This window comes from Salminus brasiliensis, chromosome 7 (assembly GCF_030463535.1).
Source record: "Salminus brasiliensis chromosome 7, fSalBra1.hap2, whole genome shotgun sequence".
Lineage (NCBI taxonomy): Eukaryota > Metazoa > Chordata > Actinopteri > Characiformes > Bryconidae > Salminus > Salminus brasiliensis.
This window is the reverse complement of record NC_132884.1, coordinates 10,516,355-10,640,283: the sequence shown is the minus strand read 5'-3', so window position 1 is coordinate 10,640,283 and position 123,929 is coordinate 10,516,355. Positions and strand designations below refer to the sequence as shown.

At 39.1% G+C, this 123,929-nt stretch overlaps 3 protein-coding genes across 6 annotated transcripts; 2 read left to right on the top strand and 1 right to left on the bottom strand.

The window, feature by feature from the left end:
- The first annotated feature begins 47,916 nt into the window (after positions 1 to 47,916).
- On the top strand, positions 47,917 to 58,919 carry igfbp5a (insulin-like growth factor binding protein 5a). The gene is made up of 4 exons (XM_072683796.1): positions 47,917 to 48,586; positions 53,599 to 53,804; positions 54,062 to 54,181; positions 55,195 to 58,919. Exons 1-4 carry the CDS (start codon positions 48,238 to 48,240, stop codon positions 55,330 to 55,332), a joined length of 813 nt encoding a protein of 270 aa, XP_072539897.1. The 5' UTR covers positions 47,917 to 48,237; the 3' UTR covers positions 55,333 to 58,919.
- A 6,830-nt stretch (positions 58,920 to 65,749) lies between these two features.
- On the bottom strand, positions 65,750 to 85,179 carry igfbp2a (insulin-like growth factor binding protein 2a). Of its 2 annotated transcripts, none has more exons than XM_072683813.1 (4): positions 84,730 to 85,179; positions 73,766 to 73,944; positions 68,305 to 68,445; positions 65,750 to 67,969 (listed from the first exon to the last, which is right to left on the bottom strand). In XM_072683813.1, the coding sequence occupies exons 1-4, from the start codon at positions 85,094 to 85,096 to the stop codon at positions 67,811 to 67,813; spliced, it is 846 nt and encodes a 281-aa protein (XP_072539914.1). In that variant the 5' UTR covers positions 85,097 to 85,179; the 3' UTR covers positions 65,750 to 67,810. The 2 variants fall into 2 exon arrangements, with proteins under 2 accessions (XP_072539914.1, XP_072539915.1); XM_072683814.1 differs by having other exon boundaries at positions 73,766 to 73,941.
- Positions 85,008 to 123,634, top strand: stk11ip (serine/threonine kinase 11 interacting protein). Of its 3 annotated transcripts, none has more exons than XM_072683810.1 (26): positions 85,008 to 85,168; positions 94,501 to 94,568; positions 94,678 to 94,880; positions 95,050 to 95,124; positions 95,928 to 96,023; positions 97,027 to 97,134; positions 97,255 to 97,326; positions 97,424 to 97,553; positions 99,769 to 99,872; positions 100,908 to 100,997; positions 102,177 to 102,218; positions 103,026 to 103,193; positions 104,158 to 104,236; positions 104,334 to 104,771; positions 105,039 to 105,235; positions 105,403 to 105,513; positions 107,199 to 107,406; positions 108,359 to 108,522; positions 109,184 to 109,460; positions 110,154 to 110,263; positions 114,236 to 114,333; positions 115,457 to 115,635; positions 118,688 to 118,772; positions 119,206 to 119,291; positions 121,625 to 121,851; positions 121,943 to 123,634. In XM_072683810.1, exons 2-26 carry the CDS (start codon positions 94,502 to 94,504, stop codon positions 122,069 to 122,071), a joined length of 3,543 nt encoding a protein of 1,180 aa, XP_072539911.1. In that variant the 5' UTR covers positions 85,008 to 85,168; position 94,501; the 3' UTR covers positions 122,072 to 123,634. The 3 variants fall into 3 exon arrangements, with proteins under 3 accessions (XP_072539911.1, XP_072539910.1, XP_072539908.1); XM_072683809.1 differs by lacking the exon at positions 85,008 to 85,168 and adding an exon at positions 93,521 to 93,588; XM_072683807.1 differs by lacking the exon at positions 85,008 to 85,168 and adding an exon at positions 93,538 to 93,697.
- The last annotated feature ends 295 nt before the right edge of the window (positions 123,635 to 123,929 follow it).

Genomic DNA, 123,929 nt, shown 5'->3' with positions numbered 1-123,929 from the left:
GTAAGAAAGGGAAAGAAAGGCAAGTGTGGACAACACTGGGTCCAGCAGTCAGCTAATCATACAGCTGCCCTTGCTCATCTACATTTATCTACAGTCTCATGAAGCTGGCATATTTACTTTTGGGTGGCTTCTTACATTAAGCAGTAATATTCTTTTAATTTTGAAATTCCTATTAGTGAATGTATTTTTACAGCACGGCAAAGATGACAAACTAAAGTTTTCTACTGGGGGCACAATTACATTCAGCTAAGGAATTAAAAAAGCACAAAAAACATGTCCAACATGACCAACATGTCAAATCTGCAAATTCTATGCATTTTTGTGTTTTCTGTTGCTACATAATAGACAGAAGTTACTTAACCTCTTTTCATAGTATTAGCTTATAAGTGAGCAAAGTTAATAATTTATTTTCACTGCCCATTATTTGTGTGTGTGGATTAAAAAGTTATCTATTAGGTTCTCTGTGTGCGTTGGGTGTTTTTTTCACTTTGCAAATTAATTTACTGTAATATTACACATACAAACATACATCCCAAAACAAAGCGCAGATATATTGTCTCCAGTAAAATACATGGGGCATGAAGCAACAGGTCAGTCATGGTTCTGTATCATAAACCCATGGTAAAATCACAGTAATCATAGTTGGGGAACTGAATTTGTTTTGGTGCCAGTTCTGTGTACATTGTGTAGCCAACCCACACACTTCTGCACTTTACATACTACCCTAATGAATGCACTTCTAATTGTGGTGCACAACATTTACATATTATTAGGTGCTGTAGTATGTGGTATGGGTTGCAACCTTGGGGTTTAAGTCCCTTTTAGTGTCCTCCAGAAAAAACGCCTTTGTTGTGTTATGACTGGATTTGCAGTGTTTCTACATTGGGTGCATTAGTTTAGGTGCATGTGTGTTGACTTTCTCGGCCATCATAGTGATCATATTCAGAGCACTGTTTGGATTGGTAAGAGCTTCTTTTTGCTCTTTTGAATCAGAGTAAGGATAGAGACACACACACAAAAAAAAATTATTGTGATGTGCTGTGTTGCCAGACAAAAAAAGGGCTATAACAATACTGGTAGATGAGATAATACTTGTACACAAGTTGGCTATTTTGCCAAGTGCATTAGATTGCTTGACTAACAGACTTTAAATAACAAATTGAATTAATAAATTGAGCCAAAAGTCTTTTATAGGTTCATATTGGGCAACATCACAAATAAAGAATCTCTCTGAAAAGAGATCTTAGAGGCATCCTTGCGATCATGGGCATGAAGGCATATCTAAAGAGTACAAAAAGGTAGCTAAAACTGCTAGAATTATGACTTATATACTATGTGGATGGAAATCTATGTGGATGTAATTTAAGTAATTGTGTAAGCTTTGGGTTTTCTCAAAATATTAATGAGTGAGAGGTACATACAGGACAATGAAATAGTCCTGTAAACAGTGTCTGAAACAGTGTCTGTATGCTTCTCTTGATTAGCACGTTTTGCACCAAAACACTCGGAATGATTTTGTTGACGTCTCAAAGGCTGAATCATGAAGAAACCTAAAAAGATTTGTGAAATTTAAGTGATTAAACTACTTCAAACCAGCCTGTGTTAAAATCATGTTAAACAGAAAGCTGTGTGTCCTTATCATATGGAACAATCAGCCTATTGTTTTGTTTTGGTTCTGTTTATCCTGAATCTCTCATTTGTCATCATCTCTATACAGCAGCTGTGAGCAATATTTGCTTCTGTTCTGGAATTCACATGCCAAATATACAACCCCCACCCCACATACACACTGGCACAGACTTACACACAGTATTGCCTGTGTTTCATCCTTTTCCATAGCCATGTAAACACTAAACTGAAATCCTTTTGGTGCTGTTTACTGCAAAATCTTGGCATACAGGGCTGCACTTTTTTGAACGGTTCTTTAGTAAAGACAGTGGTTTTATATAGATGTGTAAATAATTCTTTGTCTGTTCTTCTGGAATATATGGTTCTTTAAGTAGCCCAAAATGTTCTTGTATTGCCAGGATTTGTATTCCAAGACTTTGTTAACCCTTTAAAGTTTAAAATCATTTAAAGTAAAAAAACAAACAAAAAAAAAACAAATTTGTCTTTTGTCTTTTAATATGCAGATTACTTGTAATGTTTGTAATGTCTGTTCTTTTGACCAAACAAGCATACTAATAAGAATACATCATACTTCAGTCACTTTAATTTAATGAATCATGCTTCATTAGCAATTTGAGTTCCAATCCCAAATGCAAGTCCCCACTTGCCCAGAAACTACCACAATGCATCCAACAATAAGGCAGTATTGTGTTAGTTTGGGTGAGCATATTTCACAGCTTTTCTGGTGGAATGTTTTAAAGAGGACAGTCTCTGATTCTCTTTCTAATAGTATGTTAGGTAAGATGGGGTTAAAGAGCTTTCAAGGAATTTCTTTAACTGTGTTGTACTGGAATCTCTCTGCTCTTGTGAGCAATTTTGACAGGCTCATGTTACCGTGAAAATGGAGATATTATGAACTGCCAACATCACTTTCATATGAACGCATTAATACATTCCAGCCTTTTACCCGGACCGGCTTTGAAAAGTGCCCATATTAGAACTTCTGCAATGCCCAACCCTTTCTAAAACCGTATCAGATACTTCCCTTATGCTTTTCTTCTTCTGTAAAAAGCCTCAACAATGCATCAACAATGTAATTAACATTCAATATTTAATATTCAATATTCTGCCTTTATTTTTATGCTCTAAGGATCTTTTTGGATGGCAGTGATTATTTGTGCTTACTATGACATTGTTCTCTATGTCTGTTTTTAAAAAGAAGTATTGATTAGGGCCCAGAAATAGGATTTCAAATCAGTTAGAAGTGAGCAGTAGTAGGTCTAATATAAAGAGTGTATGTTTTTGCATTAATTCTCTCTCCTTTAAAAACAACTGCAAGACAACAACATTTTATAAAAGTCCTTCTGTCTGTTTAAGACTACTTATATAAAAGGACCATAACATACACACAAGAAAACATCCTTTCAAAATACTTTGAACAAATTGCACTTTACTTTGTAGAATTAACACATACAGTTACATTTGTAGAATTAATAGAACTGTTCTGTGAACAGTTACTGACCTAAACAGTCTTACTTAAATGTCTCTGGAGAACATTGACTGAGATAATAATAAAAGTGAATGTTGCTAATGATGCAGGCAATGCAACTGGTATTCCTAGTTTCTTTTACCACTCAAAGGTAGTGTAACACATCTAGTTAACCTTAGGAAAGACTAAAGACTAATATTAGTGTTTATTAACTTCGCTTTGGAAGCAGGATTACCTAAATGTGTAAGACTAGGATTGAGAACCACTGCTTTAAACCACATAACACCTGCAAGACCTGCACATCTGTCATTTTTATCATTACATATACTTGATATTTTATGCATTTCATACATAAACATCCCCACACTTCATTTTTACTGGCTGAAATTGTACTACCTGTAGCATGAATCCTTTCAGATATTATCTTTAAGATTTGCAAATGTAAAACCACTTTATTTCAGAGTCTCACTGATGGCAATGATTAAATTGGTTCAGACAGGGGACACTGAAATATAAATAGTCCTGAAATGCTTAAACTGATTAAAATAGGCCCAGCATGGGTGAAAATATAACAGATTACAACCTGGTATAAACTGACCCCGCATTTATATATGAATAACTTTGATGTATGATTACTTTGACACAGCACTGAGTTTAGTTTAGCTTTCTCTTTTTTACTTTTAAATATAAGAGTTCCTCTTATTTTTCTTAATGAAATTTACTACTTACGTATTAGTCTAACAGGATGCCTCAGAAAAGCACTGCTCAATAAAATAAAGTATTGTAAAGTATCTGTAAAGAAATGATAAACACATCAAACACATACCAGTAATGCCCCAAATATTAAAAGAAGAGATAATACTGTATATTTTTTTTATTTCTGAGCTCGGTGAGCTAATTAATTAGTTTGGATAATGTTAACCAACAACAGAATTATACAGATAATGGTAATGTCTTCAGTTTTTGACAAATATCATAAAATAGGCTTAGGCTACCAGTGACCTGACAAGCCCTCGTTATTGCGCCCTCCCCTTGGGCGATACCGGGCCACTGCCCATAGGCCCATATAAGGACTTTCGCCTTTTTCCAGTTCATTTGTGTTTGATTTATGTTCATGTGCTGCACCTGGGACTGGGAGCATTTAAGGATTTTCCTGACTGCTACTCACTATCGTAAATTGATTTTTCACACGTTGGTGGTGTGTTCATGTTGGCGAGTCTTCTAATCTGGTTCTAGTTATCTCCTAGCCTGGTTCCAGAGGCAAGCATGTTACGACGCTTCCTGCTCATGCTCCTTGGCGGCTCCAGCTCACGAGGCAGTCACGGTGTACTCAGGTTGGGCTTGCCTTGTTATCTAGTTCCCCAGCTACCCATTTCATTTGCCTTGTTTTCTTTGCACCTTGTTTTGTACTCCCTTTGTGTTCAAATAAAACCATGCTTAGTTCCATCTCTGCGAGTGTTCATCCCGTCTTGTCTGTCCGCACACTCCATGACAGAATTCAAGGCCAAAACCCTCTGAACCCTCTGAATTTCTGCTTCGGTGCTCGTTATTCTTTAGCAATCAACTGGCCGGCACTGACCAGGCGAAGATCGCCTTTCTGGTATCCCGTCTAACGGGCTGAACTCTGGATTGGGCCACCACCACCAGGGAAGAACTTCATGAAAGGAAGTACTCTTCTCTGAGCACTGTTTGGACCTAGCCCCCCTCCGACTCATGTCCACCACTATAGAGAGCCCCAAACCCAAGGTTCAGGGCGTCCTGCCCCAAGAGTACATAGACATGCCGGATGTCTTTAGTAAGACCCAGACTACTAAGCTTCCACCCTATCACCCCTATGATTGCACTCCACATTGCCCAAGGCTCATTGGGCACATTGCCCAAGGCCCTTGCTTGCTAAAGGGGCTCCCTGGCGCATCATGTGGACTCTGCACGCAGAGGAGTCCTTCCAGGCACTGAAACGCGCATTCACGTCGGCCCTGTTGCTTCGCCACCCCGTCCCTCTAAAGGCGTTCAAGTCAAGTCAAGTCAAGTGGGTCATTTCAACTACAGAGTACACAGTGAAACGAAACAACGTTCCTCCAGGACCATGGTGCACATAGACACAGTGCATACAGAACACAAGTGCAACACAATACAAGTGCAGACAGACATCCACCTCGTGGTTGAGGTGGATGCCTCTAACACCGAGTTGGGGGCTGTTCTCTCCCAACAACACAGAGAGAGCAACAGGCTCTATCCCTTTTATTCTAAGAAGCTCACCTGGGCCAAGCGCAATTACAGGTTAGGGGATCGGGAGCTCCTCGCCGTTAAGATGCCGTTAGGAGAGTGGCACCATTGGTTAGAGGGTGCTGCCTACCTGTTCTTAGTGCTCACGGACCACATAAATCTAGAATACCTAAGCCAGGCGAAGTGTCTGAACCCCCGGCAAGCTTGGTTGTCCATATTCCTTGCCAAGTTCCGCTTCTCAATCACGTATTGGCCGGGCTCGTGTAACACCAAGGGGGGCGCACTCTCTCACATTCACCAGATGGGGGATGCACACCACCGTGCCCCCCTCTTGGGCCCACTCGTCCCTGGCTTCCAGTCAGGTGTGACCCGCACGTACCACCTGCTGGCCTCACCCTGTGTCAGTGTTACCTGGGGTATCAACCACCACTGGCCCCCTGGATGGCTGCGGAGACACAGGTGCCCGTGGTGGATTAATGGATGCGCCGTGGCGAAGAAGTCTGGAACACCCCACCAGCACATCCAGACATTCCTGCGGTGCTATAAAAATCAGGTGGACCGTGAGAAAGGGGAGACCCTGTCCTATGAGCCCTGAAAATGAATGAAAATTAATGATGTTTCTTATAAGTTACAGTTTCCACCCCACTCATGCATTCATCCTGTGTTTCACATATCCCAGCTCAAGCCTGTGGTGCCGGGCCCCCTGGACGAGGTGTCCCTGGCGGACAAGCCGCCAGAGCCTGTAGAAGTAGAGGGGACCCCCACTTACACGGTCAGGCAGGTGCTGGATTCCCGGATTCATGAATGCAGTACCTCTTGGACATGACCCTCCAATAAGACAATAGAAAACAACTGTTCTAGCTACTGTGACTTGCTAACAGAATGTTAAAATGGTTGTTTTTTATTAGTTAATCTTTTTAGGTTTATTAGGTTTGCGGACATGGTTCTGGGTTGTTAGTGTGACACAGTCAGCAATCCAGTATCTGAGCAACACAAAAACAGGGACAGTGAACATACTTAAGACTCAACCCATTATGGGAAGATATAACACCTCAGCAGTTTTTTTTTGAGTGTATAGAATGATTGACAGTGCTTGATTGAAACGAAGAGGAAAATAAATTGATGTGAGTAAGGTGCAGGAGATTCCGAGTTTTTGTTGAGTGTATTGAAAAAAACATCAGTAGTAGCTAGTGTTATGAAATCAAAAAGTATTAAATCAAAGGTTTTAATATACATACCTGACCACAGGTTCACACTGTACTGATGAAAACATTCAAACAGACAACTGTCCAAGCTCCGGAATAGGAATAATTCAAACTTTAAAAGTAATTTTGCTGCAGTACTCAAATATATAACCATATAATTATATGTTTCATTAGGGATGTCCTCATTTTCCAGGAACTGTCCTCTTTTTGGCACCTATAAAATGCAGAATTTAAAAAGTTGAAACTTCTAAAATGTCTAAAAGATCTGGAATATGACTTTTATTTCATTCTGACATTTGCTTAAGTTTGAAAAACAAAATATGGTCACCCATATTTCACGACATAGTTTTGCACTGTGATTAGACTGTCTATTTGTTTATGTTGACCAAAGTATCAGGATATCACATTAACTCAATGGTGATGGTGGTTTGGGCTTCTTTAGGTTCACTTCCTTTTTCATAATTCTGAAAATGTAAAGATGAAAATAAAAAAGTAATAGTGCTTAAAATATTTTTAAAGCTTCTCATCGTTATGTCATTGGAAATTGCAATTTAAGCCAAACATTTTACCAAACATTTGCATTCTACTTTATACAATAGTAAACTCATCCCTTAGCTAGGGTCACATACCCAAAGCTTTTAAAACAGCAATTATTAAACCTTTGACCAAGACACCAAATCTTAGTCCACCAGATCCTAGTGTACTGTCTAAGAACAGATTCTACTCTGCCAATGTTGTTCATACTTGCTGAAGAATCAGATATATAAACATTTCAATCTAGTTTTAGGCCTCATCATAGCACTGAGACAGCACTAGTTAAGATAAAAAAAAATTATCTTATTCTGCCCCTGATCAAGACTTTACATTCCTTTTGGTGGCTCTTGACCCAAGTGGATTTTTGCTACAAGAGACCACACTACTCTCCTAGAAAGATTAGAAAACATGGTTGGAATCACAGAAATAGTCCTATTGTGGTTCAAATCCTACCTATCTGAACAATCAGTTGGTTAAAGTAACTATATTATACATATAAAAAAATGATATTTATACAAAAGTGAAATATGGAGCATCACCTTTTGGTTTCAAAAGACACAAGAAATAAATTATTTGATTTAATGTTGAATTCCTAGAATTCAAAAGACTTCAGCAGGGGGAAGAGCCTTTTCTTATAACCCCTTTAACTCTGGAATAACCTTCCAGACAATGTTCCACAATCTGAATACATACTTTTTTATCCAGTCATTGTATCTCCAATTTGGGTGCATTTTTGTGTTGATTCTTCAGTGTATGTACTGGGTTACTGCACCATGTATTAATATCTGATTAGTCACTGCTTGGCTAATGCATGGAGCTCATCCAAAAGGACAGAACTACATTAAATTAAAACTAACAATGTTTTCTTACATTGTTTTTTCAATGACATTTTAGTTACAAAGTTACAAAAACATCCCCAAGAATTCTCTACCAATGGTTAAGGAAGAGGAAAGAGAACAAGTAAGGCTGCATGGTTTTGTCTTTTTTTTGTCACTACGCTGTTGTTTTACTTGGAAGGCCATGGAGGAAACTGGCATGCTGTGGAAGTCGACCAAAGCAGGCAGGTCCAACTCGTTTGAGGTGAAGTGGGTCAAATGGGAGGCAGCATGTGCAAAGTTCCCTTGTGAGAATACTTTCAGCCTATATTTCACTGGACTGAAACTTTACAGCAGTGACAAACTTGGATTGACCTGTAAACACCCAAGCAAGGATAGAAAGCTGAGGAAATCCTGGCACGTTCCGTCCCATGTGTATTGTATTATGTGATTGCGAAGTGCTTGCATCATAAAAGGGGATATGGGGTCTTCACATGGTAACACTTATAGGAGGAGGCCATACATGCATGTGTTTTGTATCGCAGATCAGAGGGGCCAGACAGCTTAGTAAATGGGGAAGCTTTCCCTCTCAGTGACCCTGTGCTGGTCCTCACACACCCATGCTGTCCGTCCAATGCCGCCAGAACTGACTTAGCTGCTCCGTTCAGCCTGGAACTGCCCACTGGGTCTGCACTCCAACAGCTGCCTGGATCTCCTTGGGTTGTCTGAGTCGTTGTTTGGGTTGGTTCCTCTGGAAGATTTTCTGTTGATTCTCTGAAGCCTTCTTCTTAAGCCTGCAGAGCTATTCCACAATCTTAGCAAAAAAGGTTCTTAATAGCAAGTTTTCATAGGTGTTATATAAAGTGGGAAATGATCTTTTGAGAAGTTCAATGTCACTACAACAAATGTGAACCCTTAAAATGTGTGTATTTCTGTATAAATATATAATTTTTTATCCACATTCACAAAATGATCCAGTATTAAATACATTATGTATGCATTAAAAAAATGTGGGTGTTTCAATAAAGGGACAATCAGCAATTTAGGTGTGAGTTTCGATGGCCCTCCCATAAGCTTATTATTACTATCAAAGTCTGATCTTCACTACACAGGATTATGGAAGAGTGTTCCTTGAACAGAAGAGATTCCCATGAAGTTATCAAAGCTCAACTAGTAAATTATTTCTAAAGAGCCTGACCTCACTTCACTATGAATTCACTGTGAGGCAGCTGATATTTAAATGGAGCACATTTAGCACCATTGGTACTCTTCAAAGAAATGGATGGCCAGAAAAAAATCCACACTCCAAGAGTGTTGTGAATAATATTATAGGAAGTCAAAAGAACTCCAGGGTAACATCTAAAGACCTTCAGGCCTCTCTACCACTAAGTAACGTCAATGTTCATTAGCCGAACAACAAGCAAACACTGAACAAGAACAGTGTGCCTGGCCGAATAGCAAGGAGGAAGCCACTACCAAAATAGGACTTTTTGGTTTAAATTAAATGTATTATGTTTGGCAAAAACCAAACACTGCATTCCAAGATAGAATCCTTGTACCTAATAAGCATGGAGGTGGCAGTGTCACTGATTGCTGCTACCTTGCTGCCCTGGGACTAGGGCGGCTTGCTCTTGTTAATGGAGATGTGTATTCTGGATGAGTCAGTAAACTGAACTGTAAGTTGGTCATGTAGCAAGACAACAACCCTAAACCAATGGAAATGTTGTGGAAGGACTTCATGAAAGCAGTTCATGCAAGGAAGCCCACCAACATGAACAACTGAACTGAAGAAGCAGTGGGCCAACATTCCTCCAAACCATTGTGCAGGGCTGATCACCTTACCGGAAATGTTTAGTTGAAATTATAGCTGCTCAACTGGGTCACACAAGTTACTGAAAACGAAGTTTCAAATGTTTTTTCAGACAAATTTATTGTATGTTGGATAATTTTGCATAAAAAAACTAAAATATAATAATATATTAACATTTTGGTGTCAGTTGTAGTTTATTGGAATGTGTGCTGATTTAACCATTTTCAAAGCGCTCCTCGATTAAGTTCAATATTTACAATCAGTTAGTTATCTCTAGTTATCTTATCCTATTGAAGTAATCCTTCATTAAAGGAAAGCAGGTGATCTGCTGGTGGAATTTAACAAATCCATACAGTGGCTGGAGTTCACAGACAGCTGTTCTTTTAACCAACCACCCATTATTGGAATCGAACAAAGAGTCATTTTTCATCTGCAAAGACCAATTCACACATTCAGGTGTTTTTGCTTGTTGTTTTTTTTTTTTTTTTTTGTCAAAATTCTGAATGCTTAAATATGATATTATTTTCTTCCATGGTGAGAAGTAGGAACCTAATTTTCCTTCACCTAACAACATATTTAATATACTAATCTTTCTACATGGCAAATTAAGTGCTTTTTTTTTTTTTTTTTGCAAAATGTTACATTAAGCAGACTACGTATGCTTTGGAATGAGCAGAAGTGTATTCTCTATAGAGAACGCAATCTTCTTTGCACTTGGAAAATCAGCAACACATACTTTGAATAAAAAGTTTAACTTGTTTAATGATTGACAGGTAGAGGCCTTGGAGCTTGCACTTCACAGGGGCAATTATCTTAACTGCATTTCTCCCACAAAATATATTTCCTTGCACAAAATCAGTATCACTTAAATGAAGTAATTCTCAGTGTCAATTTTTTTCAGCAAGCAATCAGAGTTAATGGTAAATCTTCCTACAATCCAAAACTCAAACCCACAAAGTAAAACGCTAGATGTATTTATAGCTGTTTAGAACTTCAGACCTAGAACTGTTCATTATGACTGTATTCTTTTTCAGTTACGTTCCCAAAACAATATATAAATATACATATATTAATAGATTATCGTAACATTGTGAATGCAACTGCATTATTGGATTGCATTATTTGGATTTCAAAAATATTCTTTAAGTTGTTTAAGCTATCATGACTTTCATAACTATGGCTGCTACTACAAAACTCTCTTCTCATATATGTATTGAATGATTTAAAATGATGCTTAAATATGAAATTTTCCTTCTATGGTGTGATGTAAGAACCTTCTTTTCCATTGCCTAAAACCCCATCGTTCAGTGTACTCAGGCCTAGAGGTTTGAAGAAGCCATTGTTGTGTTATAATGGATGAGTTTCCTACGTGATTCTTCCCATACAAGCCATCAACCTCACTGTGAACTTATTCCACCATTTAGTTTGCAATTTAAGCTGTCTTACACACACACACACACACACACACACACACATTCACTCGCGCACACACACACACCTCTGTGCTAGGGAGACAAAAATGATGGGAATAAAATCTGTGGCGTCCTGGTGTTTAAACACAGTTGACCCTTACTTAAACTGCTCTGCACACCTGCTAACTGCCCTGCAAATATGATTCATACTGGAGCTGGGAAGTTTCCTGTCCCCCTCTCTCCCTCTCTTTCTCTTTTTCTCTCTCTCTCCGAGTCACTCAGCTGTGCTCCAGAATAAATAGTCAAGATTCACGGCCCTGTTGTACTTTAGCAACTGGGAGCCAATGCCCGCCCCCCCATCCACACACACACTACACTTGTGACCGATCAAGGTGAAGTACCATCATCGTACATCACTGAGATGTATTAGGGCTGTTTCTACAGGAGAATCTGATTAATGACAGAAAATAACACCCAAAGGTTGCACACAGGCAGCTGGCTGACAATGCCAAAGAACCATGGCCTGCTTGGAAATCACAAGATGCAGCCGTAGAGACGGGAGCAGCTTGGAGGTTGCCTGTATCGTATAGTGCTTGAACTGTGACAGGAGCTTTGAATGTACAGGAGTCACACTGTGCTGTGCTGAGAGTGATACTGAAGAGCCAGTTGTTTCACACATCTCAGTGCTCCTAAGAACATGGGGGGCTGTGCATGCTGATGTATTCATATATTTAACTTGAATTAGGGATAGACATTTTAACCACTCTCCTCGTGACACAGTGAAATACACAAATGTTCAATTAACAATTGAATGTATTATAAAAAAAACACAATTAACAATAATCATAATAAACAATTCAAAACCCAATGAAACACACTTTGTTTACATTTGGCTTTGGAAAACTACTTAATGCAAGATTAACATGTTAATAATTGTTTCTTTGCTGGCAACTCCAGCTCAACTCTAAGGTCTAAGCAAAATCTTTAGTCTGTGATGTGCAACATTCTTGAGACTCAAATCTTAAGTCTTTGAAGTATCAGTCTGTGTCCAGTCTTGAGTCTCTGGAGGGTGTGTTTGAGTACAATCTTGACTCCATGACGTGCACGTCTAAGTACAATCTTTTAGGGTGTTCTGAGTCACTTCTTGCAAATCGAGGGCTCTGAGTCTCTGCTTGTGGGTCTGGGTGAACTGTGTGTCTGAGCCAAATCTTAGGTCTTTAAGGTATGAGTCAGAGTCCAGTCTCAAGTCTCCAGATGGCATGTCTAAGTTCAGAGTTTCTGCTTGCAGGTCAAAGTCCTGCAAGACTTTTCACGTTTTCACGAGTTGAGTCTCTGGAGTGAGTTCGACTGTTGTTATTAAACTATATTGCATTCTCAAACTCATTAATACAGAATTGATCTGAAGTTCATAATTTGTACACAGAGCATTTAAAAATATTTATAATATAATTTATTGTTGTATAGAAAAGCATTTGATGTCAAGCTTGTATCTGTTAAGCTGTTAAGACACACTGATGTAATGTAATTCCTATGTCCACCTATAAATGCAACATAAATCTATGCAACAGGCATGACCTTTTCAAAACTGACAATTTCATTTGAGTCATCTACCTTCTTGGCTGCTACATGTCTTTCTATTAATCAGTGAGCACCGTTGGCTTTGTCTTCTTAACAACCAGAGAACCATTAACTTCTGTTATGCAAGCATACTGTTAGACATGGACAAGGAGACACTGTTTTCCACAGGACATTGTTAGCGCTCCATAAGGATACACAAATATACAGTGCACGCAACTAAATATAACTTGGATTTAGTTGGGCATGGCGAATGGAAGGGCGCAACGGAGGCACGGTGTCAGCAATGAAAGGCAATTATTTTTCAGTCCCTTTCCTCCATGCATAAACACAGCTGTCCTTCGCTCTCCTGATACTTCAGCCATCTGTGGAGAATGACCCCTCACCTACTGTATGTGGGAAAAAGGAGCTCTGACGTGGAGGCAAGGCAAGTGTCTGGCTTAACATATATACCACAGATTAGCAAAGACTAGCCTCAGCTAAAGACTTGGCCAAACCCAGTTTCATGATTTGACATATGACATTATGCGCACTAAAAGAGCATCATCCTGGCCCTCCTGATCCTGAAGAAGCATGCACAAGTTCATTTTGCGTTTTATCGTTGCATTTGTCCTTAAGTGCTATTTCAGTGCTTTTATAGGCTGGTGGTTGGGGAGGGGATATCAGACTCTTCTAACAATTTCCCACACCCTGCCTGCCGGTCTCTCTCTCTTTTTATCTCTTAAACACACACACACACACACACACACACACACACACAAGCACTTGTATTACTACCCAAATGAGTATGGATTAATACTCACTGTATGTGTAATGAATATGCCCTGGCCTGAGTACCTTTACATGTACTGTACACAGTTGCAAACAGAGCAGGTCAACCCTTACAAATTACCTGGATTTCTGCATTAATTGCTAATAATATGTGGTCTGATTGTTATCTAAGACAACATTATAGCCAAACACAGTCTAACTAAATAAATAATACAAATTGTTGTACTGTTCACTTTTATTGATCACATTGTGTAAATATCCACAACAGAAAAAATAATACATTGAATGCAATTACCTGTACAGTTATAATGCATATAATACTTTATAATATATAATTTATAACATGTTTTAATGCAAACATTGATTTTGACAATATTGAGAAACAGGTGTAATATATATATATATATATATATATATATATATATATATACACAGCACTGTACACCTGAACCAACATCTTAACCTCAGAGCTCACAAAGAAAGGTTTTTCATTATTTGGGGGACATCTAATGGATAATAGGCCTTGCATTAGCCCCCATTATGTATGCTCAGATATCAAATTCTACTGTGTTTAGGCCTAATCCTAAACCAGAATACAAAATATATTAAGCACAAAAGACTTTTTTTGGGATGACAGCTTTTTTTTTAAGATAAGATAAGATAAGATAGTCCTTTATTAGTCCCGCAGTGGGGAAATTCCCAATATATTATATATAAAAATATATTTTTAAAATATATTTAAAATATATAAAATATATAAAATATATTTTTTTTCTCTCTCTCTCTCTGTGTAGGAAGATGGCTTTGCATCATCAGAATTCTCATTTTTAGCATTGTGGAGAATTTCTTGCCAAGAGAGTAAAACAGTATACACACACAAATACACACTAATACACAGAGAGTTTCACAGCCAGCAAGCAGTGAGGTGCCTGCTGAGATAAAAATGCCCCAGGCCTGCAGGACTAAACAAAAGCAGTGACCAGAAAGCCCCCAGACATATTGGCAGTGATAAGCTTTACAGCCTTTTCCTTGAATGAGAATGTGTGCTAGCGTACTGCAATGCCAAAATCTTGTAAAATGTTTTAAATGGGTCTGGTAACAATGCACAAGAGTGCTAACTAATAAGGAATAACAGTAACACAGGACTAGTCCAGTAATTTGAATCAATGGTGATTGATATGCAAGATTTACATTTTGAAAATGCTAAAAGCAGAGGTACCTGAGCGCTCAGGAAGAGATGTGAGGTTTGGACAGAGCTTTAGCTGTCAACAAAAATGTCTGCAAGACCCATTAGTTTCCATAACAAAATTAAAAACATCCACCACTTCTCCAAAAAAATCCATCCATTCTAGTGTAGGCTGCCAAGACCACATTTTGCATTTTGTCTTGAAATAGCAACATGCCTTCTCAGCAAATGCTACTGAATTTTTCCCAAACATGTTAAAAGTGTGTCTTTGCCTTACTGACAGCCTCTCGACATGGTGTTCCTCTGTCCGTCAAACATCAATGTTTGACAGGGCAGGCATGTATGGAATCTTTAGTGTGCATTATGAAGTGTGTGTTTGCTAGATTCTTCTTTCATGACCTGGCACAGTTACACCAGGATCAGGTTGCTTGGGGAATGGATGGGTTCTGCATCATTTTACAAATGTACTGTTTGTTCCACATTACCATGGAAATGATGTTTGTATGTCGGTCAAAGGTATTCTGGAAGAGTCCGTTTTTTACATCAACTTGCACAGAAAGTGCACAGGAAATCTGTTCTTTTGTTGAGTCTATATACATTTTGGTAGGACAAAATCTACTTCAAACTGAATGGTCATCAGTGTCATAGCTCTGCATTTAGTAACATGAATAACAAATTCTTAACTATTGGTCTGCATTAAGAGCAGGGCACAAACTACCGCAGCATAAAATGTGTAGTTCGATTTTTATGCAGTTAAACAGGTCCAAGTAGAAGATGCTTTTGGCCATCTTTGCATATTGTTACAGCAACATGAATTTTGATGTTAAATGATTGGGATAGTTAGAACTAAGCCTTCTACAGTGAATGATGGGAAAAGTTCATACTCATGTTACTTTTATATTATTTTAAGATCTGTAATTACTGAAGCGTTATTGAAAGGGAATACTAGTATTTTCATGTAAATTAACATTTTACCTTCAAAATATTCATTACAAATTGCTAAATTAAAAACGTTCTGTTCAAATCAACATAAGACACATGAGTGTTTAACATTCAAAACAATGATTTCTCAACAAAACAGTTTGCATGGTTGCAGTTTAATCTACTGTGTAAGGACTGCTGTACATACAAAGGTAAACAAAGGGTACATTCTATGTATGTACTAGAAATAACTTTTATTACATGTGTACTTATTAAATGAGAAGATGAGCTTATTAAACGTTTAAAAAGTCTGAGATCATCTTGCCTAAAGTGCTTTAAATGGAGATGACAGCTGCTGAGTGTCAACTTAAAATGAATTCCTCCATTCCTCCTTAGGTCCAGCGAAGACATTGATTTCAAAGATTTGGAGTGAAATCAATCAAGAAGCTTAGTGAGAGCATAAATACTTTAGGTGAGGAATAGGCACAAATAAATATTGAATAAAATGATCATGTTCTACCAGCCTATGTCTGAATTGTTATTCCATGTCTTATGACCACACTGATGGAGATGAACCAACCACCCATGTTATACTTTAACAGTCATGTGCTCTGCTCAGAGTAGATGTTGATGTTATGGTTGGTATCGAACATCTCCCTAATTAATAGCTCCATTTGTTTTCTCCATTCCCTTCCAAAAGTCTGAGTGCTGAAAGTCGACCCATTAGGTGTGCAACGGCCATTCTGGGCTTTAGATAGAAAGGAAATCTCAGCAGTGTCTTGTTTGTGTTGGAAACCGGAGGGAGGAGATATTATTACGTCCAGAGGATGTGCAAATGGTCTGGATAGATTTGATTTTTTTTTTTTAATTCTTTGAACAACTTGGCAACTTGTCTAAGCTGCCACAGTGAAGTGGACAAGCTCTCCAGAATTTCCGCTGCACCGTTTTTCATGTCAGCTTCTTTTTTAAAAAAGAAAGAAAGAAAGAAATACAGAATAAACCAGCCCACCCAGGTTTTGGTGGAAGCAGAATTACAAAGCCATAATTGGCCATTGATTTTTTTTAAGACTATTTCATTATTTTGTCCATCTATGAAAAGGTTTTCACAGGTTAGAAAGACAAACTTCAACATTAAAATATCCATAAATTCTTTTTATTAGAAAGTTTAAATAATTTGGTGCTAAATTCTGCGTCATTTTTGATTTCTTTTTTAACAACATTTGGCTTTCCAGACTATTGTGGACAAGTATGAGCAAGCTGGACTATCTTCTAAAGGGTCGGCCTGATGGTGGCCTGGCTCTCTTGCCCTTTTGATATGGACAAATGCAGTCTCAGTGTGATCTTGGCGGAGTCAGGTCATTTGGCTGTGCAAGCAAGAAGCCAGGTGCAGACCATTAGCCACCATCTGGACAGCATGAGCAATAACGTGTATCCAAGGGGAATGATCTAATTTTCTAATAAAGGCCATTAACTTTATGAGGTGACTTACCCCTCCCAGATACCAAGCCCCATCCCAAACTTAACACCCTTCAGATACCCCTACATTCTTCCTTTCCTTCCGTTGTTGTAACCAATATTACATTATGTATATAATTGCCCAGATTCAATTACACTTTATTAAAAACTTGCTTGGAAATATTGTTCTATGGATAAAAGTTCATTTCAGTCTTTATGTCATTTATGACACACTTAAGTTTAATTCCATGGTAACATTTAAAGTATGTATTTAAAGAAAACAAATATGTATCTTTTACATACTATTTATAATGCAATTGACAGCAAGGTTCAAGTAAAGTGTTGCCCCCAAAAAAGTCATAAATGGAAAGATTTGCAAGTTTTTCCTTAACTATAGGCCAGATATCCTCTAAAAGTCAAATCACTGTGCCCATAAAGGAGTTATATTAGATATATCAGAAGTTGAAAGTATACTTGCATCACATCTTGACTGCTTTATTTCAAATCCATTGTGGTGTACAGAGACAAAAGTACAATAAGATTTTTCACTGTCCAAATACAGTCCTCCAGACCTCAGACCTGACCTGTAAATGTTCCAGAAGATTTGTTATCTGTGACATTAAATATCATTATCAGTTAGGTGAAAAGTAAATTTGAGTATATCCTGTCATTAAAGCAAATACTGGTCACACCAAATATGACAAATATTCAAATTTAATGTAAACATGCCTCCATTTATATTATTTTTAATTTCATAGGAATATTGTTTTTTTCTTTAAAAAGATTTTCGTTATTGTTTATATTGTTTATTCAACACCTACAGTGTTCTTGTTTTAACACCGGCAACTGTGCTGTGTAGTGAACATTAAAATAATGCCATAAATATTATAACAAAGGCACTAAGATCCAATAACCCAGCAGTGAATAATTCGCTGTAGACTCCCTGTGTTTTCATGTTATTCTAGAACTTGCTGCATTTGTGGCAGAGGGGTGCATATAAATATTTGCACACCAAGCATCAAATGTCAAATCTTAACCATTAGAGCTCATAATTTGAGATAACTATTACCCTTTTTTCCCTTGGATCAGTCTAGAGTGTAGCTTAAAGCCTAACTCTGCTGGTTGTGGCTTACCATTGTACCCTGATTTATATGCTTGTTTTTTGAGTTTCATGTTTAATGGAACTTTTCCACATCCCTCAGTTTCATACCTTTTCAGCTGAGGCTGGCGTAAAGTTCCCCCCCAAAAGCTTGGAAAGGCCTGAGAAATAGAGGGCAATAATGTTTTCAATGGCAATTGACTCCAGAGTATAAATTGCTTTGACCCCTTATTAAAAATCAATATCAAATGTTGGCTCAAACCAATTATGGTTCATGTTTATTCGAAACTGAAAAGCAGAGTTCAGCTGCATGGCTTAGTTGCCAGGTTACCATAATTCTAACTGTCGTCTAGCCAAAGATCATATTATTTTTGTTAAAATGTCTCCAACCCAGCAAGCTCAGATATGCATTAATTTTATAGTACAGTGTTCATAGTATTGAATATGACATTGACAATATGTCAGAAAGGATTGAGACATTTGGATGTAATAAAGTTCATAAACGTTTAGGGGAATTCCAAGTCCTAACTAAAGTCCAAAAAGAGGATTTTGATGTGAAATGGTTCACTGTATAGAAGCTTACTGACTTGGGTTTTTTTACAGCGGCAGTTATAGAAACAAATGATCATGATGCACACAACACAAATGTAGCCATTTCATTTTTTATTTAAAAAAACACCTGTGCAGCTGTTTTTTATGTATAACATTGCTTATAGTAAAATCATTTTTGCTTTTTTTTCAAGTTTTCAAGCCTGTTCTGTTAAATAGGGATTATGAAAAAAGTAAACATATCCCAACAGAAACCATTTCTGTGGAAGAACAAAGATATCTGGTCAAAAACTTTTAAGTGACTTATAGAAATATAGCAAAACCCAGTACATCCAGCATCTGAAGTCTCTATTATCTTTATATGGACAAGGGAAAACAGTGGTCAATCACAATTCAGTTTATGTAGTCACCAATGCAACCTAATGCAATTATAAACAAATGTAGTGTAAACAACCTCTAAGGATAAGGAATGACTTATACTCAAGGTCAGGCAAGTGTAAACCATACAATCACAAGCATGCATTTTGCTCTTTTTGCACAGCATGCTGGGTACAGTTTTACAAAGTGCTTGTGTCTTTACCTTCAAATAAAGTGCTAACATACATCTCCTGTGAGTTTGTTTTGGCAAAGCCACTCATGTAGCAATCTTGTTCTCAACAGCTGTGTTTCTTCCTGAGGCTACAGAGACATTAATCTTTCGGGGTGATGTCAGAGAGAGCAGGACTCCCTATCTCACAGGACGTTGAGGAAAGAGAGGTGCACACATTAAGTTGTCAGTACAGTTTAAAGGAATGTTCTAGGCATTGTGAATTCTTGGAGCTTGTTGACCTGTCAACCTTGATCCAAACTCGCTAACAGATCACATTTTAACAAATACTGTTTTGATAGGGCATCATTGTCAAAAGGCTGATTATATTAGTGTAATGTTGAAGTTTGTTTCCAGCACATACTTGAAGGAAACTTTAGAAATGTCACTATATTTTCCGCTGAACTAATACAATCTGTTCACTATATACACTATATATTGTACACTATATCATATATATCTTATTTGGCATTTGAGTTAATTTTTGCATACAGTCATGAAGAATTGAAACTCCATGAACACCTTTTTTAACATAAACATAAGTTTGTCCTGCTTTTGTTGTAGTAACAATCTCTACTGTCCAGGGAAGGATTTTGGAGCATTGCTATGAGGATTTGATTGCATTTAGCGACAAGAGTGTTAGTGAGGTCAGGAGGTTGGATGACCACCACCCCACCTTATCCCCAACTCCCCAACTCATCTCAAACGTATTGGATTGAACACTTTCATTACAGAGAACACAGTTCCTCTGCTTAATGCTGGGGGAGCTTAAAACCCACCCATGGCCATGCCTAACATTAGGCATGGTGTCCATAGGTTAATGTTTGTCTATTCCAGAGAATCCTATTCTATTGGTAATACTTCCTTACAGGGATTGACAATCTGTGAGTAAGCATTTGAGTGAGCATTTGCACACCAGTTGCTGGGTCAGCATTTTAAAGTATATGAATGCATTCATTAGAGAGGGTGTCCACAAGCATTTGAATTAATAGTGTATAGAAACATATGGACATTTAATCTTTATTTGAACAAGATTGAGAGATATGAATAACTGAATACATTATTTTTAAATGGTATGTGGATAAGCCTGACCTATTTAAACCTTAGACATTTAGTTTGGTTTGCACTTCATTGTTGAAGTGAGTGGTATCACCAGGGCGATATCCAAAGAGTTCTCTGAGGCCTCCAGAAAGAAGGTTGCAGATGGATATGAGTCAGGGAACAGATTTAACACTGTCCACAATAATTTACAAGTGAAACAACTGGCCAGGCCATCAATGCAAGTTCAAGTGAAGAGCAGACTGCAGACCATACAAATATATATATAAATATAATTATAAAAAAAAATACAATAAAATTTTTTTTAAATAATATATATATATATAGTTTTCAGTGGGGTGTCCTAATTATTTTACACAACTGTAGTGTAAATGAAAAGCTTAACAGCATGCACATACATTCTGACTGAAAATATTATACTCAATAAATTAAAGTCATTCAAATAAAAAAATCTAATTAACACTGGAAATTGAACTTATGACCTCCTCACGCTAAATAATACGACAGTTAGACCAGTGTAAGTCAGTGTAAGAAGTGTAACTTCTGACAAAACTAAATGGAGTTAATATGTCATTTAAAATGGGCCTGCCGTTAAATGTACTAAATATCTCCACTTCGTAATATATCATACACAGTTTACAATTAGCAAGGCCTAAAGAAAATGTCTGCATTACATAGTTTTCATAGACCTAGGAAACACCCATTTATTTTTATTGACAAGATCACTGCACATCCATGTTTATGGACTGTAGAATTGTCTGCAAGTGGTCGGACGTTCCAAATCAATGATCTGAGAGATGCTTAGAAAAAGTTCTTAATGGACATATATGTTTCCAAAGATTATGTCATGATGCTTTTGATTTTGCAATCACTTCCTAAGAAACAGTCTATCGGAAAAAGATGATGTCCCCAGGCAACATAAATTCACGATGAATGGTTTTAGTAAATGACAGTTCACTAATGCCATAGGTGCTGTATTTGGAGAGAGCTTTGGGCCTTAATGCTTAATGTACCACAAAGTGCTTGTTTATCACAACTTGTCAAGTTGTGTCAAGACAGACTGCAGTTAAAAGGGCATCCTCATGCTGTCTTTTTTTAACCAATATATCAATTCACAATGAGACATTCTCTTGGACCAATCATTTACTTATAAAGTTCAAAATCTCTCAAAATCTTTATCGAATGCGAAATCCCATCACTATTGTGAAGACAAGTCCTATGATGTCATATAATGTCTGAAATGCTCGTAACGGCCTTTCCCCTCACATAAAATGGACATCATCACTCGTGCTGAGTGCACTGCCCTGTATGAAAGATACAGCTGTGAGAAATGGACAGGCGTGACTTTGCTGCGGAGACAGCCAGACGGAACGCTCTTTGTCGGGTCATCATGCAACTCATCTAGAGGGGCTGGAGGGATTGCCACAGGGGAACACAACAAGTGCACTTCCCATCTGCACATCTCACTGGCCTGTTTGCACACAGGAAGAGCAGAGAAGTGGAGAAAGGGGAGCAAGAGAGAGAGAGAGAGAGAGAGAGAGAGAGCGAGGGAGGAAGGAGGGAGGGAGTGCGCTGTCAGTGACTTGATAGATGAGGCCTTTTCGCTGAACAGGGCCGCAAAACACCGGAATCTGACCCAAGCTGCCTATCGGATGGCCAACTGGAATTACGCAAGACCACCGTACTGGCTCGAAATGCTGTCCAGAACAGATCTAGAGGCCAAGGTGCTGTGAGAAAAGGCAGAAGAGCAGGCCAAGCTGTATCACGCATGGTTATTGTAACGGGTCGAGGCCGCAACTTTTGTGGTTATGTTTGCCCTCTTTGCCCTTTATCAACTGCTTTCAAGCAGTGCCTCTGTCAATACGGAAGGATTAAATGCATATTGCATGAACATTTAATGCCTGCAAGACAGACTTATAATGTGGTTTGCTCTGGTTTATTTAAAAAGAATATCATCCAGTGACTTAGTGAAGCTGTGATTAGCAATTGTTCTAGCCTTTCTACCCAAAAAACTGCCCCCATACTTGCCAAGGCCAATTTAATTTCTAAATAAAATCTATGAATTGACAGTGTTGAAATTACTTTAGGCTTAAAGACCAAAGCTTATATGTTTCCAAAGATTATGTCATGATGCTTTTGATTTTGCAATCACTTCCTAAGAAACAGTCTATCGGAAAAAGATGATGTCCCCAGGCAACATAAATTCACGATGAATGGTTTTAGTAAATGACAGTTCACTAATGCCATAGGTGCTGTATTTGGAGAGAGCTTTGGGCCTTAATGCTTAATGTGCCACAAAGTGCTTGTTTATCACAACTTTGTGTCAAGACAGACTGCAGTTAAAAGGGCATCCACATGCTGTCTTTTTTTAATCAATATATCAATTCACAACGAGACGTTCTCTTGGACCAATCATTTACTTATAAAGTTCAAAATCTCTCTAAATCTGACATTTTAATGTTGTGCTGGAAATCACCAAGAGGGCCTGTTCGGAAATGGGGCCTCAGAGAACAGTGTGATACAGCGCATCAAAATCAATTGTTTGTCAGACTGGGAGCTGCCATGAATCTGTATTTCATCTGCTATAAGTACAACAGCTGTTGAAGTTACAGGAATCCACATTACCATGTCAAGCACATTAGTGTCTAAAACTCTTGAACATACTTGCAGGCCAGAAAAAGCCAGAATCATTTGCTTACTCGCAGTAATCTTCATTGCTAAAGAATGAAGCAAACAGCTCTTCCATGATCTCCTTTATCATACACACTTATGATATGACATCTACTTATCAACTGTTACTTTAAATGTTTGAAGTTATTTACAAACAGGATGTCTACCCTTTAGGATCTATACTCTGTTGTACTTCCACAACTGGAAGGTTAGCCAGTATTTGGCAGTAAGGGTGTAACTATATTTATTGAAACAACATAAATAATAAATAAAATATATAGGGGAATAACGTCTCACCGAATTGTCTTTTACACATCTTGTGGCAACCCGTCATTGAATAAATACATTTTAAATTCTAGTGGTTGTAATTTGTAAGAGGGTGGCATGTCACACACTAATGAATTTGAAGAAGTATATGAACTTCCTAAAATAATTTGAATATTCATATCATCTTTTTTGCTGTCAAATTTGTCAAAAACAGTCCTGTGTAGCACACAGTAAGAGTAGAATAAGAGATATAGAATAATGTAGAATAATGTTGAGTACAAGTGGTGGAGTCCTCTAAGTGTTAGACCTACCTGTGGGCAGGAGTCCCAAAAAGCATAACTGGGTGGGTAGGATGGCCTGCCCTCTACTCAGCGCCAGTGCAGGTGTCTGATAGCCAATGGTTAGTTGCCTCCTTCATGAATGTTCAGCTGTCGCAGCTGACTTAGAGAAGGCGTGAGCTAGCCTTTACTCTCACAGAACTGGTGTCATTGTGTGAGGGGGGAGTCCTTAATAGTGGATGGGAAGAATTACTAAATTGGGAAGAAAACAGGGAATGTCACCCCTAGAAAAGAAGAAGAATTTTAACATTTTTAACATATGAAATATTAATGGAACTCATCATCTTAATCCTGCTTTTGGGCACCCACTGTTCTAAAGAGTTTCATCCCCTGCCTTATCAGACCAGATTATCAACCCCTACATGAGCTGGAGTAAGTGTGTTAAGGCAGGGAATAGTGCAGGAATGTGCAGGAAATAGTGCAGGGAAGTGGGGACTAGAAGAAGTAAGGTCCAGAAACACTGCCCTACACTGCCTGGGACCTGAAAGTATAATGCCTTTGATTAGCACTGTATAACAATTCATAGTCAACAGACAGTTGCTCAGTAATATGATCTCATTTTCCACTGTTCAATAGTTTTGCCCAGTTTCCATCTGTAAGGTTGCCACACATTGGACGCGCCACGTCAGGTCACACAGGCTCCTAAAATCAGTTTCTTAGCTTACCTGTGCTTTGTACTGCCTGTATAAAATGTTGTGTGGTGTGTTTTTGCCAAACCTAGTGAACTTACAGAAAGCAGTTATGGGACTTTATCAGATCAAATTCAATAATCAAAAAAGCACTGCACAATATTTAGCAGCAGTTAGCAGCAGTTCTGCAGCACATACAAATACCAAATCAAATATATCCAAAATGTAATTTCTCTTAAAATTAGTAGTTATTAACAAAATGTAAAATAACCATTTGCAGACTAAAATAAGGACTAATCCAAAAAAATTTTTTTTTAAATCTTTAAGAAACAAAGGAATATGTGATATTCCCCCCCAAAAAAAATTAAACAGAAAATGTGGTGAAACAAAGGAGGCGATTGATTAGCACTTTTTCCTGCTCTCTCTTTAAGCAAAGATCATTAAATAATGTAATGGCTTTCACATTCAGTCCATTGCTTCATTTCTTCTCTTCACATTCACTTTTCAATCACTGGCAGTATCACTGGAAGATCATGGCCTGTTCATCTCTGATGTCTGCAGTTCTCAGACGTGCCGTTCAGTCTGTTTACACGCTTTGGATGAAAGAGGGGATTCTCTTTGTAATGACGTGTCCCTTACAGGACCTGAAAGGGCTGTAAAAGCCAGTGTTGTTTGAGGAGTGGTTGATCTGTCTGGGCTGAGAACCTCATTTGATTTACTGTCAGCCAGGAGGTCCAAGAAAACAACTAAACCCAACCCAAAACACATGTACAAGATGAGAGGTTAGAGAGAGTGGAAGGATGTGTTTTAATGAAGATTAATGCCACAATATGAAAAACAGAGCAGGTGAATTACAGTCAGGATGGCAACTGTAAAGTTTTGATATGATGCTTTTTTCCATTGGAACAGAAATATACACATTTTGAAATTTGAACAAGAGAGTTCAGAGCTTATCCATTCAGAATGTAACTATTAATCTAAATGCAATAAGCACAGTATGCAAAACCTGGGAAATTACACTACATACAGTTCTATGATGTTTACTAGGACTAATCATAAGGCTCCACATTTATTAACATGATTTTAGCAGGATGACAAGAAGTTGGTGACAGAATATATATATATATATATATATATATATATATATATATAGAGAGAGAGAGAGAGAGAGAGAGAGAGAGAGAGAGAAAGAGAGAGAGATATTATATTTGAATGTAAGTTAGTTGACTCCAGTGTTGTAAGGTAGTTGACTCCAGTGTATTAAACAATGTTACATCTATGTATATTCAAACAAAATATCTATTACATTCAGACAGCCTTCAACTTCAACCCAACACCTAGATCTAACTCTAACCCTAATCCTAACCTGAATATCTTCAGTTTTAGATACTCTTTAGGTATACTTTCCATGTTAAGAGATCGGAAACTTCTTCTACAACTCTCTACCACTCAAACATTCAAAATGGAAATCCAATTGGCATTGCCACACACAATTGCGGTACACACAGTGGTGGGTCTTCACTGTAAACACCTCATTTGTCATCCCACACAGCATCATAGAAGTGACACTAGTTAAATGGTTTTGAATGCCTCCCAGTTTAGACTGGACAATGCCAGTGAAAGCTTTGTTGCTAGCATTTGTGGTAATTGCATCACACAGGGCCTGCCTTTGGAGTTTTAGCGCTGGTTTATCATTTAGCAAAACCTGGAACTGCAGTCTAAATAGTAGTTAGGCTATCACAGGGCTTTTCAACTGCAAAATCACAACCTGTTGTTAAAAAAGCACAGCTGGGAATATGTGTGCTGAAAGTGTGAATAATGGAACAGGCCAGCATTATGAATGACACAGATGCAGCAATTACGTAAAAAAACAACCTCTTAGCAACCTCATTTCCCATAAGTTTGCATCTAGGGTGTTTCTCATTTTCTCAAATGCAACATCTGCCTCATTCTGTCATTTATCGCAATTTACTTTCCCCTCCAAACACAATGCTTTTGTTTCCTTTAATGAAATTTGTCAAATGAATGGATGTGATCAGTTATGTTTTGCAGTTTCAGAACACATTACGCAGTCCCTTCCAGCGGTCCATCATAGATGACCTTATGGGGAGTACTCAGACAGACATAATTTAGATTTATGCCTCTACATGCTATAGTATAATTTGTTTGACTGCAAAAATGATGTAGGAACTTCCAACAAAAAGAGATCAACCACAGGTACTGAAGCCAAACTGCTCCTCAATCTCTCAGGAGCAGTCTTATCCACAGACAGGCTGCAGGTCCCACAAACTATAGACTGGAAACTAATGAGAAAAGCCCCCTTGGCTTCTTTCTCATCCTCTCCGTGGCTGAATTTAGCAACTTATTGTTTATTTTGTGTTGTCCATTATTTTTTTTATTATTAAACAACAATCAATAATTACTACTGTCACTTGTAATCTACATTGTATTGTACTTGCCTGGCCTCAGTGTTGGAAGTCATAAGTGTTAACTTAAGAGTACATTCTCTGCTGCTTAGTGTCTTTAAGTTGGCTAAATGCTACAGGGACTGCTAATGCATTCATGCAGAATTATATCAGCATTAATGAAGATGGTAGTTGATGATAATTTAATAAATAAGTGAAATGAAAAAAAATGGAAACAGGATTTACTGTTCTAATGATCATTAGAAGTCTAAAAATAGTTGTTCCATTTAGTGGATTGATTTTTCGTGGGTCCAGCATACTTGAGTATACTTTTTTGTAGCTAGAGGGGATGATAAGCTCTTTATTTTATATATAAGCTTTTATTAGCTGGTTGATGGACCACAGCAGCCACGGAACACAGCATAGTCTAGCCTAGCAAAGCTTTTCAATTATTTTTTTGTAAATATTCCTTAGAAATTGTAAATAGTCTTGCCAGATAGTGCTGCTGTCCTTTTGGTGTGATGTGCAGTTAATTAGCTAAAGAGATTATAGCTGGTCAAATGGTTAGCTTTTAGTCTAGCACCCACCTAGCACTTACTCACTTTACTGGCTTCCTGGCATGCACTTGCTTCACTGGCTTCCCCTGCTCCCTCTGGTTGGCCATTCTCTCTTCTTAATATTTTTGACAGCTAGTACAATATCAAAGGCTTATTTTGTGCACTGGGGACATTACATGTATTGTATTACTTGCATATTTTTCCCCAAAGAACTACATTGATGTTATGTTTATGAAAGATTAATAACTTTATTCATTGTGAGGGGTACAGTGAGATCAGATATTAAAGCAGTTCATAGGTTCAGCCATTTTTAATCACTTTCCGAGCATTTTAGAAAGCTTTTATAGTGAGTATTTAGGATCCTCTTCTTGCCACTGAATGCACAATGCAAAAAACACCCTCATGCAAACAACTTCCACATATGACGGAAGAGAATACAACAATATTAAAAAAATCTCTTTGTAATTTACGACTGCTATTTTCAGAATTTTCAATGTGAAGATTCAAAACCAACAAAAATGTCTGTTGACCATCAGCATGGATAGAGCTATGGCCTTTTCCTGGAAAGGGCCATTTAAAATTGTTTACGGAGTTCCCCTCATAATTAGAGGCAGTCATTCCAGTAACTGAAAATGTATGCAAAACAATTTGAGGCTTCTGTTGCACCAGCTCAATGTGATACTCAACAAAACACTTCGGTTCTTAAATGGAACTTGTAAAACCATAACTGACTAACACACACTAAGACCTGTATGTTTGTATGTGTGTCTTCAGCTAGACTAAAAAAGACTAAAAACAGTTTTGAATAGGATTATACACAATACTAGACATAGTAAAACTTGGCTGGGAGCCTATCTTATCTAAACCGCATCCACAATCCCTACCACTACATCCCCTCATTTGCTGTTAATCATGTTTACTCAGTAGGTGTTTGATTATATTTGCTTACTTAATAATTTACTGATATTCAACATCAATCTCATGTATGTTGTTTTATGGTGACTATTTAACAGTAGTCTCTTAGCTAGTAAATTATGCGTATTATGCTATATACAGCGCACTACTTATCAGTCACAACAGCCAATATCATTTATCAATGGCGTCATTCATACATAAGGTTTCCTAGATAAATTACAAAAATCTACATGTACAAGTGCTTATTCCAACATGTATGCATTGTCACAAAGACAGTTTGTTATTTAATTTCCCCTCGGAAACTGTGAATAAGGTATTTTTAATGATTATACTGTACATGTTTACTATATATACAGTGCCCTCCAGAACGACACATGTTCCCTATATATGCCTCTCTGCATCACAGTTTACAATTTTAAATCAAACTATTCAGATGTGATTAAAATACATATTGTACAGACTTTACTTTAAGGATATTTGCATACATTTTGGTTTTACCATGTTGTAATTACAACACTTTTCTACACAGTCCCCCTCATTTCAGGGCATTGTAATGTTTGAGGCATAGACTGCTTGAAGTCTGCAATTCATATACATCAGTATATTCTCTGGTGATGCTTTGCCAAGCCTCTAATGCAGCTATATTCAGCTTTTGCTTGTTTCAAGGACCTTTCAACTGTATGTTTGGGATCCTTATCTTGCTGTAGGATGACGCACCACCCAATGAGTTTGAAGGCATTTAATGTAACATGTTCCCATACACCCCAGAATTCAGTAGTTAGATCATTTAAGAAAACTGCACCAGTACCTGTGTCAACCATACATGCCCAAGCCATGACACCCCACCACAATGTTTAACAGATGAGATGGAATGGGCAGTCCACACCTTGCTCTTGCCATCACTCTGATGAAGGTTAATTTTGGTCTTATCTGACCTTTGTTCCAGAATTTTAAGTACTTTATTGCAAACTGGCCATTCTGTTTGGTGTTTTGCTTAACTTCACCTTCCAGTCCCGTTGCGAATAATGGGCACACCAGTGTGTTCTTTCTTAATGATAATTCACACAGTTGATTTTGGTAATCTTAAGGTTTGGCCGATGTCTCGAATGGTTTTATTATTGTGTTTAGAAAATAATAGCTTATTTTGCTTTTATCGGCACAGCTCTTGACCTTAGCTGAACAATGGAAATTACAGACTTCAAAGGTGTTTAAAGGTTTAGAATCAGACTTAATAAATAAACATAACATAAATAGAATAATTCCCGCTTTGGAGAGCTGCCTTTGTAGATGAAGAGACAACCATTATACACTGCATATAAGAAACTACCATTGTACAACTAAAGCTTAGGACACATGGCCTTTTCCAAGCTGGACTCCTTATTGTGGAGTAGTGCTTTTTTTGCATTGCTGTCGCACAAAGAACTATGAAACTCTCTATCATGACAGCTCTTTCTTTGTAGTCTAGCAAAGAGCACTGTAACCCCCGAGGCATGGTGACAATATGTTCTGTTCCAGCTCTGGTGCATGGCAGGCCCTGGCACTAAAATTCTCCCCATACACTGGCACTGCTCCAGGACCAGGCACAGCCCCTATAACAGCAAAAGAAGCTGGGAGAGCTTCATATTTTTATTCAATGTTTTTTTGTACAATACACAGTCATTAAAAATCATGGTAATTTATGCTACATATCTCAGTGATGTGCATTTTTAACAGAGCGAGTGTTTGTGAAAATGTCTGCAAGATGTTTTGACATAAGAAGATAGCATATTCTGCTGAGTACAAGCCCTATGGGTACTAAACAAACAGAACCCGGGCTGTATTTTGTAGCTGCATTGGTTTGTTAGCTTTTCCCTTGACACGGCACAGCCAGGCATCCTTCCTATTCATCCTCTCTGTGTGATATAATAGTTCAGACCACAGTTAAGTCTCAGTTTCTCACATAAGATATTGTGTGTCGGAATACATCATTTGTCTTTCTCTATTTGAAGCTCATTTGTATAACCACTCACCTCAGGAACGTCTTAAATTGCTGGTTTACTAATATCGTATGGACTGGAATACATGACAAATGCAGACCAGAGCAAAATCTATTGACCAATACACGCATGATGATCAGGAACATCATTTCACAATTCTGTTTATTTAAAAAACAAGTCCATGGAGCTTTATCCTATAAAGAACCATTTATTTTCATTGGGCGTGGGTAACAAAGGCATGCTTAAAGTCTTGTCTCTCGTTTGGGCTGGGAATTTCCATTCTGAAATCATGTTGAGGAGTCGGCATAGTCTATTGAATAAATATGTTGTTTGGTCGCATTGGTGCAGCCAGCAAAGCCAGTTCACCCTATGATCTATCCTTCTCTTATGCTCTTTCTTTCCCTGTCTGTCTGCATGTGTGTGTGTGTGTGTGTAGGAGTAGGCGACAGCATCCAGAATAGAGGCTAATAGCAAAAGTTCAAGCGAAGTGCAAGCCCCCAGATTCAGAACTTCAGAGGAAGCAGAGTACGTTCACATCCAAGAGAAGTTCAAGGGAGCTGGCTGGTTCAAAAGTTCACCTTCCTCCTCATTCTTTATTCTTATGTCTTGGCTTGTCCCACATTGTGCCAAATGGGGGCTGCGGATTGAAACGACTTCTCATAAGCGATTAATTGCTTACTTTCACTTGACCACCTGAACCATGACCTTGTCACCTCTGCTAATCAACACACAAGGCTATTAGCCTTGTTAGTAATCATCATTCGACCCAAGGGAAGCTGCCAGCTGAGAAAGCAGTTCATAGGAAACGGCTGTTTAGCATCAATTGTTGGTCGCACGGATCGCAGAATGTCCAACCAAACGTTGGCTTACACAACTCTACTACTCCCATCTGCACAATGGCCACTATCTCTGGGACATATCTGCCTCTGTGCCCAGTGGTGCCCTGTTCTGTCTCCCTCAGCAAATCTGATAAAGATCTGCTCAATCTATGGAAATCAGCCCTCACAGTAGCCCTCCTACTCATATTACTGTTTATTTGAGAAGCTGCATATTTTCTTGTTCTGTCTTTCCTACTTTCCACTACTGGTAAAGCAAGGTCATATACCAATACAGATACATGCCTTCAAGAGGCTCACACTTTTTGTCCAAAGTGCCTTTTGACGGCGTGCAAAAAATATCTATTTTTATGCAAATGTTTGCACATATTTACATACTTTGGACGTGAAAGTGAAAGTAAGCTTTACAAATCCCAGACATGGTCTCCTCTAAGCAGGAGCCAGGTAATTCTGAAAACATTTCAGAAACAAGTCCTGCAGACTGCTGAATATGAAATAGAACTTTTTGTCATAATGAGCAACGGTATGTCTGGAAAAAAGGATGCAGAATTTTATGAAAAGGACACCTCTCTAGCACAGGGTGGAACAGTGAACATTTTACTGGTAGAATGAAAAATCTAGTCAAATACCAGCAAATTCTGAAAGCAAACATCAGACCATCTCTACAAAAAAGTTTGGAAGGATTCTAAACACATCTCAAAAATCACAATGGATTTGCCATGGCCCTTACACACCCCCAACCCAAGAAATTGTCCACTCTCATCCAGCTAGAAGCCTTTGGCAAGGATGAATGGGGATAACATCCCCAAACAAGAATTGAAATACTCTAAAATAAATAAATAAATAAACTAATCTTGCTTACAATATTAATTAAATGCCTCAGCCCCATCAGGGGTGCCCAAGCCTTTGCATGCCACTGTATAACTGTATATGTCTGCATGTATTTTCTGCCCCAATGTTACCCATTACCCAACCCACACGTTAGTTCTCTGCCCTATCAGGGTAAGAACTGAAACATGTCTTCTCCAACACTGTCCCGATGCAACACCACCGGGAAACCAACAAACTTGAAGGAAAGCGGCGGGTATCCAGCTCTTATGCATCAGCCAGCAGACACCCATGCCAGCCAGAATCACACTGAAATGATATGGGGAGAGAAAGCCATCCACCAATCCAGAAAGAGCAAGACCAATAGTGCTCTCTCAGGCTCTGGCTGCTGATGGCAGGTAGTATAAGTACGCATGTATTTCTGTACCTACTTTTTTTGGTAAATTAGGGGGGTGTTTATACTTGTAGTTCATTTCCTTTGGACCAGACCAAGCCAGAAAATGATACTGACAATGTTACATGTCAAACATGTTTTTGCTACACTAATGAATGCAGTCGTAATGGTAACTGGTTTCAAAACACTGTGTAGTGTGGTAGTATTATTTAGGACACCGAAACGTGGGCGGGTCTACACAAAAACTCTCCCGTGATAAGGTGGGCATACAGTATGTGGACAACATGGCGTTAGTGGATCGAGCGAAGAGGGTTGATACTAGATTTTGCAGGCAAGAGTGACCACATGGCCAATCTGTGTTTGGTTCATTTAGATGTCTTTGGTTTGTGTTGTGTTCATACTTCAAATAAACTGCACCAGAATTCATTTAGAAACAGAGTTCCGAGACCCTGAGCAGGTGGGTCTCAGCCCAATTGTTAAGTGCGCACCAGTGTTCGAAAAGCAGCATTCACACTTACTCTAACAAACCGCACCAACAGAGCAATTGCAGCAGGTTTACTAAAACACACCCTAAGGCTCTTTTGTGTGGATAAGAAACATGAATATAAGATGATATGCAATATGATCTTTTGATTCAATGTATTTTTGAAACAGCAAAAAGATGAAGTGGCTGAAAAGTCCGAATTTATTACAATTTATTTGTAATAAATGGGGAATTTTTAGCCACTTCATCTTTTTGCTGTTTCAAAAAAAGCATTTTCAGTTCATGAGCGCATTCAACACTAAAAAAGCCATATATTTGAAACAAAAGTTGTGCTCTATTGCATATACAAGCTGATATGTTAGTCCCAACACACTAGCCACAAGCTAATATGCTAGTCAATACTAAAGACAAGCCTCTCACATCCCATCTAATTAAAAACCAAATGGACACTCATAACCTCCACCTCCTTCACTTGAATTACTTTATTCTACTAAATAAATTTTCAGCATAATGGTTCTTACAAAGGTTCTTCTATGGTATTGCTCAAAAAAACATTTTGCATATAGTGTACTTTCAGATAGTATAATTGCACAATCTTGATATTCTGTTAGATTGTTTGGATTTGATTCCTAGATGAGATAATTGATCTGGATTTTATATGTTGACATAAACCAAACATAGCCCTCTTAAAGCTCTGGTCTGTGAAACAAAAGGGAGATTTCAAATTTTATTGCTGCTATAACTGTTTGAGGCCCGATTGAACGCTGCCCAATTTTTCCATTTGCTCTGGTTTCTAAGGATAGCTCAGGTTAACTGAGAGATGAAGGGAGATAAGAGAGCAGAAACTCTGGAACCTGCACTGGCAAATGAGAACCGTGAGAAAGTCATGGAGCACTGTCATTTTAGTGGCACAAAAACATTACTAAAGCCACATAACCAAAAGAATTTTAGAACATACTTATTTGTCAGCATGTCATGAAACACTATACCTGTAGTGCAAATGCTAAACCAGCAAGCAGTGTGTGTCAGAAAGCACAGCTATGTTTATTAGGTTGTGGGGTGTGAGTTTGTTTTAGTAATTATGGGTGCATTTGGGTTACCATTAAACCCAATTATGAGTTTCAATTAAAAAGGTAGGCCCTTGGCACTGCAGCAGTTATGTGTAGGTTATCTCAGGCTATATGAGTTTGGACCAAGGTGAAAGAGCATTCCTCTGATTTTACAGAATGCTCCTGGGTGTGCTGTATCTTCCAGCACATAACAGAAAGGCCAATAAATCCAGCTATTATAACATATGATTTACTCAGGGACTCTGACACACAAAGAAACAAACAAATCGCTCCAAATGGATGGTATACATTTACAAGAGTTCACAATGACACATTTACTGCCATGATTGCGGGTTGTTCATTTTTGTATGTGAAGGTCTGATGAAATAAAAACTGAGGTACAGCATTTGGCATGTGTATATGTGAAGATACTTTTTTGACCCACTGCATGAGACACATCATAGAGACACAAGTACAATACAGTGCATTTTTTCTTTACTTTTCTTCTGTAATTATCAGGGAACTTGCTTTCAGTTTTCAAGAGACATTACTTTAATTATGTTTAATTATGTTTAATTATGTTTCCACTGCTCAGATGTTAATAAGCATTTTTAATTCTCACCATCCAAGTGATGTTTAATACATTCATAGATGTAAAGGTCTGGATTATTGAATGGTAAGTCCATTATTCTGAGAAAAGCAGCAGCTTTTGTGTTTGTTTTGCAAATATTTGTCTGCCTCCTTTTCAACTAGCTTCGTATGTTAAAGTAAATAAGCTACATATGTTCAGTATTCATTCTGAGATGTTTGTAGGTGTTAATACATTAAGAGGTATAAACCTGTAAAACAGGTAGCCAGGATACAAATAATAGTAAGCACATTTTTTGTAATGTAATGTAATCCAGTGGACAACACATTGCAGTAATCTAGTCAGTAGTTTCTATCATTTGGCTCAACAGAAAGAAGTAGTACCATTGGCACATCTGTGACAACTTCCTCCACGCTTTTTAATACCATGACCTAATGAAAACTTATACAAAGAAACAAGAAGAAGGGCCTATTACAGAACCCTGTGAAGCAACATTATTGTTATATTCATTGGACTAATGCTCAGCTATATTAACAAAGTATTTTCTGCCTTTAAGATATGTCTCAGACCACTTTTATTATTAAATAAGATTTATAAGAATATCATTAATTACTATCAAACAAATGCTGCACGAAAACTCACACTGAGATTGTTTACTATCATTTAACTACTGCCTATATATAGGAGAATATGGGTTACTGACACAGCTTTAGTTGTAACACTTTGTCAAAATAAGTTATTTATTTAAAAAATATATATATTCAAACAAGATCCTTTTTATGGTACAAATATTCAGGTGGAATTGGAAGATTTATTTGTGTGATTGCTGTCAAAATTCACTGATGACATTGCTGTAGGACCACAAAAAGATGACCAAACACATTCTTCCTATTTAACTACAGAAAATGCCCATGTTCCATTTCACCTCACTCTGCCCTACTGTAGGAGATAAGAGTCGAAAGAGGGGAAGAGAGGAAGACTTAGAACAGATTTAGATGCAAGCCAGTTTAGTTTAGTGAGGTTGGTGGTGGTGAAGGGGGGCTTCACTAAGTAAGTGGGTCATGTTTCTTTCTGCCTTTGGCACTCAGTCTTTCCATGAAGATTGTAAGACTGGTCAGCCTGATTCTTAGTGTAACTACTTGGCTCTCTCAGATTTTACAGCTCACTTCTAATGCTGCTGCAGTTTTACTCAGGTATTTTAATGAACTCATACAGGGCTTAAGCAGTGCTATTGGGATGACCCAGACGTTATTGTATGTATCACCATGGGACTGAGCAAGAGATGCTGACAAAAAAGGAAAAAAAACTGGATACCCATTGATGTCAGGTTTCTCCTGAGACCCACTGTGGTTTTCATACTCTGAGACCAACTTAAAAGGAGGATTGTATTTCAGACGTCCTGTTTACAGTGTGCGTGGGTGCGTGTGTGTGTGTGCAAACTTGTTTTTATACATTTACAGGATAAAAAAAGAGGGATTGGCCAGAGTAAAATAATCGGGGCTATGTACAAAAACAAAATAACAAAAAGAGCAAAAGAGATTATATTTTAGTAGAGCACAAGAACAGCATTAGAATAGCTATATTTCATTCTCAAAACCAACCCTTTCTGACTATAAAATTGACTAAGCCTTTCTACACTGCTCTCAAAAAAGCTCCTGGGGTTCTTTGACTGAATAGTGGAACCCTTTTTGGTGCTACATAGAATAATGTTTAAAGGAATGGGTTCTTATGCTCCTCTGCCCCAGAATAGAGTATGAAAATCCAGATTTTTGCTCCATCCCAAATTGCATGATCTACGGTTAGAGAAAATTGTGGACCCTTTGGGGGACTGTAATATGCTTTTAGAACCATTGCTTTAAAGAACTAAAAATCATTGAGAAGAACAATTTGACCAAAGACTCATTTCAACACTTGTTATAGTTATATATACTTTGAGGTATATATATTTGAAGAACCTATTTTTAGGAGTGTGGAAACATACTTATCTTACATATCCTTGCTGCCAAACAAAACAAAAAACTTAACATTGTGTCAACATTTCCTACCAAATTAATCAATAGAAATGCTTTAAACTGACCAAAAAACAAATCCTTTACACTGACTTCCATTTGTCAGTGTAAGGTTATGTCAAATTTCCATTTTGGAGATGTACAGATTTTCCATGACAGGGACACTATGTAAACTATTTATGGGACATATACAATAAATGACAACATCTAAAAACAAGTGTGCGTGGTTGTCTGTGTGTGTGTGTGTGTGAGAGAGAGAGAGAGAGAGAGAGAGAGAGAGAGAGAGAGACTGTGTATGTGTCCATGTAGGCCTGTGTGTGGAACTTCTCTGAATGGTAATGGGAGATGTCTGACCCAGTTAGAAAACCAGCATCACACAGGAAATCTGTCCTACTGGCTGCCATACAGTCTTAATGTGTACCCTATATGCTTGTAGTGCCTTTAAACTGCTAATGTCATCAAATTCAGATTCAGAAGAAAATTAACTTTTGCTTTATGCTGATTTCACTTCCTGTGCACAAACACACACACACACACACTCACACACACACACACACACACACACACACACACACACACACACACACACCACATCAATTGCAATTAAAAGATAATGTTTCGAAATCCACTGAGATGCTGTAGCTGTCATCTCGCTGCTTGCACGCAATCACTCAGGTTTGTGGACAGTGGAGCAAATGGACGCTAGCGTTTCAGGGAGCTCCCGTGTCTGTGTTACCTTCTGCCTCTCTCCTTTTAATTAGGCTGTTATAGTCAGACCTGCTGGAGTCATCAGATACACTCTGATACTGATCAACATTCTCTGATCTCTATAAAATCCTCTCAGAACTAACTCTCTCTTTTTAAATTCTCAGAGTAAATGGCCACCCAGCCCGACCTGCCGGAAGAAACCCGCTGAGGTCCCCTCTACCTGCGTCAGACCAGCTGCCACCTACCAGTCTGACCAGCAGGCCCCCCCACCCACCACCACCCATACCAGACCAGCGGCACACCCTCCTGCCACTACTACCTGTCTAATGACCATGTTAAAACCTAAATAGACTCTTAACTGCCACTATTAATATCACCACTATTAACTATCTACACAATGATTGTTATATTATGATTATGATCAGAGCAGTTTAACAGTATAGATGTTTTGGTAACTTTTATCAATAATTTATAAATAGTTCTGACCAGAGGAGGATGGGTCCCCCTTGTGAGTTTTGGTTCCTCCCAAGGTTTCTTCCTCCAGCTCTGAGGAAATTTTTCCCTTGCCACTGTCACTGTTGGCTGCTCACTGGGGATCTTTGATCCTTCATGTCTTCTTATGTTTTTCTTTTTTGCCTCTGTCTTTTACTAATTACTAATTATGTAAAGCTTCTTTGTGACGACAACAGTTGTAAAAAAGTGCTATACAAATAAATTTTATTTGACTTGGCTTGACTAAATAAACCTGTGCCTGGACTGTTTAACTGAGTACCATGGTACTAGGGTCAAGATAAAACATGACCCTAGTATTACCATACATTAACATAATTTCACTTTGTTTACATGCTGGGTGAACTTGATATCCTACAGTAATACCACACTGATCGTGTCTGTTGAGCTGCACTGGTTGAATTCATCTGCATGTACAAAAACTATATATTGTATGGTGTATAATTTAGGACTTACTCAGACCACAGCATCAGATTTCAGACACCAGACTAAATAACATCCAGTAACGTCTTGGCTCTTTACTTGTGTAAAATCATGTCTTGGCTCAGGTGTAATGACTTGAAAGAAAAGCAGCTTCTGATGTTTACATTTGTCAGGGATCAGGAATTTGTAATTTCATCCTTTGTTACTTAAGAAATTTCAGTTCCATGGCCAAAGGTAAAATGACAGTATAATACAACCACAACTTTTACTGAACTGTGTAATTTATTTTTAAAAAAAAAATCTTTAGTTTCTTTAGTTTTAGTTAGTATTTAACTCATGCTTTACTTATTCTGTGGCCATTTAAATGCCTTGGCTATTCATTCTGGACAAATAATAAGTGATGTTACTGGAAGCATCTATACGTTTTTGAGGCGGTGGCTGATTGCCCATGTGTCAGGGGAGGCATGTAGCAAATTGGCTCTCACATAAGCGGTTGTGCAGTAAGTGGCTGTGCAGACTGGGCCTAATCAAATTTGAACAGAAGAATAGAGTGTCAATGCTGTTCTCATTTAGAGTAGAAAGTAGTAAGTTTTGCTCTGTTGTCTTTTCCCACTATCTCTTAGGATGCATGAAAGATAGGAATCCAGAATATTCTCTGTCCTGGCACCAAAGTGGTAGAGCGAACACCTCATGAGTGTGCAAACAGCAGAATCACTTTCTGTCTTCAAACATCTACTGTAGACCCACCTCTTTTGAGAGCACTTAATAGAGCATGATTATTGCATCTATTAAAGCTTTTATTGCATTCACATCACTTTTTGCATTTACAATGTATTTTCTGAATTGCTTAAGTAATATCTACATTCAGGCTCTATGAATTATGCATTGCTTGTGAACTGTCTGTATTAGGTATTGTCTGGATCATTTCTGGCAGCGTCATAGCTCAAAAGTACCTTGAATTCTTTGTCTGCCGATACTAGCTTTGGATATTCTGTGAGTGAATGACTATCCACTTTTGGAAGTCACTCTGGATGAGAGCATCTGCTAAATGCCATTGATGTAGATGGAACTTTCAAGCACAGTATAGTTAGATAGTAGATTGTGAGTAGATTGTGGTGGTAACAGAATCCTCTTATTTGGATAACCATGTTGAACCAGTTAACCCAAGTGTGGGTGGTTCCAACTAAGACCCAAATAATGTTTACTCCTTTCTACACTTCAGAGTTTGGGTACATCTACAAATTACACTCTTACAAATAAAGATGCTACAAAGGGTTCTTTGGACAGGGCCACAGAAAAGCAACCCTTCTTAGTTCCATGATGAACTATTTTTGTAAAAGGGATGTATGTGTGTGAAGATCCTTTGGGAACTTGGTTTGACTGGTTATCAATGCAGTTATCCAAATAAAGAGGATTCTGTTACTGTCACAGATCTTCTCTTAAACTATACTGTGCTTGACAACAGCACAAACCATCAAATTGCCTCTCACCTAAGCATGGCCATGCTGACTTATCGAATGTGAACAGAAGAATAGAGCATCAATGCTGTTATCATTTAAAAATAGCAAAAACAACTGCTGTTTATTTGGACTTTGAAAGATGCCATCATTCCACACCACAAAAGACACAGATTCTGTGAAATATCTCCGCAAATGCCCTATCACTCAACACACAACGTGGCAGCCAACAAGAAAACACACACTGGCGAAGGAACAGCTTGACCTATCAGCTTCACGTGGGCTCTATTTTCTCTACGATTTTCTTTCTCTCACCCGCCTGTAAGAAGAGTTCATAGAGCCGTCAAAATCATGCTAAAAAAGAATTTAAAGTGCTAGAGTCCTGAAAAGGAAGTGAATTATGAATGTCACTTTGTGTGGTGTGCTCCATGATGCCCTGAAGCCAAAACCTCAGATAACAAACCACCAGCAATTCTAAGTCATTTCAGTTACTCTAAAACCAGTATCTTTAATTTGAGCATCTTCTTGCTAACTCACTCTTGCTTTATTCTTCCCTCACTCTTTCTTAATCTGCATGCAGGACGCTTCCTGACTTTGCATACATGCTTATGTGCTTATGTTATTTGATAGACAACATGGGCAAGCTGATAATTCCTACTTGACAAATTGCTGGATTTGCACCTCGCAGACCTTTTGCGAAAGATCTGCCCGTAACCGATCAGAGGCAGTGGTCATCCTCATGCCTCCTCCTGCGATTCATCAAACCTTCCCTGATTAGATTAGCTTGGCCATCTCTGGACTTGGCCAGAAAAAGACATAGAGGAGAACCCAAGAATTAGCTGGCACATGTTCCTGTTTCACGCTGCCACAGCAATAGGCACCAGCCTTCCCTCCATCTAAATCCTGGCAAGCGTATTTGGGGCTGTACGGTATGAAAATTGCTCAAAGCCCTGAGGGAGGACAGATCTGAGGTTAAGGTTAGTGTGTGGTATGAGGTAAAGGGTAGGTTAAGGTTGGCACTGATCTCTAAACAGAGCAGAGCTGACTGAACACAACAAAGCAAAGACTGTGAACCACCATTCATCATTCACCACTAAAAGCTCAGCTAATGCTCAGCACCTTTACAAAATGTAAGGCTCTTGAATGTGCAATCTTGAATCATAGAACCTTATATGCAGGTTCTTTAACCCCTTAACGCAGAAAGGCTTATTACACATCAAGGTGTATTATTCAGTAACTACAGGGGCATCTTTACAAACTGGTGGGACAATTCTTTGTCCTGGCGGGCCATAGCTTCTTTAAAGGGTTGAACAGTTATATAGTTCTTCATGCTTTACAATTTACAAACATGACCGTATAATAAGCCATTACATTTAAAAAAGGATGTCAAACTGTGTACAATTCTAGCTAAAACGAGTAGCCACGGAGACGTAAATAACCCAGATGGCAGCAAGACCTTTAATTTTAAAACAGAGGTTTGAACCAGTGTGTGAAATCTAGGATGTTGGAGGTAAAGTTTTTCCTGATTTTAGCCACAGTTGTCAGTCAGACTGAGTCCAGGCTGGTTGGCTCTAGTCTGCAGATTTTTCTGTCAGTCGGAGTTGACAGTTGGAGAGAGGCCTCTTGATTGAGTTGCAGACCAGTCTAAGTACATCAAACCTGGCTCTGAGCATCTTGTAGTCTACACTGGTCTGCGGCTCTGACTTCAAAAGTTCTGTATCGTACCCAAGGCTTCACTAAGCATTGACAGCCAGCGTGATTGGGAACCAATCATCATTCAAAGATTTAGATTTCATATACATATAACAATGTAGCAACATATAACAATAAAAGTGAAAAAACTTTAAGCATGTGTGGGGCAGGTTAAGACAGAAAGTGTAGAAAGCTTTAAACAATGTCCATTCACAGACTACCAACAACTGCTCTCTAAAGTCTGTTTTTAGTTGTGGTACTGAATTCAATTATTCGGCACTATAAATGTTTTAGAAGTTTTTGCTATGCTTACATAGCTAACAAATGCTAACAAGTTCACCAATCAGTATTAGGAGATTTTAGTCTCTAAAAAACCAACAAAGAAAACACACAGAATATGTATGCCTGTATGCAGGAGTCTATAGCTGAATTCATGAACAGATTACCAAAAGAAGTTGACAGCCCTTGTAAAAAGAAACAAAAGTGATTCTTTGATGGTGCTGCTTAACGAACCCTTTCTAGCACCTTTGTTTTCAAAAGTGTACTTCAATGTGTACTTTCTGTCCTTACGCTTTGGGTTGTCAAAATATAAAGGTGATGATGGAAAAACATAAATGACTAGACTACTGCCTGTAGCTTGTAAGGCTTTATTAAGCAACTATATTTCAAGTCCAGAGCCAATAAACCTGTCTTATCGTACATAAAGTTAAACTAACCCACTCCTCATGTCTTTCATACCTGTGGATACTAATTTAACATTGGCTATGAAATATGACAGGAGGGGTCAAGTGAAGACATAAACATGGGAAGTGCTCCATGAAGCCCTCATCATTGCCAGGAAGCCTTTGTAAAGAGGCTTAGTTAAAAGGGAAGAATCAGACTTTTCTATTAGGCTGCCTTACATTTAACATTCTGTGTTTTGTTCTCTCTGACTGATTGTCTTGCAGTGTCTGTCCTTGTGCTTTCTAATGTGGAAGAAGTAGATGAATCCAAAGTCAATTCCCACATCCAAACACACGTCACAGTGAATCACAATGAATATGTGCCGCTCTAAAGATTCCTAAAATCCTAGACTTTTTTTCCAATAAAAAAGGCTGTTTTTTTTCTATACCCATTGATGCCATTGGCTAGCCCTGTTAGCCAGATGCATGTGCTTCATACGATTACTCCAGAATGGTTCTCTTTGTTTCTGAGAGATCGTCTAGCCAAATGAAGTGTCACAGAGGCAAGTGAAGTTGACCTCTTGACATAAGAGTGACGTAGTCGAAAACGATTTTTGGAGAAGGGTGCTCGTCGAAACCAGATCTGTGAGTTGATAGGACTCTGCTGTGACCTCAGCTGTTACAGGGTACATCTTGTCTACGTTGGTGACAAGAGACATGAACAGATCATAAGTAAAGGTCAATGTATACAGCCACACAAAATACAGCAGTATTCTGTTTAATATGCTTCAGTGAAAATTAAGGGATACTAATACTAAATAACTGAAGTCTTACATTTACAGCATCTGGCAAACAATTTTATCCAGAGCAACTTTTAATTGAATCATGTTACAGAGGTAGACAAATGTAGCTTTTATTGATATATTGGTGTAATTCTTGACCTGGTGTGGAATGGCAGCAAGGCTATCCATTACATTACTTTGAAGCACAAACAGTTATTATACATATTTATTTCCTTCAATGCTCTTAAGGGTTCTTCGAGGATACTTTAGTAAAATCAAAGGTTGTGTATGGAACTCAACAAATAATCTAAAACTTTAAGAACCATTCAGGTGTTTTGCATGGTTAAATGGGTTTTAAGCTTTAAAAAATGTCTGTATGTGGCATCAAACAGGGTGTCATATGGTGCCATATCCAATATTGATATAAGGCAAGGTTCAGTACTAATTAGAACTTAGTGCTTAGTGTCCCTTAAGGTTAAAACAACAAGTGCAGTCAACAGTATCTTATGTTTAATAACATCTCTACCTTACAGTATACGCATATATAGAAATAAGGTAACTGTTTCTGCAAAAATATAGTCAGGTGATGGATTTCTCTCATGTGCCTCTCATAACAGATTGACCAGAGAGGTACAGCTAGACTGAATAATATGCCATTTAAAACTTATTTTCTAAATTCTGAAAATGTGTCTCACTTCTGTGTATAATGTTTGGTAATGGCACCTCCATGACAGTGGGGTATGCAGCACAAAACAAGGATTGTAACTGGATTGGGCTTAATATAGCTGACACCTCATCCGTTAAAATACACCCGGACTGGGACATCACTTCTTGATACTATCGGATTAGCTATTAAAACTGGCATTCAAATTATACTTTATTCCCCACTGACTTAGTGCTTAATCTATACACCATGTACCTGTTTTTATGGGACCTAATCACTAGCTACAGATCTCATACTGATGAATAAAAAAACCTTTTGGCTCCTGCCTCAAAAGAAAACCCAACTCAGCCAAACCAGGCTCCTGAGGATTTTGGAGGAGCCTCTCTCAGCTGACTTGAAAAATATATTTGGGGCACTGTATGGGAATCTCAAATTTATTGCTAATGTAAAACAACTGGCAGCCAGCTAGAGTAACTGTTTTGCAAAAAATCGGGGCATCTGTCATCTCCCTCCCAGAGCCAAACTGAGTAGCTCCTGCGAAGATGCCGAATCTGATAGCTTGCTATAATCGAGCCCTTGACTCAGAAACTTGCTGACAGTTCACATCTCCCACTTACTGACAGCAGGGGTGGGGGAAGGGGAGGAGCATGTCTCCAGCCCACTTGGCTTTGTTGCTGTAATGTGTGTCAAGCCATGTCACGTCACAAAATAGCTGGGCTCAATGACTGTAGAAAAACATGGACAGTGCAATGTCTCTTAAAAGTGAAGTCATCACAGGTCTAGTTCATTTTTTTTCTCTAAATTGTCTCTCTCCTATCTTCACTGTCTCATTCCAACAGTATGTTGTTCATGTGCTTATACTGTCACATTTTTCTATTTTCCCCAATATTAAAAAATCAATATTAAAAATTTTATTCTGCTATTCTGTAATAAAGTGGGGTTGCACTTAGGTATGGAGTGATTGACAGCCTTGGGTGGAAGAGACCACCTGCAGTAGTTCTAATCAGGCAACTAACTAGTTCATCATAATATTAATTATTTCTTATTACTGTTTAATTTAGATGTTTTGACAGTCTATTGTTAGTATAATGCTAACTTGGGACAATGCTAACAATCCTAACCTAGGACATAAAAAGTAAGGCATATTTGGGTTAGAATAGCCATAAAACACTGGTAAAAGATAGTTAATCCAGGTAAACCCTGAAATCTTTAGTTGCCTGTTTTTGGAAATGTTAAATAAACAGTGTACAGTTATTGGATTATTTATGGAACACAGCATTAGTGTATATTGGCCATTGGGATCTAATTAATTGTTAATCAGCCATCTAACTCTTAGCACAGTTAGACCTACTGGACTCATTAACTGCATTCAGTCTTAGCTCTTGTCAAATATATCTGACTAAATCCAAATTACCATTTATTTTTCATCTTTTAATTGTCACTGACTCTTTTACAACAGCTCAGGCATTAAACTGGACCGTAGTACACTGTTAAAAGTACCTTTTGGAGGTTCTTGAAACTATAGCAGGAACCTCTCAAGGTGCTTTGAGGTGCTTTACAAGAAACAGTTGTTAGGAGAAAAGGGTTTCTTAAAGGTTCCTTAAAGCAACATTAGAGGTTCTACAACAGTTTCAAATGAAAGAATCTTATCCTTTTAACAGTGATGCTTTGGTTCATCTTAGCAGCCTGTCTAACCAAATTATTGTGTGTGTCTGACTCCGCCTTTGGTCTATACCGTGCAGACTCTGGTTGCAAATTTTACAACATAGTGGGCGATTTTGCTTTCATTTCTATAGAACGAAAAGGAAAAGAACTACACTGTGCTTGTTTTTACAGTCATTGACTGAGCCAATAAACAGACACATACAGTAGTCTCTACTGTCATTCTCAAGCAGAAAAATAAAATATCAGTATGTCTTTAAGGTAAGTGGCACCAAATGGTTGGGCTGTTCAGCACAGGGGTGGGCTTCTATTGCCGTTGCATAGGGAACATTTTACTAAGCCATGGTCACAAGGCCTTGTTCACTTAGTCACCTGAGGTGGTGTATTTTCCAATATCTAGCAGTTTAGAGTCTGGTGGTGATATGCCACTCACCAGTGTAACTGATAACCATCCTGGAAATAATTGGCTGAAACATAAGAAATGCTACCTACTCTATTCTGACACAGAAAGGCACTCAGTCATGTTTGATTTACAGGTTAGTAATCTAGCCTTCTATTTTATTGGGTGAAATGCTAATGGACAATGATAACACAGTTAAACGCTCATATCTAGCAGTAATAGCAGGATACATCAGGATGTATTGTTGCCTTTGTGATTTGGTTAAAAAGACTTTCATCTGCTTTAAAAAAAAATCTTTGACTGCCTTTTCAAACACTTGGGAGACAGCATGAGTAGCAAGGCATGAAATCAGCTAATCCAAGTTTCAGACACAGCCATTCTCTTAAAAAACAGACTATAAAATAAACAAAAGCACCATGTTCTCAGGTATTGGCCACTGCATGTTATCGTGCTACCATCTTGGACTCACAGTGTTTGAGGTTCACGGTATGTTAGGTCCCTGTACTGAGATTTCAATATTTTTCTATGCCAAGATAATAATACAGTTTTCTAATCCATGACACCTTTAATTTAACATCTATACAAAAATCTTATTTGTCTACTGTGTTTGTTTACTATAAAGTCTTACAACATACAAACCGTCACACATGGTCATATATTTATAATACACTACAAGTTTATAATGTTGTAGATATAAAGTAATGCATATACAAACCGGATTCCAAAAAAGTTGGGACATTAAAACAAATTGTGAATAAAAACTGAATGCAATGATGTGGAGATGGCAAATGTCAATATTGTCAACATTTTAAAGGAAAAATATGTTGATTCAAAATTTCATGGCGTCAACAAATCCCAAAAAAAGTTGGGACAAGGCCATTTTTCCCACTGCGTGGCATCCCCCCTTCTTCTTACAACACTCAACAGACGTCTGGGTACAGAGGAGACCAGTTTCTCAAGTTTAGAAATAAGAATGCTCTCCCATTCATGTCTAATACAGGCCTCTAACTGTTCAATCGTCTTGGGCCTTCTTTGTCGCACCTTCCTCTTTATGATGCGCCAAATGTTCTCTATAGGTGAAAGATCTGGACTGCAGGCTGGCCATTTCAGTACCCGGATCCTTCTCCTACGTAGCCATGATGTTGTGATTGCTGCAGAATGTGGTCTGGCATTATCTTGTTGAAAAATGCAGGGTCTTCCCTGAAAGAGATGACGTCTAGATGGGAGCATATGTTGTTCTAGAACCTGAACATAGTTCTCTGCATTAACGGTGCCTTTCCAGACATGCAAGCTGCCCATGCCACAAGCACTCATGCAACCCCATACCTTCAGTGATGCAGGCTTCTGAACGGAGCGTTGATAACAACTTGGGTTATCCTTGTCCTCTCTGGTCTGGATGACATGGCGTCCCAGTGTTCCATAAAGAACTTCAAATTGTGACTCATCTGACCACAGAACAGTCTTCCATTTTGCCACACTCCATTTTAAAAGACCCCTGGCCCAGTGCAAACGTCTGAGCTTGTGGAGCTTGCTTAGAAATGGCTTCCTCTTTGCACTGTAGAGTTTCAGCTGGCAACGGCGGATGGCACAGTGGATTGTGTTCACTGATAATGATTTCTGGAAGTATTCCTGAGCCCATTCTGTTATTTCCTTGACAGTGGCATTCCTGTTTGAGGTGCAGTGACGTTTAAGGGCCTGGAGATCACGAGCATCCAGTAGAGTTTTACGGCCTTGACCCTTACGCACAACGATTGTTCCAGATTCTCTGAATCTTTTGATGATGTTAAGCACGGTTGATGATGATAACTTAAAAGTCTTTGCTATTTTACGCTGGGTAACACCATTCTGGTATTGCTGCACTATCTTTCTGCGCAACAATGGTGGAATTGGTGATCCTCTTACCATCTTGGCTTCAGAGAGACACTGACACTCTGAGAAGCTCTTCTTATACCCAATCATGTTGTCAATTGACCTAATTAGTGTTAATTGGTCTTCCAGCTGTTCGTTATATGCTCAATTTCCTTTTTCCAGCCACTTATTGCTACTAGTCCCAACTCTTTTGGGATTTGTTGACGCCATGAAATTTTTAATCAACAGATTTCTCCTTTAAAATGTTACATTTACTCAGATTAAACTTTTGATCTGTCATTTATGTTCTATTACGAATAAAATATTGACATTTGCCATCTCCACATCACTGCATTCAGTTTTTATTTACAATTTGTTTAGTGTCCCATCTTTTTTGGAATCTGGTTTGTATATGTTATTGATTCCCACTTTAATCAGCCTGCACAATCTCACTTTTGGGGTAGATAAATAACAGGGTGATAGAAGGAAGAATAGACACGCTCAAAGCATATATCATTTCACAATTGGGGAACTAGTAGGAGTGTAAATAAGGCACATAGCAGTGGTAAAAAAAAATTCAACATTGTTTAAAATTCACAAATGAAGATGAAATGATCACTAATACATACAGCATCTGAAACCAGCATTTTCAAACCCTGACCAGTGTGTTGGAGCGCACGGGTGCTTTGGCAGGTCCACCTCAGGACTCAGTAGCTTGAAATAAAGGGAAGCCTCCCCTTTCCTTCCCTCCCCTCCCCTACCTTCTCCTCCCATCCCCTCCCCTCCCATGCATAACATGTGCTCTGTGCTTGCCTGGATTGCTGACACTTTGCTAGAGCCTGAGACTGCCTGCGTAGTGGAGGGAGGTCCAGGAGGCTCGCCTGTGGAGGAAGAAGCAGCGCACTGTTGCTTTTTTGAACTGGATAGTGGAAACGCTTAACTTTAACTACAGGCCGTCTAAACTGCAGGCTTTTTTGCTTGACAAAAACGAGGGACCACACGGGTGGTGACTTTTTTGACTTTCTAGCGCAGGGACTGTGCTTTTGTATCCAGCCAACCAAACGCTTCAGTAGCGGACACTGGCCGCATCCGCCGCTGACCGGCACTGTGTGAGTTCGAGCGCTTCCCGACGCTCTTTTGCTGCGTTCGTTCGTGTTTCCCTGTGACAGAGGTGCGTCGGATCATGCTTGTGCGCCTGTGCGCGTGGCTGGCGCTCGCTTTCTTGTGTGGCGCTCCCCGCCACCTCCTGCTACTCGCCTCGTATGTGCCCTGTGAGCCGTGCGACCAGAAGGCCCTCTCCATGTGCCCACCCCTACCCTTGGGCTGCCAGGTCGTCAGGGAGCCCGGATGCGGCTGCTGCACGACGTGCGCGCTCGCCGAGGGTCACGCGTGTGGCGTCTACACGGGAACGTGCAGCCGCGGGCTGCGCTGCCTGCCGCGCGCCGGCGAAGAGAAGCCGCTGCACGCGCTGCTGCACGGCAAGGGAGTGTGCACCAACGAGAAGGCGTACAAGCCGGCGCACGCGGCGCGCGGTGAGTTACCGGCGGGAGGGGAGGTAAAAGGTGGGGGACGTGAGGGAGATGCGGCGACGCTTGGACAGACGCGCAGGGGAACAGAGAAGAGTTTAGTTTAGGGATGCACGCACGACGTAGCTTTTGCGCTTGTTGCTGTCACTTCAATTAAAGTATCTTCATATTATTCTAATACATCCATGGACAAACTCAAACCAGTACTTTCATGTTTTAACTAATAGTTCTACAGTTAATGCAATAAACATATTACTTCAGCCAGTAATTTCATCGTTCCACAGAACTAATAAACGTCTTACTGTAACTAGTACAGGTAATAAGTAGTAGTAATTCTACAGTTTAGTTATTAGATAAATGTATTACATATATTTAATCTTTAACCATAGAACTGAGTAGTTAATCTATTAATATAACTGTAGAACTAAGAGTTAAAACATGAATGTACTAATGAAAGTACTACGGCATGGGTTAATATAGTAGCTCAATATAGAACTACACATTAACCATGACAGTACTAGGTAAATTATTATGACATAATCAAGTAGCTCAATATAGAACTACTAGTTAAGACATGAATGTACTAGGTAATGTACTAATATATTAATATATTGGCTCAACTGTGGATGTATTAGTTGAACATGCACAGAATAGTTAGAGTATTATGTCATATGTTAATGTATGTCTGTTAGCATAACTGCAGAACTACTAGTTCAAACCTAAAAGTACATGTTAAAGTACTAAGAATGTAGTTGGTCTGTGGTTAAACATCAGCACTACTAGTTAAACATAACAATACAAGTATTGTATTAACAGTGGTATAAATTAGCTTATTATATAGGTATATATATATATATATATATATATATTGTAAGTACCCGTTTAAACACTGAAGTACTAGTAAACATGGAAGGAATAGTTAAATTAATATGACATTAGCTAATATATAAGTTAAACTTTAGAGCTTCTAGTAAACACATAAAGCCACTAGTTAGCCTATTGTGACATTAGTTAATCTGTTAACTCAACTGTAAAACTAGTAGTTAAATTCTAGTTAAAATATAAGATTACTAGGTAGTGTTATAACATTAGTTCATCTAACTGTAGAAGTACAAGTTAAAAAATGAAAGTAATAGTTAAATATTGTGATGTTAGTTAATCTAGCTCAACTGTAAAAAGTTAAAATACAAAAAAACTAGTTAAACTATTTTGACATCAGTTAATCTACAGTATTATCTTAACTGTATAACTACTAGTTAAAATATGAAAGTACTAGTACAAGGTATAATGACTAGTCAGTCTATTATTTTAACTGTTTAACTACTAGCTAAAACTTGAACATATTAAACAGTATTTAATATATTAGCTCAACTGCAGAACTAGTAGTTAAAACATGGAAATAGTAGGTAAAGCATTAAGATATTAGTGTATATATTAGCTCAACTGTAGAACTAGGAGTTAAAACTTAAAAGTACTAGTTAAAGTATTAGGAACATGGTGTATTAACTAATCTATAATAGAATAATTAGTATAATAGATAATATGAATATATGGTGTTAAGGTGTTATACTCTTTGTCTGACAGTATATTCAATTGCAAGTGGTACAGTTTGTGACAGTTACATGATAAAATGGGACATTTCATAAAAAAAAATGTATTCTCCCAAAACTATTGTGAAAGTGCCATATGAAAAGGCAACAGCACAGGCCAAATTTTATTGGTATTAAAAAACACTGTGTACCTTTCCTCTGACTGGGAACAAAGTCCAATGTAGGAGCATTTTGTGCAATTAACTCTTATAAAGTCATATGAAGTGAACAGTAAAATTATTCCTAGTACAGACAATAGAGTCATGATGATGAATTTTATATTACATGATGATGTCATTTTTAAATGTTTGTGTAGAAATAACATTAGATTTGTCAACTATGTCCCCTCTCTCTTTATCTCTCTCTCTCCTTCTTTGTATATAAGCAAGTTAGATTCTTGCTTTGTGTTGATTCAGCAGAATCCTTCTGTAAGGGGCTTTGTGTTCCACTGAACATTCTTCAAGACGGTTGAACTCTTCTCCAGAAAGACAATACTTTCTTCCTGCTGTACCCACACAATAAGAGTGTGTGTGTGTGTTTGTGTTTAAGTGTGTGTGTGTGTGTGTGTGTGAGAGAGAGAGAGAGAGAGAGAGAGAGAAAGAGAGAGAAAAGATCTAAGGGCACATGTTTGATTGTGTGTAAAAGAGAGAGGAAAAGAAAAAGAAGAGAGAAGAAACAATTTTATCGTAGAGAAATGGGAGACAGAAAATGTAACAGATGCAGAGGGACAAAGGTGACAGGTTTCCTGTGAAAGAAAAAGCCAATATGAAAGACTACCTCCAGAACAAGAAAACAGGAGGCAATAATGGAAGCTGGAGAAAGAAAAAAAAGAAAGTGTGCTCAAGAGATCAAGGTCAGGTGCGGCAAACATTCTCAGGGCATGGCAGAGCTCAGATTAGCATAAATTCACAGATGACTACTCCCAGATTAGGAGCCCCAGCCTCTCATTGGTGTCATCCCTCAAGAAAAAAAATCCTTGTCAACTCAGATCTCGTTAACGAAAAAAAAAAAAAAATTGCCAGATGATGAAGCGGCAGATTAAGGGAGAAAGGCGGAAGCTCCCCCGGCTGATTTATTGCGGTGGTTTCTCCAGAATCAATGTCAGAGGAATATTCGCGGCTGATTTGCTGGTGATGGCGTCAGGAAGAGCTTGGGAGATTTGCTCATCCGGTGTGACCCTGTTTCCCCAGCCGCTTAGCTCCTCTGCAGTGGACGGGGAGAAGTGAAGAGGGGGTCAGGGCCTGGGACCTGATTACTCATGCTATACAGCTGGACACTGTGCTGATGCGAGACACCAGAGTTGACTGGAGGAAATGAAGTGGGCATCTGTCACTGCAGTGTTCAATTAAAAGACTGCATCATTTGCTGGCAGTTGGGTTAAAGCATATTTGGGCCTTGTCCTAATATAAGAAAGAAAAAAAGATTCATTAGAAAGCATGCAATGAGATGTGAAATGTGAAAACAGATGAAGCTGCATGATTTTCATTCATCTGTGGTCTTCTGATGGAGGAGCATCAGAGGGGGCTTTCTCAGTGTCTACTCCTGCTTTACTACACGACCTGATGACTTTTCTAGGGCGCGTTTATGTTTGTGTCATGCAGAAAAGTGTGCCAAATGAAATATGCATGTCAACTATTTCTCTGGCAGGCTGAAGTGATTTCTCCTAATAAAGTTTTACAGCACGTTGTGCAGCTTGCACTTGGCGCTTGTACATGGAGAAAGTGCGTAGCAGCTGGAGGAATGAAAAGGAAGAAAGAAAGAATGCAAAATAATGCCTGTGTTATATTAATATCATAACATATTTAGTACAAAAAGCAGATCCGTTTCGGAACATTTGCAGGCTCTAAGCAACCATCTACTTCGAGGCCCCTCACTACCTCAATCATTCAGTCAATCGCAGGCAAGAACAGAAAAAATGTATACTACATGGACAAACATATTGGGACACCTACATTTTACACCTACAGGAGCACATAGGTATTCATTTAGTGGGTTCAGACTGACAAGAACCTAATCCCCACTATGACATATGGTGAGATATCTCTGATATCACCCTTCTCTTGTTACGATAAAGGGTCAGAACCAGCATGTATATCAAAATCAGCCTGCTTTCAACAGGAGACTAAGTCTGTATTGGGGTTGCATTCCAGCAAGACAGTGGTTCACTGATCACAGATTCAATCCATTGCAGTGGACCCCTGGGGTGAGCTGTAGGGGACAGTCCACAAGAAGCAACAAGCACAGTCAAGGATCTGGAAAGATTTTGTATGCAGGAATGGCCTTAGATCCCTTTATCTGCGTTCTGTAACCTAATTCAACGTTATGAGAGAATGCTCAGTGCTGTTATTTTGGCAAAGTGAGCATAAAATACTAGCAAGTGTCAGTAATTTTGACACATAATTTTTTTCCTTTCTTTTGTAATACGCGGCACATGTAAATGGCTAGTTGCAGGCTTGCGCTTGCGGGCCTCTAGCTTATGTATATACACAGGAAAATGGATAGGTTGGCTGAAGTTTAGCTTACTGAAAGGTTAGATTCCACTCAGATTGTTCATGTAAGCCTGACCTCATAAGGCTTTTTCGCTCGTCTTGGTGGGGTTATGGAGAGTACTGTATCTGTGTTCCGTCCATTCATGCCGTGTTTTGTCAGTGATTACTAATGATCATTCTCCATTTGTGCGAGCAAGGGAACTTGCAACACCTTTTTTGTGCCCTTTGTTTGGGTAATCGATAGACAAAGAGTGGAGGGGAGAAAAGAGTGTTCCACACATGACTAAACACTGTTGGTTTCTGTCCAAAGCTGGCTGTGAGATGCTAAACATTAGTCTTTCTAAGCCTCCTTTACAAGGGGGGGGGGGGGGGGGGTCTGCACATGGGTAAAAGTCAGCAGCAGCATCCACTCATCCACATAAGCACAAGCTTAAGAAAGAAGGCTGGTGTTGTGAACGAGTGTGGGCAAGGGTGACTGTAGTCAACAAACTTAAAGGGCAGTAATCTGGCATGTGGAACAAGATTGATGGAGGGCCGGCAGCCAGAGTGTAGCCCATCCTGATCATCCTTCTCAGAAGATTTTTTTTTCCATGTTTATGCAGCTGGGATGGATAGAGACTGCCTGGGCCTTAAAGCTATCGCTAGTTTTCCGGAAACCTAAATGCTAAAGTCTTTACCTAGATTCATAACTACCATGCAGCGTACAGACAAGCAGCTGGTGCTTGGAGGAGAATGCTGATTCTCCATTCTGTTATGTCAGCTAACAGACACCCATGTTGGATAGCATCATGCTTAGTGATGGGGAAGAGGAAGGGCTGTTTCATCCACCCAGAGAAGCCAATCATGCTGTCTTGAAGTCTTGGCTATAGATTGCTGTGGCATCACCTGTGCATATTTTCTGAAAAATTTGTCTTCATATTCTGGTGCTTCTAATCCACAGAGCGGGAGTCACATGAGATGGTTGTTTCAGAGATGACTGACGATTTGCTTCCTCATGCCAAGGTGCCTTTGTACCCTCGAGACCACATCAACAACAAGAAGGCCCATGCTGTTCAAAAGGACAAAAAGCGAATACAGTCAAAGCTCAAGACTGTGGGCCACACAGACTACTCCACCTTCAGCAAAGACAAACACCAGTCTGAAATAGTAGGTTCTACATGTCATGCTAACTAGCTAGCAATGCTTTCTGACCCACATATACCTACCTACATTGAATTAGCATGGGTTATGATCCTATTTATAACTTTTTAAACCCCTAGCTAAAAGCTAATGCTACTTTTAGGATAAAACCTTACATCTCCATGTTTGGCATTATTTTGCATCATATGAGAACATCCGTTGTACCATAGGAAACTTGTTCATTCATCTCATTCATTAGCATGGGTGTTTTATGCTAACTGCAGGGACCCTGTCGAAGGAAGCTGGATGGTATTATCCAGAGGATGAAAGATGCCCCCAGAATCATGGCTCTGTCTCTCTATCTGCCCAACTGTGACAGAAAAGGCTTCTTCAAACGCAAACAGGTGCACCATGTGCTTCATGCACAGAGCTTTTTTTAATAGGCTGCACCTGGATTCTAGTTGTAGGTGCATGTGTTCTTTACCATACACATAAAACATCAATGTAAAATGTCTGTGGTTTTCTGGAGTCAGTGTTCATCTCACATTTTTGCATTAGCTCTAGCTTTAAATGCCTGCAAAATAATGTCTATTTGTAGTCATATCATATTGATTCATTTTAATTACTTTACTCTGACTAAAATTATGTCAATGTCTTTCTTTATCCATTTTCAAAGTTTTCATTGTGGTAGCTCCGTATTATTTGTAATCATCATCTAACACCTGGTCTAGCTGATTAATGGTTAACAAACATTTCATCCTAATACACAAAACCATCTCTGTGGTGGCTGGCGGTGTTCAGGAGAAATCTGATACCAATTGATACCCTTTATCTTCAAACTAGCTAGTAATTATGTTGTTAAATTGTACCATATTGTTTATGTATTTGCGGTGCAGAGATGCTTGGAACTTTGTGAAGCCTCCTTTTTTGCATACATTTGACTTAAAACCTAATATATCATGCAACAAGACAATGACCCTAAGCACACAAGTTATTCTACCAAAGAATGGTTAAAGAAGAATAAAGTTTTGGAATGGCCTGACCTTAATCCAGTAGAAATGTTGTGTAAGGACCAAAAGCAAGCAGTTTATGAGAGGAAACCCACCAACATAACAGAGTGGCTAAAGTCCCTCCAAGCCAATGTGCAGGACTACTCAACATTGATGGATAATGTTCTCATGGGATACTGAAAGGTTCACATACTTTTGTCCCTCACATATTTGTAATATTGGATCATTTTCCACCATAAATAAATAACAATGTCTAATATTTTTGTCTCTTTTGTTTGATGCTCTTTTTTTAGGATCTGATGAAGTTTTAGGTCAAACTTATTTAGAAATTTAGAAATTTCTAAATTGTTATATAATGTTTTATGATTTTTTCCTTAATTTCTTTCCTGTCTTTGTCTGTGTTGCAGTGTAAGCCCTCCAGGGGACGCAAACGGGGCATTTGCTGGTGTGTGGATAAGTATGGAGTGATAATGCCAGGTACTGACTACAGTGGAGGTGACATCCAATGCAAAGATCTGGAGAGCAACAGCAACAACAACGAGTGAGGGGTCTCAGCCTTGATTATATAACAGACCCCTTTCCCATCTTCCATGCCCTATTCCATCCACTGCCAAACATCCTTAAATATAACTAATTTGTAAGACCCTGTGCATAACCTCAGAATAGGCTTAAAAAGTAGACATACGAGTTGTATGTACCTCGTTCATATTCTGAGAGAACTCATATATCACATGTGAACCCTAATCTCCTCTGGGAATCCAGTTTCCGTCATCTCAGCAACAAGCCGACGTTTTGTATTCTTAAGCCTACTCAGTGCACTATAGATATTGTATATCATATCAGAACAATAATCGAGTCATGGGCAAGTTTGAACTACTATTGGTATAAAAGCAATATTAGGACCTGTTGATATTAGATCTATATGATTGTAAGAGGTGGTTCAGTTCCATTGTGTCTGTCCACTTTAGAGCTTGTTTACACCTTGCTTTAACATGCATGTCTGGATCGTAACTGGATATACCTTGACTGAGTATCAATTCTACTTTTCATTAAGCTGTGTCCCCAGTGTGGCTGAGTGAGATTCAATTGTAGTTAAAAAAGTACATCAACTTTGTTTTTGTTTCTCATAGATTCACACCTGTTTTAACGCTGTCAAATGACATAAGAAAAAGAAACAGGCTGAATCGAAGTCATTGATGATTTTGTCATTACAAATATCTATATACAGGGCACTAATGAGGGTACAACAGCAGTGTATTTACATGGGAGCATGAGCACTGCCATAGTATGTTTCGACACAACTGGAGTTAAATGATTGTTCCTAATCTGACGTGGTGAGTTTACACCTGACTATCTTTGTGGTCAATTGGAATTCAGGCATGATCCAAGCACCAAAAAAAACAAACGCAGGGTTGACGCAAGGTGTAAACGGCCTCTTAGCTGTGTGATTTTTTTGTACTTTTTGTTTTGCATAACTCGGTCAATGTGCAATGTAAATGACTGTCAGTGCTGGTATGTCAGCCCCACACCTTCTCCTCTAGCGACCATCAGCAGTAGCTGATCACAGGGCGTTAGCTTTGCGCCTTGAAACGCCTTCTGGTTTTTCAAAATCAGTTCAAAGAGCATAGCACAAGTTAGTTATTTAACTAATGGTGAAGATGTGGCATGTGTATTTTCTCCATATTATTAAAAGCTGGCACAGTCTCTTCATATATAAACTATCATAACTTTTAAATATGCAAATGTGTAATATTTTCCGATGGCTTGCCATATTAGGCAGACCTAGCTATTTGAATACAGGATGGGGATGAAAAAAAGGAAAGCAGGTAGCCATTTCTTTTACTCCCAGCAGCAGCTGCTCCTGGGGGTCCTTGGTTTCTAATGGAAATCTCAGTGCCTTTTTCAAACTCAAAAGCATTTGAATTCTGATTTACATGAAGATCACAGAGAAAAACACACACACACACACACACTCAAAGCAGAGCTCTGCCGTGAGCAAATTCAAATTTGGAAGGACGGCAACAAGAGAGTATTTGTATGATGAACAACAGGAAGGTGGTAGCCAGAACATGTTGAGCTTTCAGCGTACATAATTTAATTCTTCCGCTTTTAAACGAACATTTTGTGTTAGATTCTTTCTTTCGCTCACCTGACACCTTGCATTGCAAGTATGATACTGTGCATTACTGCTTCTGGAGAACTGATGGCAGGTTGGTTTGCAGCCAGATCATTTTGTGCAAAATGGTTTGAATTAGGGTTCAGACCTCTCACACGGGAATGCTGTAAACACAAATTGTTGAGTGAACTCAAAATATCAAGGCAGCACAAAGCATTAAGATTTTGGAGTTTTTTCAGTGGCTGCTTTCATAAGTATCCTTACTAAGGTTCATTTGTGTAACCAATTTAGCTTTGTTTATCTGACTTAATCACTGCTTTCAAAGTTAACTCGATAAATAATTGACTCCTACTTTTATAAAACATTATATTAACGCGTGTTCAACTTTCCTCAGAACACGTTGGCTGCCTATTGATGTTGCATTGGCGGCAGTTCGAAAAGAGGTGGTAGCTAACTTTACATGTATCGGAAGATGTATGTACTTACCCCCACCCTTTGTTTTGTTTTTTGTTTTGTTTTTTCACTGAAAAAAGCGTGCTATGGTTAATCAAGTTGTCAAGTTGGTGGACAGTGCACAGATGATAATTGACTGTGCATGTAGGATAACTAAGGATAAATCTATAAAAAGGCATGGCCTGAATGCCCCACATGTGCTACATTAACTTACTCATAAATCATGTTGATGGTCTACTTGACTGTAATAGGGAAAATGGTGTCTTTGTCACTGGCACTCATACTGCAATATGTAACTTTGCTGGATCATACTTGTGTAAAATCCTGTAATATTACTCTACCACTACAGTTGACATGGTTCTTTAACTTCTGGTGCTGGTTCTGTTCCTTAGTGTGTCAACAAATGCACATATACAGCAGTCCATGAGGGGTGGTCAAATCGCTGTTTGTGTTTATGACAGTGGTATAAAAGTGAATTACACTCCCCAGCTGTAGGGGGCGCCCATCAGCAAACAAGACCTAATCTCACAAAAGCTAATAATCTTCATGCACCATGTTGCCTTTTGGGTTCTCTCAACTGTTTCTTTTTTACAGTGCAGTTTGTGTGATTGTAAATAAGACTTTAAGGTGACCCAAAGTTTTTATTTGTGTTTTAATTTTTCTTTAAGCCGCTATCCTTAAAGATTCTGGCACTTTAAGAAGTTCTAATGTGACATTAAATCTCTTTAATGTTGATGTTTTAATGCAGGACGATTCCACTCCATGTGAGGGACGCTCACTGTTGTGGGAGATCTGTAGCATGTATAGTGATCTTTATTCGGCCAACTAGTGTGACAGGGTTTATGTGGTGCCTATTTCAGAAAAAAAAAAAAAAAAAAAATATATATATATATATATATATATATATATATATATATATATATTTAGGCCAAATGTTAGACCAAATCATGCATTTTCTGTAAACCATCTATGCGCATATACTGTGCAAGGTTCATAGCAATATCAAATTAAAATATTGCTCCTTTTGATGTCAGTACAACAAATTAAGCTTTTGATTTGTTTCTTATGACTTCTTTGAGAGTTATCTATTGAGGAATTGTTCGTTTCCTTCAATGTGACCTTAAGATTGCTCAGATTGTCATAACCAAGAGTGATAGAAGGGGTTGAATTTCTGCATAAAACATCTAAATATTAGTGTGTGGTATTTATTCACTGCATAATTTATATGTACTCTTACCTTTGTGTCTTTTGTAATGAAAAAAAGCATTTATTTAAATATAGTTATGTACTCAATTATGAGAATAAAAATCATGTGACTATTTCTCATGTCTTGTGTGAACTGTATATAAAATTTATGTACACACACACACACACACACACACACACATACATATGTGTGTTTAGTTTATTAGGGCGACCTCTACAGCTTTAGGTAATGTTCACATTAAAATGTTGACTCACTGACTTTAGTGCCATATGGGCTTCTGATCTCATGGGATTTTCAGACATAAGGGTCTTTTGAGTTGACTCAGAATGGTGGAATAAAAAAAACATATTCAGTGATCTGCAGTTCTGCAGCTGGAAATGTTTTGTTAATGAGAGAGGTCAACAGAGAATGCCCAGACTGATTTGAGCTGGTAGAAAGGCTACAGAAATCATCATGGTGTTCACATAAGCAACTTTTACATGTGTTCAGCAAACTAAGAATGAGTCTGACTGCATTTCGAGAGTATTCAAAATGCATGCAAAGTTGACAAATAGGTGTGCTAGTTCCTCCATGATGACCAAAGACCCAAAAGACCATCTTGGAAAGTCATATACTTGCATATCTAGATATGTCAGTTCTATACACCTCTTTTGTTATTTATGCATTTGGCTTCACTGGAATAACTGAGATCATATTCTCACTAGTAAAAACTACTCAACTGCATAGAACTGCACTCCACTGTCAGAAGTGTGATTCTGTTGCAGTCTATTTCAGGTTCTCTTTAGGCTTCCATTTGCTTTACCTCATTCTGACATCATCTTGGCTGCTCCTGGATATACCGTTCGGTTCAAGTCTCAGACAGAAAAAATATATTTAGAAAGCTATAGTGTTTTTGTTTTTTCAGCTAAACAATGCAATTAGAATAAATACAAATTAAGTCAATACAACAAAGAGTGATTTACTACAGTGGCATGCAAATGTTTGGGCACAGCTGGCAAAATATCTGTTCGTAGATGACTAACTAAAAAGGACATAAAGATAAAAACATACTTTTCAACATGTACACAAGATTACTGCATTCTGTTTGTTTTGCACAATTTTAGAGTAAAAAAAGGACAGGAGTATGCAAATGTTCTGGCACCACTAGACATTTGAGGTGTCAGATCCGAGATTTGACCTCTCAGATCTTAATTAGCCTGTTAGGGATATGGCTATGGTGCAAATTTCAAAGTCTCATAAAATGGGATCTTCAAACTTAGTCCCAGCAAGTCATCTACCCATCAAGTCATCACCCTAGAACCTGAAAATAATTGAAGCCTACAATGGAGAAAGCTACATGATGACAGCAAAGACAGCAAAGCATTTTCAGGTCACCTTATTCTTAGTTCATAATGTATTTAAGAAATGACAGTAATGTATTCAAGAATGGTGGCGTTAAAACTGAGGTATAGAAGACCGTTTTTTTTAGAAGGAAATGTTCATAAGATTCTGTTGAACTGCAAAAGGCTTTCTTCAAGATTTAGCTGACTCTTGAACAATGGTACACTGCTCTACTGTGCAGCAACACCTGCACAAATATGACCTTCATGGAAGAGTCATTAGGAGTGATGCATTGTATTTAAATAAAAACTGGCCAATTTAGTTTATTTTTATAATAGAAACTTCTATTTAGTACAAATTATAAATTATATTTATCTTAGCCAAACAACAATTTTAGATTTAATATATTTAATATCCAAATAATGCAATGTTAATTAATTATTTCTTATCTCAGTATTTTGGAAGAACATTGCTTAGTTACTAATCTAAATGTTCTGCTTTTATGAAGGTGTAATATCACTTTGACAATGTGTAAATACAAATATTTACTAAAAAAAACTAGTTATTGTAGTCTTTCAAGTCTAATCAAATAGTGTTCTTTACATTTTGTTAATCACAGTAAATATTGTAATCTTAATGTAAATGACAAAAAATCTCAAATTTTAATGAACCCTAAAAAAACATGTTGTAGAAGGCCGGAGATTCATGATATTCTTCTTTGATGCTAATGCTAAATATAAAGAATGTCTTGCGGGTAATAATATTAAATACAAAAGATGCTTTTCTTGTTTTCTATTATGCTGACACTGCAGATGTCAACTTCAGAAAATGTATGAATGTGAAGATTAAAATGTCTTTATTGTAAAATACAGAACTGAACAGGTGTCACCAAACTGTCACCAAACACTACCACAAGATGGCAGCATGAGCAAAAACAGAGCAGTCAAGCTGCATCTAGCTTGGTCCCCAAAAAAATAATCTTTGAATTATCTGGCCATAAAATTTGTCCATGTGGTCTGTTGCAACTTTAATTTGAAGATGTTGAGTTTAAAGCAGGAGCTTCTTTGTTGGCATGGGCACTGGTGTTACAACAGCCTTATGTACAGTGCCTTGCAAAAGTATTGAACTTTTCAACCTTTTGCCACATTTCAGGCTTCAAACAAAAAGATATGAAATTGTATTTTTTGTGAAGAATCAACAACAAGTGGGACAAAATCGTGAAGTGAAATGAAATATATTGGATATTTTAAACTTTTTTTAGAAATAAAAAACTGAAAAGTGGGGCGTGCAATATTATTCGGCCCCTTTATTTTCAGTGCAGCAAACTCACTCCAGAAGTTCAGTGAGGATCTCTGAATGATCCAATGTTGACCTAAATGACTGATGATAATAATCCACCTGTGTGTAATCAAGTCTCCGTATAAATGCACCTGATAGTCTTAGAGTTCGCGTCATGAAGACCAAGGAACACACCAGGCAGGTCCGAGATACATCCGAGATGTTGTGGAGAATTTGGATACAAAAAGATTTCCCAAGCTTTAAACATCTGTGAGCACTGTGCAAGCGATCATATTGAAATGAAAAGAGTATCAGACCACTGCAAATCTACCAAGACCCGGCCGTCCCTCTAAACTTTCAGCTCAAACAAGGAGAAGACTGATCAGAGATGCAGCCAAGAGGCCCATGAACACTCTGGATGAACTGCAGAGATCTACAGCTGAGGTGGGAGACTCTGTCCATAGGACAACAATCAGTCATACACTGCACAAATCTGGCCTTTATGGAAGAGTGGCAAGAAGAAAGCCATTTCTCAAAGATATCCATAAAAAGTCTCGTTTAAAGTTTGCCACAAGCCACCTGGGAGACACACCAAACATGTGGAAGAAGGCGCTCTGGTCAGATGAAACCAAAATCGAACTTTTTGGCCACAATGCAAAACATTATGTTTGGCGTTAAAGCAACACAGCTCATCACCCTGAACACACCATCCCCACTGTCAAACATGGTGGTGGCAGCATCACGGTTTGGGCCTGCTTTTCTTCAGCAGGGACAGGGAAGATGGTTAAAATTGATGGGAAGATGGATGGAGCCAAATACAGGACCATTCTGGAAGAAAACCTGTTGGGAGTCTGCAAAAGACCTGAGACTGGGACGGAGATTTATCTTCCAACAAGACAATGATCCGAAACATAAAGCAAAATCTACAATGGAATGGTTCACAAATAAACGTATCCAGGTGTTAGAATGGCCAAGTCAAAGTCCAGACCTGAATCCAATCGAGAATCTGTGGAAAGAGCTGAAAACTGCAAACGCTCTCCATCCAACCTCACTGAGCTCAAGCTGTTTTGCAAGGAAGAATGGGCAAAAATTTCAGTCCCTTGATGTGCAAAACTGATAGCGACATACCCCAAGCAACTTGCAGCTGTAATCGTAGCAAAAGGTGGTGCTATGTAACGCAATGAATAATATTGCACGCCCCAATTTTCAGTTTTTTATTTCTAAAAAAAGTTTAAAATATCCAATAAATTTAGTTCCACTTTACGATTGTGTCCCACTTGTTGTTGATTCTTCACAAAAAATTACAATTTCATATCTTTATGTTCGAAGCCTGAAATGTGGCAAAAGGTTGAAAAGTTCAAGGGGGCCGAATACTTTTGTATATACCCTGTATATGGCTTTGGTGGTTCTTGGATTGTTCCTGACCATTCCTCTCAGCTGTGGGTGACCGTGAATGCTGTCAAACAAACTCTTTATATTGGGCCACAGAGACGTCAATCCCTAACAGGAATGTAAAAGACATTGGCATTGGAGACTTTAAAGATTAAAAGATATGATGATATATATTTTATGGATGATAATAATTTGGAAAATGTTTCTACTGTCAATTTTGAAATCCTAAAATCTCTTTGTTCTCCTATGTGTCAGAATTCTGGACAATCCACCTTCAAAAGCACATTCCATCACCTCCCCAATGTGCAGATTATCCAGCTGAAACCAAAAACAAAGATTGTACTGTCAAAGTTCACATCAACTAGGTTCTCCTACTTCAGCAGTTAAGTTCTTACACTTAAATGTTTGAGAAATACACTGCATGAATACAAGCAGTGAAACTTCAGTACACTCTTATCAGTAAATTGGAATATGTCTTAATTACATAGCATGTGAGGTATCCAGAGTGATTTGTGATACAAGTTGATTGCCCATTATGGTTTGGATTTTTCCTCTTAAGGTTGAGTATGTAGAGTATGTATATTTGATTCCACCTTTGCAGCCTTCAGGCATGAACAAGGAGCTCCTTGCAATGACAAGGAAAGCATGGCAGTCTCAACCTCAAAGAAGAGAGGGTGAGCTTTCTGCAAAGAGAAAGATGTTAGAACAGAACCTTTCCATTGGCCAACCAAATAGACTTTACCCTGGTGAAGTTTTGGCCTTTTTATCCACACTAGGCTCCACTCCACATGTTCTTGAACCAACCTGGAGCTTCTCTCCAGACAGCAAGTTTGACTTAGGGCGGCGCTTGTGACCATGGCGCTCCTTCTTAGCACTGGCACATGTGATGAGGTTGCTAGAACTGCCCTTCACAGCAGGAGGATATGAAAATATCTTCAATCAATTAATGCAAGTCAATTTAAAACCATCAGTTTAATGAATCAGCCAAAACCAGTACTCAGTTAAATGCCCATAGTTGAGGCTGACATCAGAAGGGGACAAATACATTTTTCACAGCACTGACAACCATAATACTTAGTAAACCCTCAGCATCAAGGATCATGCCTCTTTTTCATCATTAAGCAAGATCATGATCAATTTAGACTCTGGCTGTGGTTTCTGTTTAATTCCAGATATATGACTATAGATGTAGGTCCTACAAAGTAAGGCAATGAAAAGTCACACCAATAATTTCTGCTTAATGTGTCCATAGTTAACTATGTCTGTACAAATGTAAAAATTGTAGTACATTTGTGTGTGAAAGACAAAGAGCAAATGCAGCTGATAGCTGCTTTTATTTATACATAATACTATTATTTTAAGTGATCTATAATCATAAAACTAGTGATAATTTGGCATTGTATTTATAAAACACATACTAATACATAAGCTCTCACATAAGCTCTGATGTGTTTTATTTCAACACAAAGTAACAATAGCACAGCGAATTACATTTCCTCTGTAGTGAGCCATCCATGGATGGTAGTGAGACATCCATCCATCGGGTAGCTAGAATACAGAGGCAATATCAAAATGTCTGCCTCTTATAGCACTCAAAGACTAGCACAAAACCACAAGCATACAATAGTGTACAACTGCCTTTAATATTTTAAATAGGAAACAGAACTTTCATGTGTAGTGTGTTTTTTTTTTACAGTTTTCAACACTGATATAACCAATGCTGGCTAAAGGTGGTTGCTTTGCCCAAACAGCTATGATTTACTGCAGCTGGCTAGCATAAAGCAGCTTTCTGTATCGTGCTATAGGTGTAGCGAAATGTGGGCACCAGCCAACATTCTTATGTGGGGTGCACATGGGTGAAATGTGGGCAAGGTAGGTTCCAGGTGGGCATGGGTTCTGAGTAGGTTTATCCATTCTGAGAGTTTTTACTGTGAGAAAGTTGAGCTTCCTAAATGGCCCCATTGTTACAGACCACCCAAATCTCACATGGGTCTTATCTAGGCCCTGTATGCAGTGTCCAACCTGCATTGGGTCAATGTTTTACACCTCTGGTCCCATCACGGACCCTGCTGGGGGCCCATATGTGGCCAACATGGAACCCATGGGTAAAACTTTCTGTTTCTCAGTTGGGCTAACCATACAGGCCCCACATGGGCATATTCTCCTTAGTAGGTGTATTTTTGAGTATCATTGAAGATAACCAAAAACAACACTTTTTCCATGACATCCTGTCAATGTTGATGGAATGTCAATGTTGATTCACAGCAAGTCAAACTTTGCTAAAATGTCAAAAAAGTTCTAGTTGCCTAAATAAATAGTGGGTATAATATTCTGATAAAACACCATATTGGAATTTTTTTCCCCAGCGGAAGTATAGATAGGATATTTTGATAAGCTTAATAACAGAAAATGCTCCCAGTATTAAAACAGTAGGGGAATATTTGAAGCCTAAATCACTTTTTAGAAATTGCTCCCACTGATAAATAGAATATTTTGATAGAATACATTTTATTAGAAGGTAAAAATAAGGTAATTAAAGTGATTATTAAGGAGTTTTGGTCAAATTTCATTTACCATGCACACTGGAACACTCAGGAAAATAACAGTAAGCTAAGCTTGTATCTTGTACTTCAGAAAATCAGATTTCTATTATTCGGAACACCAAGTAAGGCCTCTGTTCACGCTCACAAAAGCTTCAATTCATGGCGTGGAATCCACAACATGTTGGCATGTTGATGTGACAATTCTTGCAGGTGGTGTTCCATTGTAATTGTAATTTTCCATTCCATTGTTATTTAAAGATTTGCTTCTACCTGCACCTGCCTAATGGTATTTAGCTAGTGAGCCAGCTTGGACAGACATTTTTAAACACAGAACATCTAGTAGAGCATAGATACTTGAGCCTTGTTGCTTTAAAAACATGTGCATGTTGTGCTGCACAATATACGGAATATTAAAATATGACACATTCAATATAACCATAATAAAATATGTGGGAATCCTAACCTCTCAATATATTTAGCAATACAAATATGAAACATCTGAACTGTCATTCTGAATAATGTATTCATATTTGGTTACATCACTACCAGTGATACAACATTAATGCACAGCTAATTATTACATTTAATCCTGCCAATCAGACACAGCAAGCTAATCAACTTAGAGACTGAGGTAAAAAAACAAAAGCACAGAATTAAAGAATGGAAAGGTTAATAACCATTTTAATATCATATTGCCAATGATATCATGCTCTTGAAATACTGAACACTGTTTCTCTTGTATACTTGTACATTCAAAACACAGGGTCTGAAACAGCTTGTGAAAAATGATACATTAAAAGCAGAAGAAATATGAGCATGAAAGTGCATCTATACCTCACAAAGCTAGAGCTACAACAGTTAGTGAGCAGGCCTAGCTGTCTCTATAAGTTGTGCATTTAAGTAAAACACAACTGGAGTCTTCACAAACCTTTTTAAAACATTATATCTATTATGGTTTCTCTCCTTGGATAGGACCACTAGGTGTCATGTGAATAATTGTGGTCATCCATAACTTGGGAGGATGTCGAACACTGTATATATGCTTATTTCCTACACAGAGCATCTTTACACAAAGTAAAGAGTTCTTAAGACCTGTGCTTGCATCTGACCTATAGTGGGGCAAATCCGCAAGCATACAATAAAAGTAATGTGGCATTAGAATATTTTTGCATACGGTATCCTACTACATGTACTTTTCTGGAGTAGCTTCAGATTTGATGCCGCAGCCCAAAAGATATACTTAATATCAAATCAGAGAGCACCATCTAAATCTTTTGGTAAGGCACTATATATCAGTGAATTATCTATGGTACTACTGACTGCAGGAAAGCCTTGTCGCTTTGAGCCATGTGCAATACTAATGCTGCATTCCATTTAAACTGGGATGTCCAGTTTACAAGGTTATTCATATTACAGAGGTGGGCCGATGTAGTGTTAGGAGTTTGGCCCAAGGACTCTTATTGGTGTAGCGCAGCATAGGCACCCAGACTGGGAATCGAACCCTGGTCTCCCACATGGTGTTGTAACTCAGTGGCAGGTAGTGGTGTTATCTGTTGCACCACACCAACCACTAACCGCTAACCATTCTAACCTGGGACATAAAATATGGGCTATATATTGGTTAGAATCACCATAAAACACAGGTAATGTATTGTCAAAATATTTGCTTTTTATGTGTACAATTATTTGAATGTTTAACTGGAATGCAGTCAACTCAGGTATGGCGACATTCCCAGCTCTGACATCTGACTTCCAAGGTATATGAAATGCAGCATAATTTATGTAAAGATTGCGTGTAGGGCTGCACAATATAAGTAATATTAAAAAAGTTACATTCCATAAAACTCCTAATCAGTATATCTCAATATATTTACCTATATTGGCCATACTATATGAAACATCTAGTCACTATGATCTGTATATTCTCCCATAAATTAAAGCCACAATCTGTATATTGTAAAATATATTAACAATATCTTGGTTGGCAACATTTCACTTGAACTCTTCTACAGAACATTGGCAAAACCATGCCATTCATGTCATAGTAGAAGTCATGACAAATTACGTCCTGAAATAGTGTCATGTTATTATTACTGGTAACTGTTATGACAGATACTATATTGCAATGTATTTTGACCATATTGTGCAGCCCTATTGTAAATACCCTTACCTTTGCTATTTCAGTAAAGAATGAGTCGTTATGACATTTTAAAAGATGAAGAATAGCACCAAAGACAGAGAACTATACATTCTAACACCACATTTGCACATAGCCCATACAAAGGACATAGAAGAGAGCTGACCATGAGATTACAGCCTCATGAAATCAACATTTGAAACCTGGAATGATTAAAAAAACAAACGAAAAAAACAGCTTCCATGCATGTTTCAATCATGTTCTCTGCGCCACCTATAGTAACCTACCATCGTATGCAGGGATTCATTCAGTTAGAGTCACTAGCTTGAACAACACTGATGCTGCTTTAAGTTATGTTGCATTCTATGCCAATTCTACAAAAAAATAAGAACACGCACAAACATACACACACACACACACACACACACACACACACACACACACACACACACACACACATACACAAAGTATACTGTTAGCTTTTTTAAAAGGTTAAAACACTGACTGTTCAGGGTCCGCCCTGACCTCGGCTCTCAGCGTAGGGATTTACACTAGCTGTTTGGAATTTGGGGCTGGTTTAGTTTTGGTGTCCCAGCTGGGGCTCCACCTCTTGGGTATCAAGGTACTGGCTGCAGTTGGGGTCTCCTCTCACACGTGGGGAGGTGGGGATAGGTCTGCCTGTGTGAGGGTTCACACACCAGCACTCACCCCGGTGTCCATTTACTGACATCTTGCACTACAACAAAACAGCATCAATCATTTCATCGTTCAAGGTTTTATCAACGAGTTCATAAGAACAATGGGGTGACATAAGCAATGGCTTAAGCAAATTATGCAAGTATTCTAGATGTTTTATGTAGTTTGTAAGAAAGATTGAAAAAAATGAGAAAGATTAGAGCTAAATTCTTCTTAAATGACTGGTGCTGGAAACTTGCTGGATTTTTTTTTTTATTTGTACCAGAAATGTGTTGGCTGCTTTTTCTTAAACATTATTTAGCATAGGCATAAGCATAAGTGTTTGTAGTTAATAAATCATTTTGCCTAAATGGTGTCGGTGCAATGTGAAAGTACCTGTTTGGGGTTGTACTGCCCCTTCTTATCACAGTTCGGTATGTTCAGAGAGTAGAGGTCCTCTAGAGGGCCACGGTTATCTCTGAAAGGCATTTTGGAGATCCTCTCCAGCACCTGGTCCAACTCCTGCTGACACTGACTCTAGCATGCACAAAAAAAGGCATATTTTAATTAGCTTTTTTTTTTTTTTTTTTTTTTATTTATTATATTTATTGTGCAGAGAGAGGACATCTATCACAAATAGTATAAGCAAACTAACAGATAAACAACAACAACAGAACCAAAATAAAATAAACAAGTACATTTGATTTGAAACGAGAAAATAAATAAATGATAATGCGGAAGAAGGGGGGGGGGTGGTACAAACCTGCCTGGGAGCTGGTGTAAACAGTTGTAAACAGGCCTGTCCATAATTTCATGTGTTAATGAGTTGTTGTTGTTTATTTTATTTTTACTAAATGCTGATATTTTTTGTGAAGATTTTTTTGGCGACAGCTAGTGCTACCAAAAGTGTTCCGCTTTCCTCCTGGTTAAGTTTGTTGTTGATGTGTTACTTAGGGGACAGAGTGATGGGGATAAATGGGCGGGCTGTTTTGGAGTTAGATGATTTATAATAAGTTGCCAAAAATGTTTGATGGGTGTACAGTGCCATAAAGCGTGTATGTAGTTGTCTGGAGTGTTTAGTGAACAGTGTAAACAGATTTCGGAATCAGCTAACCCCATTTTATACAGCTTTTGCCTAGTGTAGTGTACTTTGTGAATCCCATTGTTTTTTAGGTACAGAGACTGTCTAATTCAGGTAAGAATAAAATTTTGATCAGATTTTGTCTGAGTAGGGAACATGAAGGAATTCTGAGATTTATGGAGTAAGTTCTAGTATTGTTTTATTCTTTTTAAATCCTTATTTGAGTTTAATACAGTGGGGGAAAAAAGTATTTATTCAGTCACCAATTGTGCAAGTTCTCCCACTTAAAACAATGAGAGAGGCCTGTAATTGACATCATAGGTAGACCTCAACAATGAGAGACAAAATGAGAAAAAAATGTCTCTGTCCTCCACTCATAACCTGTATTAATGGAACCTGTTTGAACTCGTTAACAGTATAAAAGACACCTGCCCACAACCTCAAACAGTCACACTCCAAACTCCACTATGGTGAAGACCAAAAAGCTGTCGAAGGACACCAGAAACAAAATTGTAGACCTGCACCAGGCTGGGAAGACTGAATCTGCAATAGGCAAGCAGCTTGGTGTGAAGAAATCTACTGTGGGAGCAATAATCAGAAAATGGGAGACCTACAAGACCACTGCTAATCTCCCTCGATCAGGGGCTCCATGCAAGATCTCAGCCCGTGGGGTAAAAATGATCACAAGAACGGTGAGCAAAAATCCCAGAACCACACGGGGGAACCAAGTGAATGACCTGCAGAAAGCTGGGACCAACGTTACAAAGGCTACCATCAGTAACACACTACGCCGCCAGGGACTCAGATCTTGCAGTGCCAGACGTGTTCCTCTGCTTAAGCCAGTACATATCCGGGTGCGTCTGAAGTTTGCTAGAGAGCATTTGGATATTCTGGAAGAGTATTGGGAGAATGTCTTATGTTCAGATGAAACCAAAGTAGAACTGTTTGGTACAAACACAACTCGTTGTGTTTGGAGGAGAGTGAATGCTGAATTACATCCAAAGAACACCATACCAACTGTGAAGCATGGGGGTGGACAACATCATGCTTTGGGGCTGTTTCTCTGCAAAGGGACTAGGACGACTGGTCCGTGTACATGAAAGAATGAATGGGGCCATGTATTGTGAGATTTTGAGTGCAAACCTCCTTCCATCAGCAAGGGCATTGAAGATGAAACGTGGCTGGGTCTTTCAGCATGACAATGATCCCAAGCACACTGCCAGGGCAACAAAGGAGTGGCTTCGTAAGAAGCATTTCAAGGTCCTGGAGTGGCCTAGCCAGTCTCCAGATCTCAACCTCATAGAAAACCTTTGGAAAGAGTTGAAAGTCTATGTTGCCCGCCGACAGCCCCAAAACATCACTGCTCTAGAGGAGATCTGCATGGAGGAATGGGCCAACATACCAGCAACAGTGTGTGCCAACCTTGTGAAGACTTACAGAAAACGTTTGACCTCTGTCATTGCCAACAAAGGATATATAACAAAGTACTGAGATGAACTTGTTATTGACCAAATACTTATTTTCCACCATTATTTGCAAATAAATTCTTTAAAAATCAGACAATGTGATTTTCAGAATTTTTTTTCTCATTTTGTCTCTCATAGATGAGGGATACCTATGATGTCAATTACAGGCCTCTCTCATCTTTTTAAGTGGGAGAACTTGCACAATTGGTGACTGACTAAATACTTTTTTTCCCCACTGTATATATCGAAGCCACCACCACATCACGCATCACAAAAGGTTCATTTATTGTAACTGATAAATGTAAATACCTCAACTCTGATTGTCTGTCCTGTATTGCGAATTATCCAAAAGCAGTCCAGACTGAAATGTTGGTGGATATATGTAAATGCTATAGTTTTCTTGATGACATAAAAACAATGATCGCAACTTTATTATTACTTTTGCTATTATAAATTCACTCAAGTATATTTTTTATCTCCATAACCTTTAAGTAAAAGTTGAATCAAGAACCCCTTCCTTCACACCTGCAACTTTTTTTAAAATGACATAAGAATAGCTTTTAACTCTCAAAAGTAAGAGGCTGGCTTCCTGTAACGGTGTACCCAGAGGAAGTTTATTTTTAGTATGAGCACTGCAGTTCTGGTGCATTCGGTAACTTTTTAAGGTAGAACAGAAAATTCTTGCATTTTATGGATTCACTTTATGTTGTGGGAAGAGTAATAAGTGGATGGATTAGATAAACCAAAATAATTAAAGCCTATTTTTTGCCTCATGTTAAAGCAGAACAGTTGTTTTGAATTACTGAATTTTTCATGGGCTGCAAATTATTTGGAGAAGAGTACTGATCTCTACCACAAAACTAGGCAGACCATATACTTACATTTAAGGCACAGAGGTATATAATTTGGCCTGTTATTTCCTGTTTTCCATGGAAGGGATATATTTGTGGTACTGATTGCTCCAAGCATGTGTGACATTCGGAATGCTAAATATTCCAAAAGTCCAATATTGTCATGCTGTTTCAAGTAAAGAGCAAAATGACAGGCTTGCAACAGTTTCCTCCTGATATTTAGTATATCCCACCACAAATCCATTCAATTCATAAATTCATAATAAGCCACGACCATGAGAGCATGAGAACATGGTTGAGACTGGAGTTTTAGTAAAAGGTAAAAGAGTGTCTCATTTAAGCAAATCTTTTTATATTAGAGTACCGACTTGTCTGTGTGTATGTGTGTGTGTGCAGTGATTGAAAGACTTTGATACATTTCTGTCCCAAGACAGTCACAGCCTTTCTTAACAGATTCCATCTAATGGATCTAAAATATTTGGCCTGCAAGATGTGACTGTCCAATTATTTATTTTAGATTACCAACATTAAAAACTAATGATGTTCAGACCAAAAGGACACTTAGCATGATGACTAACAGAGTTTCATTCAAGGTAAACAATTAATTCTGTATTCAATGGTTAAACAAAATCACTTATAGTGATTTGATGTGAAATAGGACACTGCAGAGAAACCAAAACAGAATTGCTCCCAGTGGTGATGATAAAAATCAGGTGTCTTAATTGTTTAATGTTTCTAAAAGCTACCACAAATTGCAGCCCTTGTTTCTTACCGTCACTGCTGTAAAGAAAATCCAGTTGTCTGCATCAGCCTTTTCTAATTAACTTTGTTTACATCTCAACAACTCATATATTTAAGGAGAACTTTGAAAAAGCAAATTTAATTAAAAAAATACTTTTAAGCAGACATTTTTTACATCTAATGTTCTAGCTGTTTACAGGGTGGCAAGTACAAACAAACGTGGCTATATAGGACCAAAGGATATTTAAAAGGTTATATATAGAACCATCTACCAAATGAAATCCCCGATCTTAAGAACCACTTGACCATGAAAAGATAAATTTTAGCATTCAACGTGTTCTTAGATAATATCATGTTTCTATTGTAGAAACTTTAGTACAGAACCCTTAAAGAATGCATTTTAAAAGGGTGAACTTACAGTTTCTGGCAATGTACTTCTCTGCTTGAACAGGTCACTGCAGTGAAATTCAGTGTGTGGAATTGTACTGACCGCCTTATTTTGCCAAATATGAAATATTATATGAAATATTTTTTACAAGCTTAACAGCTACATGATGTTGGATATTTTGTAGTGAAATATTTAGAGTTTGTAGCTCACGTTTAAAATCTAAAAATTGATGCTACAGGTCACGTAATACGTCCGTTATGCCAATGCCGCCACTAGATGTCAGTGTTGTATAGGAGCTTAGTCACCATCCAACAGATTAATCTACTGGTCCACAAAATCCATGGCAATAAAATGGACTTTCAATTACAAATTACATTAAGACTAAACCAAATACTAAAATGAAACTTAAAATCAAGCTTGAATTTGAATACATCTATCCATGATTTTAATAGTGTGCATACAGTTGGGAGACAAATTAAACGAAAAACCATGAACAAGTAGAGAAATATAAAAAGTGCGGAGGCTTTTAGACCGGTGTACTGTCTGATAAAATACATCAATTAACATCTTGCCATTCTCTTTTTAAAAATATTGTTGGGCCAGGAGCTTCGGTCACAAAGTGTGTTTCATTGGTTAGTGTTTCAACAGGAGCAGTGACTAAAGTGACATCTGTATTTAGATCTATGGGAAAGACATCAGTAACTGGGGTTGGAAACTGTGGTTGGAAGAACACATTCAATGACTGATGCTCTTGCATTAGTATGATATATAAGGAAAAACACAAGAGCAGCTGTTTCTCTGCATACCTCAGGAGAACACTACAGGCCTGATAAGTCCAGTAGCTTTGTTGTGCTGTGGGGGGTATTTCGCTGGTAGATAAGGGGGGGGGGCACCTTTATCCTATGTTTTTTTTCTGATGGCAGTGATCTGTTCCAGGAAGATACTGCAAGGCAACCTTTTAAAACCATTAAAACTTTTAGCTGGACAAATATCCCAAGAACAAGGCCAAAAAAACACAATAGTGGTTGAGAAATATGTGAATGTCCTACCCACCTACTTTTTGAAACTAATGGTCGACAAAGCTTACCAACAGACTTCAAAGATGTTATTGCAGCATACCCTGTTTCTATAAAGTATAAAGACAAATAAAGAGCCAGTAGCTTATGAGGTCTGCAAACATTACTTTCTCAGTCCATGTTGTTTTTTTCCTTTATTTTGTTGGCAATTTGAATTTGGTTCAGTGGCTTGAAATAACCAGCTGTTGGCTCTAAGCTTTGTCATCCTGAAAATGTTTGGACACGATCAATGATCCTCATTCGTAATCACTTACCGGCTTGGCACGTGGCGCTTTGGGCTCATCCCCTTTATACTTCATTTTAGTCTTCATCTGGTGACGGTGATGAATGACAGCGCTCTCCTTAGGCCCAATCCACAGGCTGTCCTTTGTGGGCTTCCTTATCGGAGGCACCTCAGTCTGGCCCGCTTCCAGATGCTCCTGCACCTCGCCTGCTTGGAGATTCCAAAGGAGCAACTTTTAGAAGCCATATATTGACTCAGGAAATTACGAGTTACAACATACAGCAAGCAAAAGCTTATGAAATGAAATACTTTTTGTGAGCTTTGTGAGCTGTCCAAGAAGACCATGTCAGAATCATGGGTCTGAGGCTTCCATTAAACAGACACACATGCGGGCCTGTCCCTGTTCCACCTCCTGCTTGGTGTGGCTGGACCATGCACACAAACAGCGGCTGGCTGGAGCTGTTGACCCATAATGAACGTTATGGAGGAAAAAACAGGACCGGTCCACAGCAGGCGCAGAGTTGGCGGGCACAAGGTTATTTCTGCGTTACACAAGAGCAGAGGACGGGGGGCTGGGGGGGGCAGAAAAATGGGGGCAAGGGGTAAAAGTTTGTTTGTAGACCCACATAGAGAAACTCAGATCTAGCACATGCATACCACTGCAGCACAAACGCTTTCCTCCCATTCTCCTACGAGATGGAGGGCCAGCCATGTGCTGAGAGATTTACCGGCAGTGAAAACACGCAGGGGAAGGATGCTGGGGTCAGATAGGGGCTCAGGGGCTTTGTTTTAAAGGGAAGCAGGTAAGAGGGAAAAGAGCTATTATTGAAAAGGCTCAACACAACTTCGTCTATGTGTATTTAGCACTCGTTCACCTACATTAGTGCACCGCAGCCAAAAACACTCAGGAGCTTAGAGAATTTGGAGAATGGTCTCCTGTGAAACGCGAGCGCCATCTGATTTATTCACACTGTGGAAGTTGGCGTCTTCTGCATCCATTTTTTGGCCTGCATTACATAGAGAGAGGATGTGGCCTTTAATCATTTATGAATCTGCGGCTGCTCATAGATGGGATTTGAGACTATCTCTCCCAATTGAATATCTCTCTCCTGACTGTCTTTCCTTTTTATCTGCCTCTCGGAGCTTCATTGTTTTTAAAACCGCTCCTTTCAGAGAAGGGGTGCAGTTATTGCTTTTCATGGGCATTACAGTAAATTCCTTATCCGTGGTTATGCCCTGATGTAAAATGAAGTAAAGAATGCATGTCTGCTCTGCTTCTGTCTATCATTTGGCATGAAAGATTCTGCAACAAATATATCACTACTGATGGAGGCTGTAAGTTCAAAATCTCATAAGTTCTCCGAAACTTTGACTTTTATGAAAAAAAAAAAAACATAATCTTGTCCATTATGAATTTATGTCTTTAGTTCATTTTTATTGGCTAGGATCACAATACTGGCTGCATTTAGATGCTGCAAGTATTGTAATATGCTAATTTCACTGTAAAGCTGTGGTTTACAAAAGGGTTAAAATCACAAAACGTCAGAAAAACTGTCAATTCCAGAAGCTAGGCTAAAGGTCCTCTTGCTGCCTGCACGTCTTTCTCAGACAATTCTAATTCGAAAGGTCATTAATACAAGACATGATTTGCGCAGTTTTAGTCGGACACAATATCAACACAGATGTAATTTGGAAAATGCTATTCTTTTTGCTTTTAAAATTCTAATATGGGAATGACCTACATTACAAAATAATGAACTTCAGAGTTCTATTAAATTAATTACTGACATAATTAGTGACAGTAAAATCAATAGACAAATGTTCAGATTCAAACAGTTGTTAAAAAAAAACAGGTAGAAAAATGGTTGCTGTTAAACTGCCAATTTAAGGTAAATATATTTGGTTAGTTAACACTATAAAACAGCCAGGAAAATGAGCATGTGTAAATTGTATAATGTATTACAAAGTCTTCACATCTATGGCTTAAAGGCTGAATGCTTTGCTCTAATAGTCATGATTTGCCACTAATGACTTCAACACCTGACTAAAGCCACATATTCCCAAAAACAATTGTTTCTGTCACCTGTACACAGTGTAACTGAAATCAATTAACAAGCAATATCCAAAAGCCTATTAATATGAAACACTATTAGGATAGGGTTTGTTTTAAATGGCGATGAACTACAAGTAAATGCTTCTTTGCCTCCATACTTAAGAAAATGTTCATAGGATATATTGGAGTATTTACTGACATTTGCAATTCATTCTGGGGTTATTTCTATTACTTGTTTTACAGCAGTAAAGGCTTACTATAAACTTTACTAATGTGGGAGCACACGGCCCATAAAAATGACTGACACAGCAGATGCAGATGGGACTCACAGAATCACAGAAACCCCAGTAAGAACTACATTAAACTACCTACATATGGAAAGCTAATCCCATCTGAACAGTGCTTAAGACAAATCATCTATAAAAGACCAGAGAGTAAATTATAACATTAAATAAATAAAACTGCACCAGAAATAATGAGGACAAAATAGCTCTTTTGCTTTCTTAATCTTGGCTAAAGACAGTCAATTATTTTATTATTTTGCATTAAACTCAAACATGCTAGGTTTACAAAGCATAATCTAGAATGTCTGACATATTCCAAATGTCTGAGACTTCATAGCAGTAGGAGGAAAAGGGGAAATTCGTTTTTTTGGCCAAATCATGCACTGTTTAAACAAGACATGGCCTCCAGTGGTAGTGGAGGGCCTATTCGTGTTCCCACAATCTTGGAACAATGTTCTAATCAGATGTTCTAGCAAAATGTGCATGATAGGCCTTTAATAATGACTGCTTTAATGCAAGAAAATGGCTAATCCTTTAACTACTGTTTCCCTAACTAGACCATCTTGAATTATCTTTGATGAACACCGTCCTTAAACAGTGCACGTAATGCATTTACATTTGTCTCATGCACATCACCATCAAGTGATTTAGGAACTGATCTCAAGCTTAGCACTGTGCTGTAGGTAAGTATGAAAAAAACCCTGCTCTTCATTCCATTACACATTTTTAAATGGTTCAGCCCTTAGATTGCTTTGGTCTAGCCTCCTTAAAGAGGCATCGGGGTGGGGTGTTCTCTTTGAAGCCAGCATCCCAGCAGGTCCTACAGAAGTCAAATGAAATCAGGTGTGCGCGAGAGACAGGCCACAGAGCTTTTTGTTTTGCCTCTATTACATAATCTCTTTTCCACTCCAGGGGTGACGCATTCCTGCCTCCCCAGGGAGAAACCTGAGAAGGAGGGTGTCTAGGCACAAAAGAGGGAGTCCAGTGAAAGGGGCAACAGGGAACCAGGTCTGCACACCATGTCCCAGCCCATTCAGGCACTGCTGAACGCCTTTGTGTCTGGTTGACTTTGCAGTATCAGAATACTTAACATACTTTTTTTTTTTTGCTTTTTTTGTCCTTCTGGTTGTGTAATCTGCTATTGTTGTATTCCTCAACCCCCCCCCCCCCCCCCCCCACCACCATGCTTACCTTTTAACCGCAGAGTCATGGTTTTGTGTTGTACATAGAAACCACATCATATTGTTCTAATTATCACGTGTATTTTAGCTTTTGGAGCAAGTTTCTGATCTCAGATCAGCTTTCACTGTGCGAATGAACGAGGGGGAGTGCAATCCTAGGCCATTGCTCTAGTGCTGAGATGCCTAACTACAGGCCTTGGAAAATATTTGAACGCTGATATTTTGCTGATAAATGATTCAGCCAGACTTCGGTCACATGTCAGTTACAGATGGCTTTAGGATATTAGCAGCTTGTGATAACTTGACATGTAAATGTTTAGTCTGACTGTCCATGTCTTTTTGTTTGCTCTCAGAAGTGCTTGTTTATCAGATAACCTGCATGAGTTCCTATGTCACTTTCCAATTCAGGAATAATCATTTCACTGTGCCTTGAAGATTACATAGGCACTTGACTTCTGAAAAAAATAATACACATACAAGGGATACAAAGTTGTCCAAGGCTGTACACCAGGCCTTGGAACAGTAAAAAAAAAATGGATACCTGTTTGAGAATCTCTAGAACCACAGGTGGTCCGTCTTTTCATTACGTCTTTTTTCCATTACCTCTGCATCCACCAAGAAGAACTAGCACCACAAACAGCCTGTGAATTTGCACTTTGCTCTGCACAGAAAAAGTTGGAGTCATGGGCTCCAACATGGGGCCATGCCCACAACCTTAATCACAACCAGCTTATCTGGCGCCATTCTGTGCAACCTCCTCACTGGAACCCTGGCATAACCGGCAATAGCTTAATAGAGGACACAGTGAACAAAAGTTTCCTCTCTGTTTTACTCTCTGTCTGAAATCAAAGATCTAATCCCTGTCCCGTTGGCCACAAGCAACCCGGCAGCAGAATCAAGCCTGAGATCTACTCTGTTCACATAGCACTGATTGAGTATTCAGGCAAAGATGATGCCTGTGCTTCATTCAGGAGAAGAGAGCACTGGAAATGTTGTCCTTGGCAGTAGTGCATGTACTGCAGAGAACTAGCCTTCTGGGCTTGTTCTTACATGAAGGTTATAACATGAAAGTTCTTTCTATGGGAATTAGGGACTTTGGAGAAAAATGAACAAGGACTAAAGGCATTCTGTGGAAAACATAACACCACTGGACATCTAGACCAGACCGTTGCTAAAGAAGAGCAGTTCATCGCAGGTTAACATGAACAGTCTGCAATGTACAGTTCTGCATGTGTAGTATGTGAATGAGAAAGTGCAGAGAGAGAGAGAGAGAGAGAGAGAGAGAGAGAAAGAGAAAGAAAGAGAGAAAGAAAGAGAGAAAGAAAGAGAGATGGCGGGCGCTCAGGGCCTTCTCTTATGCCCGGTTGGAAACACTGATCCAAATGTTGAAACACCAAAAAAAAAAAAATCAATATTATCCAAATAATATTTTCTCACTGTCAGACAAAACCCCTCATCTCCAAAATTTTCTTTACACAAGTAGAAAAAAACTTCATAGCTGTCAATGGAAGCCAATGTAAAAATATTTTATTACAAGTTATTTTGAAGCATTTATTTTGGGTCATTCCTCATGAAAAGCTGATACAATATAAAAAAGCTGCCAGACATACATTATGAAAAAAAGAGATGTAAGAGAGCAAAAAATATATTTGCAGGACAGTGACGATTTGAAATTCAACTACTCACTGAACTCACTGAACTGAACTGGAAAAATAAGCATTTAAATAAATAAGCATTTGGAATGTCCATTTGAATACTTTGAATACATCTAGGGCTGCTCTTGATGCAGCAGAGATCCTCAAGCAAGACGACTACAAAATAATGTATTGTAGCTTTAATTAGGTACGTTAATGTATAGGATAGGATAGGATAAGATTTAAACAGTTCTTTAGTAAATATCTTTACTTTCGATGGTAACAGTTACAAATATACTCACTGCTTCTCAATGTTCAACATCAGACAGGTTTGAAACTTCTCAGCCAACATTCCAAATGAAGGCACTCTTTAGCACAGTAAGCTAATAATCACATAAGATATACAGTAGCATTCAAAGGTTTTGGCTCATCTGCTAGTGTAAATAGTTAGGTGAGTAGAAGATGAACTGATTTCTATTATTCTTTGCAAAATGTTTACAAAATTAATGCAATAATTTTTCTTAGAGTGAAACAAAGGACAGGGACACCATGCAAAAGTTTGGGTACAACAAGAGATTTGAGCTCTCAGATAACTTACGTTTACAGATACTTAGATGAGCCCATGGCTGCTGATTGTAAGGATAAGAAGTCCTAAAGGTTCAAAATTTGCATCATCTGAACAAGCCATAGCCCTAACAAACTATCTAAGGCATTAGACCTTGGCTCTCGTCCCAACAATCAGCAGCCACAGGCTCCTCTAAGTATCTGCCTAGTTCAATGTATTACTTTATGCCTACAAAGAAGGAAATAGCAATATAAATAGCAATGTGTTTTCAGTTAGCTGTTTTCCCAAGTTATAATGCAATAAAACAAAGTCAGTTAAAAGAAGCGGTGGAGGTCAAGTTAAGATCTGAGCCAAGAAACCTTCTAAAAAGAACTGCTGGTAGGATTGCTAGGAAAGCAAATTAAAGCCTTTCTGACTGTAAAAGACTTGAAGATTTACTCAGACTCCAGAGTGCTGGTGCACTGTTCTACTGTGCAGCAAAACCTGCAAAAATATGACCATCTTGGAAGAGTCATCAGAAAAAAAAACTTTTCTATAGCCACAAAATTCAGCATTAGATGTTTTCAAAGGAACATCTAAACAAGCCTGTTGTATTTTGGAAACTAGTCCAGTGGACTGATGATGTGAAAATATCAGTGAGTAAAGGTATATTTGGAGAACCTTTCTCCAACTAGTGGGTGGATCAATCATGCATTGTTTTGCAGCTTGTGTTGGTAGGAGGGAAGAATAGACCAGCAAATCCTGGAAAGAAACATCACATCATCTGTAAAAAGCTGAAGATGGAAAAAGTATAGTTTCCACAACAAGGTAATGATCCTAAACACTTCTCAAAATCCACAATGCTTGATGTTTATGAGCACTCACATATGGATTAGGAGCAAGTAAAAGAAAATGAGAAAAAAAAAGTTTAGAAAATGCTGTTTACAGCAATGATATCTTTTTGACAAATAATGTATTTAAAATCTTAACACATCTCCACACAAATATTTGACACACAAGTAAACAGAATTTTACATTTTAATTTCTCAATATTTCTCTCATTCTTGTTGTATACACTGTCTTGTTGTATAAACTGTTTTCTAATTTGTCTCATTGTACTAATAATTAACCATTTGTCAGAGCTTGCAGTTGTCCTCACTACGCTCTTTCCGACCATGCAAGGAACATGCACCTCTATGTAGCGCTTGGAGTCTTTTGGAGTTCAACTAAACAACAGATGTTATATCAAGATTAAAGTCTGAGCTTTCAGAAAGCAGGATGAGACCCTACGCCAAAACACTCTTCTTTCCTTTACCGGTGGAACATGCTCATCTTCACGTCTCAAGCCTGGCCCTGAAAATCCCTGTGTGAAGGGATCACGCAAGAAAAAAAAAAGAGCACCTCCGCAAATTCCATTGAGCTTCTAAGACCATCGCCTACTAACCCCCCACCCCCCTGATGCTCTACCCCCCTCCTTCCCCACCCCCAGCCTCACTCAGCTCAATAACATTTCTGACATTGTTTGTGTTATCTCCAAGCTGCTGCAGGGAGCTCTAGAGTTTATTCTGGAGCCCGACATGGTAAGATTCTTGGCATCCGAGTTGCCGAGCCGCCCCGGGGGGATGGCAGTCGTACCCGCTCTTGCAGAAAGCAGGGGGATTATTTTTGGTCTATTTCGGTCCGGCGGGCACCGTTTCCCTTCAGCACTGTACGTATAGCTCATAAGCGGGCCGTTTATTTTCGAGCTTCTCTGCCAGGTGGCGTGAGGCTTTGCATGGCCTAAGAGCTTTTTTTGAAAGGTCTTTTTTTTTATCCAGAGCAAAAGAGGACGGCATCACCCTCAGTTTCCCACTAGGTGAAGATGAGACATCAGCATTTCTGTCTCCATTTCCCCCTTTGTTCCACACAATGAGGCTTTTTTTTTTTTTTGCAAAATCAGAGTTTGGCTCCTCTGACAATCGACCAACTAAACTGTGTCATTTAACACACAAGTGCATTACATGGACATATAAGAAAACTCCCTAATTTCATGCACCATCATAAAGAAAACACAAGCAGAACAAGGCTGTGTGTTGCAAAAATAGAGCAAAGGACATCATCAAGTAACATCATCCGTTACCCTGTCCTTAATTTTTCACCGCAGCATGCTACACTCTTTCTTCCAGACATAGGTGTAGGAGAATGCACAATTTAATGAGTGAGTGACGGAACAATTTGCAAAGTGACTGAACATCTCTACTGCAGTCTCAAGAATACAGGTTCTTTTTGGGAAGAACCTGTATTCTTGAGACTGCAGTAGAGATGTTCAGTCACTTTGCAAATTGTGACTGAACATCACAATTCTTAGGAATGATATAGAGGTCATAGATTTAGTACTTTTGGTTTAATAATAGTTTCAGCAGTTCTTTAAAGGGAACACTGACTGTTATAATTTGTATGTCCAAAAAAGCCGGTGTGGCTGCAAATTTTCACTGTAAATGATCAGTAGTACACCTGAATCTACTTGTTTAATCAATTGATAAATCTTCAAGCAACTAGCCACATGTGCCTGTGCTAGGCTGGAATGAAAGCATACAGCCACACTGGCCCTTTGAGGATAAGATTAGACTCCCATAGGCTAAATGGCGGCCCTTGAATTTTTAGGTGGCAGTAAAAACACATCTGACATGTAGTCATAACCTAATAATACTGTAGATAACTAGCATTTACCTTTACAGGCACGTATACATTATATCAGCCAAATTAAAAGGGGCTAGAAACTAGCAGAAGAACAAATGAGCAATTCGCAGCAGAGTAATCTGACAATTGTCCATTTATCTAAGAGGGAATCAGATTAAGGAACAGTACAATGAATGTATAAATATTTTGACTAAAACATGCTTTACACACAGTTCGTATTAAATGATAGCTGTAAAATAACTGCTTACATTTACAGCTTCACATACTAGTTTACTGTGGGCTTTGTCCAATTTCTATAGTGTGAACCTAATGCAGGCTTGCTCACTTAAACCCATATATCAAAAGGGGAACTCCACTACTACCCGAAACCATACATCCAATCTAAGAACCATTTAGGAGCCTTTATTTTACTATTAAAGTACATGCATGACATCCGAAGAGAACTAGCTACTGCCACAACCCTGGGTGGTAGGAAAGTTAAAGTTAAGGGCTTAATTTGATGGGCAAACAAGGCATTGGGGGGGGGGGGAGTACAGTGAAAACAAGGCACAATATGTCACTTCTATTTGGAACCGTGGGCTGAACCCAGGCCTGAAGCACGTTTAACACGTAATGAGACAAAAAGCTCACAACGCATTAACGACGGTGTGACAAAAAAATGGGTTTTATTACTGGGACACTGTTTAAAGCAAGCAGTTTGGCCCAAAGCCTGCCCGGTCTGTCACTCGCGGGAAGTATGGATTTTCCTGCCTTTCTCTCTCTAACATGCCCTCCACTCAACAGGAGCTGAAGAGCCTTCGCTAGGGATTCCTCTCCAAACGTGCTCAGGCCCATCCTTGGACAAGAGCTGTGAAAAATTTACAGCGAGACAGGGTCAGAGTGCACAGTCCATTTTGCTAATCATGGGCACATTCCAATAATCCTCCTTGTTTGCCTCTAGAAATACATGAGAGCCGAGCATTGCCAAAAAAACAACAAAAAAACAAAACAGCACTGAAGTGATTTTAAAGACAACTCACAGTAAGCCTTACTGACAGGGTGCATACATTTCTGGCAAAGCATCAAACACAAGCTCTGCCTTTAAGGTGTCAAGGCTGGTGAACATGCTTTGCATGAAAACGGCAGGGAGCATGTAGGTTAAAATCAATGCTCAGCTTATCAGTGGTACCTTAACTGAAACCTGTGCTGTTGACATTGTCATTCTTTCCCAACTGTAACAGAGGGCTTTGGGGTTATCAGACACTCAGACAGACAATCTGCAAACTTTTAATAAGCAATAAATAATTCTACAAGGAGAAACAATTCCAGTCTAATATGGTTTGCTGTGAGGGCTATTGTCTGCCAATGTCAGGAGTGATCATAAGCATACTGACAACACACATTACTGATGCCAACACAAAGCCAAGTATGAGCATGAGCAGAGCACATTTGGGCATTACGGTACACAAGATAACAAGGAACAGTCTAATAAACTCTTGTTCACTGTAGTTTAGGTTGACACTCACTAGTGTATTCAAGTAGATACTGTATGGATGCAGTTTATTTTAGTAGGATATTATATAACAACTTTAGTGGGATAAAACAATCTCATGCATCACATATCATATAATACATTGTTTGCATATAGGACACTGGCTCTTATGGCCATGTAACACGTTAGCACATGGTCCCATGTTACAATATAACTGTCCCATACTGCCATTTATCACATTGTCTCTTGTTGGTACCCTCTACCACATTATTGCAAGATGATAATAACACATCATTATGGATTATGACTCAATACCTATTGTGTTACTTGCTACTTACTACCATACAGCATTCTGTGTCTCACAACATGGTATCGTGGTACATTGTGGTGTATTGTAATATGGGAGAATGTGCTACTTGGCGACAGTGTGCTAAGTGGTAATAGAGATGTCCCTTGATACTGCATGGCACAAAGTGTAATGTGGTATTGGTATAAGAAATACTACATCACATTAACATCATACCATATGCCTTTAGTGTGGCTTGACATATAGTATAATGGTACATTATGTTTTATAATACGGGAGAGTGCAATAAGGTAATGAGGGTGTCCCTTGATAGCACATGGCACAATGTGCTGTTAGTATAAGACATATTGTACAACGATAATGTGTTATTATAAGTCATACCACACTCCCCAGTTACATATAATAAGTCTCTTTACTTCCTAACACACTGTGCCTTGACACATAGTATGGTGCACTGTGATGTATTTCAATACGAGTGTGCTATGAAGGCAGTGTATGCTAAGTGGTAATAAGGATGTCCCTTGATACCACATTGCACAACGGGTGAAGTGATATAAGACAGATTATACCGAATTAATATGGTATTATAACTCACTCCCCTATGATAGAATACCCTGTCCCTGGACGCGTGATATGATGACAATATGGGGAAATGTGCTAAACGTGCTGCTAATGGTGTCCCACCATGAGACCAATGGCACAGTGTGTTATGCGGTATTACAAAGCGTTATTATGACACTGTCCCATGATTTACATATCGTCCCTCATTATCTCACACAAAACTTATTTCCATACAACACGCCGTCCCTTAGCACGCACGCTCTCTTTTCCTCCCTACTTACCGCTCAGCTCGGCGCTCCCTGCGGGCTCTGCGTCCACCTTGCGCGCGCACCGCCCGCGTCCCTGCACGAGCTGCTCGAGCGGCAGCTCCGAGTCTGGCCGCGGGTAGCAGCGCAGTCCGCTGGAGCAGCGCGGCGTGTACACCCCGCAAGGCTCGCCCTGCTGCCGCGCGCACACGGGGCAGCAGCCGCAGCCCGGCTCGCGCACCATCTCTGCGCAGGGCTCTGCGAGCGCGGGGCACGCCGCCTGGCGCTCAGCGCTGCAGCTCGGGCAGCGGAACGCCGGCTCGGCGCGAGCGGCCGGCGCGAGCAGCGGCAGCAGCAGCAGCACTAACGGCAGCAGGGCGCAGCAGCTCGCGCGCGAGATCATCCTCGAAGGAGACAGACAGACAGAAGGTCCTCACAGGTACACGCTGAGGAACGGAACGCGCACGCGGAACAGGTGAAAGCGGGGGAACTGTACGGGGGGAGAAGGTGGAGGGAAAGTGAAACGGGGGGTGACGGGGTGGGCTGGGTGGAGGTTGAGGGGGTGGGGGGTGCTGCTGCTGGGTCCTATCAGTGCTCAGGACGCGCTGACATCACTGGGGCGAGAGCTGTATGAATGCAGTCTGCATGTGTCACCGGCTACTTAATCAGAAACGCCTACCCTGTACTGCCATTTACTGGCTACTTCATTAGTTCTAGCTTTAGGTTCATTCTATAGGGGAGGATTACATGCTGTGGTTCTGCACAGTTTGTCAGACACTGTCCAGGTAAATAGGTTAAGCAAAAGAAGCTACGATTCAAGAGGGTTGAAAATATTATTTACTGTGAAGCTGAAGAATGAGGTTGAAGGTATATTCCAACAAAGATACAAAAGTAGCTTAAATTTACTTATTTAGGAGTAGCTTAAATAAACATGTAATTGCAGACTGACTTTAGAACTACTTTGTTCTTCCACTTTCTGGCCACTTTATTTAAAACACCTACTTTGTGTTTCCACTCACTGGCCACTTTATTAGAAACACCTACTTTGTTCTTCCACTCACTGGCCACTTTATTAGAAACACTATGTACTACTATGTACTCTCACTGTATCATTACATCATCTTCTTTGTTCTTTTACCCACTGGCTATTCATCTAATTTGCACGTCTAGTCACTGGCTACTTCATTAGAAACACGTTGTGACTCAGTAGTGGCATGGACGTGTGTGTGGTGTTGGTACGAGTGTATCAGCATGTTGGTATTGCTGGGGGTTTTACACATCTGTGTCACTGCAGATTGAGAGTGGTCCACTTCCCAAACTTACCCAGCCAGGGGTTCTGTGGTTAAAACTGACCATTGACGGATTTCTAGAGCATGGCTAAGACAAACCATTCCTGGCAAAAGATGGGCTACAGTGTCTAACTGTACACCGGTAACATGTCTGGCTACTGCTGCTTAGCTAGTAGGGGGTGTGGAGCACAAATATAAATATTTGTATTACCATAGTATTCCTATAACTGCAGATCTGCTGGGATTGTCATGCAACAATTTGCAACAGTGTAACTAATCACAAAACTCACAGCTTGGACTGGATTGCGGTTTTTGAGTCATGGATTGAATAATGTTTCGGTTCAGCAAAAAAGAAAAAAGGGAGATAAATGTGAGAGTAATTTTAGCTTTCAGTTTAAAGGTATTTTGTTTTACTGCTGAGTTTGTATTGTGTGACTTATTTTGACATGGTCTGTTTGTTAGTTTATATTAGTTAGTTAGGTATCACCTTACTTGGATGGTCCATTGTAGATGCCTCATAGGTACCCACCTGATATTTAACTAACATTTAACTGAAAGCCCAAATAACTGTACATTGAATGTAAATGACTGCGTATTGAATGTTACACTACATCTAACCCTAACCTTTCCTTGAATCAACCCTAAATCCTAACCCTACCCATAACTTTAACTTATACCTTAAATCAAAGCCTAACATTAACCCATATAAGGGTTCAGTGTAGGGTTACATTCAGTAGATAAACATTTATATTTAGTTGTATGTTAATTGAATGTCAGGTGAGCATCTACAACATTTTACTTATTTCCGAATTCCAAGAGTCATGAATTCCTAGACCTTTGTTGCCGATCTCCTGAGATTGAGGGAATTATTGCAGCAGCAGTAAAACTGCATCCCAGACTGTTATGGTTAAACTTTGATTATGAATGCGTTACATGTGCCCCCTGAACTGTGGGGGGCAATCCAATAATTATAATTATAATTATAATTCCAACATCTCTGTTGGAATCTGTTTGATTTGCCTTTTTTACCAGCATGCATGTCTTCGACATTTTTACTGGGACCTCTAAACTTCTGCATGCAACTGTTATGCTTATTTCTATGGTATTTTTGGTACTTCTGCTAAATCTGTGCATTCGTTTGTGCAATTTGTGTCTCCTGTACTGAAACATAAATGCAGTTAGAACAGTGAGCAACATGCACACTGTTGCTTATGCTTTTATCATTGCTTTCAACCACTTTCTGCACTGAAGTAGCCATCATTCTTTATCCTTCACTTTCTATCCTAACCTAAGCCTGTGTGAGTGGGCTGATTAAAACTGATCAGCCTAGTAAAACAAACAGTGCCCTGGAAACTTCTCAGGTCTCACATACTGCATGTTTTTGTTCATGCCATTACCGCGTTTCCACATTGAGAAGGAGGCAACGGGTGAGAGTAAACAAATAAACAGGCTAGGGCCTCCAAAGGGGCGTTCTGTGTTGTTATGCACATGACCGGCCCCCGCACGTTGACGCACGGTTAAGGCTACCAAGACTACAGCCTGAATGTTGTTCTCGTCTCTCAGACGCCTATTGATTACTGGGAAGGCTAAGAGCCGAGGTGTCATGCCTGCCGACCAAACAAGCTCCCATTAACCCGTCTGGAGGCCATGCTTCGGTTGGCCCGGAGGCTAATCGTTGTTTATTTAAGGGGTACAGAAATAGCCGCCCCCCGTGCGAGACCTTCGCCTGCAGTGGATGTCCCGGACGCATAGACGGGGATTGTTTGTGCTTTGTGGGCTACCCTCTGATTTCATGGCATTTTACACATTTCTTCCTTGGCAGGGCTCCGCTTTCGCCTTGGAGAGTTTTGATGGAGAAAAGGGGACTTTTGAACTGCCAGTCCTTTGGGGATGGAGGTATGGATGCACAGGGGGGTGGTGGGCAGGGACTTCACGATGAAGCTGGGGGGTGTTTTCGCAGAACCTCATATGTCACTTTCGAAAAAAGAAACCAGCTGGAGGCAGGACCCACAGCCTCATAACCGGAGGCCTGTATGCTTGCAGTTTGTACAGTGTCTGGCGATGCAGCCAAGAAGCCACAGTATCTCCACTTGGTTAAGAGCAATTCCTATCAAGGACATTTCTCAGTAAACAAGTGAGATAAATGATGCCTCCATGCTGATGCCCTGTGGCACTGCTGTACTGTATGCACCACTGTTTGGCCTCGGAGTGTACCTGTTAAAAGAGGCCTTTCTCTTCATTAAGAGACCATTACTCCGTTTGGACCAGCGAAACATTTACAGTACAAAGTGATTCATTCTATTCCAGTCAAACCAGGCCGGTTAATCAGCCATGGTCACACCACACAATGGCATAATGCAATCCAAGCACAATAAAAACGTGGCTGTGGTTCAACGGCACTCAAAATGACTCGCATGCAATCTCCTCTTTAAAGCTGTACCGTCAGCTACGAGTCATACCACCTATTCTCCATGCGCTGCCATAACGAGCCATTTGGTTTGCTTTAACTTGATTTATTTGTGCTACTTGTGTTCTAGACGTTCAAAATAAACTGAGCCAGAAGAAGTAAGCAAGTGACTCAAGATAATCAGTTTCCAAAACGCAGGGGTGAAATAAGCTCTTTTGTGTGAACTCATGAAGGCCTACTTTTCTTCAAACCCATAGCCAAATAAAGAGATCCCAGTCTAATGCACTGTACTTCAACTGGCTTCTTTACTTACTCATTCTTACTTTGTCAGTCTTTTATCAGTGCCTAGTCTCCTGGAAAGTGGATTGTGTGCTCCATAAACTTTAATACTGTATTTGTGCCTCCACTTGCCCACAACGCTTTTCACTGTCAAAGGCAAAATATTGTTCTTTTTTAAAGAGATCAGAGATAATGGAAAAAGGAGGTCTAGTTTTCTGGTTGTATTTATTAGTGGGTTTTCCGTGCCATTTGCACAGAGAGAGGGATTCCCCAGAGCAAACAAAAATACATTTACTTTGTGAGTGGAAACAAATATCTATTTAGGATTTAGGAATTACATATTTCTAAATACCATGTTGGTCTGTTATGTGTGCAAGGTTGCCTTTTAAGCAGTATAATTATATATTACAATAATAATTGTTGTTGTTTGTAGTGGTGTTTATGAATTTTTTGAAATGTGTTTGCATTTTGTTTTTTTGTAGAAACAGATCTATAATTCTTGTATTAATCTGTATATACTGCATCAGTATATTGTTCAATTTAACACAATCTTAATTTATTCTTATTATATTATCATAGTAGTTGTTTAAAACAAATAACCAATCCCTTTCCTTAGTTTAGATTATGCTTTGCAGAAAACTTTGACTATTGACTTCCCCTCTACACCCTAATAAAATAACTAACATTTTGCATGCCTTATTATTATTTTTTTTTTTACATATATATTTTTTATTTGTGGAATTTTTTCCCTTTTTCTCCCAATTTGTTACTGCTTATTAACCCACCTGATTCAACTTTCCCTAGCACTGGCTATGTTCCTGACACTAGAAGAAAACTAGAGAAGACTTTTCTAGGTTGTGCCGATGCGGCATGGCCTGGCAGCCAATGCGCTTAGAGAAAAGCTCCAAAATATAGCATGTATAAAGCTCCTCTATAGCGTGTGTTTATTAGCATTAACATTAACATTACCTCCACTCGGTTCTGAATGCGCTCTTCGGTGCTGGTTTGAAAACAGAGGAGAGAAGGCATGCGATTCTCCCGCCAGTGAAACAGAGCCTTTCAGTGATAGGTTTTACAGTTTCAGTTGTGAGTTTCTTTTGATGTGTTGATATATTTTATTTAGCTTCAGGAATAAAATAAAAAAAATAAAATCACCCTCCAGATGATCTCAGTAGCAGGACTCTTAATGAAACGTTCATCAATAACAGCTTTGCCCTCTCTGAGCTCAATAATTCTTACTAATTTACTGTCACTGGCACTCTCATTCCAGCTTTGTTTGTTTTGTCAGTTTTTCCTTCACTTGACAGAAGAAGTAGTGCTTAGAGATGGTTGCTAAGCAGTGTTTGAGTATTGTGTATACCATGATTTTGCAAAAGGTCAATAAAGAGGCTCCACCTGTTGGCCAACATGCAACACTGTTTTTGCACTGGTGATTCTTAGACTCCTTCTTAAGCCCTATGACAGGTCCTTGTAGCAGTTATTCAGCTGTTTTTTACATTTTCATTTGCCTTTACCACCTCTGCCTTTCAGAGAATCACTTAATGCCACCTTAAGAGCTGTTCCATAACTGATTTGCTGGTAGTCAATCCATCTTTCCATCTATGAGTAAATTGGTCAGTGTCACTGGGTGCAACACAAGCCCAAAGCATAATCGACCCACCATGTGCTTCACAAATGGAGAAATGTTCATGAAATTAGCCTTTTTACCCAAACGTACTTTTGTTTACCGAACACACCAAAATGTATACTTTCATTTTTACTTTACAAAATGTAAAGGTAAAAGGTAAAGGTGCACGTAAGGCATTTAACCCATCTGTGGTAGTGAACACACACACACTCACACACACACACACACACACTAGTGAACTAGGGGCAGTGAGTACACACACATACCCAGAGCGGTGGGCAGCCAACTCCAGCGCCCGGGAAGCAGAGTGGGTAAAGTGCCTTGCTCAAGGGCCCAACAGTGGCAGCTTGCTAAGCCCGGGAATCAAACCCACAACCCTGTTATCTATAGCTCAGCGCTATAACCGCTGAGCCACCACTGCCCCTATGTCTACTGTATGTATGTCTACTACAATGTTTTGTATGTATTCTACAAGCAATTCTCTCTAAAAGTTATTGGTCTTCTAGATCTTAACTTGACCTATACTGTTTCTGTTCACATGCCTTTCAATTATTTAATTGCTTTAATGATGAAAGGGCCACACGAATTAATAACATAACATAAAATGATTTGCTATCCCTCTATAGCCTTCTCCTCCTTCTGGTCATCGGTTATTTGACATTACAATTATTTCAAGTCAAGTCACCATTTGAGTGGTGAGCAGCTGCTTATAGAAGATCATGGCTGCTGATTTAATGAGACTAGGTTTATGGAGTCAGATTTATATACAGATTTATTTTAATTTATTTATACATTTTGAAATTTGCATTTTTTCTAACGATAACTCTGAACAAGCCATAGGCCTAACAAGCTAAATAGGGTCCTAGACTTTGGTAAAAGTTATTGGTAAAAGAGAGCTCTAATCTCTTCGGGTGCCCAAATGTTTGCATGGTCAGCCTAGTCATGGGTAAGTGTGTTCTTACTGTACATTCAGCTCCTCAGTGTCCACTGAATCATCTCTGATGATCCATTGACTCTGACCCTGACTCAGTCAGCATGTTATATTGAGGTGTGTAAGTATTGAAGTACTTACTAGAAGTAGATTTTAAATATGACTGTTATTTGCTATTGTAAGTGAGTATTTTCAGTAATGTCAATGCAGCCCCACCCCTGAGTAATGGTTGTAGCAGGCCAATCTACATTGCTACATGATAATGCAACTGCATGAAGGCTAATCAGTACGAACAAGGTAATTAAGTGATTACTGATGATGACACCTAGTCTGAAACTTCTGATAATAGTGACCATGACACCAATGAAGACGGCATCAAAAGGCTAGTGATCATCCTATTTTGAACCTCACTGACTAACTGTAAGATGAATCAGAACTGGGGCCAAAAAAGCTAGAGAGGATGGAGGATACGTGTGGTTAAAGGGGCAAGACTTCTTTGTCTTAAACCACGTCCCATCCATGCCACTGCCATGTTAGTGTCACTATTATATTGAGAATGGTCCACTTTCCAAGTAAAATTCATCAGCAGCCCTGTGGCTGGAACTGATCAATTATGAATTATGGGAAACAACAGTCACAGGGAAATACTGATTCTGAATACAGCAGTAACCTGAATATCTATCTACATATATAACTATGTGTGTCTGAACTGGTGATAAAACTGAGGGCAAATAAATGTGAACAATCTACAATAATAAACAGTGGCTGTTTATGTGTTGAACTGACATAAAACAAGTGTTGTTTGTTTTGGGTTTTTTTTTTCTGCTCAATGACTCGTGTGCTCACTAGGACTCCCCCATCACTTGCAATGCTTCCAACACTAGGAGGGTGGGGAAAAGCACATCCTCCAATACATGTGAAGCCAGCCACCACCTCTTTTTGAACTGCCAATGCTCTCAGAGAAAAACACCAGATCCTTTTCTTGGATACATCAGCCAAGAGATGCCTGTGCCAGCCAGCATCCCAATGGGGAGATGGGGGAGAAAGCGTTTCTACCCACCCAGAGAGAGACCATGGCCAATTGTGCTCACTCAGGCGCCAACTGCTGATGGCAAAGCGGCATTGCCCGAGATTCGACCTATCAATCCTCTGCCCAAAAGTGAAAAAACTTTCATGATAACACAGGACTGTTTGATGTGACTTAATGTGATATGTTTTCATATAGCAAAACTTTTTTATTTTGTAACAGATTATGTTAATTTCATATAGTAATACATTTGGATTATGTTTAATTAATCTAGCTAGTAAAGTAATCCTTCCAACCCTGTTTATAACCATTTTAAAATTACATTACGAACTGAAAACTGGTTTGAAATTTGCATGACCTGGCCTTTCCTAACGATGACTGTAAACAAACCACAGCCTTAACATGCCAATCAGAAAGCCCAAATGTATTGGAGTTGTCCTTTTTAAACAAAGAACTGGCGTTGTATAAATGTAGTTCAGTTGTTAACTGAACTAAACGACGTAAAATACATTTTACCAGGGTGCTCAAACTGCTGCAAGCCAATGTATATTCACTGACATATACGAGCTTATTTGTTTTGCCAGAAATGTCAGAACCATTAGCAGACTTCCAGTTTACCTTGATAAACGCGTCCACAATAAGGAGATAAGTCATGAAGTTGGTTGAATATGAATGGGCACCACTAAACTTTTCTCTTCCGTCTGCAGCCAAAAGATTCGAGCGACTCGGCGTTTGTTAAACGCGCCTAATTGGTTAAGCTACTGCTGCGGCCCAAATCACACACTTCTACACTTTACATGCTGCACCAATGACTGCACCTCCAATGCTGTTGAACTGTTTTTTTTCCATACTACTTAGCGGAGTAGTGTGTGGTTTAGGCCGGAGAGTCAGTAATGCAGTGTGAAAATGTCGGCCAATTAGATTTCAGCTTTCAGCTTTTATCACCAGAGCCATGGTTATTATTGCAGCAATAGACCACATCAGGACAGTAAGCTCAAATATACTCGTTAATACCACAACGGTTATTAACATATTAAAATATTAACTATTATCAAAATACAAATACATATATTATCAAAAATATATTTGTATGTCCATATTTGATGGTTTTCAGTAAAACAATAATAAAGAATTGCCATTTTAAATGTACTAGCACAGGTTAAGAGTTCTGAGTATAGTGACCAGACTTTTTGGATGTGCCGATAACGATTTGAGCAGCGAGCACAAGAGGGCGCTTGAATTCCAGTTTTCACCATTTTGGCCTGTGAGGGCCACCGTCGCTTTATCCAACAACACTCACATGATTGCGAACGTCGAAATGTCAACAATGTGAAAGTAGGCTGTTAAAGAAGCACAAGAGCTAAAACAATGATTCATAATGTTGTACAATGTCTAAATATTTATGTCTTCATGTCCACGGATTGCATTTTGTTTGACACATAAGGTATCCTATGTTGTCATTTCAGTAATCAGTCTTAATGATGTAGCGTTAGCTAGCTAACTTGTTTGATTTGCTGCTGTTTGTTAGCTCGGTGTTAGCCAGGGAGCTGGAGGCGTTTTGTTTATGTAGCTAGCTTATCTAGTTAGGCTATTTGTTGGATTTTGAAACACTGTATGTGACTGTAATAGTTTTCTACAGGAACATAAGAAGTGCTTGCTAACGCGAAGCTTAAATAATAAAGCTTAGGCTTGTATTCTGCCAGGCTAACTTTACTGCCTGCCTGGTTCGACGCAGTTATCAATATCAATATGTAGCTTAATTGACCTATATAATCGTGTAGTCATTTTTCATTTATTTGCTTATTTGATTTATTGTTGTTCAGTAAGTAACTTACTGAAACCAAAACTTTGTTTACACTTTTCTGACCAGGTTTACCTTACCAATGGATGCTCTACCATTAGTTAACCTAAATTGCATTACAAATTGCATTTGTAGAATTGTCCAACCTGCCTATGGACCCAGCAGTGACAGTCTCCATGTCCTTAAGCTATATGTTGTCGCTGAGGCGCAAAATCTCCAAAATGTAAATTTTACAGGAGTTTGGAGTGACTTTTTAACTCAATGGAAGGCAGCATAAAAATTGTTCGGTTCCTTCATCTTACTAACTGCTAGATTCACATTATGTAAAAAAACAGCTAATTTGGGATGTGTGTTTTTTGTGTGACTGTGATAAAATGTTGAGTTAGTTCAGAAATTTCTCCACATTTCTTTGGACATTTCAAATGTACTTTTTCCTTTCCTCTCAGGATGCCAGCTACAAGGGGTGGTCAGTCCACCCTTGTGCACAGCCTTGCCACGCTATTAAGGAATACTGGTACTGTTCTCCTATTTCAGTTCAACACATCTTGCATATGTTTTGCGTGATAGGTTGGAACTGTTATCCACACTGCTCTATTTGAATCATTTTCTGTCTTCATCTGTAGGTGACTCTGTCTTGGACGGCTCAAGCACTCTAACTCTGCAGGTGGATTGTGTGCAGCATCTCACACGTCTCTTTGAGCAGTACCTTTTGTCACGCACACACCAGCATGGCTTTTTGGCTTTGCCCTCCCATCCAGCCGACACCGCCTCTTTGTTACAAGTGCAGTTCCTTTTCGATATGCTACAGAAAACCATCTCACTCAAGGTATACATTTTTACATTTTGCCACTGCAGCGAAGAAGGGTGTAATTCCTCATATGTGTATTATAATCCTTTAATCTAAATAACATTTTAGATTGTGTCGAACATTTGTATTATGTGTATGATTTTTTTTCTATCATGTGTTTGAATTTATATCCTGCTCTGAAATGCAGCTCATCAGTCCACCTGGTTCAAGACTGCAGTCTGTGGTGAAAATCTTCCCTTTCAAGTCCCTCAAGCACTTAGAGGTAATCCATCTGCCTTCATATATGCATCCACTGAGAAAGTTATTGGGAAGTCTATACTAGTACTTTCTACTCTTAAGACCACTAAAACAATGAACTCATTGTCATGTTCAGGAAACCAGTTTAAGGCAACTTTTAGTTTTTGACATGGTGCATTTTCATGCTGCATCCTTCTGAGTTCCGCAGAACTTGAAATTCATCAGACCAGGCTATGTATTTCCAGTCTTCAGCTGGAACTAGTGTAACTAGATGCAATCATCTGCTGTTGTAGCCTTCTGTAGGTTCAATGTGTCAGCATATTTTCTGCTCAACACAATTGTACATAGTAGTTATGTTACTGTAGCTTTTCTGTTGGCTGTAACTCGTCTGACCATCCTTGTCCACTTGACCTCTCTCTTCAACAAGTTGTTTTTGTCTGTGTTTCATTCTGAGTAAAGTCACGAGATTCTTGCCACCGGTCTGGCACCATTATTCCATGCCCAGAATCATTGAGATCACATTTTGTCCCTATTCTGATAGTTGATGTAACCATTACCTGTTGCTGCTGGGCAATATCTGGATTGCATTACCTAAATAGATTACATTTGCTGATTATGTGATTGTTTGAATGAGTATGTGTAAATGTCTTCTTTAATGTATGTTTTGTAAATCGTCTAGTTTCTCATTAAGAGTCCATGCAATGTCTTGTAGTTTCCTAATACAAGTAGCAAGTACTATATTCTCTATTCAAATACAGTATGTGCTCAAAAAACTTTTGTCCTCTGTAAGTTTGGATGATGATGTGGATTTCATGTGTGTGTATTCAGCTGAAAAGAATTCCTCCTCATTGTCTGGAAGGGCTGCGAGGTGTCTACTCTCAGCTAGAGGTCTTCACTTGCTCCAAAAGCCTCAACTCTTTGGAGGTAATACTTTCTGGCATGTGCACACAAATGACAGCTTCTTCTAATCACATAGATGCATTTCTCAAAACACTAATCTCAGTACACTTGTTTAGAAACACTTAAAGCTCTTTGACAGTGGAGAGCACTCTTTGGTGATTGTGTAAACAGTAACAGTAGATGCTGCATATTCTGATTAAAACTAGACTGACCGTTAATGACCATGTCTTCAAGGGAGCACATTTGGCTTTGCACTCACACGGTAAAATGGTCCTCCCTTTCCATCACTCAGCTTGATGCTAAGGAGACTCCTAGCAAGTGGGGAGACTTGGACACAGCTAAACGCAGAGTTGGGGGTACAATACCCAGGATACATACAACATTCATCGTGTCTCCTTTTAACAAGGCAACCAATAAAATGAGTTACACTGAACAGGAGGGAACACAGAGCTGAACAGTGGGACAGATTTACTCATGTTTGTGATTAAAAGTGCTAAACTCTGTAATGTTAATGTTTACACAGAATTAAGCCTGCTGGATTTTGCTTTGGATTTATTGATCTCAGCTGAGCTCACCAGCAAACAGCAGTTGTGCATGGTCATAAAAATGTTTTGAACGTTTGCACAATGCACTTCTGGCCAAGACAAACTAGTCTTTCCGTCAAACATGTTAACTGCCCTAATGTTTGCTGCGCTGAAGCCCAATGAAGATTTTTGAGGAATGCTGAAGGCAGGCTTTGTTAAATAGTGGCTGTTAGAAAGGTCTATAGGGAGCTGTTTTGGTCACAGCTATGCTGTGTGTGGCTGTGTTTGTGCCACTGGTGCCCTCGTGCATTTTGCAAGTGCAAGTGACTAGCGCAGAATCAGTTTTATAAAAATGGTCTGGTTCCGGTCACTAGCCGATTGCATAGTGTACTCTTTATTTGCGTTCATCAAAGATTTCTGCAAAAAAAGGCTGTCAAAAACTCTATAGCAGTTATATGCAAAGTGATTGTCTGTGGTATGTGACTTTGTGCATCATATAATAGGAACTGCTGTCACTCTGTGGAGGAGATCTCAGCTCTGCTCTGCCCTGGTTAGAACTTCACACCCTCAACTTTAGCTACAACGCCATATCCTGTCTTGATGAGTCACTCGTAAGGCAATGTTTTTTGTCATTGTCATTATTCCTAGGAGACTAACTCACTGTGTAGTTTGTTGTTGTGCTTTAATGTTCCATTTTTACTTTATTAAATTAAATTTATTTTTGTTTTTAGAGTTTATTAAATGTTCTGAAGGCACTTGACTTAAGCCACAACAAAATCCAAGACTGTGCAGAGTTTTTGAAGGTATGGTTTACATTTTAGTGTGCTTATTCAAGGTCTTGTATCCATTATTTTGTGCTTGAAACATAATAGTGCTGCTTAATTTTGTTTTTGTCTCTAGCCTCTCACTGAGTTGGAACATCTGAATCTAGCCTACAACAACCTGCAGAGGGTGCCAGTGCTTGGCCTGAATGCTAAAGCAAAGCTGATCACTTTGGTACTCAGGAATAACGAATTGGAAACGATTAATGGTAAGAGTGCTGCACAGACCATCAGTGAGGAATTTTGTGTTGAAATTTGAAAGCATACATTTATAAAGAGAAATGAGACTAGCTTGTTCAGGGGTGTTGCTGCAGCTCTCCGGAGTGAGTGAGTGAGTGAGTGAGGGAGTGAGGGAGTGAGGGAGTGAGGGAGTGAGTGAGGGAGTGAGTGAGGGAGTGAGTGAGGGAGTGAGTGAGTGAGTGAGTGAGTGAGGGAGGGAGGGAGGGAGGTTTATCTTCTTCTGCCATTATGGAGTTGAGGCTGGCTTGGGATTCCATATTTGGCCATGGGATGCCCTCTGGGCAGGCCTTCTGTTTGTGTAATCCCCAGCACAGCCACTGTTGCTCTTGGACAGCTCAAGACAGGGACTGGAAAGCAAGTCGGCTGTCAGGGCTGCTGTTGCTGCACCTTTTAAACAAGCTCTCCCAGTACATTGCCCTTCCTTATTTGGGCTGATTTGTTGCTGCTGGCATTGTGCCGCATTAAATTTCACAACTCATCTCAAATTCACAGCTCATAGGCATTATTTTCAGAATGGATGTATGTATATCTAATTTATATTATTATTATTAAATAATATTTAATTATGGTTTTAACAAATTTAATTGAAATAAGTGTTATGTTCATAATGCCTGAAAGAAATTATTATTAAAAGCTGGATTTTTCGGTAATTGTATTATAATTGCCGTCTGGAAAAAAAAACATTTAGCGTGCTCCTCTTTACCTAAAGTTGGATCAGGATAATAATGTGGTTTCACAATCAGTCTGCCTACTAATATTGTGTTGAGCTATTTAAACAAGGACAGTTTAAATATCTCAACACAACTAATATAACAAGTGGTTTCTTAAACTTAAAATGGCAATTTTAATGACTACTGCCGTCTCAGATTAGTCAACCCCTTTATGACAAGAGTCTTTAGTACTTAGTAAAGCCCCCTTTGGCTGTTATGACCTACTGTAAAAGTAATGTATAGCCAGATACCAGCTTCTGGCAGCGTTACTGAGGAATCAGTCCATTCATCATGGGCAGTGGCCTCCATTTGTTCTTGGATTTGATTCTACAACCACTTTCTTCTCAATGATTTTCATTTTCATTTCAATGAAGTCATACGGCTGTAACAACCTCTCCAGAATCTTCCAGGACTTCTTCTAAAAACCAAGCCTTTATGGAATTTCAGTTATGCTTGGTCCAACGATGCCCTTGCTTCAGCTTCCTCTGAAAAGGTATTAGGTTTTCTCCTAGGATTTTCTGATTCTTAATGGATTCCATCTTGCCCTCCATGCTCTGTTGGTTTTCCAGTGCCTGATGAAGCAAAGCAGCCCCAGAGTATTACCAAGACACGGCCATGCTTCACTATTGGCAGGGTGTCCTTTTCACCATATGCTTATTTCGTCCTCTATATATACTGCTGATCCAAACATACTGACTTTTCTAGTGCTTTTGGGTAAATAGAGGTGTACAGGCCTGGTGACCTTCAGCATTTAGTTTGCACCTTATTGTGCAACCCGAGCCTGCTGCCACCAAATCTTATTGCAGATCTTTTGCAGTCACTTGAGATTTTGTCCACTGGCCTCCTCAGAATTCTGGCGACAGCTATTGATGGCTTTCTCTTTCTGGCACATCCAGGGACTGTAGCCAGTGTTCCTATTAATGTGAACTGTGCTTCCAACTGTATCTCTAGGAACATTCAGTGCATTTTTGTGTCCTTTTTGTACCTCTACGAGGCAGTGATCTTTTATTTGAACGTTTTGGAACTCTCTTGACTTAGCCATATTTCTAACTTGCAGTCAAACGTCAGAGTTAACAAACCATAGCCAGTCTCAATATTTTTCACGCAAGCACGCCTGATGCAAGTAATGAAGCCCTCGATTTGCCTGATTTGTCTGAAGGATTCTACTTAGCGGGGTGAATAATTCTGAGACTGAATTGGTCATTAAAAGCATTTTGTGTTAAAATTTAACTTGTTATATATATATATTATTTATGAGCTACTTAAATTGTTTTTGTTTGATTGGTGTATTAGAAACAGCTGAAAGCTATAAAATCTGCCACTAAATCTTATGTGCAATGAGGGTTGAATCATTTCTTATATGGTTTTGTTAGTCCAAATACATGTCATACCAAATACCCATGCAGTTAGATTCTTGTCTTCTGAAATACATGACATTACAAGTAATATGTTTACTGTTCAATTTCTAATGCAGGGGTGGAGCAGTTGTCTTCTCTTCAGCATCTTGATTTGGCCTACAACCTTCTAATGGAGCATTCTGAGTTAGCCCCGCTGTCCCTCCTTCACAACCTCATTATGGTAAAGTCACGCTCTCTGCTGTCTCCTTTTGATCAATATAGGAACTACACCTGCACTAGTTCTGTTATTTAGGGCTCTGCCTTCTTTACCTATTACAGGCTCTATTCCTTAACTCTATGTATGTATATTTATATATATATATATATATATATATATATGTGTGTGTGTATGTATGTATGTGTGTGTGTGTATAATATATATGTTTACTGTATTGAGTGGCCAGTTTGAAATATGAATATTGTATTTATAGGTAAGGGGGTTCAAATCCAAATTCAAAAATAATTGATATTGACCTCAGCCCACAGTTCCTGTATTGGTGCCTTTAAAAAATATATATGTTGTTTATTAAATGTCCTCATGAAACAATACACTTGAGTTATTTTCTCTGTGGACTACTTATGGGAAAATGTTTTCAACCAAAGCAAACTTTTGTGTTAACTGATATCATATAAATGAACAATAAATAAACACAACTGTTTGCTTTGGTTGAAAACTACCAATGCTTCTTGTTTAAAGCCAGTGTAATGACATAACTGATATCATAAAAATGAACAATAAATTATGTCATTACACTGGCTTTAAACAAGAAGCATTGGTAGTTTTCAACCAAAGCAAACTGTTGTGTTTATTTATTGTTCATTTATATGATATCTGTTATGTAATTACACTGGCTTTAAACAAGAAGGAGAGAGAATGTGTATATTAATGTTAAGGAATTAACATGTACTTGAAAATAGCCTTTAGAGCTAGTCAGTATGTTAAGATGCTAAATAATTTCTTTCCACCTTCTGAATCTTTTTAACATGGTTTTCATGTCTGGTTTACTATGCAAGCTTGGTGTGGTTCTGTGGATTTAGGGTAACATGTATCAACAGTCTTTGGTTCAAAGGGTGTGTTTGTCAGTTTCTTCAGCTATACTAACTGTGAAATCCTTCTAGTCTAATTCTCCCCTCTCAGCACTCAAAACTGCCTGATGTACTGATTTGTTAAATGTAGTTACCTGGTGTTTATGTATAATTATGGTGTCTTTTACAGTTGACTCTGGAAGGCAACCCTTTGTACTTTAAAGCTACGCACAGAACCACGACTGCCTGCCACCTGTCACCACGAGCTGCTTACCGAGGAGTGAGTCATTGTGTAAATGTGTGTGTGTGTGTATATATATGTGTGAAATATTGCTTATCTGAAATATTGCTTTCTTTAGATACAAACACTGCAGTCTGTACATCTTCAATAACCAGACAGTTTTTGTTATTTTAGCTCTGTCCTCCAGCACATTTCATTTGAAATGAAACAGTTGCTATGAGGATAAAGTGCAGAACACCTGCTTAAAATCAAGTGTATTTACATTGTGTGCAAAAGTATTGTGTCCCAACAAATTTGTCAGGATTACAAATGACATGTTGATGTCTCACCTTCCAATAATAAAATAAGATGGGTGGATAGTGCAAAATAATAGATACCACATAGACAATGGTAAGAGTCTGCTCAGAAAACTTTGACTTTTAAAGAAATTATATAATAATTGGAATATAAGGGGTTAACATAAGAAAGTTGACTTTCTTCTCTTCATAGAGTCCTTGGCATGTCCACCTACATCTTAAATGGTGTCCTTGATCTGTTTTTCATTGTTCATTATTGAAACTATTTGTTAACTTTTCTACTGTATTCTGTAGCTTGCCCGGGTATTTGCCAGTGCATTCCTGCTTATTTAACCTCTTCCGAAGACCAATGGGCAGCTCCATGCTTACATTCCTAACTTTCACAGCTTTGATTTGACTTTTACAATTTGATTTTGCTTTTCAGTCTCTGTTTTACTGCCGTTTATACTTTGCTTGGTATGAGATTCCAGATAAAGCTACATCTACAATCAATCTCGATACAGTCCAACAATACGTCTTCATAGAAAGAGTTTGCTGTATAATATCATGTTACTTTCATGCTAAAGGTTAGTTTTGGATACATTTGACATGTTTTTTTATTTTGTCATGGGTTCAAATCCAGAACCATGCCGCCGCTTTGCCATTAGTGGTCAAAGAGGGGAGTGAGCATGGTGAATTGTGTGTAGATGGCACTCTCTCCCCTGATCACTCTTAAAGTGATTTTGGATGTTGGAACCTTTGCTAATGCTGAGGTAAGCTACAATTGGGAGAAAAAGGGGAACAATTGCACAAACTAAAGTTAAAAAAAACAAAAAAAACAGCACATTAAAGGAGGGCCAACCTACCCACCGAGCATCATCAGAGATTGAACTATCAGTTGTTTTTTCTTCAATGTTGATATAGATATTTTTATTTCTTTTAGATTCGATTGGATGGTTCAGCATTGTCTTCCTCTGAGCTAGCGGTGAGTGTTCTGCATTATTTTACTCATTAATCACCGTTCACAGTTGGTTTGATTGCCATAAAACAGTAATCTAAACACAAAAGGGACAATAGGTCACTTACTACACTAATTACAGTACAGTAGCATTGTAAGTGTATAAGATTAAGAATCTGTTCTTCTTCACCTTGTAGCCCAGTTTTTCTAGGCAGGAGTGAGAAAACTGATGTAAGGCAAAGTAAATATATATATGTATATATTAAAGCCAGTGCAAATGTAGTGTAGAAATGATATGCTGATTTTTTTTTTTTCCAGCATGAAAAGCTTCTGTTGACAAGGGTGTAGTTTTTCACCATAGTAACGCTAAATTAATGGTGAGTGAGGAATGTGTGTGAAAGACGAAGCCCTGCAGTGCGTATTTGTTTGAGTCCGAGGAGAGCATATTCCCACAGCCTACTTTGGCATTGTACATTTTGTAGGTAGTTGCTCTTACAGACCCTCCATAGCCACTTCATTTAAACATTACTTATTGTTGTACGTCCGGAGCAGTCTAGGCTACATGGTCAGGAGACATTAGAGTTAGTTTGTCCGACTATCCAGACAGGAGCGAAAAAGATTGCCATTAGAACAGATCTATAACTCATTGGTTGTTTCATTCTGTGCACATGTTACTTTGTATAACTATGTGTTTCAGCATGTGTTTTTATACCTGATGTGTTGATCAGATATAGGTCCTGCAAGAGCTATAGGTTCTTTAATTTTCATTCTCATATTTGTATGTGACAAATAAAATTTGTTTTTTTGATTTTTGATTTGTATGTGACTCTGAAGGCCTTGCCAAAACCTGGGCAACTGATGGGTCAGATGGCCCAGAAGCTTCCAGTCACTGTGTCACCTGAGCAGGGTCAACAGGAAGTGTCAAGTGGAGGTGGAGAGATAAGTGATAGTCTGTCTGTAGGCGATTCTGGAGGAAGTCGAGTCCACAGGAAGAAATCCAGGGTGAGTTTGTGCCCCAGATGGCAAAACACTTTTATCCCTTGTATCCCGTATGCACTCAGACATGAATCGTTGTCTGAGACTGAACTCTTAGTCTCCTGATGGTTGCCCGACAGTTACACCACTTGGGGAGCCGTGATTTTAAACAGTTTTTTTTTTTTTTTTAGACAGAATTTTGAAGAATAACAGAGCAGAAAAAAACAAATTGAAAAAAATGTATTTAGCTAAAAAGAAATGCTTAATATAAAATTAATATAAAATTATAATAATAATATGTGTAAAGCAGCATTATTCAAGAATTGTTATTTTGCGGACTGACAGCATCAGCGTACCATCAAAATGATTTTAAAGCTGTTAAAACTAATACTAAAGCAGAAATGAAGGAATGGAATAATGAATACAGAAGTGAATTAATAATAAGTAAAAACATTAAAAACAAGATGGATTAAAAAAACAAACATATTTTAAAAGTACATGCTGTTTTTTGTCTCTGTTAGTAAATTATTTTTGTTGCAAAAAAAAACAACACCACAACAAACATCATATTTTGAAGAACTTCTGATTGTGCTTTAATAATACCATTTGGTTGTTGTTGCATACCATATTCATTCCATCTTTTATGTTACTAAATCTTTTATTTCAAACATTACAGCACAGTCTTGCGCATCACAGCTTTGTTACAATATTTTTTTGTACTGCCACAGAACATTTATTTTAAAGCTGACAAGTGATTGCCGATCAGGTGCATCAGATGACAGAAAGTCTAGCCTTTCCAGAATACGACAGGAGCTAATGATGCTCATAGATGCTTTTTATATTTGTGGGTGAAACTGATCCCAGATAATTTAAAAGTGAAGGAAGCTTCTCTCAAATGATCCCTTCATGCCCGACCTGCTTACTTAAGAAGACTTTTGACCTAGCTGTAGTGCCTAATTGCCCAACATTGTTTAATGTTGGCTTGTTGCAGAGTAAAGTCAAGGTGAGGAGGGCTAGTATCTCAGAGCCAAGCGATACAGACCATGATTTCAGATCGTCTGCTTTACAAGGTGAGTGTTAAAGATGTGTATTGATTGTGCTGTATTATCATGGAATTGGTTGTTTTATTGATTGGTCTGTTCATGATGTATCTTTCCTTTTCTGTAGATCTTGTTTTGCACCACCAAAAGGACATTGAGAGGATGGACAGCTTTCGGGAGCAGATGGGGGAGGACTGGCTACGCTACCAGCATCACCTTGATGGGACGCTGGCTCCTGTGACCGGCCCCAGGGTGGAAAGAGTCACAGTGCAGGTGATCGCCAATGACTGCTGCACCCCTTCCCCTTCTGCACTCAAAGGCAGTTCCCCCCCACCAAGTCTGGAGTCCCTACCTGCCCCCCTGCTCTCTTCAGAGCTTAAAAGGGAAATAGAGGAGATGGAGAGCACAGACCTTCAACCTGAGACTGAATCTACACTGCAGTGGATGGGCCATAGCCCTGTGAATACAGAGTCTACCCTGGAGATGAGTGTAGGAGACCCCCAGGCAGCAGGAATGACCTCTACTGTTCCAGCATCTCCAGAGGAAGAAGAGGAAGACCATGGAGGTCTGCCTAACCGTTTAATTTGAAATAACTTGCCAGTTAATGTATTAGTTAAAGATCTGCCTGTTTCCATATCTTGTATCTTATACTTTGTATGTTTGTGGTAACAAAAATACACAATTTTAGGCGAGATTTATAAAAAAAATTCTGAAAATCAAAAAGTAAAAAATTCTGAAAATCATAAGTTCTGAGAAAAACACATCTTGGTCTTTAGATGGCAGTATTGATTTTCTTCTGTCCTCCAGCCGTTTCTTCTCTTTTCTCTCACAGTGGACCTCTGCAGGCCCATGCTTGTGGGAGTTCTGTCTGAGGATGAGGAGCCTGATGGGAAGAAGGCCTCAGAGCCTCTCTTTCTGCGGGTTCGCCAAGGTCATGTTCTGGAGGTGGACATGCACCAGGGGCGAGTCAGGAAACGACTGGAGCTGGACAGCCTGCAGCAGGTCACACAGGCCACCTGGACAGAGAAGGTCAGAACACTTGTACAGAGGTCACAGGCTCAGGCACAGGTTCTCAGTTACATGATTCTTAGTTCCAGTTTAATCTCTCCTTTCTTATGATTTATGTTTAATCTCTCTCTCTCTCTCTCTCTCTCTCTCTTTCTCTTTCTTTTTCTCTCTTTCTCTTTCTCTTCTAGGAGAAGGAAAGGTCTCACCCGGCTCTAGAGTTGCACTTCAGCTACATCAGTCGAGAAAGACAGAGAAGGCGCTACGTCTTGCTAGACGATGATCCTCAGGAAGCTTTACAGGTCATATTTATGTCATATTTACCCAGAATTCACACCTGATGCAACATGTCAGCATCCCTCAAGCACAGCATATGTGACGCACAAGAATCTGTGCCTCCAATCCACACTGCCTATATCTTAGCTTCTTCCAGGAACCAGACACTATCCTTGTCATGCATTCGGGTCAAGCAAGAAAATGATGCATAATTACATTTTAGTCCTGGTTTGCTTTGTGTTCATACTGACAAATTTGCAATAGAACCAAAAGTGGAAAAAGGTGACACATAATCCATGTATGACAGAAAGCTGCACGTAGAGTTTTGCACAAGGTAGGTGTGTTCGCAGGTCCTGTGTGATCCATGCAATAACTAGTGGTATGTAACCCCTGTATCTTTGAACCTGTCTTATTAAATCATATCGTCTTGGCATGTCGTCTTTAACCACTATTTTGAAAGTATACACTAAGTTGTTTATTGCCACGGAACGACATGAGTTAATGTTGTGAAATTAGTGTTACTATCTCACACCTCACATGTCCTTACTTTACTGAGGCAACTACACTAACGAATGCTATTTTAATGGAGACTAGTTTTTAAACACTGTGTGCTGTGGTAATGTGTGGTTTAGGACACAGCTCTGCTAAACTACAACATCAGGCAGAAGTTATTAGAGCACAAAAATGTGGGAAACCCGAGACCCATGATGAAGTGAACCCGTGCAATCTGTGAGTTAGCTTAGAAACTAACAGAGTAATCACACCAAGATTTGTTTTAATCGAACCAAAGCTAACAAGTACAAACACACCCTTAGTATCCTTGGGTCTTGTTCATGAGTGATGCGGCACTGTACCAGACTGCAGTGGTACAGAGAGCCGCAAAACAAAGCTCTCAATTTACCATTCGATCACCTATGGTCAGTAAGTGTGGGTACTGACCGAAAAAACGAGAGGGGGGTGTGGGGGGGGGGGGGGGAGCTGAGGTGGTATGGGAATCTGAGAAGGAAGCCCCTCCCATTGGAGGTGTACCTGACTTGACCAACTGGAAGGATACCCATGCGGAGGACCCTGGAGGTCTTCCAACCCATCTGGAGGTATTATATCTCCTGACTGGCCTGGGTGCACTTCGGAATCCCCCCAGCAAGAGCTGATAGAAATTGCAATGGGCAGGGGGAAATTATTGAAATATACAAAGCGGCAGTGTGTGATTTGACTGGATTTCTTTGGAGTTTGCTCTTTTTTAACTAGCAGTTGTAAAAGCACTGTCTGGTAAAATGCACAACTTGACAGAAAGGATGCATGTATGACACACATCTAGTGTGGCTTCTGTGGACTGAAATGCTGATTAAATGAAAGCGCATCTGTTCTGAAAGATGACTCAAAAAACAGTCAGCAGCCAGGATTGTAAAAGTAGGCCAAGCTGCATTAGAGCTAAAGTAAATGTAGATTAGAATGTGTACCCTGTCATTATTTTTGTTGGTTCATATGGGCAATGCAGTGACTGCAAAGACGAGTGTAATACAAAGCACATTACATTTGTGGCTGATATGCAACTATATAGACGCTGCATCCTAAGAAGTTGCCATTTGAATTTAGTGTCAACTTAGGTTGAGTTGCAGGAACCTGTTTAAGCACTAAAATCAGTAAAAGTGAATCTGTATTATAGAGGCAAATGTTCATGTTCATGTCCATAATGGGTTGTGTTTCTCAGGCTCTGGCCGATGTGCTCTCGAGGGTAGTGGAGGAGAACGAGCGGCAGGTGGAAAAGGCAAAGCCACAGGGCGTGCGGCTGCAATGTCTGAAATGCCGGACAGAGTTTTCCCAGCCTGCAGCCAAAAACCTGGCAAGGGTCTTGTCTGAACCAGACAGCTGTCAGGGATGTCCAGATGAAATAGTGTTGCAGAGAGAACACAGTCCAGGTAAGAAGTGCAAAGGCAGCTATGGCCTGGGGTGGAGTGAGTGAACTGTCATTGTCATGGATTCCAAGAACAAATACAAACTTGTTTACCCTTCAAATGCAAGGCTGATTAGCAGTATAGGAATTAGCATGTGGTCCTGGCTTTCTTCTCAACCACTGCCAGGATTTTGTCCTGAGGTGCCATCTTCCCTAGAGTGGTACTTTTTGCTGTCGTGCTGCAGAAATGCTAGGCGCAAGAAAGACATGAATCATACTTTTCTTGTCGGAACATGAGAGCAGCTCCATTAGGTCTTGGGTTAAGGAACATTCTGAACTGAAATTGTGGTGAATACGCCCAGTTCTGTTGACAGACCGTATGGTACAAGAATTACTAAAGCAATTGTCCACTTTGAACAGTATTTTCTTTTTTGTTCTTCTAGTACAATGCACACTTTGTAACTTTTTGTTTGCTGCGTGGATTGTTCTGCTCTTAAGTTCAGCATTAAAACGTGCTTTGACACGTGTGAATGGAATTCTTCAGGCATTTACTCAGCTGTATTATGCCTGTTTATTTGGTTTCCAGCTGCTGGCTTTGGCCAAACACATACCTTTTCCTGCATGGGGGCAGGGATGAACAAGAGTGTTTGTTTTTTAGAGTATTAGAGGCCTAAAAACCCAGTGGAGACAGTACGTGTTCCTATAGAGAGTGTGAGCATGAAGGGCTTCCAGAGATCGCAAGGCACAGTTATTAGTTCTTTTGATGTCTTTTTGATCTCAGAATGTAGAATGCCAACAGTAACCCTGGCCTAAGTTCTAACACAGGTGGATTTATTTTGTCAAGAAATGGAAGTGCAGAATTTACAGTAATAATCTTTAATTATTATTAATCTAAATAAAATGTATGATGTGTAACAAGTTGTAAGAAGAAGTGAAGTTAGATGAGTGCTGCTTCTGATCTTTTGTTATGTCTTCAGGTGATAACATTTTCTGCCCTGAATGCAGTAGTGATCACGTGGTCCAACTGGCTGTCCAGACTACTCCCTCCACCAGTACACCAGTCTGTTGCTTTGGCCAAAATGGTGATAGATGCTTCAACTTTGATGACACGGACACACCTGTTCGTCCTCCTCCATCCAATGTAAATGAACAGCATCAGAGATTCGATAAAAGTGATTTTGTCTTTTGAATGGCTCTGTCTGTTAGGTATGATGGTATTTGTTTCTCGGGTTATTTATCAGAAGTGTCTTCTTTTACCAATTTCCAAGTGTAGATTAAACTACAATACATTTAATCAGCAAGAGCTGATGTTATTGAAACTCTTATAGTTAATACTTTTTTTTCTAATTTGGGGCCTTTCCTCTTCACAGAATCTCATCATCATCCAGGGTCCTAGATCCTCCCCTGTGCACTCTCCGCTTTAGCTTACTCCACAAGTTTTCTATGGGAATTAGATTAGGGGGCTGAGATGGCCATGGAAGAAGCTTGATTGTGTGTTCAGTAAACCATATTTGTGTTGGTCTAGACATGTTTTGGATTATTGCCCTGCTGCAATGTGAAATCTTCAACAGCAATTCTTGGATATTGTTTTGCCTCTTTTACCACCCTCTTAAATGTATGTGGGGGCAAAACAAGCACATCCGCACAAGTTATCTTTATATATATGTATATATATATTACCTGCAAAATGTTGTTCAGGCCAGACCTTATTATTTAATGCCATAATATTTAATAGTGACCTACATTACTTCTTAGTGCACCATATGCAAGACCATACTTAACAGTTCCTATTCCATTTCCAGTCCCTGGGTCAGGATGGATTGTCTTTATCTTACGGCAGCCCCCTGCATGTGACCCAATCATCCAAGCTCTCCACAATGCAGGATGTGGCCACAGATACCTTCTTCACTGCCCACAGCGGATTTGCCGACACTGCTTCTGGTCAGAGTGAGGTTTGGGTCAGCCAGACATTAAACTCCCATACAGCTGAAAGCCAGACACAGGGTGGCCCAGAAGGCCCAGAGGATGAGCTACCAGAAAGTGTCCAGGGCTCCCAGCACACACAAGCATCTGATCATGGTGGGTACTATGTAAGGGGTGGTTACATTATGTGACTTGGGGAATGAAATCTTCTGGCAGAAAAGATGGATCTCAGCCTTGATTAGGACCAACTGCCTCAGATTGTATGCAACGGCGAGTGGCCTCAGAGAAAATTACTGACTTCACTGTCCTTTCTCCTCCCTGTTATTATTGCAGCAGTGTCAAGGGAATGCTAAACCACATTGTCTGGCTGCTTATCAAGGGTAAAGCTTAGCTTTTCCAAGAAATTAAGTTGCATCTTTTTATTACGGTGAAGTTTTTTCTGTACACAGATGGGCCCCATTTGCATCCAATTAAAAGCTGGACTTTAGGGAGACCAGTTTGTTAACCTATGCAGACTCATAGCTGTGCGACATGCAGTTATTGTTTGGGGCAAAGGAAAAGAGCACACTGTCTGTGAACTTGCTAATCCTCACAGGGTACTATTTAAACAGTTATAGGGGAAGTTTTAAGGCACTTTACCCCTTATTTTAAGCTGTCACAGAGCAGTTGTCATGGATCTAGGTGCCCCAAAAACGGCTTTTGTAACTGTATTAAGTAGACATCATAATGTCTTAAATGAGTTTACTTGCATGTTGTTGATGAGGGCTGTTTAGTGATTTTCTTTTTGTTTCTCATTTTAGTGAAGCCTGTCGTACCAGTGACATGAAGCAAAATGTGTATGTGTTTCAGCTTCCTTTGACTTGCTATCAGAAGATTTTGAGGCTGTAGATCACAGACTGAAACTTTACCTGGATGTAGAAGTGTTTGAAGAAGAAGAGGAGATTCGCTGCTTTCTGAAAGTGAGTGGCCCAACATCTTACATATACAGTGGGGGAGAGCAGAATGTACTGAAAACTATATCACAAAAGTCTCCTTTCTGTGGCACAACTGTCAGTAAATTGGCGCTATCGTCAGAAGATTTTCATTTAACCCGTCCAGCATAGCATAATGGGGCCCTCTGGAGTCTCTCCATGATGAAGCACAATTCTAGCCAGTGCGGGTTTCTGTTAGCTGATGTACCAGAATTGTCAGTGCATTGCTGCAGTTTGAAAAGATGCAGGAGTGGACTGCATCAAGTAGCATGAGGAAGCACATGCTAGTCTTTAGCCTTCCAGCTTGGTAGTGTTGTGTGGTGGGCGAGATCTAGTTAGCATGGTAAACATGTTTTCATTGTTTTTCTTCAGTATTTTAAATTGTGTCTCATTGTGTCAAAATAAGGTACACTGGTGTATGTACATTTTGGGGATATAAACATGGATAAGTCTAGACTGTTACAAAACACAGCTTATTTGCTTATGGAAACAACAGTGTTTACAAGTTCATGGGCCAAACCCTCAGTATTCAGCTACGCCAAGGTTAATATAGTCAATTCTATTGTCCATTCTGCTTAAATAATCAAATAATAGGTTGATAAATTAATAAACATTCAAACAAAACCAAATTTAAACCAAAGTGACAAGAGATAGACATAATTATATGACTTTAAAAGACAAAAACACCTAAGAGAATAAAAAACTATTAAATTAAATTCAAAATGTCTATTATAGGTTCTTGTGGTAGTTGTACAGAGCATCAACAACATAAAAAGGGAATCTTCCAGATCAGAAAGACATAACTAATCTAGTCTAACACTTTCATTTTTATGTTAAAATTGTAACATTCATGTTAACTGTATTTAGTGTAATACCAATGTACCACTCACTCGTGTCCTATGGCTGATGGAACCCGATGTATAGCATGAAAGAGGGTGTGTGAGGTGGGTGTTCTTAGAAGCCTTTTGTAGTTTAGTGTTGATCTTGATCCTACCTAAAACCCGCTGGGGCACTACCTTATCTACACAGCACCCTTCTTGCTGCTCACCACTGGGAGAGGTGTATCCATTTTCTCCAGAGTCAGCTGGCTTATTTCAGTTGATGCACTCTTTCCTGTACTTCACATACTGTCTCTGTCAGTTATCACTCAAACATTTCAGTTAGGGAAAAAACAGCATTCCTTCTTTCATACATATTCTTCCCTTGCACAGTAGCATAAGATTACTATTATTTATCTGCATCCACCTTGTTTAATGAGAAGGCTATTCGTTTTGTTTATTTTTATTCTATTTTTAAGCATTTTAATTGTATATGTTTAATTGCCTAAATATCATCTTTTGATGATCCCAGCATAATAACATTGGTTGTTAATAGCTTTGTGCAGTATTATCAATGCAAATAGTTCTAAATAAATGGTTTCAGTGATTATTTGTTTTTTGAAATGCCTTGACAGTTGACATATACCAGCCTTGACTGTTATTAGGTTGGTATAAAGGTAGGTGAATGTAGAGTCTTGCCCAAGGACTCATATTGATGTTGCATAATGTTCTTGCCTAGCGAAGGATTCGAACTCTAGTCTGCCACAGAGAAAATGGTGTTCTTACTGGGGGTGGGCAATTTGGTAAAAATCACAATATTTAATATTTTACAATACACAATATTTATCACAATACTTTGACATGCAGACAAAATGCATCAGTAGCGACAGATTCTGAAAAAATCTAATCCTCCCCCATTTTTTTTCAGTGATTTGTATTCAAAATCTTCATCATTTATTTAAGCAGCACTAATTACACTCTCTGTTATGCAACAAGTCATAAAGTGTTCTTTAAGCAATGAGGATATGCACAATACACACGCTTGAATCATAATAACAAAATTTAACACAATTAAAAAAAAAAAAAATCATAATGTTGCCAATCCCTAGTTCTCTTACTCATTACACTACATCAGCATATACACACGTAGACAAAATTGTTGGTACCCCTTGGTTAATGAAAGAAAAACCCACAATGGTCACAGAAATAACTTGAATCTGACAAAAAATTCTATGAAAATAAACAAATGAAAATTCGACATTGATTTTGAACCATGCTTCAACAGAATTATTTTAAAAAGTAAACTCATTAAACAGGCATGGACAAAAATTATGGTACCCCTGAAAATAATGTGACCAAAAGGACATGTTAAATCAAGGTGTGTCCACTAATTAGCATCACAGATGTCTACGATCTTGTAATCAGTCAGTGGGCCTATATATAGGGCTACAGGTAGTCACTGTGCTGTTTGGTGACATTGTGTGTACCACACATAACATGGACCAGAGGTCCATAAGGTAAAGGTAAAGGTTATAAGACCATCTTCAAGCAGCTTGATGTTCCTGTGACTACAGTTGCATATATTATTTTAGATCCATATGGGACTGTAGCCAACCTCCCTAGATGTGTCCGCAAGAGGAAAATTGATGACAAATCAAAGAGACGGGTAATACGAATGGTAACAAAAGAGCCCAGAAAATATCTTAAAGGCGAAATTTGTTTGAATCAAAGTGGAATTTATGGGAGACAACCAAGGAGACACCATTGTTGAAAACAAATTTGCCAAACTCACAAGCCCCAAAAGCTTCACAAGTTCACAAGCCCCAAAGCTTTTGGAAGAATGTCCTGTGGACAGATGAGACAAAAATGGAACCTTTTGCCAAGGCACATTAGCTCTATGTTCACAGACGGAAAAATTAAGCATATCAAGAAAAGAACACTGTCCCTACTGTGAAACATGGAGGAGGCTCTGTTATGTTCTGGGGCTGCTTTGCTGCATCTGGCACAGGGTGTCTTGAAACTGTGCAGGGTACAATGAAATCTCAAGACTATAATGGTATTCTTGAGAGAAATGTGCTGCCCAGTATCAGAAAGCTTGCTCTCAGTCGCAGGCCATGGGTCTTGCAACAAGGTATAATGACCCAAAACAGCTAAAAACAACCAAGAATAGCTAAGAGGAAAACATTGGACTCTTCTGAAGTGGCCTTCTTTGAGCCCTGTCCTAAATCCTATTGAGCATCTTTGGAAGGAGCTGAAACATGCCGTCTGGAAAAGCCACCCTTCAAACCTGAGACAACTGGAGCAGTTTGCTCATGAGGAGTGGGCCAAAATACCTGCTGAGAGGTGCAGAAGTCTCATTGACAGTTACAGGAATCGTTTGATTGCAGTGATTGCCTTAAAAGGTTGTGAAACAAAATATTAAGTTAAGGGTACCATCACTATTTCTGTCCAGGCCTGTTTCATGAGTTTATTTTTTTAAATAATTCTGTTGAACCATGGTTAAAAAGCAATGTCTTACTTTCATTGGTTAATTTTCATTTGTCAGATTCAAGTTATTTCTGTGACCATTGTGGGTTTTTCTTTAATTAACCGAGGGGTACCAACAATTTTGTCAATGTGTGTATGTTACCTCAGTTACTTGCACAAAGGATATAAGAAAATATTGACACACATTATTATTGTGATATTATGTTTTGCAATACTGTGTTTTTGAGAGTTGATTCAGAATGCATTTTTGATTAACAGTTTACATTGATTTGTGTGGTTCATTTTGTGTTGTGCTTAAACTCTGACTGTTCTCAAATTTCACTGTTCTGAATGTATAAAAAGCTAACTTTTCTATTACTTAGATGTTATGCATATGAGGGTGTTTTTATTTCTAAAAATTACATTAACAAAGCAGTATCTAGTGTCTATATCACAATATATTGAATCATAACCCCTGTATTGTTATGTGTATCGTATTATCAGGTTCTACACAATACACATCTTTAATATGCCCCTTTTAATTGAAAAAGTGAGTGTACCTTTTAAAGACCATGATCTTTGTATATTTATGCATGGACCTGCACTGTACATTTTCTTCTGATCCTGTAGAAGCCATTAGACGTATGCTCATTTTTCAGGCTTCTCTTGCTTCCAGATGTCTGCTGTGAGGTTTGGAGATCCAGTGGAGTTCCCATCTCTCATGGTTGTAACTGACCAGTGCATTTACATCCTAGAAATGACTTCTCAGTCAGGGTAAGTTGCAACTTTGCCATCCAAAATATTAGAAATAAAAAGGAAAAGTTTTTTAATGTAATTATGTACAGCCCACCAAAATAATTAACTGGATGAGTTATACAAGAGTCTCAAAAGCAAGAAGGACACATGCCGATTTTTCCAAACTCACTGTATTGTTTTTTTTTATTATTATTATTGTCAGCAGATTTACAGAACAGATTTATTGGAATAATCCACGAAAACCAGCTATTCAGTCATTTTGGAGCATGCAATTCATAAGTTAGGTTAGTCAGACATCAGGAAGCCAAAGAAAGTGTTTTTTCCTCCCTCACATCTGGCTTTGCATAAACATTTCTAAGCACTATCATCTTGGATCTTTTCTTGAGTTTTGCCAATAGACGGACAGCTGTGTTAGATTATTTGTCCACTAATTGAGGTAAAGAGAGACACTGTTGCTTGTTGTTAGCATTATGTTTCACACTTCTTTGCATTGTTTTGTGATGTAGTGTTGTTTTGGATGATTTGGTATGATTTTGCATTGCATCCATAATGTCTACTGTCAATACACTCGTAATATATAATAGAATTTAGAATTCTAGAATAAGAATTATGGAGTTCATCAGTAACAGTGGTAGTGCCGAAGGGTATTGACTGGATCAAATGCACAGATATTCTGATCAATATCCTGCTCTTGATCTCATAATTTCATAATAAACAAGGTCACAGTTAAGAGGAAAATTAATTTCAATTGTAGAGCAGACCTAGAGGTTTAATGTTTTCGGTAATACTTCAATCACAAAATGATTAAGGCTTGTAGTTGTTGGGTGGTAAGCTGTCATTAATGCATTGTGATTTATTTGAAATTGCTGCCTTGTCAGTGACACAGAGACACTAAGGGCATGCAGAGCAGAGACAGCAAAAAGCATGAAACATTGTGGACAATAAATTACAAAAGTAAACTTATGTTAGCCAGTTTTTTTAGAAAACATCACACAGTTGCTTACTATTAGGGCACATAATCATTTCATTATCAGTAAATGGTTGTATATGATTGTGTTAATGAGTGCCTACAGTAAACAACCAAACAATCCATTATTCATGCCTCTCATTAGTCTGTTTTTATCCCCATGTTTGGCTGCAGAGGCCAGCCTTCAGACTGGTTGCAGAAGAGAGACAGCCGTCGGCTGTGTGAGCTGAGCTACCTGGAGGTGGGCCTTGGCTCCCAGACCATTCACATGGAGTTTGAGGAGGAAGGTGCTGCATACACATTGTTGGTTCGAGACAGCGCCCGTTGCAAACGCTTCTTCAGTCTGCTAACAGGCAAGAGCTCATGCAAATACACGAGGGATACTCTTACACTCTGAACTACCATCAGTACAAAGTTCCTGCAAGCTGACTTGAGTGCCCATCTCTTGTCTTAACCCGGTCTTCATCCTATACATTTAAAAATGTTTTGCTGCCTAGTAGAGGAAATGTTTACGTATGATTATTGCACTGAAACAACAAGCTAACAAGTATTTTTGCTGCTAAGGGGAGATGTAATCTTAGGTAAGATGAAGATGTGTCACTCTATTACTATAGGGAAGACATACAATGGCATTAATGAGTGTGTCAAAATCCGTAGTATTGTAATGTAGAGGCTGGGGTTACAAATTTTTTGTTAGGAAGGCACTGGACTTTTACGGGAGTTTGCACATTGCTGCAGCTCTCACCACTGCGGCATGCTTTTTAAAGCCTGCTAAAATCACTACAGCTGAGATTAAGTGACCACCTTAAGGCATTTCCAAGATCACTGCAATTCTGAGAAATTCTTTCTGTTTATTTAAAAATGTCTGCTAATTCTTGACTGCCTGTCAGAATTTGTGTTAAGTGCTTCTGGGACGATTTGTTTAAAAATGTTTCACAGAGCCGGTATAATCCACCCTTGTGTCAGAACATGCTAGAGTAGTGTTGTTGTGGTTCAGACAAGCAAGTTTCTTCATGTTCTGTTGTGCTGAAAATGCAAGCTTTAGAAATATTTAACCACAACTTCTTCCATTCATACATATATATGGATTTACTTCTTGCCTGTTTAATCAAAATATTCTTTGTATTGCCTTTGTCCTGGTTAAAGGAGAAGTATGAAAGCATCATGATTACCAGACGCATAGCATAGCTTGTTTAGTACAAACTGGCATTGTCACTGCCCAGATACCTTGTTGTCAAGAAAGGCAGCCAGAAACAAGCGGCTTCTCCTTGTTATGCAAAGGTTCGGCACCCTTTGCAAGCTCCAAGCTGCTTATCATGTGTAAATAAGTGGGGAAAAAAATATATTTCTTTAGTTTTCGCAGAACAGCTGTAAAAATATTTGTCTAAGGGAAGAACTGAAGGATACCTTTACCATAACAAAGCCCATTTCTCAGACTGGACCAAGCAAATGCTATTGAGCAGATTGAAGGCCATCCGAGCACTGCTTTACACAGTGGAGCCATCCAGAGCGCAGGGGCTGTGGAAAGGCCCATAGGATGTGGTTTTCCTCTGAATGGGAAATGGTATTGGAGCCAGTTGGCAATGTTCACAGTCAGCTGTGGTTTTGCTGCACTGTAAAATGACCTACTGCTGTAAAAGGGAGAGCTGCTCGTGGTGAATTCTTCTTTTGCTTTTTGCAAGTCATTTAGGGACAGAACCATACAGAGCTAAATGGTGACTCGGGACTTTTTTAACCTCCCCCAATCAGCATTATTATCATCCTGTTTATCTTCTTAGTATATACAACAATAGATGCATTTTTTTCCTTGGCCATATAAGGCATGACTAAAGAAAAGGTAACCCTGAAGCAAGTGGCAAATGTTGGCCTGTAACCATATTTGGAATAATGTACATTCTCTACCCTCAAGAGAGGGTGGCTTTAGTGTTTTAAAGTATTGGTAAGTGAGCCAGCAGCTGCCAGGTGTGGGTGTTTTACCTTTCATTCATGTTTTATCCTGCAGGTGGATTAACTGTGGATTCTGTGCCTCGCTTCACTGACACAGTCCTTTTAAAACTAGACCTTAATGTGGAAGACTGTCCAAATATTATGAAAGCTTGATTCAGAACCTTTAATCTCTGAAAGTCTTATTTTGCTTCCTTCCTTTTGTATACATCTTTAGTTTTCCAGACATCTTAAAGGGGGCTCAAAGTGTTAACTTGCACCAAATATCACCCGGATCCAAGTATGCCTCGAAAAATAAACAGGACCCAGGAGGAAGCCTTGTAGAACTTTTAGCAGTACTGCTGTGATTGCGCATGCTGACAGTTTTCAGCTCCAGTTCCAACTTGCGAGGCTTGTCTGAGCCCAAAGTGATACCAGTGATAATTTAACTGTTTGGTACAGTTTTAAGTGAAATGGAAGTGACCACATACTGTAATTAGAGTATTAGTGTGTGAGTATATGTGAGTGGGAAGGTAAAGACTCTAAGGTCAAACAGACAAGAAAGTAACTTTAACAGGTTTGTTTGCACATCCCGTCTTAGACATCCCACTTTCTGTGAATTTAGGCCTGAACCAGTTTCGATCTTTTATGTTTACCATTCTACCAAAGTTTTAAAAAGCACTATACAAATAAATTTGACTTGACTTGACTACTACCTTTTCACCAGAGTAATCAGCTAGGCACTTCACTCTGTCAGTACTTTGCTTGATTAAGTCCACCTCAACCACCAATTACATCAAAGTTTAATGTTGCTCTGATCAGAACACAGCAACCTCTGCGGTCCAATACTGGCTTGACAAGGATCCAGAAACACAGCATCACACTATGTTGATGGTCCATTGTCTTAATTGGTCATCAGGTAGGCATCTTCCCCTGTCAGTGTTTTGCAGAATTAAGCCCATCTCCGAAAGACCCACGCCCCTCCAAGCTTATTTCACAGGATTTTGCCGAATACCTCACAACTTTGATAACGCGACACCCACAGCAAATACAACATTGCAGCCTATAATCTCCCACTATACTAAACCTTTAGTTAGAAACTGCCTTTCACCCAGTCCTTCTTATCCACAACCATTGACTAGATATCTCCGCTACTCTCAGCAGTTCCTTTATGGTTGTCTGCATTGAATTATGAAATGACTTAAGGTATTAACAAAATGACTGATATGATTATGCTCAAAATGTACTGTTAGATGAAACAGGGCAGTATTGTACAGAAAGAGTACTGTAATGAGTAGCTGTGATTTATTAGTTAAAATGGTTTGTACAGTGCTTTATCAGATGCATAAAACATCGAAAAGTACCAAGATGAAATATAAAGTGAGTTTCAGTGAGCCATAGTTACTATTGGTTTTAGAGGACCCATTAAGGAGGTATATAATTTGTCTTCATTAATAATGCTTCTTTTTTCCTTCAATAAAGGAATAGCAAGGGAACTGGCCCCAAAATCTGACAGCAAGCTTAAGGGCATCTCAACCACACGGCTGGATCCCAAACACCATCTTTGGTATGTAAAAGAAATCACTCATTTTATCCTCTCTCTATGTGTCTCTCCCTCTTTGTTCCTCTTCTGCTCTTTCTCCCTCTCTGCCTATCCCGTCACCTTGTCTCTTAACCTCTTAATTGCGCACATCTGGAATTGCAGATGAAACGTGTATAAGTGGCAATAAAAACTCTGCACCATTTGTTTCAGTGCTGTAGTCCCTCATTTACCAAATTGCTTGGTTGAACCACATAATAATGTGTTTCTCCTGTTGGGTAATGATGGCAAAATGCTTTCTGTAGGCCCCACGGACACTAGCTCTTTTCTGCAGCAACTATAAAATGTATTAAATCTATAATTGTGTCCTGTTTTGTACCGTTTACACACTGTTTTATGTATGCAGTTGTGCCTTAGTGTGGTTAAAGTTGTTATAATCTTTTTCTTGGGTATCTGACAGGCCCCTGGTTTGTGAGGGCAGCGAGACATCCTCTGAGGAAGATAGCCATCCTCCATTCTTTTACCTGCTGGCATTCCTCCAGTTAGGTGAGTGTTTATTATACAAATGTGAGGACAGGATTCTTTTTCCAAGATCTGGAGCAAAACTGAACTCTACCATGATGGGGGGGGGCGGGAGGGAGCACTGAAGAATGTAGGCTATGGTAATTGCAGCATGCAGTGACTCGCCTCTTGCTGCTGAAAAGTTGCAGTCGAAGGTTCAACAGTAGACCAAAGTAATATGGGCAGATAAAACCCCTGCTTGACTGCAAAAGACCTTCAGTAACATTTAACTGATGAAGTTAAAACAGACCTTTTTGGCTGAGCAGAAATTCATGAAAAGAATACCCCCTTAGGCACTAGGGTGAATTTACAATGCTTTGGGTGTGTGTTTCGGTCAGTGACACAGGGAGCGTTTCACTGGTAGAGGCAAGAATTAAATACCAGCAAATTCTGGAAGCAAACTATGGAGGGAAGGAAGCAAATTATGCCTTCTGTAAATAAGCCGAAGATGAAATGAGGGTGGCTTCTTTCAGAGGCATTGGGAACATTTTACTGGTAGGGGGAAGAAGAAATTCAGTTATATACCAACAAATTCTGGAAGCAAACCTCACTTGTCTGTAAAACAAATAAAGAACATTGAAGCTGAAATGAGGATGAATATAAAAGCACTACCTCAAGAAGTGTGAGCTGAAGGTTTTGTCATGGTCCCCAACCTAAACATCATCAGAATCTTACAAAATAAAATAAAAAAAGAGACCTTTTTCGTGACCCAAATCATATTTGTGTGAAATCCTGGAATATATTACTCTACCACAGAAGTCCACATACTTTTTTCACTTTTACTGATGGCTCTATATATCTCAGCTTGTCCAGAAAAGCAAAAAAGCAGGGTTTTTTTTTATAGGTGTCTCAAAGCGTGAATTACACTTCCCAACTGTAGGGGGAGATCCGGAGCAAGAAATGCCAATTCTTTCAAAATGCTGCCTTTTGAAAATCAGATAATTGTTTATTTGCTCAACTGTTACTAGCAACACTTCAGACCATGGTTGCTCAAATATTTTAATACCACTGTACCTTTAAAACAGGTATTATTCAAAAAACATTCCCTATACACAAAAGCAATTGTGATGGGTATTTATAGCACAATAAAACAGTCTTATTTCTCATTTACACACAATTCTGATCTTAAAATAAATAATTATGCAGTATTTTCAATATGCAATACATAGAATATTGGTTTAAAATACCACTTTTCTTTGCAATTTTCTGCAGATATGATTTAGATGTTATCATGCTATCAGCTTCACTCTTACATTGTGAAGCTGTTTTTCATATAGTTTTTGTTTTAATTTCTCAGAAGCTATAATAATACTATTTCTTTGCCACCTTATACATGGTTTCAGTTACAGTGGAGCTGCTATTCATTACCTGCTGTTTTACCCAACCACTGTGGGAATCAGTCTTTCCCAAGGTGAACAGAACCAGTGTACAAAACAGCAGGGGTGTTGTGTGACTCTGAGGGCACGCTTTTATTTGAGTCCAGTTGGTTTCTTTGAAACAGGACACCCAGATTTGGATGGACGATGAGGTTCACAGTAAACAAAGAACTCTGTCCGACTTTGACTGAGAGGGTGCTCTCACTGTGAGTCGGTGACTCAGTTTTCAACCCCACTGACTCAGTCCTGAACCCCCACTGACACCTGTCCTCCACCCCGCAGTCGCCCACCAGGCAGGCCTGGGAGCAGGCCGCAGGCACCAAGCCCTGAACCTTCTGCGGCCGCCAAGAGCAAGCCCAGCCAGAAACCGCCCCCACTGTATTTAAAAATGAGACAGCTACATCTAGAAGTCTCATCTTTCTTCTGTCTCCCTGTCATTGCTGCACTTTGTTTGGCTTTTTGCACTTTTTGTAGTACCTCTAGGTAATGCCGTTTATGGTTGTCATTATAAATTGCCCAGAACCTGATACAGAGAGGGAAGCAAAAAGGCAATTTGCAAGAAGTGGCGGTAAGCAAGAGAAAGTGCCACTGCTAGTGTGACTACTACACTGAGAATGACCCCTCCTCTAAATGATATTTGGTCAACAGTGGCCTCATGGTGGTTCATTCTGCTTTGCAAAGTACAGGGCAATGCCCTGCAACTTCTGATTGAGATAAGACTGTTTACCTAAATGGGCATTACATATGTGGGGAAAAATCACCCTTGGCTCGAACGACAATAGCGAGACGTTGTGGCATGGGCTGTATTAGGTGACTAAAGGTGTTCGGTTAATTGGTCAACTGTGGCACAACGATTTCTCTGTACCACTTACCCGAGTTATCATTCCCCTTTGACATCAATGGCCTGAGATAAGAGTGTTCGCTTGTTTGTGTATCTCCCAGGGGACTGCATGACCTCTGTGACGGTGCTGGCCACTCGAGAAATGCTGTGCCTCCTTGATGAAGACCACCAATGGAGCAAAAGCCACTCTGACCAGACCGCCAGTGAGGAGGGACAATCAAGCAGCGGGCGGGTCACAGTTCGCGAAATGCAGCCAATAAGTTGTGTCAGCTCCATCAATCTGTTCTCATCCAATCCATGTTTGGTGGACATAAAACTCTATGATGAGGTATGTATGTGTGAGTCTCAGATGTTCCCAACTGATTGAGGAATTGTTTCAAACTTAAGGAAATGTTTGTTTCTGTGTATGTCTATGGCAGATGGCTAAAGAGGAGAAGACATGGCATCTGAAAGCAGAGGCTGGCCAGGAGATACAAGGTTTAGTTGACTGGGTCAAAAGTCAATGGGAGGCCATGTTTGGGGTCAAGCTGATTACTGCTGTTCTGTAGCAGCTATGCTTATCTACTGGTGAACATTTCTGCACTGATGTTTGCGCATCCCTTTGCGTGCACTCTTTCCACATTGACACAATGAGACAATTGTCTCAGTTTCTGCCTAAGCATATCTTCCTTGCTATTAGTTTTTTGTTCATTAGCTGTTCATTTGTTGCTTGTTGCTGTATTAAATCACATTACTATTAATGTTGTAGTTAAGCAGTGAAACCAAGTGCCTAGTGTTGCCCTGCTTTTAAAATACACATGTTGGTGCACCTCACAGCACAACAGGTATTATAGCATACTGTGAACGGAGGCTGCACTGTATGTGCTGCTTGTGATAGTTGGATATGATTATAAGTGTGGGAGCTCAGTGGTTTATTTTTTTCTCTCAGGGTGGAATATCTTTTGTGATTGTAATGTGTAAAATTAAGGTTAGGTTTGTTCTCAACAGTTTAATTGTTGCAGGTTTAGTTGAGAAACATCTGAGGAGGTGTATGTTAAGACAGTTTACTGCAACATAAGGAAATGCACAGATCACCTCACAACTTATTTGTTCTCATGATTTCTTTTTAAATGGAGGTGTAAATACTTATGTGATACATAGACAGTGTTGCGTAGTTAGAAATGTAGAGGTAGCGTTCTAATGCGCTACCACTATGGCAGTCGCAAGTTCGAATCCCAAACCACGGCACTTTGCTATCAGCGGCCAGAGCCAGAGAGAGCACAATTAGCTGCGCTCTCTCTGGATGGGTTGATTGCACTCTCTCCCCTCATCACACTTCAGCGATGTTGGCCGGCACAGGCATTAGCTAGTGCAGCGGAGCCGGAGACCCAGCGTTTTCCCAGTGATGCCACATTGGTGGAAGTTCAAGAGTTGGCCTGTTAAGTTTGCTGTGTAAAGGCCCTACCCCTCTAGTGTCTGTAGCATTGCTAGTGCTAGGAAGAAGCTACAATCAGTTAAAAAAATGTGCTGTAGTTAGGTTTGTAGTAATAGGTGGGCATGCATCATAATAATTAATTTGACATTAAACCTTTGTCAGGTCTTAATTCTCCGCTGCGCCAGCATGCTTAACTAGTGGTTTAGGATGATTTTGTGTTGTCTCATGACTTGAGAGGTTTTCAAAAATGTTCGGATACATGTGGATGCTGCCAAGATTTTCAGTGTCTGGTGAGCATTCGGTACTGGCATGTATATAATACGACTTCAGAAAATGGTCAGAAAACCAGAAACTGCACTGCATCACATTAGTGATTATCCAAGAACAAATGTGCAAATGATGTGATGTTAATGTTATTAACAATGTTATGTGCCAAGTGTATTTGCTCCCATTCATCCAAACTGCACCTTTAAATGTTCCTATTTTTCTGTCAAGTGCTCAGAGTTTGCTTGTTTTTATGAATGGAATAATAGTTTATGACAAAACAGCAACGTTATTAATATGTTAAGAAGCCATTACGTGTAAACCTATTTATTAAAGTACGTACTGTCCTTTTTCAAGGGAATCATGAAAATAATGTTGTTGTTTTTTTATTGCTATTATTTTTTGCTATCTAAATAAACAATGCCTATCTTGATATGCGTTCTGTGTAATTTTCACCTTTTCGCTTTCTCAGGCTGGAATTCATATTGATGAATGAGTAAGACGGAACATGCCAGAACGAGCATTTCTTCAGTGAACACGTTCTAGCTGTTCACAGCACTTGGCACACATACAGTTCAACTACACTATTGGTTTGCTTCCTGTCAGTAAAATCTTAATATTACCGTTATGTCTTTTTTCATGTTTAGTCACTCTTTTCATTTTCTTTATGTGTTTTCAATTGTGTATTTATCATGTGTAGCATGCTCTTCTTCCTTCAGGTAACGTTG

Bases quoted from the DNA above. Each gene is read 5' to 3' on its own strand.
- igfbp5a (XM_072683796.1), top strand. From the start codon at position 48,238: ATGCTTGTGCGCCTGTGCGCGTGGCTGGCGCTCGCTTTCTTGTGTGGC. The intron at 53,805-54,061 runs GTAGGTTCTACA...TGCTAACTGCAG, and splicing joins ACAAACACCAGTCTGAAATA to GGACCCTGTCGAAGGAAGCT. The intron at 54,182-55,194 runs GTGCACCATGTG...TCTGTGTTGCAG, and splicing joins GCTTCTTCAAACGCAAACAG to TGTAAGCCCTCCAGGGGACG.
- igfbp2a (XM_072683813.1), bottom strand. From the start codon at position 85,096: ATGATCTCGCGCGCGAGCTGCTGCGCCCTGCTGCCGTTAGTGCTGCTG. The intron at 68,446-73,765 runs GTAAGTGATTAC...TGTGCATGCTAG, and splicing joins AAGCGCCACGTGCCAAGCCG to AGTCAGTGTCAGCAGGAGTT. The intron at 67,970-68,304 runs GTACTTTCACAT...GTTTTGTTGTAG, and splicing joins GGCAGTACAACCCCAAACAG to TGCAAGATGTCAGTAAATGG.
- stk11ip (XM_072683810.1), top strand. From the start codon at position 94,502: ATGCCAGCTACAAGGGGTGGTCAGTCCACCCTTGTGCACAGCCTTGCC. The intron at 102,219-103,025 runs GTGAGTGTTCTG...GTGACTCTGAAG, and splicing joins TGTCTTCCTCTGAGCTAGCG to GCCTTGCCAAAACCTGGGCA. The intron at 107,407-108,358 runs GTAAGAAGTGCA...TTATGTCTTCAG, and splicing joins GCAGAGAGAACACAGTCCAG to GTGATAACATTTTCTGCCCT.